Genomic DNA, 109,466 nt, shown 5'->3' with positions numbered 1-109,466 from the left:
GAGGTGCAGATGTTCATAAACCTACGGTGGCTGACAAGGGCCAAACGCACTGCAACGGCCTAATGCGTCTCAGTTAAGGAAAACGGCTTCAAGTACAGAAACGATTCAAATTCACAAACTCTAAACGAGGTACAAAAAGAGGAACGTGGTGCAAATGAAAAGACAAATGCAGCATCATCAAACGCTGCAAATAGAGAAACGATGCAAAGCACAAAACGATATAAAACAAGAAACCATCTTCAAAAGAAAAACGCTTCATAACCGGTCACTACAACCGGAAGTGCTCCAAACCTGCAGGGGGCGCCGCTGACTGAACCACAGTGTTTACGTCCATGGTTTAAACATACAGCGGGAACGGTAATGTGATTTTTATCTGACCATATTTATATACAATGCACCATGTTCCTCTTTTTGTACCTCGTTTTGAGTTTGTGAACTTGAATCGTTTCTGTACTTGAAGCCGTTTTCCTTAACTGTTAAAATTAGGCCGTTGCAGTGCGTTTGGCCCTTGTCGGGCCATAAACCTGGTGGCTGAGGAGAGAATTAAAAAGGGATCTAGACGAGCGATAAGGAAGTTGGAACGACCAGATCCACCAGACGCTCTGTCACTTCTCAGCCGCTCGCTCCAGCTGATTTCTCAGCAGCGCCGACACGAACAAAATAAAAAACAAAGCGTTGCTGCTTGAAGTTTCTTTCACTCTCATTTTTTAACTTGATATGGAACACAAGCCACAGATCCAGCAGCACATCTATCATCTCCTCCAGGTTCTACATCTTTAGTGTTGTTGTCTTCTTCGTTTAGATCACACAATCAAATACGTCACAGCAGCTTCACTCCAACCTCCTACTTCTCACCTGGGTGTTGAAAAACAAACGAGGACGAGGCGGGTGGAGGCGGGACACGCTGAGTAGATACTAGTGGAAAAGCTCCATAAGCTCGCTCATAGATATATATATAAAGGCTTTTATACAGGCCCGGTTCTACGAGGGTGCATAAGCATTGCACCCTCAGTTTATGTGTTCGCATGCTCAGTTGAAAAGACGAAAAGAAAACTGACAAATGCGCACGTCAAGCCTGATTTATGGTTCCGCGTTAAATCGACGGCGTAGGATACGCGGCGACGCGTACGTTTGCGTCCCCGCGTATCCTACCCCGTAAACTCTGCGTTGGTGCAACGCTGAACCATAAATCAGCCAGTGTCCGTCACTGATCTGCGTCCAGCAGTTTCCTGCACCAGCAAGACGCTGCTCTCTGCTGCTCCGTTAACACAAAGTAACCATGGATATTCGGAAGTGGTTCAAGCACAACCACGCAAGCAAGTTTATATTTATGGTTATATTTATTTTTGTTATTTATTTTTCTCTGTTTTATTTTCTGTAGTTAGATTGTCTGATGGGTGAGGTAGTCCAGACTAAATGTAGCATTTTCTTTGTTTTGCAGCGATATTGCTGCAAAAATGCACTTGAAAAACACTTTAAATATTATTGTTTGACTGGTATCATTCCACTTAAATTGCCTGTCATGTTTAGTGATGCTTTTGAGCTGTATAGATAAAATTTGTTTGAATTTCTATGTTTTATTTTCAGGGTAAGAAACATCTGTTGCTAGATTGTCTGATGGGTGAGGTAGCCCAGACTAAATGTAGCATTTTCTTTGTTCTGCAGCAATATTGCTGCAATAAAGCATTTGAAATACACTTTAAATATTCTTGTTTTGCTATTATCATTCCGCTTGAAATGATGGGAAAATGCATCATTTAGTGTTGAATAACGTGCCAGGCATGTGCACCCCCTCTGATCTGAGATGCAGCCCTCGTCATCATTTTATACAACCGGCCCTGCCTTTATATATATCTATGAGCTCACTTCTGAAACAGCGCACATGTCATTTTGGAGAGATTTGATTGTATTGAATATGAAGTGATATTGCTAAGCATCACAGGTTAGCATAAGCTAAGCGAGCCAAGCGAAAACATGTGTCTTGCAGTAACTGAACGGAGATTGATGAGTCTCTTCATGGTGGGTTTCTAGAGTTCTCCTTCCAGTCGATAGATGACACGTGAACTTAGTTGTGAATCATGTAATGCCCCCATGTGGTCAGAGCTAGTATTGCTACACAGTGTGGCTTAAAGCGACACTACGTAACTTTTCCACCTTAATATCATATTTCCAGAGTCATTGTGATGGAACATCAACTTACAACAGGTTTAATGAACCTCTGTCATGGTCTGAGGGGTCTGTATCACCTTCACTGGCACTATGTAACTTTGAGGAGCATGGTAGGAACCCTTCCACACTAAAAAACTACACATTTTTACGGCTTTGACTGCTTTACGGCATACGTCACTTCCCCCTCCTTCCCGATTCGTAGTGGAGACCAAAGCTGGGCGGGGCGTGGAGCACAGAGCTCAGCAGAAGCTGGTGTCATGGCCGAAGCAGCGAAAAAAAACAAGAAAATAAAAGTTTTTTCGGAGGAGAAGAAAAAAGAAAGCGGGAGAGTAACAAGCTAAAAGAATAAACATTGGCCCGGCGTTCACTCGCTGGCGTGGTTTTGGTCATTCTAAAATTACTGACAATATCAACAACAGACACATAGAATAATAATAGTTATCATAAGATTGTGTAATTCGCAATGAGGAAGCTTTATAAATTAATAATACAATTGAATAGAATTACAGCACTAGAGGAAATAATGCAATGGAAAGAAAATGTATAGAACATTTCTACTATTTTTCCTGAGAACTGTAAAATTGTGCAGGGCTGATCTGCAAAATATAAGGATTGGGCATTCAGTTATTCACAGGTTATAAAGTATTTTTTTATTTTGTCAGTAAGTATGTTGGACTAGCGTATGAGTTTGTAATTTGGGGCGCATTATCTGGCTGAAACAGGACAGGGGGCGGGGGGACTTCACTAATAAAACCAAGTTGAACTAGTTATTTTCAACATCCTCATATTATATTGTTTAGCCAAAAATAGATACATTACCTCTTCGCTATCCATCCTGCAAATGATCGCTGAAAACAGAAAAGTAGTTTTGAAAGAGTAATGTAAAAATAAGAAGGACATAAATAAATATTGTTAATATTTTATGGAGAAGGGGCGGGATTAAATAAGTTATACTTCTTCCCACCCCTTTTCGGACATGCAAGTGAAATTACTGTGCTGTTTTTTTGTTTTATTTTGTTTTGTTTTGTAAAATTGTCTTGATCGGCCATTTTGTATTATTATTTCTGTTTTACTTGTTCATATTTACATTATATATCATTTGCATGTTCGGAATAAATCACTAACTAACTAACTAACTAAAGTCTGTCCCGTCTTCTCTCATTCAGTATCAAAACAAATGCAGCGACGGGGACGGGAGTTTTCCGGCAGTAGCGCTGGTGCTCATGGGAAATGTAGTTCTTTCTGGTAAAGCACTACCGCTTTTGTCCAAAGGAGCCGCCAAACTCAACAAAAACTGAAAGTTACGTTGTGCTGCTTTAATCCATTTTTTTTTTAGGTTTTTTAATTTGATTTGAATTTTTAAACATGGTACGTTAAGTTTTACAGAAATATGAAGCAGTTAAACTTAAGCTCCATAAATTGTCCTGCTATAAAGGGTATAAAGAGTAAGTTTATTCAGGTTGAGAATTTTGTTTGCCAAATTCAATTGACCCCTCTGAGCCAGTAATTACCTTTGCACTCAATTTGTTCATGTAGTTGGAATAGATTCATGCATGTAGCGTCACACTACTCATTCTGATGGGGTTTCATGTTCTTTAACGAGACTTTATGACATCTCAAACCTCATTTCATGGTTCTCATCCTCAGCGTAGCCTCGTTGTCGTTGAAGCCTCACACTTTGGTCGTGTGGCTGCTTTTATTCTCATCCTCAAATCAATATTTATTCCTTATTTATCGTTTCAACTCTTGATAGCTTCTTGTAAAGAGCTATTGCCAGTAAAATTAACAGACAAACCAGAAAAAAGGGAAAAAAGTCAAATAATTTTTTACACATCAAAATAAAGACATCAAATGTAACTGAAGCTTAAGATAAATCTGGCACAAATAAACAGAGCTGGGTAGAGTAGCCAAAAACTGTACTCAAGTAAAAGTACTGTTACTTCAGAATAATATGACTCAAGTAGAAGTAAAAAGTAGTCATCCAAATAATTACTTGAGTAAAAGTAAAAAAGTACTTGGTGAAAAAACTACTCAAGTACTGAGTAACTGTTGAGTAACGTCTGATTTTTTTTTTTTAATACAACCATTCAAACAGACAAAAGTACAAAATAATCATCTTCAGGCAAATTAAATCAATAAAATAATAAAATAAATTAAAATTAATACAAAATAGCTTAAATTAAAATAATCTTAAAGTAAATTCAAGTACTTTAATAAATAATAAAATAAATAAAATAATAACAGAATAAAAAAAGAAATTAAGCACATGTAGTAGAAAATTTCAAGCCTTTGTACTTTTCTTTTTTAACCAGAACTAGAACAAACATGAACTCATAGAAACTCTGTGTGTGTTTGAGTCTGTGTAAATGTGACAAAACATGCAAAAACAAACATTTTTCCCAAAGAATCACCCAGTGATGTCATGAGATTGACGCGTACGCGGATAAAAGGGATAAAAGAAAAGTAACAGCTCAACATAGCCTAATGTAGCGGAGTAAGAGGAACAGTTTCTTCTTCACAAATCTACTTAAGTAAAAGTACAAAGTATAGTGATTCAAAACTACTCCTAAAAGTACAAAATTTCCCAAAACTTACTCAAGTAAATGTAACGGAGAAAATGTAACTCGTTACTACCCAACTCTGCAAATAAATGGCACCAAAATGTTTTGGGGATGAGTTTATGTGATTGAATCTTCTTTTCCCTCCAGGTTTGTCCTAAAACCACTAGAGGGCGCCACATAGTGGCGAAGGAGAAGTCCTCATGTTTAAATGTTTATCTTTTAATGTGGGTTTGGATCATCTGGGGTGAAAATCCTTGTTTCTCTTTTCTCTTCATCCTCTCCCACTTCTATATCTGAATCCCCCCTTTTCTCTCTTCATCCTCCTCAATAAGCTGGCAATGATTTAAACCTGAGAAAAGGTTAATAAAGAGTGTAGTGGTGTAGACTCAGTAATCCAGGTCAAGGTGACCTTGAAACAAGGCAAATTGACTTATTCAAAGATGTTTGACCTTCCATCCGTTTGTCATGAGCATGCGGCTCTTTAGCGCCGCCCTAGTGGCTCCTGGAGATTTTTCAAAAATGTTTGACCTTTTTTTTCCTTCTTTTTCCTCTTTTTTTTCTTTTTTTCCTTTTTTCTTCTTCTTTTTTTTCTTTTCCTTCTTTTTTTCCCCTTACTTCTTCCTTTTTCCTTTTTTAATCTCGACATTTCGACTTTTTTTCTTGACATTTCGACTTTTTTCTCGACATTTCGACTTTTGTTCCTCAAAATTTTGACTTTTTTCCTCAAAATTTTGACTTTTTTCACGACATTTCGACATTTTTCCTCAAAATTTTGACTTTTTTCCTCAAAATTTTGACTTTTTTCTCAACATTTCGTCTTTTTTCTCGAGATTGTACTTCAACATTAATCTTGACATTTCGACTTTTTTCTCGACATTTCGACTTTTGTTCCTCAAAATTTTGACTTTTTTCCTCAAAATTTTGACTTTTTTCTCGACATTTCGACATTTTTCCTCAAAATTTTGACTTTTTTCCTCAAAATTTTGACTTTTTTCCTCAAAATTTTGACTTTTTTCTCAACATTTCGTCTTTTTTCTCGAGATTGTACTTCAACATTAATCTTGACATTTTGACTTTTTGCTCTACATTTTGACTTTTTTCTCAAAATTTTGACTTTTTTCCTCAAAATTTTGACTTTTTTCTCGACATTTCGACATTTTTCCTCAAAATTTTGACTTTTTTCCTCAACATTTTGACTTTTTTCTCAACATTTCGTCTTTTTTCTTGAAATTGTACTTCAACATTAATCTTGACATTTTGACTTTTTGCTCTACATTTTGACTTTTTTCTCAAAATTTCGACTTTTTTCTCGAAATTTGGACTTTTTCCTCAACATTTTCACTTTTTTCTCTAAATTTTGACTATTTCCTCAACATTTTCACTTTTTTCTCGAAATTTTGATTTTTTTCCTCAAAATTTTGACATTTTTCCTCAAAATTTTGACTTTTTTATCAACATTTCATCTTTTTTCTCGACATTTCGACTTTTGTTCCTCAAAATTTTGACTTTTGTTCCTCAAAATTTTGACTTTTTTCTCGACATTTCGACATTTTTCCTCAAAATTTTGACTTTTTTCCTCAAAATTTTGACTTTTTTCTCAACATTTCGTCTTTTTTCTCGAGATTGTACTTCAACATTAATCTTGACATTTCGACTTTTTTCTCGACATTTCGACTTTTGTTCCTCAAAATTTTGACTTTTTTCCTCAAAATTTTGACTTTTTTCTCGACATTTCGACATTTTTCCTCAAAATTTTGACTTTTTTCCTCAAAATTTTGACTTTTTTCCTCAAAATTTTGACTTTTTTCTCAACATTTCGTCTTTTTTCTCGAGATTGTACTTCAACATTAATCTTGACATTTTGACTTTTTGCTCTACATTTTGACTTTTTTCTCAAAATTTTGACTTTTTTCCTCAAAATTTTGACTTTTTTCTCGACATTTCGACATTTTTCCTCAAAATTTTGACTTTTTTCCTCAACATTTTGACTTTTTTCTCAACATTTCGTCTTTTTTCTTGAAATTGTACTTCAACATTAATCTTGACATTTTGACTTTTTGCTCTACATTTTGACTTTTTTCTCAAAATTTCGACTTTTTTCTCGAAATTTGGACTTTTTCCTCAACATTTTCACTTTTTTCTCTAAATTTTGACTATTTCCTCAACATTTTCACTTTTTTCTCGAAATTTTGATTTTTTTCCTCAAAATTTTGACATTTTTCCTCAAAATTTTGACTTTTTTATCAACATTTCATCTTTTTTCTCGACATTTCGACATTTTTCCTCAAAATTTTGACTTTTGTTCCTCAAAATTTTGACTTTTTTCTCGACATTTCGACATTTTTCCTCAAAATTTTGACTTTTTTCCTCAAAATTTTGACTTTTTTCTCAACATTTCGTCTTTTTTCTCGAGATTGTACTTCAACATTAATCTTGACATTTCGACTTTTTTCTCGACATTTCGACTTTTGTTCCTCAAAATTTTGACTTTTTTCCTCAAAATTTTGACTTTTTTCTCGACATTTCGACATTTTTCCTCAAAATTTTGACTTTTTTCCTCAAAATTTTGACTTTTTTCCTCAAAATTTTGACTTTTTTCTCAACATTTCGTCTTTTTTCTCGAGATTGTACTTCAACATTAATCTTGACATTTTGACTTTTTGCTCTACATTTTGACTTTTTTCTCAAAATTTTGACTTTTTTCCTCAAAATTTTGACTTTTTTCTCGACATTTCGACATTTTTCCTCAAAATTTTGACTTTTTTCCTCAAAATTTTGACTTTTTTCTCAACATTTCGTCTTTTTTTCTAGAGATTGTACTTCAACATTAATCTTGACATTTTGACTTTTTGCTCTACATTTTGACTTTTTTCCTCAAAATTTTGACTTTTTTCTCGACATTTCGACATTTTTCCTCAAAATTTTGACTTTTTTCCTCAACATTTTGACTTTTTTCTCAACATTTCGTCTTTTTTCTTGAAATTGTACTTCAACATTAATCTTGACATTTTGACTTTTTGCTCTACATTTTGACTTTTTTCTCAAAATTTCGACTTTTTTCTCGAAATTTGGACTTTTTCCTCAACATTTTCACTTTTTTCTCTAAATTTTGACTATTTCCTCAACATTTTCACTTTTTTCTCGAAATTTTGATTTTTTTCCTCAAAATTTTGACATTTTTCCTCAAAATTTTGACTTTTTTATCAACATTTCATCTTTTTTCTCGACATTTCGACATTTTTCCTCAAAATTTTGACTTTTGTTCCTCAAAATTTTGACTTTTTTCTCGACATTTCGACATTTTTCCTCAAAATTTTGACTTTTTTCCTCAAAATTTTGACTTTTTTCTCAACATTTCGTCTTTTTTCTCGAGATTGTACTTCAACATTAATCTTGACATTTCGACTTTTTTCTCGACATTTCGACTTTTGTTCCTCAAAATTTTGACTTTTTTCCTCAAAATTTTGACTTTTTTCTCGACATTTCGACATTTTTCCTCAAAATTTTGACTTTTTTCCTCAAAATTTTGACTTTTTTCCTCAAAATTTTGACTTTTTTCTCAACATTTCGTCTTTTTTCTCGAGATTGTACTTCAACATTAATCTTGACATTTTGACTTTTTGCTCTACATTTTGACTTTTTTCTCAAAATTTTGACTTTTTTCCTCAAAATTTTGACTTTTTTCTCGACATTTCGACATTTTTCCTCAAAATTTTGACTTTTTTCCTCAAAATTTTGACTTTTTTCTCAACATTTCGTCTTTTTTTCTAGAGATTGTACTTCAACATTAATCTTGACATTTTGACTTTTTGCTCTACATTTTGACTTTTTTCTCAAAATTTCGACTTTTTTCTCGAAATTTGGACTATTTCCTCAACATTTTCACTTTTTTCTCTAAATTTTGACTATTTCCTCAACATTTTCACTTTTTTCTCTAAATTTAGATTTTTTTCTCGACATTTCTACTTTTTTCTCGACATTCCGCCTTTTGTTCCTCAAAATTTTGATTTTTTTCTCGACATTTCGACTTTTTTCTCGAAATTTCGACTTTTGTTCCTCAAAATTTTGACTTTTTTCCTCAAAATTTTGACTTTTTTCTCGAAATTTTGATTTTTTTCCTCAAAATTTTGACTTTTTTCCTCAAAATTTTGACTTTTTTGTCAACATTTCGTCTTTTTTCTCGAGATTGTACTTCAACATTAATCTTGACATTTTGACTTTTTGCTCTACATTTTGACTTTTTTCTCAAAATTTCGACTTTTTTCCCGAAATTTTGACTATTTCCTCAACATTTTCACTTTTTTCTCGAAATTTTGATTTTTTTCTCGACATTTCTACTTTTTTCTCGACATTCCGCCTTTTGCCTTCATTCTAAGGTTTATACAAGACTTTTCTTTTTATTTTTTGCGGCTCCAGACATATTTGTTTTTTGTGTTTTTGGTCCAATATGGCTCTTTCAACATTTTGGGTTGCCGACCCCTGATCTAGACATTCACACATGGCTTCTTACGTGCATTTCTCCATCAAATTCTCTCAGTTACATTGGGAGCAATGTAGGTTTCCTTGAACTCAATTTGAGGACAACTATAAAACCAAAGTCATTTTGCAGGTGCTGAATATGCTGCTCGTGTGATTCCAGGGAGATTTGAGTTTAAAGACACAAATCAAGGATTAATTCCCCCAAATGTTCTTTTTCAGATCTGCAGCAGAAGGAACTCGTGGTCCTGAGGGCTGAGTAGATTTAGAGCAGTTTAAACGCCCACTCCTGACATCTCCCTTTAAATCTGCTCCGTGACCTTTGCAATATGCCTTTCTGGTTTTTTTCAAGTCCACCATTTCTTTTTTAGTAAAAGAAGAAGATAAGTTTCATGAATGCCATCATTTTAAACAGACTTCAAGGTGAGGTCGCCTCCATAGACAGTTTGTGCCGTGAGACAATCAAGATGAAATCATTTCATGGAAAATAAGGAAAAGTTAACAACGCAAGCATGAGGGAATTTGACCTTGTTAATATCAAATATATCAGATTCGTGACCTTTGCAATGTTCCTTTGTTTTTTTCACATGTAATATTTATTTTTTCAGTAAAAGAATAAAATAAGTTTCATAAATGCAATCATTTTGAGCCATGAGACAACCAAGATTAAATCATTTCATGGAAAAAAAGGAAAAATTCACAATGCAAGGATGAGGGAATTTGACATTGTTAATATCAAATATGTTTTACGCTGGTTTTCTTTTAAGGAAACTGTCCTTCTTTGTTAATAAAAATGAGTGTTAAGGTTTGTCCTGACTACTGTGACAAGGAATGAAACCTGGACCAGACGGTGCGTCATTTATGAAACCTTCTTCAATCGGTGACGCAATCTGCACATAAATCACCGGAATAAAAACCTCCCAGAGTCCCAAACGCTGCATAAAACTCACATCTGATCAGACCAAAGTGTGGAACTGTTCAGAGAGGCTGTTTCTCCCAAAGCGCAGGAACACAAAGACAACGTGCTCCCAGATAGATAGATAGATTTTGTCAATTTGTGCTGATTACAAATAATATGATATATTAAAAATAATAGCAGTGACCAAAACACCTGCAGAAATACTGCAGGAATGACATAGCAGCAGTTAAATGCAGCCTTCTGTAAGCTTTAAATATCCACTGGGCTTACATCAAATACATCAAAACACAACAATAAAAAACACTTTTCTGAACTTATCAATATGACTCTGTCCTTCACAGGATAAGTAAAATGGATCACTGCAAAAACTCAAAATCTTAACAAGAATATTTGTCCTATTTCTAGTTAAAATGTCTCATTTTAGTAAAAAAATCTCATTACATTTAAAACAAGACTCATCACTGGAAAAAACAACAATTTTTCACCTGTTTCAAGTAGATTTTCACTTGAAATAAGTAAAAAAATCTGCCAGTGGAACAAGATTTTTTTGCTTGTAATGAGAAGATAAATCTTGTCCCACTGGCAGATTTTTCTACTTATTTCAAGTGAAAATTTACTTAAAACAGGTGAAAATAGTCAAATAAGATATTTTTCTGGTGATGACTCTAAATGTCCTTCACAGGATAAGTAAAATGGATCACTGCAAAAACTCAAAATCCTAACAAGAATATTTGTCTTATTTCTAGTTAAAATGTCTCATTTTAGTAAAAAAAATCTCATTACACTTAAAACCAGACTCATCACTGGAAAAAACAACAATTTTCACCTGTTTCAAGTACATTTTCACTTGAAATAAGTAGAAAAATCTGCCAGTGGAACAAGATTTTTTTGCTTGTAATAAGAAGATAAATCTTGTCCCACTGGCAGATTTTTCTACTTATTTCAAGTGAAAATGTACTTGAAACAGGTGAAAATTGTCAAATAAGTTATTTTTCTGGTGATGACTCTAAATGTTGAAATAGCAGTAAAACCACATTCATTGATGAAATGACATAATGGATGGAAAGGGGGGATGGCAGTTTTACATGGTTCATGTTAAAAGAGAGAAAAGGAAACATTTCCAGACCCTGTGAAAGAGGTCGTTTTGACTTAAGAATACAGCTGTGACAGAAACTGGCCTGTAAAGAGATGACTAACGCTCACATTTCATGTGTATCTTCTGCCCAACGAAGCATCAAAGAGGTGAAGCTAAAATGCTGTTGATATGATGTTGGAATCAAAAATAAAACAACAGTGGAGAGACACTTTACCAGGAATCCCACTGATAGGGACAGACATGCCTCCCCCAACAGCAACTTTGGCTGCACAAAGAATGTTACTCTTTGTCTGGCGAAGCCTCTGCAGGGGTGATGTGTGCAGTTTCCTCCTGCGTGCTGCTGAGATGGTTGTGTTTGTGGCGACTTCTCCCATCTGTCCAGAGGAACTCCCAGAGAGTGTTGTGGCTCCAAACCGCAGGGCTCCATCCATCCATCCCTGGTGACCTTTATCCTGTATTTTTTATAACGACACACCTCTGGAGCTGGGCTGGCAGTGTGGCTGCAGCTTCAGGATCAACTTTAAAGGGGACCTATTATGAAAAACAGGTTTTTTCTTGCTTTAACATATATAAAGTGGTCTCCCCTCAGCCTGACAACTCAGAGAAGGAGGAAAGAAACCAAATTCTGCAGTGTCTGTACAGCCGCCCGGATGATCCATCCAGTGTGATGTGGATCTACGAGCCGTTCAGATTCTGCTCCCGTTGTTACGTAACGACGATGCGTGAAACCACTAACTCTGGCTGGTACAATTTCAAGAAAAAAGTCAAAATGTCGATAAAAAAGTCAAAATGTTGATTAAAAAAGTCGAAATTTCGAGAAAAAAGTTGACATTTCGAGAAAAAAAGTTGAAATTTCGAGAAAAAAAAGTTGAAATTTCGAGAAAAAAGTTGAAATGTCGAGCAAAAAAGTCGAAATGTCAAGGAAAAAGTCGAAATGTCGAGCAAAAAATTCAAAATTTTGAGCAAAAAATTAAAAATTTCGAGAAGAAAGTCAAAATGTCGAGAAAAAAGTTGAAATGTCGAGAAAAAAAGTTGAAATTTCAAGAAAAAAAGTTGAAATTTCGAGAAAAAAAGTTGAAATGTCGAGCAAAAAAGTCGAAATGTCGAGCAAAAAATTCGAAATTTCGAGAAGAAAGTCAAAATGTCGAGAAAAAAGTCGAAATGTCGAGCAAAAAAGTTGAAATTTCAAGAAAAAATTCAAAATTTCGAGAAAAAAGTCGAAATGTCGAGAAAAAAGTTGAAATGTCGAGCTAAAAAGTTGAAATTTCAAGAAAAAAGTTGAAATGTCGAGAAAAAAAGTTGAAATTTCAAGAAAAAAGTTGACGTGTCGAGAAAAAAAGTTGAAATGTCGAGAAAAAAAGTTGAAATTTCAAGAAAAAAAGTTGAAATTTCGAGAAAAAAAGTTGAAATGTCGAGCAAAAAAGTCGAAATGTCGAGGAAAAAGTCGAAATGTCGAGCAAAAAATTCGAAATTTCGAGAAGAAAGTCAAAATGTCGAGAAAAAAGTCGAAATGTCGAGCAAAAAAGTTGAAATTTCGAGCAAAAAAGTTGAAATGTCGAGAAAAAATTTGAAATGTCGAGCAAAAAATTCAAAATTTCTAGAAAAAAGTCGAAATGTCGAGAAAAAAGTCGAAATGTCGAGAAAAAAGTCGAAATGTCGAGAAAAAAAGTCAAAATGTCGAGAAAAAAAGTCAAAATGTCGAGAAAAAAGTTGAAATGTCGAGAAAAAAGTTGAAATGTCGAGAAAAAGTTGAAATGTCGAGATTAAAGGGGACCTATTATGAAAACCAGTTTTTTTCTTGCTTTAACATATATAAAGTGGTCTCCCCTCAGCCTGCCAACTCAGAGAAGGAGGAAAGAACCAGATTCTGCAGTGTCTGTACAGCCGCCCGGATGATCCGTCCAGTGTGATGTGGATCTACGAGCCGTTCAGATTCTGCTCCCGTCGTTACGTAACGACGATGCATGAAACCACTAACTCTGGCTGGTACAATTTCAAGAAAAAAGTCAAAACGTCGATAAAAAAGTCAAAATGTCGATAAAAAAGTCAAAATGTCGATAAAAAAAGTTGAAATTTCGAGAAAAAAAGTTGAAATTTCGAGAAAAAAAGTTGAAATGTCGAGCAAAAAAGTTGAAATTTCGATTTTTTTCCTCGAAATTTCGATTTTCAGTTGAAATTTCAAGAAAAAAGTTGAAATGTCGAGAAAAAAAGTTGAAATGTCGAGCAAAAAAGTTGAAATGTCGAGAAAAAATTCGAAATGTCGAGCCAAAAATTTTAAATTTCGAGAAAAGAGTCGAAATGTCGAGAAAAAAGTCAAAATGTCGATAAAGAAGTCAAAATGTCGATAAAAAAGTTGAAATTTCGAGAAAAAAAGTTGAAATGTCGAGCCAAAAATTTTAAATTTCGAGAAAAGAGTCGAAATGTCGAGAAAAAAGTCAAAATGTCGATAAAGAAGTCAAAATGTCGATAAAAAAGTTGAAATTTCGAGAAAAAAAGTTGAAATTTCGAGAAAAAAAGTTGAAATTTCGAGCAAAAAATTCGAAATGTCGAGCAAAAAATTTGAAATTTCGAGAAAAAAGTCGAAATGTCGAGCAAAAAAGTTGAAATTTCAAGAAAAAAGTTGAAATGTCGAGAAAAAAGTTGAAATGTCGAGCAAAAAATTCAAAATTTCGAGAAAAAAGTCGAAATGTCGAGAAAAAAAGTTGAAATGTTGAGAAAAAATTCGAAATGTCGAGCCAAAAATTTTAAATTTCGAGAAAAGAGTCGAAATGTCGAGAAAAAAGTCAAAATGTCGATAAAGAAGTCAAAATGTCGATAAAAAAGTTGAAATTTCGAGAAAAAAAGTTGAAATGTCGAGCCAAAAATTTTAAATTTCGAGAAAAGAGTCGAAATGTCGAGAAAAAAGTCAAAATGTCGATAAAGAAGTCAAAATGTCGATAAAAAAGTTGAAATTTCGAGAAAAAAAGTTGAAATTTCGAGAAAAAAAGTTGAAATTTCGAGCAAAAAATTCGAAATGTCGAGCAAAAAATTTGAAATTTCGAGAAAAAAGTCGAAATGTCGAGCAAAAAAGTTGAAATTTCAAGAAAAAAGTTGAAATGTCGAGAAAAAAGTTGAAATGTCGAGCAAAAAATTCAAAATTTCGAGAAAAAAGTCGAAATGTCGAGCTAAAAAGTTGAAATGTCGAGCTAAAAAGTTGAAATTTCAAGAAAAAAGTTGAAATGTCGAGAAAAAAAGTTGAAATGTCGAGCAAAAAAGTTGAAATGTCGAGCAAAAAAGTTGAAATGTCGAGAAAAAATTCGAAATGTCGAGCAAAAAATTCGAAATTTCGAGAAAGAAGTCGAAATGTCGAGAAAAAAGTCGAAATGTCGAGCTAAAAAGTTGAAATTTCAAGAAAAAAGTCGAAATGACGAGAAAAAAAGTTGAAATGTCGAGAAAAAAGTCGAAATGACGAGTTTAAAGGGGACCTATTATGAAAAACAAGTTTTCTCTTGCTTTAACATATATAAAGTGGTCTCCCCTCAGCCTGCCAACTCAGAAAAGGAGGAAAGCAACCAAATTCTGCAGTGTCTGTACAGCCGCCCGGATGAGCCGTCCAGTGTGATGTGGATCTACGAGCCAATAAGATTCTGCTCCCGTTGTTACGTAATGAGGATGCGTGAAACCACTAACTCTGGCTGGTACAATTTCAATAAAAAAGTCAAAATGTCGATAAAAAAGTTGAAATTTCGAGAAAAAAAAGTTGAAATTTCGAGAAAAAAAGTTCAAATGTCGAGCAAAAAAGTCGAAATGTCGAGGAAAAAGTCGAAATGTCAAGCAAAAAAGTTGAAATTTCAAGAAAAAAGTTGAAATGTCGAGCAAAAAATTCGAAATTTCGAGAAAAAAGTCGAAAGGTCGAGAATAAAGTCAAAATGTCGATAAAAAAGTCAAAATGTCGATAAAAAAGTTGAAATTTCGAGAAAAAAAGTTGAAATTTCGAGAAAAAAAGTCGAAATGTCGAGGAAAAAGTCGAAATGTCGAGCAAAAAATTCTAAATGTTGAGCAAAAAATTCGAAATTTCGAGAAGAAAGTCAAAATGTTGAGAAAAAAGTCGAAATGTCGAGCAAAAAAGTTGAAATTTCAAGAAAAAAGTTGAAATGTCGAGAAAAAAAGTTGAAATGTCGAGCAAAAAAGTTGAAATGTCGAGAAAAAAAGTTGAAATGTCGAGCAAAAAAGTTGAAATGTCGAGAAAAAATTCGAAATGTCGAGCAAAAAATTTGAAATGTCGAGAAAAAAAGTCGAAATGTCGAGAAAAAAGTCGAAATGACGAGATTAAAGGGGACCTATTATGAAAAACAGGTTTTCTCTTGCTTTAACATATATAAAGTGGTCTCCCCTCAGCCTGCCAACTCAGAGAAGGAGGAAAGCAATCAAATTCTGCAGTGTCTGTACAGCCGCCCGGATGAGCCGTCCAGTGTGATGTGGATCTACGAGCCAATAAGATTCTGCTCCCGTCGTTACGTAACCAGAATGCAAACCACGTCCACAACTATAAAACCGTGTAACTGCATGCGAGTGTCCGACTATCGTAGCACTGCGTAACATCGTCTCTCTGTCCATCTCCCTCCAGCAGCTGCCACTTTATTGAGGTTTTTGTAGTGAAATGAGGAGGAATCACAGAGATAACTTCTCATTTCAACTAACTGGATCAGCCGTTCCTCATCATGACTGTTTCCTACAGCGCTTTCAACCGGCTTTCAACGTGAGCGACAGGAAGAAAATAGAAGCAGGGCGTCCGACAAATGTTCAGCTCAAAACGTTGCTGCGGCCAGTTAGGACAGTCCAATAGAAAATAAAGCAATGGAATTGATTTTGTTGCTGACACTCACTCGCATTGCATGCAGTTATGACACGGTGTAATAACTCTGCCGGCCGGAACTTCCGCCATTTTTTCTTAGCGGTGTATCGCGTCATTCAGGCAGCCAATCAGCACAGAGCCTCATTATCATAGCCCCGCCCACTCAGAATCCTGCATAGATAATGAGGTTAGAGAATGGGAAGATAAAGACATGGTTTAGAGGCTGAATTTCTAATTTATTTAGCAAAAACAATCAAAAGCTTGTTTTTAAGACATTCAAGGCCAGTTTTAAATAGGCATTAAATGCCATAATAGGTCCCCTTTAAGTAATTTGAGAGCAAATACAATAGAATTGTATGATTTTAAGATAAGGCAAGTCGAGTGATTTCTTCGGTTCTCCATGAAAATCCGTGAATATTTCAAAATTGTGCTCTGTGTAGTTATAGCTGTACAGAATATAGCTGTGGGATATATTTAGAAATAAGCTATAATGTGCTGTAAAAACCGAAGCCAAAAAGCAGCAGCGAGGTGAAAAAGTGGACGCGGCAGCTCTGACTTCCTCTGGATTTTCACTCGTGTTTATACAGTCTGAGCGGGAGAAAGACAAATATCTGACAAGAGCAAGTGAGACTTGAATTATTAACCAGCTGTCTAACCTCTGGGGTTGTCATAGCAACGAAGTTCTCCCTCTTTTTTAATAAAGCATGGCTGGAGTCGACGGTGAGACTTATCGGTGTGAGGCCTGACCACTGACAATGAATCCGTTGAGCTGAATCTTGCATCAACATTTGCACTCTGTTACAACATAACACACCTCACACAAAGGAGGGGCTCTTTTATTTTCATTTTTTTTTTATCTTTGTTGTGCTTTTGTGGCCTGATGGAGCTTTTTAAGCACTAGAAGTCTCAGAGGTTACAGAGATTACCACTCAGACGTTCTGGTTCCCCCCTGACGTGTGTTCAAATGTCATAATGAGAGTGTACGGTATCAAGAGAGCTACAGCCGGATTTAAAGAACTGTATGTGCAACGGCCTTGGCGGTTTAGAAGGTTCTGGCGTGCTTTGAATCCAAAAATAACCATGTTACACAAGTGTTAACATCTGTATCTCAGTGTGTTACTTGGATAACAGTATCTCATCACACTTACACAGCAAGATAATACTAGGTGAACATGGGGACAAAATGTCACAGATTTAAAATACCTGATTGGTTATATTTCATACGATAAAACATTCAGTAAATGTTTAAAGGTATAGTCTGTAATCGTATTCAAAAACATTTATTGTTATACTGGGTGAAATGGTCCTTCCATCCTGAGAGTAGCCAGTGAATAATCTGTTCAGAAAAAGGAAAGAAAAAAATCTGACCTCTCTGACAGCTTTAATCCTGTAAAAACTGTTTTTTGCGCACCGAGCGGCGGATTGGCAGGGGGGAAAGAACCAATCAGATGCCTTCATTTTAAGTCCCGCCCACGCCCCCCTCTGTCCCATGCGCGCACTCGTCACGTCGAAAATCTTGAAAACTTCACACACTCGAGTCACGTTTGTTGAAGAATGGCGCAGAAAACGAGAAAACGCAGCCAAAAATATAAAATACCAGCTCCCCAGTATGGGGGTCCGTGGGGATGGAGGCGTCTCCATCCCGGCGAGGGCGGAGAGCGCCGGTGCGGGTGGCGGTGCGCTGCGGTCAGAGGTGGACAGAGTACTCGACCCCAGTACTTGAGTAAGAGTACAAATACTACTGGTCAAAATTTACTCCGTTACAAGTAAAAGTAGCTCAGTCAAAATATTACTCGAAAGGTACTTAAGTATCCAAAAGTAAATGCTTTTAAATTTACTTTAAGTAAAAGTAAGAGTAAGAGTAAGAGTAAATTTCTTATTTGCGACTATGTCTTGACTTGTTGCTGCTCTGTCTTGACAAACGCAGGCTACTTTGGCGGTATCGTTTTGAGGAGGCTTGACGTATTTCCGCTTTACGTACATCCCAGTGGAGAGCGTGCACTATGATAGGTCTCCTCCTTTGACAAAAACAGCTTGTGTCCAATAGGATTTTAGGGAAGAAGAAAAAAGAGCAGACCTGAAAGTAACGAGTACTTTTCAGCCTTCCTAGAAATGTACTCGAGTAAAAGTAAAAATATTTGTCTTGGAAATGTATTCAAGTAAGAGTAATAAGTACCAAAGAAATCTAATACTCAAGTAAAGTACAAATCCTCTGGATATGTACTTAAGTACAGTACTCAAGTAAATTTACTCCGTTACTGTCCACCACTGGCTGCGGTGCTGTGCAGGCTCTGTTGCCACGGCTACGCCGTAGGGTACGGCATAGCCTACGGCGTAGGGTACGCGGCGACGCGCATCATTCTGCGTAGGTGTAACACAGAACCATAAATCAGCCTTCAGTGTGTGCTCTGTGTGCTGTTCTGAACTTCTCTGTTTCTCATTTTGCTGGGACGTCGGGTCCCTCCTCCGAGACACAACTTTTGCGGTATGCGTTCATTGTTGTGTCTAAAAATGATGCGCAGTGCCCACCCAATCAGAAACGGTACAGATATTTTGTGATATTTTTTTATATTTATAAAAAAATTTAATTATAAAAAAATAAAGGATCCCCATAACTTTGATTGGGTGGGCACAGCTCACCCCTGCCCCCCCTAAAACCGGCCTCGCTTACAGGTGAATGAGACATGGGGTAGTTTTGTTGAAAATGTGCTGTCCAAAATAGGGTTGCCACCCGTCCCGTCAAATACGGAATTGTCCTTTATTTGAGAAAAAAATGTTGCGTCCCGTATTGAACTAATACGATTTGTACCGTACTTTCATTAACTTTTACACCATATTCTAGTTGAATTATTGAAATAAATGAACCTTTACACCATATTCTAGTTGAATTATTGAAATAAATTAACTTTTACACCATATTCTAGTTGAATTATTGAAATAAATTAACTTTTACACCATATTCTAGTTGAATTATTGAAATAAATTAACTTTTACACCATATTCTAGTTGAATTATTGAAATAAATTAACTTTTACACCATATTCTTCACCTGTAACTATATTATACATCTGGGCTGATGTGGACATACGTAGCATAGGAGGATATTTCAGTTGCTAGTATGGTTGTCTGTCTGTACAGTCATGCAAGTTCAATGCTATTAAAGCACTTTAAACTTTAAATCAAAGCATTTCGTTTTTTCATATAAAATAAACACATTTTTATTCAGTTTAGAAGTTTCTGGGCTTTTTTCTTTTGGCTCCTGCGCTGCTGAAATCAGGGCGTCCCTTATTTCTATTTCTGAAAGGTGGCAACCCTAGTCCAAAATGTCCTGGAAAACTTGACTCCTGCAAATGCGCGTTCCCCAAAGTTTGTGGGGGCGTGGCTTTGGACGGAGCGCTGACGGGAGGGGGAGGAGGGGGCGGGGCTTAGAGGAGATGCCATTTTCAAATCTTGCTAGCTCTCCAACATCACAGACTATACCTTTAAATTAATCATTCAAATATCAACATAAAAAGCATATGAGAACACCAGAATGCTTCATTAGGTGACAGCACATATAAACGTACAATTTCCTCACGTTAGAGACACATTTCCTCGACACTCAAAACAGCTAAAATGAACCCATTTACATTTGCTAGCTGTTTTTAGAGTTTAAATCTGCTGCAGAAACAAATTATTTCAATGTAAAGGCTCACAGACAGGAAACAACAATAACAGTAGCATTAGACAAATAAAAAGAATAAAAATGGGGCTTTATCCTGAAAAAAAGAAAATGAGTGAGCAGACAGACTTTTGATAGCAGAGATTGAATATGTTGCTGCTTTGTTGATGCCGTTCTACAAAATATTTTTCATCATCATATCATACCATTTTGCCAAAAACTATATGAAACAGATTTTTTTCAGTTTTCTGTGTCTAATAAACCGCTCTGCTCAGCAGACGAGACGGATGCTCCACTATCTCTGAAAAACACGTCAACAGGATATAATAACTGGGAAACGGAGTGTGGAGGTTCGGTCTGTAGACCGACACTCAGTATTCGAGATGAGGGGGGATGAGGGGGATGGCATCCCCCCCTGAAATAAAAACGGTCCAAATCATCCCCCCGTGTAAAACTGCCATCCCTCCTTTCCATCCCTTATGTCATTTCATCAATGAATGTGGTTTTACTGCTATTTCAACATTTAGAGTCATCACCAGAAAAATAACACCAGAAAAATAACTTATTTGACAATTTTCACCTGTTTCAAGTAAATTTTCACTTGGAATAAGTAGAAAAATCTGCCAGTGGGACAAGATTTATCTTCTTATTACAAGCAAAAAAATCTTGTTCCACTGGCAGATTTTTCTACTTATTTTAAATGAAAATCTACTTGAAACAAGTGAAAATTGTTGTTTTTTCCAGTGATGAGTCTTGATGAGTTTTTACTAAAAATGAGACATTTTAACTAGAAATAAGACAAATATTCTTGGTAAGATTTTGAGTTTTTGCAGTGTGACGGCAAATATATATATTTTATTACAACACATAATGGATATAGGTGGTTGTCACCGCACTATTGTTCATGCACTTCAGTTTGTCCAGCTGTTCAGTGTTTACATTTACAAGCCTAGCAGACAGTGAGGAAATATACAAATGCACTTTCACTTATGTCATTTCATCAATGAATGTGGTTTTACTGCTATTTCAACATTTAGAGTCATCACCAGAAAAATAACACCAGAAAAATAACTTATTTGACAATTTTCACCTATTTCAAGTACATTTTCACTTGAAATAAGTAGGAAAATCTGCCGGTGGGACAAGATTTATCTTATTACAAGCAAAACAATATTGTTCCACTGGCTTATTTCTTATTTCAAGTGAAAATCTACTTGAAACAGGTGAAAAATTGTTGTTTTTTCCAGTGATGAGTCTTGTTTTAAGTGAAATGAGATTTTTTTACTAAAATGAGACATTTTAACTAGAAATAAGACAAATATTCTTGTTAGGATTTTGAGTTTTTGCAGTGATCCATGTTACTTATCCTGTGAAGGAGAGAATCATATTGATAAGTTCAGAAAACTGATTTTAAGTGTTTTGATGTATTTGATGTAAGCCCAGTGGATATTTAAAGCTTACAGAAGGCTGCATTTAACTGCTGCTATGTCATTCCTGCAGTATTTCTGCAGTGCTATTATTTGTAATATATTATATTATTTGTAATCAGCACAAATTATCTGTCCCAATATGATAAAATCCACCATCCCCCCTGATTCTTTTTTACAACTCGAGTACTGCTGACACTTGATCCATTTTCACTCTGCTGTTTTACAGAAAATTATTTGGATCAGTCCAAACAAACTTTGTTTTAAGTGGCTGGTGAGAACGTTTTGATTTAGCTACAAAAATGACCAGATGTGATTAACACGGGGTTCTCTTATCAGGACTGCTCAGCGTGTCTCCGTGGTGTATTTCTGTACCGTATATGTACAGTCGTGAACTCTCTCCAAAAGGATTAACTACAGATAATAGAGCCAAAATCAGAGAAGCATTTTTTTCATGACCTTTTAAAAATGAAAGTGGTGTGGATTATCTTTTTGGCTAAACATATAACATAACTTTTAAGTGGGATTAAAAGTCAAGTGGCTGTCGGTTGGGGTTTACGTGAGTCGTGGCGTGTCCTGTTCTCCTTGCCTCTCCTGAGCGTGTTGTAGTCACCAGCAGGATCACGTCACAGTGAAGGAGCTGCACGGCTTTAATTATCAACCAATGCAGTTCAAACATACAGACGGAAAGCATCCAAAGTTGCAATCAGTATGTTAACTGCCTTTTTATTCAATTGTGTCATCTTTTTATCTTTTTTTATTCAATAAATCATTGTTATTATCATAATCCTTTATTTGTATTATGATTATTGTGATTTTTATTATTATTATTATTGGTTTGCATGCATGATTTGGATTATTATTGCAAACATTCCCATTTATGTTCAGAAATGGGCAGCTAATTATATGTGTATATATATATATATATATATATATATATATATATATATATATATATATATATATATATATATATATATATATATATATATATATATATATATATATATATATATATATATATATATATATATATATATATATATATATATATATATATAATAGAGACAGTATAGTGTAAATAAGTATATTTATATAAATATGCATATGGGCATGTGTGTACAAATATATAGAAATATTCAACTATGTGTATGTATATGTGTGTGTGAGTATAATTACAGTACATAATAATAATAATAATAATAATAATAATAATAATAATAATAATAATAATAATAATAATAATAATAATAATAATAATAATAATGTTATTTAGCAGTGTGAGTACAGTGTGTGAGTATTTATAAATACAGGTTAAATGATTAGTGAATGGGGGTAGGATAAAATAAGTTTACACTTCTTCCTACTCCTTTTTGCACATGTAAATTAAGATATCAAGTGTCAAAATATGAAATTCTTTGTTTTGTTGTTTTCTTTTCTTATTTTCTCTTGAATTGTTGTTTTTTACATGTACAAAATAAAATAAGATAAAAAAGATTGACCTTAAATGCATCAATCGTAAGAACTATACTTACATAGTGGTCCTAAAAGTAGGGAATTAGGGATATTTTTTATTAATAATATTCTAGTTGCCACTTTCAAAGCCATGATAAAGATATAACTGAAAACTGGCACCACAGAGCTGCATTTTGAGTGTTGTTGCAGAGCAACCAGCACAACCGCTTCACCCCCTGCATGGACTCTGTGCAGGGACTATTTCACTTGACGGATGTTTAATTGGAGTCCCATAGGTTTGAATCATGTAAACTCTACTTGTGTTGGAGTCCCATCTGGTTTGAGAGTCTGGATATGCCAAAATATTGAGTGTGTTTTTGTACAAAATGTAGTTTTCGTTTTGTTCTATTTAGTTTTCTTTTTTTGTCATTTACTTTTTATTGGTTTTGATTTTACATGTAAACAAACAAGCAGTCAAACATGAAACATGAAGACCTATAAATCTGTACAAAAGTATCAAAGGGAAAGTAAAAGTGTACATAAGGGGACTGGTAAACACCTCCAGAAAAAAAAGAAAGAAAAAAGTAAGTGCATAAAAAATATTCTGATAATCCAGTCTGAAATTACCTGTCTGGTCTTGTGGTAGAGACATATGTAATCCCCTTTTGCCAATTATCAATAAATGCCTCTTTTTGTGTTCTTAAATTACCGTAAAAGTAATTCTTTCCATTAAATAGATGCTGTACACAATATCAATCCATTCATCCACACTAGGCGGCTCCCTCTTCAGCCATTTCTTCGTTATTGATTTCTTATAAGCCACCAGTAATATTCTCAGTAAATATTTATCTTTATTCCTTCATTCCAGTTCTTCTAGACCAGGGGTCGGCAACCCGCGGCTCTAGAGCCGCATGCGGCTCTTTAACGCCGCCCTAGTGGCTCCTGGAGCTTTTACAATAATTTTTCACCTTTTTTTCCTTTTTTTCCTTTTTTTGCTTCTTTTTTTTCTTCCTTTTTTTCTCTTTCTTTGTCTTTATTTTCTCATTTTTTCTCTTTTTTCTCTTTTTTTCCTTTTTTTTCTTTATTTTCTTGTTTTTTTTTTCTTTTTTCTTCTTTCTTTCCTTTTTTCCACTTTTTTTTCTTCCTTTTTTTCTCTTTCTTTTCTCTTTTTTTTCTCTTTTTTTCCTTTTTTTCTTTCTTTTCTTGTTTTTTTTGCTTTTTTCTTCTTTTTTTCCTTTTTTTCCCTTTTTTCTTCCTTTTTTTCTCTTTCTTTGTCTTTATTTTCTCTTTTTTTCTCTTTTTTCTCTTTTTTTCCTTTTTTTTCTTTCTTTTCTTGTTTTTTTTCTTTTTTCTTCTTTCTTTCCTTTTTTCCACTTTTTTTTCTTCCTTTTTCCTTTCCTTTTTAATCTCGACATTTCGACTTTTTTCTCAACATTTCCACTTTTTTCTCAACATTTGAACTTTTTTCTCGAGATTGTACTTCAACATTAATCTCAACATTTTGACTTTTTTCTCTAAATTTTGACTTTTTTCTCTAAATTTTGACTTTTTTCTCCACATTTTGACTTTTTTTCGACATTTTTCCTTTCACCATTTGTCTTCATTCTAAGGCTGATACAAGACCTTTCATTTTTTGTGGCTCCAGACATATTCGTTTTTTGTGTTTTTGGTCCAATATGGCTCTTTCAACATTTTGGGTTGCCGAGCCCTGCTCTAGATCCATCAAATATAGCAAATTAAAGCAAAAAGTTATTTTTGCTGAAAATACAGTCTCAAGAATTTGATGTACTTGCAACCAAAATGGGGTCACTCTTTGCCTCGGCAACATCTCCAACATTCTGTCTGATTAGAACATGATATCTTTTGATATGGAGTGCAAAAATAGCGGATAACATTTTTCCATGTATATTCTCTCCAGAGTGGAGAATTTGTTATTTTCCATTGTTGTTTAAAAATTTCCTTCCAGTTCTCCTGAGAAATTATGATATTGCCTTCAGTTTCCCATCTTGATCTAACATTAGCTGTATTTTCTTTGTTAGATGATTGAAGACTTGTGTATAATGTTCTATTTAGTTTTCATGCTTTTTATTTCTACAGCGTGATGTTTTAATGTCTCTTACTTTACGAGCAGAGGTGTCAAGTAACGAAGTACAAATACTCCGTTACCTTACTTGAGTAGAAATTTTGGTTATGTATACTTCACTGGAGTAATTATTTTTCAGACGACTTTTTACTTTTACTCCTTACATTTTCACACAATTATCTGTACTTTTTACTCCTTACATTTTAAAAACAGCCTCGTTACTCTGTTTCATTTCAGCCTTTAAAAAAAAACTATCCAGTTAAATTGCTCCATCCGGATAGAGTGAATTTGGTTGTGGTTGTTTCAGATGTTCTTACAGTTTTGTTCTTACATCCGTTCCCTCAGATTCCTGCAACTAAACTTGGATGTACATTCCAATAAAGGTTAGGATAAATGATAACATGCCTCTGAAGTTTGACTTTTTGCACCATTACAATACTTATAGGCAACTAGTCATCATATCTCCTGCTCTCTGAGACACATGTTAACGCTCAATAGTACACATATATGGTTCTTTAATATGTTTGCATTATACTAAGATACATTCATTTTCAATGGCTTTTGTCCTTAATGGCTTTTTTCCCCCTTACATTACTTTTACTTTTATACTTTAAGTAGTTTTGAAACCAGTACTTTTATACTTTAAGTAGTTTTGAAACCAGTACTTTTATACTTTTACTTGAGTAAAAAACTTGAGTTGATACTTCAACTTCTACAGGAGTATTTTTAAACTCTAGTATCTATACTTTTACCTGAGTAATGAATGTGAATACTTTTGACACCTCTGTTTACGAGATATTTTATTAAAACTCTTAACTTAGAGGAAACCAACCGTCACGTGACCTTCAGCACGGGAAGGTGGGCGGGGCTAGTTTCAGGTGGGCGGGGCTAGTTTCAGGTGGGCGGGGCTCGGCGGAGATAAAAGGACGTGACTCCAGCCCGTTGCGCGCGCAGACGTCACGTCATCCCGACAGCAGGTGAGGCTTCACTTCCACCTGCGGAAAAACATGCGTTTTAAATGTGAAATGATGAATTAAATCTCCAACGTTTCTTCCAGACAGCGAGGACAGCATCCCATCAGACAACATGGTGAAAATTGGAATCAATGGGTGAGATACATTGGAATGAAAATTAGTTCCTACTATTTTTGTAACTTTTGTGTGGCATATTCTGACTTTCACATCGGACACAGAACACAAACAACTCTTTTGTGTTATTCAAAAGTTTCTCCACTTTGCATGTTTGGTGACGCTGGAAACTTTCAATTGTGCAGCTTTCAAATGATAAACTCAAGTCTAAAGTTTCGTTTATGCTATTGGAGACTAGAGTAAAAATTAAGTTGACTTTCAAACACTAAAATAACATGTTAAAAACAATCTATTGTCGATTCCTTTCCCTGGAAATGTCTATAAATGAATGTTTTTGTTTTAAAATGTCCTTTTGTGAGTTTAAAATGTATTGGGTTACTAAAAAAATACCCCCATAAATGATCATTTAATTCAGTATGTCTAAAAATGGGATGGCTTGCAAAATGTTGTCTTGGAAAGTTTAATTTCGTCACTCACAAATGTCCTTTTAATGAAATACTAGTGAACCTTTGGTGATTACACATTGAATTGGATGGTTTTTTCTTACAACCACTCACTGACCCCAAAAAGAGGAAAAAATGTCCTTTTATTTATTTTAATTAATTATTTTTGGAGCTGTTGGGGGCCAAAATGTAACATTTTTATGGTAAGCTTGCAGTTTTGGGTTCCCTAACATAGTTTGTGTCAAGATCTAAGATTATCTAAGAAAATAAGAAAATAAAATCTAAGAAATAACTGCCAAATGAATGTAGTTTGACAGAGTAGGGAAATTTAAATTGCATGGAAAAACTAAGCCTTAAACCAAATCCCCAAATATTAAAGTATAACTGGTATGACCCGTCTCCTTTTTTTTAGTTTCCCCCTCTTCCCCCAGTGAAGATCCGGGGCCGGACCTGTCTATTCTCCGGTTATTTATAGTCCGGTGGTGTTTTGGTGTCACGGTTGGCATCCCTGCTTCTTTCACACCCTTCATCCCCCTCCAGTCCCCTCTGTCTCTATCACTGTTCTCAGCTGTCACATTCCTTTTCTTCCTCCCCTTTGTCTAAATTTAACTCGCTAGCCTTTCTACTGAAGTTCAGATATAATCCAGCTACCACTTTGGTGGAAGCTGCTCTGACTTGGAGAAAACTGAAAGGCTTTGGCTTGTCCATTTTTGGACCAGCAGCAACAGAAAGTGTTGGAAACGTTTTAGCCTTCTCCCCAAAATAAACTACTCTAAAATCTACTGGCACTTTTTATCTCACGGCATTTTTTAAAATCCTATCATTTCAGCCTGTTGTATCAAATAGTTGAGCAACTAAGACCAGTGCATGGAGTAAATATTTCCTCATCCTTGAGGAGGGAAAGGCCCAGAAAGAGGCAGAACATCAGTAGAACTTCATTAGGCCGATGCATGCAGTCTGTTTCACACATTAGATGTGTTTGCTTCATATATTAATGAACTCCGAGGGGTCTTTTTCACTGTGTGGCTACTTGTGTTTATCAAGAGAGTCAGATGGTTCTAGACTGCAAAAACGTAAGATCTTAACAAGAATATTTGTCTTATTTCTAGTTAAAAGGTCATTTTTAGTCAAGAAAATCTAATTACACTTAAAACTAGACTCATCACTGGAAAAAAATAACAATTTTCACCTGTTTCAAGTAGATTTTCACTGAGTTTGCGTGCAGGATCCATCATGACGTCGAATCCGGGCGACTTTATTGCAAACATTAATCTGCAATCAGCGACCTTGACGAGTGTATCAAGTTAAATGTTCTTTGGAGATTTAATTTGCTGTAAAGTTTAATTTTGTCCATGTCTCCAGGTTTCTTGATTAATTAAGTCATTATTGGTGGGTTTAAACTTGATGCGCTTTTATTCAAAATTGTTTGTACTGCAAAAACTCAAAATCTTACTAGGAATATTTGTCTTATTTCTAGTTAAAATGTCTAATTTTTGATCAAATAATCTCATTATACTTAAAACAAGAGTCATTACCAGAAAAATAACTTATTTGACAATTTTCACCTGTTTCAAGTAAATTTTCACTTGAAATAAGTAGAAAAATCTGCCAGTGGGACAAGATTGTTTTGCTTGTAATGAGAAGATAAATCTTCTCCCACTGGCAGATTTTTCTACTTATTTCAAGTGAAAATTTACTTGAAACGGGTGAAAATTGTCAAATAAGTTATTTTTCTGGTAATGACTGACTTGTTTTAACTGTAATGAGTTTGTTTTTTGTTTTTTTTTACTAAAAATGAGACATTTTAACTAGAAATAAGACAAATATTCCTGGTAAGGTTTAATTTTTTGCAGCGTACTCCCCATCTCCATTAAAGGGGAAAAAGTTAAATCTTTTAATTTGTCAATCACATTGCAAACTGTTTTTCATTTGCCCATATGCAGCTTTTTTGTCCCAACAGTCTCTCTCACTGGGCATGTTGGAGGAACATAAAGGGTTCACTGCCTTGCTGAAGGGCACTCCAACACATGACAGCTGCTAGGGATCAACACCAGTGGCCACGCGTTCAACTGAGCTATTTTCATTCATCATTTAAAAGCACATTGTTGCACGAACTATATACGTCTTGTATGTCCACCCTTAGGTGAACCTTGTTTTGTGGGTTGCTGGTGCAGTTTTTCATCTTTCAAGCTCTTTCACAATGATATTTAGGCTGTAAAGCGACTCTGCGCTGTTTCGTTTGTTTTGCATAAGGAATGAGTTGGGGCTTCAATGCTACAACACAGATGGGACCACAGGGTTGGAAAAGTTTTTAGTATTTAATTCCTCAAGCCAGTTGTGTTTTGATGCATTTGCGATCATTAAAAGTGTTTTTCTTTTGACTAAAGCATTCAACCATTCACTTAAAGCTTTTAAGTCAGGATACTGGTTTTTACAAGCAAATATTTTTGTAAAAAGTGTTGCTTTCTTTGTCAGTCGGGGGTTTTAAACTTGGGGATAATATGTATATAAACCCTCCCAGTGTTTTCCAGGGGACCACATTGAATGCAATGTTGTAAAATGTGACACAGTTGACCTTAGAATACATTTACAGGTAATTTTTCTACAGAGTCAACTGAACCTGTTCTGTTTTAAAAAGTGTTGTTGGTGCATTTTCTTCCATTGTCAAAATGCTCAGATTCAAACCTCTCAATCTCAAAGTTTTAGCTCGAGGTGACTTGATCTTTGGTGGTTCAGATGCTTGACCTTTTATTGGCTAATCTGCATCCCTCTCATCCACCTGTCATACTCCTCCTGTTAACATCTCAACCCTTTATTTATTTGTGTGTATGCATGTATTAGGGCTGGGCGATATGGACCAAAAGTCATATCTCGATATTTTCTAGCTAAATGGCGATACTCGATATATATCGATATTTTTTCTGTGACATAATTTGGGTTTCCCCCAAAGCATTATAGCATAGCCTCTGTTAGCTTCATTTTTTTCTGAGGCAAACCCTTAAAAAAACAGTCAGTTTTAATACAAAGCCTCGTGCCAAATGTCACACAGGTACCTTTTATTAACAGAGGTCTGCACAATATCAAAATGTATAAAAAAAATGAAATAAAAATAAACTGCCTGCATATATAGAATAAAAATGCTTCTTGAATAAAATAAAACAAATATCCCTTTCCTGCATAACAATTAAATTAAAATACACTGTGCAATTAATACAATGTAGACAGTAACAGGCAGACTTTTCCACTGAGGTTGACAGTTGTGCAAATAACAAAACATTTGTGCAAATCTCAAATAAAACATTCAAGTCAACTTGTCACAAAATAAGCTATATCAAAATCATTTAAAAAAAAAATATATATATATTTTTTTTTAAATCGATATAAACAATATTGTCTCGTACCATATCGCGTTTGAAAATATATTGATATATATTAAAATCTCGATATATCGCAAGTATTTAACTGAACTGTTTGCTTGCCACAACAGTTACTGGTTCCAGACCACAAACTGTATAAAGGACCTTTCGACCACAATGTCCATGATGGGGTTACAAAGGCTTATTATTGTTTTTGATAGTTCATGTTCCCAGTGGAGTTAAACTGGCCATGTAGGGCGCCTCTGATCCATCCTAGTTTAGGATTTGGTGCCACCTGCTGACAAGAATTGTGTAGCTTTCTTTCTCTCGCATTCACACTGCTCTTAAGATGCTGAATGGCTCAATTTCAACCATTTAGGACTTGAATAAGAATTTTTTTTTTTTTGTAGCAGAGACTTTAATCTTGTTACAATGAATCACTTTACCTGTTTTGGGTTTTGGCTAATTCTAAGATCACAGTAAAATTGCCTATCATTTGAAACTAGTATTGGGGCCAAACTAAGACAAAAAAAATGGAAATTGCGAGAATAAAGTCATAATAATATGAGAATAAAGTCGTAATATTAAATATACTGTAAATATAACTTCATAAGATGCTCAATATTCCTCATTTTAACACAGGGAGAAGATGCTCTTCCTGTTAGAGTTCTCATAAATTATATTCTCATATTACGACTTTATTCTCGTAATTTCCTTTTTTTTTTTTTTTTTTTTGTCTTAGTTAGGCCCTAATACTCTGTCGTAAAAAAACATCTAAGCTGAAATTATGAACCACATTTATTTTGACTCTTTTTGGAGAAACTTAAGTTATTTTGACAGTGAACCAAACATCTCTTGGTTTTCCTGCAAACAGACTCTCGCCTCCTTTTGCTCCAGATTCGGGCGTATCGGCCGCCTGGTGACCCGCGCTGCAGCCGCAGGTGGTAAAGTGGAGGTCGTGGCCATCAACGACCCCTTCATCGACCTGGACTACATGGTGAGAAACCAGCAGCTTTTTCAGGCAGAACTCTGCTCTTTTCTAAAGGATCTTCTCACCTATTGGCCCTGAAGCCTTTCTCTGTGCCCGTGTTTACTTGTCAGTCTTTACAAATCTATCCTGAACCTTCACTCCTGTAAGGGGCAGGATTTGGACCAAAGTGACTCTTTTTTTAAAACCCCTGCCCTTTTCAGGTCTACATGTTTAAATACGACTCCACTCATGGAACCTGGAAACACGGAGAGGTGAAAGCTGACGGGGGCAAGCTGGTCATCGGCAACATGCACATCACCGTCTTCCATGAGTACGTACCTGTCAGAGCAAAATGTATCAAATTTAGGCCTGTGTTGAAAAAATCGATTTCCCAATTCTAAATCGATTCTCATATTAATTCCTAAAAATCGATTCATATGTCTAAAGATTGTTTTTTTTTTTTTTTTTTTTTTTTTTTTTTGGTGGGGGGGGTTTCTTTTCTTTTTTCTTATGTATTTTTTTTTTTCATCATTACATTACAACTTTTGGTTATTTTTTTCTTTATCCCCAAAAAAGGAATGTTTTGTTGGACACGAGAATAACTGGTGCCATGCTTTTGCCTTTAAATATGTTTAAAGGTATGAAAACATTAAAGGTTATAATTGCATAAATTGTCTATATTTCATTACTTTATATACTGTCTTGGGGTTACATTTGCAAAAAATGCAAAAAACCAAATGCTCAAAAATTAAAAACCAAAATAGACCGAAAATGGAACAAATAAAAACGGAATGTGGGAAAAAATAAAACCCATTTCATCCGTCTCTGTTTCCTGCCTGGATCTGTTTGGTAATTTTTACCCACAATGTTTCCTAAAGCAGTTCTATCAGCATTCTGGGAGGTGATTGGTCCTTACAGCATCATTAGCTGCCAATACTTGCTGTTTAATCTCAATATAATACTAGTAGTAATATTTTGCAGAACTACAGTCATATAATTCATGCAACAGCTCAAAAAACAGTTTTAATAACACCAACCCAAATCAATATCGGAATCAGATCGAATCAAATCTTGATAATCGATTCTGAATCGGAATCAAATCGATTCTTGACATTTGAATCGATCCCCAGCCCTAATAAAATTCAAAACCTCATGTCCAGGGGTTGTTTTTTTTTTTTTTTGTACAGTAAAGATTTAGTCTAAACTGTCTGCTCGCAGGAGGGATCCCGCCAACATCAAATGGAGCGACGCTGGCGTGGACTACGTGGTGGAGTCGACTGGTGTGTTCACCACCATTGAGAAGGCCTCTGTAAGTTTAACTAAAGCTGCTGATCCAAAGGAAGATGATTAAATGTGGTCATTTCATGCCACAAATCATTGACTGCACAAAAGAGCCATAAGAATAATCAGTAGAAAACGATATACAGATCCAACAAATCCATTATTCCTTCAGTTACAATTGGTGAAATTTCATGAATTAGTAGATTATAGTATTCTGCAAATTATGTTTAAAGCTCATAAAAAAACTTTACCAATCAACATTCAGAAAAGATTTGAAAAAAGAGAAAGCAAATATAACTTAAAAGGAACAGATTTTTAAAAAACCAAGATGCAGGACAAAATTGATGGAACGTTGTGTTTCTGTGAAAGGAATCAGTTTATGGAACAATCTGAATAAAGAAAACAAAGAATCCAAATCAAGTATGTTAAGTAAATATAATGAAATGTTAGTTAAGTTTGATTGACATACCCATAGACGACGGTTATTTTAGTTTTTTATTTACTTGTTTTTTTTATTTATTTGAATTTATTTCTTTGAAAAAGGGGCAGATTAGATAAGATTTTTCTTTTTTGCTCCCTTTTCATTCACAATTTATGAGTATTTGTATTGAATTATTTATTTTTTGAATGAAATAAAGAAAAATAATTAAAAAAAAAAAAAAAACTACGTTTACATGCAGTCAAAATTCAGGTTACTGCTAATATTCCAGTTACTGAAACATTCGGAATATTCCGTTTACATGTGTGAGCAAACAGGGTTATCCCTGTTTACATGGTAATTAATCATTTGGGATATCTGGATCAAACCAGCGACGCACGGAGAACATCATGACGCAATTAGCGTAATTTCCGCTTCTTCTTGTTGTATCCAAATTCAAAACAAATGCTGCTTCGCGCAACTTTTCTCTCACCTTCTTGTAAATCTTCTATCCCGGTACTTTCTACCGTCTACAAATGCAGAAATGTTCATATCCTTCATTACATTTATGAAGTGATTAGTCTCCTCCTGGTCTTGTGTTTCTCCGTGTTTATAAGAACTTCCTGGACTCAAAAGACCAGGATTCCTTGTGAACAGAGCATGTGCAGAAAACAAATTCATGTTCCTTTTGATGGGGATATTCCGTTTGGCGTTTACATGACCCAATATTCGGGTTTTAAAAGGAGTAACCCAGGGGTCATATTCTGGTTTTTAAAAACCCGAATATGAGCAAATTCGGGTTATTCAAAGGGGTTATTGGTGTTGACATGGCCGTGCAAATTGGGGTTATTGCTAATATTCGGGTTTTATTGATGCATGGAAACGCAGTCAATGAGAAATTCTTGTTCCAACTTTGGAACGGAAATGGATCTTCAATTCTAAACTCCAATTAATGGAAGTAAATGTGACTGAAAGTGCATTTGGGTTTACAAAAATAGAGTTGCATCCCTAGTTTTACAGATTTGACATTAAATTAACTGCTTTACATCATCCTTACGACGAAAATATTACCGTATTGGCCTGAATATAAGTGTTTTTTGCATTGAAAAGACTGAAAAAGTGAGGGTCGTCTTACATTCGGGGTCTAGACGTTATACCCATTTACACCGCTAGATGGCGCCAGATATCTTTAAAGCAAATGCTGAATTTAACTACCCAGGCCAAAGCAAACCCCTGTCACGAAGAAGAAAAATAAAAAATAGTATAAGGAAGAAAATAAGAGAATAGATAACAGAAATTGGAGAAACGTAGCGACAATCTGGAGAAAAGTGGGTGGAAGTTCGGCAGGTAAACCGGCAGCTGAGGAGAAGTTATGATGCAAACTTCAAGATAATGATTTCAAATAGTCAAAATAACGTGCTTTTTCTCTCGAATCTATTGTTATCATTTGTTTCAGATGTACTGTAATTATTTTCTGTATAAAAATTTAATTTGGTGTTCAAAAAGTCTTTCTTCAAACTTGAGTCTTGAAAAAGAGGGAGTTGTCTTATAATCAGGGTCGTCTTATATTCAGGACAATATGGTAATACAGCTGATGGATTATCTAAGAGTATGACTGACACGACAGATGAAAGAAAATAAGTGTCTTGCTCTAAATGACGTCTGTATCTTAGGCTCATTTGACGGGCGGCGCTAAGAGGGTGGTGATCTCGGCCCCCAGCGCCGACGCGCCCATGTTCGTTATGGGAGTCAACCACGACAAATACGACAACTCCATGAAGGTGGTCAGGTGAGTCTGCCGCTCCTGGATGTTCTGGACCGTCACGTCAGCTGCACTTTGTGACGCAGCCATCCGCAAAGCCAGTTTTGACAACTTTAATCTACCTTTTTTCCCCCGTAGCAACGCGTCCTGCACAACCAACTGCTTGGCTCCTCTCGCCAAGGTCATCAATGACAACTTTGGCATCATTGAGGGTCTTATGGTAAGAACTAAAATGTTTTTGTGCAGGTCAGTCTGAGCCAGTGCTTTAAGTGGGCCGGTACGCACCGGTACGGAGTACCCCCACTTCTCAATATTAGCCTCTGGCGTACCGGGACCTTTTACGGCGTACCGGGACTTCTCATGAGCTCCCAGTACTCTGTTCTCTCCTTGCGATTTGGCTACAGTGGCGTCGCAACGCGACTGCCCCTCGTGAGATGTTCACTCGTAAATCCCGATTTATGGTTCCGCGCTAAATCGACGCAAGGCCTACGCCGTATGAAACGCGGCGACGTGCAACATACGTGCGCATCGCTGCGTACCCTACGGCGTAGGCTCTGCGTTGGTGTAACGCGGAACCATAAATCAGTTTAGGTCCCGCGAGTCGAGAGGAGAAGTATTCAAGGATTTGGGGAATACAAGGAGCTGTGGGGATCCCGGACACGAGAAAGTCTGAAGCCTCTGCTAAAAGCTGTCCATACCATTGCTGTGTATACCAGCAGTACTGGAGTTGAGGGGGGATGAGGGGGGATGGCATCCCCTCCTGAAATAAAAACGGTCCAAATCATCCCCCCTGTAAAACTACCATCCCCCCTTTCCATCCCTTATGTCATTTCATCAATGAATGTGGTTTTACTGCTATTTCAACATTTAGAGTCATCACCAGAAAAATAACACCGGAAAGATATGTTCTTTGACAATTTTCATCTGTTTCAAGTAAATTTTCACTTGAAATAAGTAGAAAAATCTGCCATTGGGACAAGATTTATTTTCTTATTACAAGCAAAAAAAATCTTGTTCCACTGTCAGATTTTCTACTTATTTTAAGTGAAAATCTACTTGAAACAAGTTAAAATTGTTGTTTTTTCCAGTGAAGAGTCTTGTTTTAAGTGTAATGAGATTTTTTTACTAAAATGAGACATTTTAACTAGAAATAAGAAAAATATTCTTGTTAAGAGTGTGAGTTTTTGCAGTGATCCATGTTACTTATCCTGTGAAGGACAGAGTCATATTGATAAGTTCAGAAAAGTGTTTTTTATTGTTGTGTTTTGATGTACTTGATGTAAGCCCAGTGGATATTTAAAGCTTACAGAAGGCTGCATTTAACTGCTGCTATGTCATTCCTGCAGTATTTCTGCAGGTGTTTTGGTCACTGCTATTATTTGTAATATATTATATTATTTGTAATCAGCACAAATTATCTGTCCCCATATGATAAAATCCACCATCCCCCCTGATTTTTTTTTTTACAACTCAGGTACTGTCTACCAGTGAATGTGAGCGTTTTCTTGTGTACACATAATTTGTTGGAAAATTCAATAAAACAATTTTCTTTTTGAAAATCAGGATCATATCCTAGTATTTAAATATATCACTTAATCATCTGCTGTTACTCACCGCCTAATTTACCTGACATCAGTTGAATAAGGGGAGTACCGGAACTTATTTTGGTCCACTTAAAGCACTGGTCTGAGCTGACCGGTCTCTGGGAGCTGGGTCTTTCATCACTCTATACTACAACCTACTGAAGCACAAAGGTGTTATAAAGAGCTCAAATCTGACTGGTATTGACTGTGAGAGAGTAAAGCAGATGTGGAGCTGAAGTTGACAATGTCTTTTTTTAAATTCAATAACTGGTGAGTTTCACACTGCAAAATCTTAACAAGAATATTTTTCTTATTTCTAGTTAAAATGTCTAATTTTTAGTCAAAAAAAAAAATCTCATTACACTTAAAACAAGAGTCATTACCAGAAAAATAACTTTTTTCACCCGTTTCAAGTAGATTTTCACTTAAAATAAGTAGAAAAATCTGCCAGTGGAACAAGATTTTTTTTTTTTTTTTTTTTTTTTTTTTTTGCTTGTAATGAGAAGATAAATCTTGTTACACTGACAGATTTTTCTACTTATTTCAAGTGAAAATGTACTTGAAACGTGTGAAAATTGTCAAATAAAGTAATTTTTCTGGTAAGGACTTGTTTTAAGTGTAATGAGATCTTTTTAACCAGAAATAAGACAAATATTCCTGGTAAGATTGAGTTTTTGCAGTGCACCTTTTGAAATTAGTGACTTTATATTAGTTCTTAAATACAGAACTATCAAAATCACTTGAATTTTGCACTGTTGCCTTTTGTCAAGGTGGCTGGGCTCGGCCTTGAACATCAATCTAGTCTATTTTAGTATCGTACAGCAGTTCAGTGTTTCTAATGTGCTTTATAAACTGACATTTTTCAGTTGCTTGCACCATTAATCTGTATTGTTAAATGCTACACTAACGCGTCTCTGGCTCTGTCTCTCAGAGCACAGTCCACGCAGTCACCGCCACGCAGAAGACGGTGGACGGGCCGTCGGGGAAGCTGTGGAGAGACGGACGCGGTGCTTCCCAGAACGTCATCCCCGCCTCCACCGGCGCCGCCAAGGCCGTCGGCAAGGTGATCCCCGAGCTCAACGGGTAAGGCTGGTATTTACAGTTATTAGGGCCCGAGCACTGACGGTGCCAAGGCCCGTTTGTATCTGTAGGAGAGGTTTTTATTGTTTTCCTCGTTCTCATTTTTATTTTTCCGCTGAAATGAGGGCCTTTTTTTCCCCCTAAACGTGCCCCGAAAGTCACTAAATTTTGCACCAAACCAGGCCTGGTGAAAAATGTGATATTTAATGGTTTGCATTAATGGGCGTGGTCTAATGGCTCAACAGCGCCCCCTAGAAAACTTCGTGCTTCAAGCCCCACAATACGGTTTGACGTACATGCACGAAAATCGGTACACACCTGTATCATGTCTCAACTTAAAGAAAAGACTCTTGGCGCCATGGCCGAAACCCAACAGGAAGTCGGCCATTTTGAATTAATCGTGTAATTTTGGCGCAATTTCTGCCATTTCTTCGCCCGAACCGTAACGTGAACCCAGGTGTTATACATCAAAATGTGCGTCTCCATCCTGCAACGATGGGCATTACTTTTCTCAGTCAAAAGCGTTATCGTGGCGACGACAGACGGCAAAAAGCATGCCCCCCCCCCCCTTCATCTGATTGGTCAATATCGGATAGTTCCTACTTTCTGCCATAACTTTTGAATGGTTTGATATAGAGAGTCGTGGCTGGTGTCATCCGCTAAATGTCCAGGCCTGAAGAATCTACATCAAGTCATACAAGCTTCCACTGCAGCCTGAACGTGCACAAGGGTGTGAGGGCCCGTTTATCGCTGCTTGCAGCTTTAATTTCTCTTGTCTCCTCCCCGTCACTGAAATGTAGTATTTGGACAAATGTAATGAAAATGCAGCTCAAAAAATAAAGGATTATTTTTTTTCCTTTCTTCCAAACCCCCATTCACGGCAGCCTCTAGGCCTTTGGACGGGAAAAGCAGAGCGCTTGTCTTTTGGTGGATGAAATGACCTGTAAAATGTCCTGAGCTTTGATTCTTGTCTTGTAACAGAAAGCTGACCGGTATGGCGTTCCGTGTCCCCACCCCCAACGTGTCCGTCGTTGACCTGACTGTCCGTTTAGAGAAGCCCGTAAGTATCTTGTTGTTTTTACAATGCATCCTAAAGCTTCAGTTTGTCACAGAGGGTTACTGACAAAATTATATCCAACAAAAAAACTTGTTTTTATTTATTTATTATGGAAAATATAACTCCTGTATCATTTTGAAGTCCTAACCATCTGTTTTCTGCCCTTCAGGGGAACTATGAGGACATCAAGAAGGTTGTCAAGGCGGCTGCAGAAGGACCCCTGAAGGGCATTCTGGGATACACTGAAGATCAGGTACCAAACCAGTCGTATTTACTGTTTGTATGAGTCAAGTCCTGCCTGGTAGTGGTTTGGGGGGTTTTATTGGAGCCACTAGGTGGCAGCAAGTCTCTGGACATTAGCAGAGGTGTCAAAGGTATTCACATTCATTACTCAGGTAGAAGTATAGATACTAGAGTTTAAAAATACTCCTGTAGAAGTTGAAGTATCAACTCAAGTAAAAGTATAAAAGTACTGGTTTCAAAACTAAAAGTATAAAAGTAATGCAAGGGGGGTAAAAGCTGCATCTTAGTATAATGCAAATATATTAAAGAACCATATATGTGTACTATTGAGCATTAACATGTGTTTCAGAGAGCAGGAGATATGATGACTAGTTGCCTATAAGTATTGTAATGGTGCAAAAAGTCAAACTTCAGAGGCATGTTATCATTTATCCTAACCTTTATTGGAATGAACATCCAAGTTTAGTTGCAGGAATCTGAGGGAACGGATGTAAGAACAAAACTGGACAAGAACATCTGAAACAACCACAACCACATTCACTCTATCCGGATGGAGCAATTTAACTGGATAGTTTTTATTAAAGGTAGAAATGAAATAGAGAAACGAGGCTGTTTTTAAAATGTAAGGAGTAAAAAGTACAGATTATTGTGTGAAAATGTAAAAGTAAAAAGTCGTCTGAAAAATAATTACTCCAGTGAAGTATAGATAACCAAAATTTCTACTTAAGTAAGGTAACAAAGTATTTGTACTTCGTTACTTGACACCTCTGGAGATTAGGAGGAGGTGGGAAACAGTTCCCACATTCCTACATGCTCTGACTGTTCCCTGTTCCAGCACACAGGACCTTAATAACTTCATCAAGCAGAAAAACACATCCTGCAGGGCACTGGGTCTTACATTAATAGTGCTATATTGATTTTGTCCATCCTAATCTTCTCATGCATCTCACATATGGCTCTTTCTGCTCAGGTTGTGTCCTCAGACTTCAACGGTGACAGTCACTCCTCCATCTTTGACGCTAGTGCTGGCATCGCTCTCAACGACCACTTTGTCAAGTTGGTTTCATGGTGAGTTCAAGTGCAGGATCCATCATGTCGTCGAATCCGGGCGACTTTATTGCAAACATTAATCTGCAATCAGCGACCTTGACGAGTGTCTATCAAGTTAAATGTTTTTTGGAGATTTAATTTGCTGTAAAGTTTAATTTTGTCCGTGTCTCCAGGTTTCTTGATTAATGGACATTAAGTCATTATTGGTGGGTTTAAACTTGATGCGCTTTTATTCAAAATCGTTTGTACTGCAAAAACTCAAAATCTTACCAGGAATATTTGTCTTATTTCTAGTTAAAATGTCATTTTTAATCAAAAAATCTCATTACACTTAAAACAAGAGTCATTACCAGAAAATTAACTTATTTGACAATTTTCACCTGTTTCAAGTAGATTTTCACTTAAAATAAGTAGAAAAATCTGCCAGTGGAACAGGATTGTTTTTGCTTGTAATGAGAAGATAAATCTTGTCCCACTGGCAGATTTTTCTACTTATTTCAAGTGAAAATTTACTTGAAACAGGTAAATTGTTTTTTTTTTTCCTGTGATGAGTCTTAGTGTAATGAGTTTTTTTTTTTACTAAAAATTAGACATTTTAACCAAGAAATAAGACAAATATTCTTAAGATTTTGAGTTTTTGCAGTGTGGGGACATTTAACGTAGTTAAAACCTTCTAAACAGGTGTGTTGATCATGTTTCTGACTATTAAAACTTAATTTTAATAGATTAAGTTGCATTTAAATGGTTAATGATTTCACAAAGAAGTCAAACTATGAAAGGAATACTTGAATTTTCTCAGTCTTGACATGTTTTTTGTTTAAACTCATAATCTACCATTTTAACTCCTCATTTTATAAATGTGTTTGCAGGTATGATAATGAGTTTGGCTACAGCAACCGTGTGTGCGACCTGATCCAGCATATGTTCACCAAAGAGTAAAGATGTGACCCGGCTGCTTCTGCTTCCTCGTCTCCACCTGCATCATCCGCCCTGGATCTGGGCCAAACTCACTTCTGGGCTCGTCAGCATCCGTGGCCGTCCCGGTTTCCTCATCACCGAACTGCAACTCACTGAATGTTCCACTAAACCTGCAGTGTCTTCTTTGCACTTAATAAAGAACCTCGTGTGACAGTGTTTGGATTTGTGTTTCTCTGAATGTTCAACACAAGTGTGCAACCGCAAGACTAAAACAACCACCTTGCCTCTTGGTTTGGGATATTTCATAGACTTAAAATAATTAAACATATTATGGACAAATTACCTGAAAAGCAAGACTGAAAAGTCACTAATGAGATTCAAGTCACAGTTTTAATAGACTGTCAAATAACCAAGATAAGATGGCTGTTGGGCATAGATTTGGTTGTGACAGCAAGGAAGACCATTGTGGATTTAATAGGCAAGGAGAGTTTATTTGTATAGCACAATTCAACAGAAGGTAATTCAAAGTGCTTTACATCAACATTGAAAGCCGCAAGACAAACGGTAAATGACAAATAAAATAAAAAGCACAAGTTAGTATAGTACAGCAGGTAAGTATTTAGGAGTAAGCTTCAGTAAACAGTAATGTTTTTATCCTGATTTAAAGGATCTACAGTTGCAGCAGACCTCAGGTCTACAGGAAGTTTGTTCCACGGGTGAGGAGCAGAATAACTGAACGCTGCCTCACCTTGCTTGGTTCTGGTTCTGGAACCACAACAAACCAGATCCAGATGAAGCTCAGGGGTCTGGGAGCTTCATAGGAACTAACAGATCCAGCATGTGTTTTGATCCAAGACCATTCAGGTCTTTGTAAACCAGCAGTAAGATTTTAAACTCTATCCTTTGACTCACTGGAAGCCAGTGTAGCGATTGCCATTATGCATTCATCCCTTCAAGTGCAATATTCTTTCACTCATGTGCATTATTCTCTCATCCATTTATTTTCATAGTGTACAGGACTGTCTCAGAAAATTATAATTGTGATAAAGTTCTTTATTTTCTGTAATGAAATTAAAAAAACAAAAATGTCATACATTCTGGATTCTTTACAAATCAACTGAAATATTGCAAGCCTTTTATTATTTTAATATTGCTGATCATGGCTTACAGTTTAAGATTAAGATTCCCAGAATATACTAATTTTTTGAGATAGGATATTTGACTTTTCTTAAGCTGTAAGCCATGATCAGCAATATTAAAATAAAAGGCTTGCAATATTTCAGCTGATTTGTAATGAATCCAGAATGTATGACATTTTTGCATTACAGAAAATAAAGGACTTTATCACAATATTCTAATTTTCTGAGACAGTCCTGTATATATATTCGTTTCCTGTTTCTTATTTTGTTGTTTACATAGTCTTTGCATGTGTGCACTTTTATGGAGCTGCGTCCTAATCTCATTGTATTATAATAAAGGATTTCTATTCATGACCGGTGTAATATGGTCCAGTTTCCTGGTGTTGCCGCCTGATTGATTTCTTGTTAAGAGGTAATAGTTTGATTAAATGGAAACTTAAAAGTATGGGCAGATACTTTTGAGGATGATGGACTTTATCTTTTTTTTTTGTGTTTAAATAACAGAGGTGTCAAGTAACGAAGTACAAATACTTCATTACCTTACTTAAGTAGGAATTTTGGTTATCTATACTTCACTGGAGTAATTATTTTTCAGACGACTTTTTACTTTTACTCCTTACATTTTCACGCAATTATCTGTACTTTTTACTCCTTACATTTTAAAAACAGCCTCGTTACTCTATTTCATTTCGGCCTTTAAAAAAAACTATCCAGTTAAATTGCTCCATCCGGATAGAGTGAATTTGGTTGTGGTTGTTTCAGATGTTCTTGTCCAGTTTTGTTCTTACATCCGTTCCCTCAGATTCCTGCAACTAAACTTGGATGTACATTCCAATAAAGGTTAGGATAAATGATAACATGCCTCTGAAGTTTGACTTTTTGCACCATTACAATACTTATAGGTAACTAGTCATCATATCTCCTGCTCTCTGAAACACATGTTAATGCTCAATAGTACACATATATGCTTCTTTAATATACTTGCATTATACTAAGATGCATTCATTTTCAATGGCTTTTGTCCTTAATGGCTTTTTTCCCCCTTACATTACTTTTACTTTTATACTTTAAGTAGTTTTGAAACCAGTACTTTTATACTTTTACTTGAGTAAAAAACTTGAGTTGATACTTCAACTTCTACAGGAGTATTTTTAAACTCTAGTATCTATACTTCTACCTGAGTAATGAATGTGAATACTTTTCACACCTCTGTTAAATAACTAACCCCATTGCAAATCACAGTGCTTGTATTTGATGTGTATTGCGGTAGCGTTGGATCTTGTCGGTGCGCATGCGCCACGGAGTGTACGGTAAAGTGCAGCCGCAGTCATTCATTCACTCATTCACTTGTGTTTATTCCTGAGCTCTGCCGCATCTCCGCACTTCCACTCATTCACCTAAACCGGGATTAACGTTTCCTCCGACAGCCAGGTACTTTTCTAATATAGATTTTAAGTGACTATGGTATGTTTTGTGGGGGGTTGCTTAATGGGGGGAAAAACCCTGCATGTTATGGAATAACAGACGCGTCACGGATGTGATTAATATCCTTAACGAGCGCTGCGTAAAAGTAAATTTTGGCCTCCAATCTCATTTTTGCTGCAATGTCCAGCTTTTTTTCTGCTAATATAGAGGCTCATTCTTGGTTTGCATGTATACTATCTTGAGATTGTGTTATGCCGCGTTCCATTTGTCCTTGGAAGTGGGGATTTCCCAGTTCCCAGTCGGAATTTTCAACTGGAACGCCCCTCGAAGTGGGATTTCCCACTGGGAAAGTGGGAGAGTCTTCACCACCCCCGAGTTCACATTCCAAGATGGCTGCCCCGGTTGTAAACAGTAGAAGAGAGCTCTGTAAAAATTCGTAGCTAGTTTTGGTCACACCAAATCAGTCGTATACAAGTATTGTTCGGCATATATATGCTGCTATAGTGTAATTTACATTTTTCATGTGGTATATGCGAACTACAAACTTGTTTACCTACTTTGTAACTGGAACGCTGATAACTCGGCTGTGACGTCATTCCCAGTTCCGAGTTCCGACTTCCGAGGTAAATGGAACGCAGCATTACATCCTTAAATTTTGGCCTCCAATCTCATTTTTGCTGCAAGGTCCAGCTTTTTTTCGGCTAATATAAAGGCTCGTTCTTGGTTTGCATATATACTATCTTGAGATTGTGTTATTTGCTGCAATTTGAGGCCGTTTAAAACATCTTGCGTCTGACTTCCAGACCGCAGCTCATCATCTGCAGAAATCAGGAAACGCTGGCCCTGGCCCGATCATAACCAGTTCGGATCAATAAGTGTTTATTAACACACGATTACCTGCCGAAGCTGAATCTACAGAAGTCGGGGTTCATGCCGGATTTCGAGCATTTCCGCTTCTCCTACTCGAGCATGAACCCGGTCCTGGGGGAGAGCGGCTTGCTGCCTCCTCTGCAGCATCAGCACCACATGATGCCGGGCCAGCAGGGCGACTCCATCCTCCCGGAGCCGGGGTACTTCCTGGGGGACCACGGTGGTCTGGGCCCGGATTGGGACCTGGGGGCCCAGTCCTACCCGCACCTGCATGGGGCCCCGCTGCACCGCGTCCCCCCGGCGGCCGCGGCGCTGCGCAACGACCTGGGCTCCAACATCAGCGTCCTGAAGACGCTCAACCTGCGCTTCCGCTGCTTCCTGGCCAAGGTGCACGAGCTGGAGAGGAGGAACAAGCTGCTGGAGAAGCAGCTGCAGCAAGCCCTAGAGGGGGGGAACAGCGACAGACCCCCCACCAAGGACCAAGGGGTCCAGACCGGCTTTATCCCAGCAGGACCGAGCCTGAACCCGCATCATCTCAACCTCAGCAGCTCATACCAACCCGGAGGACTGCTGTCCCCGACCATACAGGTAACCCATCAATACACTGGAAAAAACACATCTAAGCCAGGGGTCGGCAACCCAAAATGTTGAAAGAGCCATATTGGACCAAAAACACAAAAAACAAATGTGTCTGGAGCTGCAAAAAATGAAAAGTCGCTGCATGTATCTAGTTATAACTGAGGGAAGATTTTTTTTTCATTATGCACTTCGAGAAAAAAGTCGAAATGTCAAGATTAATGTTGAAGTACAATATTGAGAAAAAGGTCCAAATGTCGAGAAAAAACTCGAAATGTTGAGAAAAAAGTTGAAATGTCGAGGAAATAGTCAAAATCTCGAGAAAAAAGTCGAAATGTTGAGAAAAAAGTCCAAATGTCGAAAAAAATGTCAAAATTTAGAGCAAAAAGTCAAAATGTCGAGATTAAAAAGGAAAGGAAAAAGGAAGAAAACAAGGAAAAAAAGAAGAAAAAAAAGAAGAGAAAAAAAGGAAAAAAGAGAAGAAAAAGGAAAAAAAGAAAAAAAAGGAAAAAAAAGGTCAAACATTTTTTAAAAAGCTCCAGGAGCCACTAGGGCGTCGCTAAAGAGCCGCACGCGGCTCTAGAGCTCTAGTTGCCGACCCCTGATCTAAGCGCATGTAAATATAACATATTTAAATCTGTGATATTAACAATTAAAAATGAGGTTTGTTGCTTTACATGAATACATCTAGTTTTGAACTTAATCTGCATTTGTTCAAAAAACAAGACATTGTGCATTTTTTCCTTAACAAGCAGTATTTCTGTAATCCCAGGCAATCTTTTCATTTACACACAAACAACAAGCAATGATCTTGTTGTATTTACTTTTCCTTTAACAATTTTAATCTATTGGGCAGATTGACCAACGTTTAGATGAAACATGCTTTATTTAAGGGGGACCTATTATGGCAACTAATACCTATTTTAAACAGGCCTTGAATGTCTTAAAAACAAGCTTTTGATTGGTTTTGCTAAATAAATTAGAAATTCAGCCTCTAAACCATGTCTTTATCTTCCCATTCTCTAACCTCATTATCTATGAGGGATTCTGAGTGGGCGGGGCTATGGTAATGAGGCTCTGTGCTGATTGGCTGCCTGAATGACACAATACACCGCTACGAAAAAATGGAGGAAGCTCCGGCCGCCGGAGTTACACCGTGTCCTAAATGCATGCGATGCGAGCGACAAAATCATTTCCATTGCTTTATTTTCTATTGGAATGTCCTAACTGGACGTTTTGAGCTGAACATTTGTCGGACGCCCTGCTTCTATTTTCTTCCTGTCACTCGCGTTGAAAGCCGGTTGAAAGCGCTGTAGGAAACAGTCATGATGAGGAACGGCTGATCCAGTTAGTTGAAATGAGAAGTTATCTCTATGATTCCTCCTCATTTCACTACAAAAACCTCAATAAAGTGGCAGCTGCTGGAGGGAGATGGACAGAGAGCGTCCGATGTCACGCAGTGCTACGATAGTTGGACGCTCTCATGCAGTTACACGGTTTTATAGTTGTGGGCGTGGTTTGCATTTTGGTTACGTAACGAAAATGCGCGAATCTGAACGGCTCGTAGATCCACATCACACTGGATGGATCATCCGGGCGGCTGTACAGACACTGCAGAATCTGGTTGCTTTCCTCCTTCTCTGAGTTGGCAGGCTGAGGGGAGACCACTTTATATATGTTAAAGCAAGAAAAAAAAACGTGTTTTTCATAATAGATCCCCTTTAAGTAGAACACCATAGTAAAAAATATCTTGCTTGATCTATACTTTAAAAAAATTAAGGCAACTTTTTCGCATGAGATTTTTATGTAAATCAAGAAAGATTAGTCTTTGTATAAACTACTTAATTTTTAGTATGCACAAAATTCATTTGCAAGTAAAGTCAACTTAATTTTGATAAATAAAGTAAAATTAACACAATTAAGTTGACTGTACTTGCAAAATGTATTATTTACATACATAAAATTAAGTAGTTTATACAAAGACTAGTCTTTCTTGATCTACATAATAATCTCAATGAAAAAGATGACTTATTTTTTTTAAGTAGATCAAGCACAATATTTATGTCAGTGTACTGTGGCGATATGTGGTCCACGATAACGATAATATCACGATACACGATATCTACGATATTTGATATATTGTAAGAAATTTCATCGTGATCGTGAAATTTCATCAAAGCTATATCACGATATATGTGACTGAAAAAGAAAAAAATACCCGTAAAACGTCTGTAGTTATGTATTTATTCAATGCCAAAACTTCATACAATGTACAAAGAATGTGCATTTGTATATTTCCTCACTGCCTGCTAGTCTTGTAAATGTAAACACTGTACAGCTGGACATATTAAAGGGCATGAACATTAATAACATGTTTTATATAAACCAGGACAGTGCACTGCTTTGTTTCTAATACTGAAAAGTCAGTAAGCAACTTAATTTAGCATAGTAGGCTACCTCACTGCCTACTAGGCTGGTAAATGTGCACAGCTGGACAAATTGAAGTGCATGAACAATAGTGTGGTGACAACTGCGTAAATCCATTATGTGTTGTAATAAAATATCGATATTTGCCGTCACACATCAAAAACTCAAAATCTTACCAAGAATATTTGTCTTATTTCTAGTTAAAATGTCTCATTTTTAGTAAAAAAAAATCTCATTACACCAGGGGTCTCAAACTCAATTTACCTGGGGGCCACTGGAGCTAGGGTCTGGGTGAGGCTGGGCCGCATCAGGTTTTCAACAAAAAAAACGCATTTATTAAAAACAGAAAAAAAAAGAAAAAAAAAACTGTCTTCAATGCTTTTGCTTCTGCTATACCCTACACTTTTTCAGTGCTTTGGTTCCGGTTTTCCACAAGAAAAGCTCTGATAAAACATTCCACTGTTCTCAAATATCTTAATTTTTAATTTTCTACACAAAATAAGATGAAAAAATAAATAAACAAATAAAGAATAAAGAAAATAAATCAATCAATCAGTAATAAATAAATAAAATAATAATAAAACAGCAAATAAGAAAAACTTAAGAAACCACATATAGTTGGTGGGTAGAGAAATTATTTTTTTTCAGATTCAAATTAACAGTATTAACAGTTATTTAACCTTTAACATGAACATTAATGAAACTTTCAACATGAACTGTTCTGAACATGGCTTCTCTTGCCTACTTTTGGCTAGATGTCTGGCAGCGCTTCCTCTCGCATAGCCGAGCCACATTTGGCTTGAGGGAGGAAGCAATTGAGACCCTCAGTAGACTTTGAAGATGCTCATCAGTAAGTCTGGTCCTGTACTTGGACTTATTGAAGTTCAAGGTGGAGAAGAGCTTTTCACACAAGTACGTGCTCCCAAAAAGGCACATGGTCCGCTTGAACATTCTGGAAAGCTCAGGGAAGCTGGGAGTCAATTCTCTCAAAAATTGCCCAAGCTTGTCTGCTCTTCCACTCACCTCCCTGAACTTGGCTTTGAGTTCAGAGTTGCACTGCAGGTCAATGAGCTCCATTTGAAGCACAGGAGGGGCATCTTGCACATCAAAGGAGAAGGGGTCCGCAAAAATTTGAAATGTGGCTCTGTGCGTCTTGAAGTCTGCAAATCTGTGGTCAAATTCCTCCTGTAGCTTCAAAATGGCATCAGCATACTTCTCACCACTGAATGGTGTGCCTGCATCCACAAGTGCCTTGCATGCTGGGAAATGGCAAAGGTTTGTCTGAGATAGCTGAACTTTCCATAGCATAAGTTTTGTGGAGAATGCTCTCACATTGTCATAGGCAGCACTGACAAGTTGCCCCTGGCCTTGTAACCTCTTGTTCAGTACATTAAGCTCATGCGTGACATCAACAAGAAAAGCTAAGTCCATGAGCCATATAGGATCACTTAACACAGGAACAGCCACCCCATTCTTCTCCATGAAGACTTTCACTTCTGCTCTCAACTCAAAAAATCTCTTCAACATGTTTCCCCTGCTGAGCCAACGTACCTCGGTGAAGTAAAGCACGTCCCCATATTCTGACTCCATTTCTTCTAAAAAAGCACGGAACCTTCTGTGTTTTAAGCCCCTGGATCTGATGTGGTTGATGCATTGCACAACAACAGACATCACGTTGTCAAATTTCAGGCATTTGCTGCAAAGGGCCTGCTGATGGATAATGCAGTGCAGAGCTATGGCTTCCTCCACACCCTCCTCTTCCAGTTTTTTTTGAACAAGTGCCACCAGTCCATTTTTCCTCCCTGTCATTGATGGCGCTCCATCAGTTGTTATCCCAACAAATCTCTTCCATGAAAAACCGGCATTCTCAATGGCATCACACAGCTGGTGAAATATCTCCTGAGCGGTGGTCTGGCCATGCATTGGCATTACTGTGAGCAACTCCTCTGTCACTTCAAAATTGTCATCAACACCACGGACATATATTGCGAGCTGGGCAGTGTCAGTGATGTCTGTGGTCTCATCAAGAGCGACTGAGTATACACTGAAACATTTTGCTTTCTCACACAGTTGATCATAAATGTCACTTGACATGTCACAAATGCGCTCTGCCACGGTGTTGGCAGAAAGGCTGATGTTGCTGAACTGACCTTTCTTTTCTGGACAGACAATACTTGCAGCCTGTAACAGGCACTTTTTGACAAATTCACCTTCTGTAAATGGCTTTCCTGCTTTAGCAATCATCTCACTAACCACATAGCTAGCTTCGACTGCTGCGTTATTCTCTTTGGTTACTTTCTTAAAAAAATCTTGTTGCTTCAGTAGACATGTTTTAAGATTGGCAACTCGGTTGGCTCTCTCATCTCCCTGGTATTTTGCATAGTCCTCAGCATGTCTAGTTGTGTAATGACGTTTCAAATTGTATTCCTTATGCACCGCAACTTTCTCTGTGCAAATAAGACACGTCGGAGTGCCCCTGTGCTCCACAAAGAAATACTGAATTTCCCACTTTTCCTGAAATTGTCTGTGCTCATCACCAACCTTTCTCTTCACTGCAGGCTTTGAGAAAGACATGTTTGGGGCTGTGTAATATATAATTCCACTAGGTATCGCTGTTGTGTTGAAGTTTAAGTTTTAGTGTTTAGCTGACGTACAAAGAACGTAATTTCCGCTGGTACCAGATTGGCTCAGGGTCCTGCGCCTGCATATGACGTCGAGCACGGCACAGTTAGTGATTGGTTGAACGTCAGAAACCATGGAAACACAAAGTGTTTGTGGTGGCCGTTTAATATTTATATTATAAGTTCTCCCTATAAACGTGCATTTTTTTCACACTGACAGGCTCAGATAGTTACAATAAGTGTCCGACAACATACTAGAAAGGAGAAATGAACGTATGTCTACCTTTAGCTTGAGATCGCTGTTTGTTGCGAGAGCCAATCAGTGTGGAGAGTCTCATAACGTTACTGCACACAGGTCCTGTGCGGTGTCCTGCAGGCTGCTGTGCCCGCTGCAGTTTATGGAAGACAGAGTTTACCGACAACCGTTTAACGACCAGGAGAGTTTATGTTTCGCAGCCGGCTCTGGAGGGAGAGAGCCGGTGAATCCCCTGTTTACTGACCGGGAGGAGAGAGCCGGTGAATCCCCTGTGAACTTCCCCTGACCGGGGGAATGGGACTGGACCGGAGTTCGCTGGCGGTTTACCTGACCGGGAGTTTCGGAGGGAGAGAACCGGGGGAAAACCGACGAGATTACATACAAAGTCAATGCAGACCGGAGGTTGTTTATTTTTTTCGCGGGACTGGACCGGAGGACTGAACCACTGCTAGCTGGCAGGCAGCCGGCTCAGAGCAGCAGCACTGAAGGAGAGAACTGGGGGAAAAACCCACAGTTTACCGGCGGCCGTTTACTGACCATGGGAGTATTTTTGAGTATTTTGCGATTATTTTTGTCGCTTTTGCTGTGAACACCCCTTTAGTCCACACAGCAGCAGAACAACAACAAACAGCGATCTCAAGCTAAAGGTAGACATACGTTCATTTCTCCTTTCTAGTATGTTGTCGGACACTTATTGTAACTATCTGAGCCTGTCAGTGTGAAAAAAATGCACGTTTATAGGGAGAACTAGGGAGAATGTGACGCCTCCAGAGGGTATCATGTACCCAGAAATGACAGCGGAGCTTCGGACTTTCAGAGCAGTACAGCGCAGTGATGGTGGTGATCTCAGTCATGGATGATGAGAGAAAAAGCAAAACAGGCGGGCTCGCTCGCGTATGGGCGGGACAAAATCGTGTCAATTGTGTCCGGTGTGCACACAGCTTTAAGCTGTCATTTCTGGGTACATGATACCATACAGCATCCATGTCAAACTCGCGCGGGCCGCACTAACATTAAACTTTCATATCAAGGCGGGGGCCTCAAACTAGCGTCCGGCGGGCCGCATTTGGCCCGCGGGCCGCGAGTTTGAGACCCCTGCATTACACTTAAAACAAGACTCATCACTGGAAAAAACAACAATTTTTACCTGTTTCAAGTAGATTTTCACTTGAAATAAGTAGAAAAATCTGCCAGTGGAACAAGATTTTTTTGCTTGTAATGAGAAGATAAATCTTGTCCCACTGGCAGATTTTTCTACTTATTTCAAGTGAAAAATTACTTGAAACAGGTGAAAATTGTCAAATAACAAGTTGTTTTTCTTGTTTTAAGTGTAATGACATTTTTTGACTAAAAATGAGACATTTTAACTAGAAATAAGACAAATATTCCTGGTAAGATTTTGAGTTTTTGCAGTGCAGTTTATCGATTATTTATTGCGACAGAGAGCGCAACAATATATTGCAATATCGATTTTTCTTTCCCCCACCATGAACCCTTCCCCGCAGTTTGACAACAAGCCCTTCAGTGGGAGCAGCATCAGCACGGACTCCAACTCCAACCTCACCACGAACGACGGCTCGTTCAGCCCGGCCCGGAGTCCCTGCGACCCGGCCCGGAGCTTCAGCAACATCAACGAGAGGTTCTGCTCCCACGCCGGGACCAACACGGCCGGCACCAACACGGCAAGCGGCCTGGCTCCCCCGCCGCGCTTCCTCCCCGGCAGCATCTGGTCCTTCAACCACGCCCGCCGCTCGGGCCTGGGCCTGGGCCGGGACGCCTGCGTGGCCGGGCCCGGCGTCTCCTGGAGACACCCAGACGGAGTCGGGGTCCAGATCGACACCATCACGCCCGAGATCAGGGCTCTGTACAACGTGCTGGCCAAGGTCAAGAGGGAGAGGGACGAGTACAAGAGGAGGTAAGGAACTCCTGACCTCGTAGTAGACAGAAGCTGCAGTTATTCTGACAGAACTGATCACTTCTCCTGATGCAGATGGTGACAATTTCTTTTTTGTGATCAAATGTTTTGATTTTTTTTTATAATTTTCTTATTTGCTCATATTTGTGTTTTTAAAAACCTGAATATGAGCCCTGGGTTACTCATTTTAAAACCTGAATATTGGGTCATGTAAACGCCAAACAGAATATCTCCATCAAACTGAACATAAATGTGTTTTCTGCACATGCTCTGTTCACAAGGAATCCTGGTCTTTTGAGTCCAGGAAGTTCTTATAAACACGGAGAAACACAAGACCAGGAGGAGACTAATCACTTCATAAATGTAATGAAGGATATGAATATTCTTGGCATTTGTAGACGGTAGAAAGTACCGGGATAGCCAGATTTAAAAGAAGGTGAGAGAAAAGTTGCGCGAAGCAGCATTTGTTTTGAATTTGGATACAGGAAGAAGAAGCAGAAATGATGGTAATTGCGTCATCACGTTCTCCACGCGTCGCTGGTTTGATCCAGATATCCAGAATGATTAATTACCATGTAAACGGAATATTCCGAATGTTTCAGTAACCGGAATATTAGCAATAACCCGAATATTGACTGCATGTAAACGTAGTCAATGATGTTAAACAAACATTAACACATATTCATTAACACAAAGGATAAAAAAAAAACAAAGGCAAAACATAATAATATCAAAAGCTGAACTAGGATAGCTGCAACAAAGTAGTCTATATCAATTTTAAATACATCTTTCAAGTTTGGCCTTAATTTGATCTGCTGCCATATACCAAAATAAAATATTTAGTTGTTTTGCATTATGGATTGGGGCTGTAGATATTTCCAGATAGATAATATCAAGAAAAGTCAGATACCAATGGGAGATTGTTGGTGGTTTCCATCTTACTGCTATTTTCTTTTTTGCTGCTGTTAGGCCAGCAAGCAAATTTCGTTTTTGACATAGTAAAGCATTGATTGTTGATAAATTATTTAAAAGCTTAAAATGTTGTGGTTGATTGGTACAATATAGAATTATTTAAGAGGTTTGTTTTTGATAAAATGGGAATGAGCCATTTAGAGATGTGTGTAGAATCACTGCTTGATCATACTGTTACTCACTGAAAGAAAATGAGACTATTAAACTTAGAAATGGTCCAGTACAAAGCAGCTGTTGACCTGCACGTGCAGAAGCTGCATGTCTGAAACCTCACATCCTCAAATATCCAGACTAAAGGCCATACTTGGGTTAAATTAGCCTTCAGAGAGCTCGTGCCAGAGATGTAAGTGTTACAGGTGAAAAGGCAAAGGTCAAAATCATGAAGCCCATCATTTCATTTCTGTGTCAACTTTATTCTGTTTAGCCTGCCTAAGAAATTACAGAAGAGTATTAGGGCCATGCAAGAGAAAAAAAAAAAAAAGAGAGTGGAGGATTTTTTTTTATTGTGGACTTTGAGAAAAAAGTTGTAATGTCGAGAAAAAGGTTGAAATGTCGAGATTAATGTTGAAATATAATGTCAAGAAAAAAGTCGAAATTTCGTGAATTAAGTCGAAATTCCGCCTTTTTTCAACATTTCAACTTTATTCACGAAATTTAGACTTTTTTCTCGACATTTCGACTTTTTTCTCGAAATTGTACTTCAAGATTAATCTCGACTTTTCGACTTTTTTCTAGACATTTCGACTTTTTTCTCAACATTTCAACTTTATTCACGAAATTTAGACTTTTTTCTCGACTTTTCGACTTTTTTCTACACATTTCGACTTTTTTCTCGACATTTCGACTTTTTTCTCAACATTTCGACTTTTTTCTCGAAATTGTACTTCAAGATTAATCTCGTCTTTTCGACTTTTTTCTCAACATTTCGACTTTTTTCTCGACATTTCGACTTTTTTCTCAACATTTCGACTTTTTTCTCGAAATTGTACTTCAAGATTAATCTCGTCTTTTCGACTTTTTTCTCAACATTTCGACTTTTTTCTCGACATTTCGACTTTTTTCTCGAAATTGTACTTCAAGATTAATCTCAACTTTTCGACTTTTTTCTCAACATTTCAACTTTTTTCTCAACATTTCAACTTTATTCACGAAATTTAGACTTTTTTCTCGACTTTTCGACTTTTTTCTCGAAATTGTACTTCAAGATTAATCTCGACTTTTCAACTTTTTTCTCAACATTTCGATTTTTTTCTCAACATTTCGATTTTTTTCTCAACATTTCAACTTTTTTCTCGAAGTGCATAATGAAAAAAAAATCTTCCTTCTCTAAAATATTATTTTTATTTTTCTCCTGCCTGGCCCTAATACTCTTCCGTAAGAAATAGACTCCATTTAAAAGAAAAACATTTTTTAAAGAAAAGTCATAGTGGCAGCATCTCTTTTCCTAACATGTATGATGCAGAGGAGGCCATCTGATAATGGATGATAGTTTCCTTCTCTGAAAACATTTCATTCTTCCTAATACATGCATCAGTAAATGCATTATTGATCGGTTTCTCAGAACGGCTGAAACCTGATGCGTCCCGGGTTCAGCTGAGGTGGTGGAGCCTCTGCCCTCGTATGAAGGTAATTTCCCGTGCAGCTTCTGTCCGGGAAGCTCTCAGTCTCCCATCAGTCTCTCAGGCTGCAGGAGGTCAGTGAGGACACGCAGAGCTGCTACAAAACCTCTGTCCAACGGGGTAAAGAGCTGTGTCTCATCAAGGATGGGAACTGGAAGTGAGTCCTCTTTTGCTTAAAGGGGACCTTTTATGGCATCTAATGTCTATTTTAAACGGGCCTTGAATGTCTTAAAAACAAGCTTTTGATTGTTTTTGCTAAATAAATTAGAAATTCAGCCTCTAAACCATGTCTTTATCTTCCCATTCTCTAACCTCATTATCTATGCAGGATTCTGAGTGGGCGGGGCTATTATAATGAGGCTCTGTGCTGATTGGCTGCCCGAATGACGCGATACACCGCTATGAAAAAATGGCGGAAGCTCCGGCCGGCAGAGTTACACCGCGTCCTCACTGCATGCGATGCGAGTGAGCGTCAGCGACAAAATCAATTCCATTGCTTTATTTTCTATTGGACTGTCCTAACTGGCCGCAGCGCTGCACAGCGCTGCACAGCGCTGTGCAGCGCTGTGCAGCGCTGTGCAGCGCTGTGCAGCGCAACGCGTCGTTTTGAGCTGGCCGTTTCCTGCCGCTCTCGTTGAAAGCCGGTTGAAAGCGCTGTAGGAAACAGTCATGATGAGGAACGGCTGATCCAGTTAGTTGAAATGAGAAGTTATCTCTATGATTCCTCCTCATTTCACTACAAAAACCTCAATAAAGTGGCAACTGCTGGAGGGAGATGGACAGAGAGACGATGTCACGCAGTGCTACGATAGTCGGACGCTCATGCAGTTACACGCTTTTATAGTTGTGGACGTGGTTTGTATTTTGGTTACGTAACGAAAATGCGCAGAATCTTATTGGCTCGTAGATCCACATAACACTGGACGGATCATCCGGGCGGCTGTACAGACACTGCAGAATTTGGTTCTTTCCTCCTTCTCTGAGTTGGCAGGCTGAGGGGAGACCACTTTATAAATGTTAAAGCAAGAGAAAACCTGTTTTCATAATAGGTCCCCTTTAAATGTTTCTCAGTTGTGCATCAACACACATTAACGTTCTGCTACTGAAGGCTGAGAGGAATAAAGCACTGAGCTCACGGCTCCAGCCTGCTGAGGCCTCCGGTGGTCAGCTCTTCAGCCTCATTCATTTCAGGAGCAGTGTGGCGCTTAACTGACATTTTTTCCTGACTTTTGTATTGCTGCTTTTTTTTTATTCTGTGGATTAAAAAAAAAACAAACATCAAAATTCAACCCTGAGCAGTTTATGCAACAGAAAGTCGTGGCATGTACATCCCTGATCTACATAAGTGCTTGGTGCAGAGGAGCTATCTGATGATGGATGATAGTTTTCTTATCTGAAAACATGTCATTCTTTCTAAAAAACCTCCTCCATCAATGTTGCATTTGAATAAAAAGCATCCAATTAAAGCTGCAAGCAGCGATGAACGGGCCCTCTGCAGGCTGCAGTGGAAACTTGTATGACTTGATGTAGATTCTTCAGGCCTGGACATTTAGTGGATGAAACCACCCACGACTCTCTATATCAAATCATTCAAAACTTGTGGCAGAAAGTAGGAACTATCAGATATCGACGAATCAGATGAAGGGGCGGGGCTAATTTGCACCAATTATGTTCAAGGACTCAAAACTAAGTCCGAGGACACAACCCACGACTCTTTATATCCAACCATTCAAAAAGTTATTGCAGAAAGTAGGGACTATCAAATATGGACCAATCAGATGAAGGGGGGCGCGCTTTTTGGCGTCTATCGTCGCCACGGTAACGCTTTTGACTGAGAAAATTAATGCACGTTGCCGCGGGAAGGAGACGCACATTTTGATGTATAACACACCTGGGTGCACGTAGAAGAAATGGCATAAATTGCGTCAAAATTACACGATTAATTCAAAATGGCCGACTTCCTGTTCAGTTTCGGCCATGGCGCCAAGAGACTTTTCTTTAAGTTTTTTTCTTTAAGCGACATGATACAGGTGTGTACCGATTTTCGTGCATGTACGTCAAACCGTATTGTGGGGCCTGAGGCACAAAGTTTTCTAGGGGGCGCTGTTGAGCCATTAGGCCACGCCCATTAATGCAAACCATTAAATATCACATTTTTTCGCCAGGCCTGGCTTGGTGCAAAATTTGGTGACTTTTGGGGCACGTTTAGGGGGAAAAAAAGCCCTCATTTCGTCGGAAAAATAAAAACAAGGATACAAAAAAAAAAGGATCCTAAAATGATGCTGCATGTCCCTGAGCAACACTTCCAGCACTTGGAAGTGCAGCAGAATCAGAGGTGTGTTTTAGATCCCCAGAGGGCCACGAGTGTCGCATTAGTTGGCAGCGACGGAGCTGATGATGCCACATGCTGCATCAGCACGTAACTCTCTCCGTAGACAGAATATTCAGAGCCAGCAGGTCAATATTCAGGTGCATCGATGCTCCTTCACAGTAGCACGTCCAGGATTTAACCATCTGTTGTCAGCAAGCGCTGCAGTCCTTCCTCTTTTTAGGTTTGTGATGCCGAGTATGTTCCTGCAGAGAACTTTGTGAAAACCTTAGTATTTTCATTTCAAACCAGTCTAGTTTTTCTTCATCAGGATTCCCAGCGCTTCCATTCTATATGTCAGTAAACTTAAACTTCTATATGTCAGTAAACTTAAACTTCTATGTGTCAGTAAACTTAAACTTCTATGTGTCAGTAAACTTAACCCTTGTACTGTCTTTGGGTCAAAATGACCTAATTCTCCTGTTCCTTCCTTCCTTCCTTCCTCTTTTCTCCCTTCCTTCCTTCCTCTTTTCTCCCTTCCTTCCTTCTTTCCTCCCTTCCTTCCTTCTTTCCTTCCTTCTTTCCTTCCTTCCTTCCTCTTTTCTCCCTTCCTTCCTTCTTTCCTCCCTTCCTTCCTTCTTTCCTTCCTTCTTTCCTTCCTTCCTTCCTTCCTTCCTCTTTTCTCCCTTCCTTCCTTCCTCTTTTCTCCCTTCCTTCCTTCTTTCCTCCCTTCCTTCCTTCTTTCCTCCCTTCTTTCCTTCCTTCCTTCCTTCCTTCCTTCTTTTCTCCCTCCCTTCTTTCCTCCTTTCCTTCCTTATTTTTTCCCTTCCTTCCTTCTTTCCTCCCTTCTTTCCTTCCTTCCGTCCTTCCTTCCTTCCTTCCTTCCTTCTTCCTTCCTTCCTTCCTTCCTTCCTTCCTTCCTTCCTTCCTTCCTTCCTTCCTTCCTTCCTTCCTTCCTTCTTTTTTCCCTTCCTTCCTTCTTTCCTCCAATCTTTCCTCCCTTTCCTTCCTTCCTTCCTTCTTTCCTTCCTTCTTTCCTCCCTTCTTTCCTTCCTTCCTTCCGTCCTTCCTTCCTTCCTTCCTTCCTTCCTTCCTTCCTTCCTTCCTTCCTTCCTTCCTTCCTTCCTTCCTTCCTTCCTTCTTTTTTCCCTTCCTTCCTTCTTTCCTCCCTTCCTTCCTCCTTTCCTCCCTTCCTTCCTCCTTTTCTCCCTTCCTTCCTTCTTTTCTTCCTTCCTTCTTTTTTCCTTCCTTCCTTCTTTCCTTCCTTCTTTCCTTCCTTCCTTCCTTCCTTCCTTCTTTTTTCCCTTCCTTCCTTCTTTCCTCCCTTCCTTCCTCCTTTCCTCCCTTCCTTCCTCCTTTTCTCCCTTCCTTCCTTCTTTTCTTCCTTCCTTCTTTCCTCCCTTCCTTCCTTCTTTCCTTCCTTCTTTCCTTCCTTCCTTCCTTCCTTCCTCTTTTCTCCCTTCCTTCCTTCCTCTTTTCTCCCTTCCTTCCTTCTTTCCTCCCTTCCTTCCTTCTTTCCTCCCTTCTTTCCTTCCTTCCTTCCTTCCTTCCTTCTTTTCTCCCTCCCTTCTTTCCTCCTTTCCTTCCTTATTTTTTCCCTTCCTTCCTTCTTTCCTCCCTTCTTTCCTTCCTTCCGTCCTTCCTTCCTTCCTTCCTTCCTTCTTCCTTCCTTCCTTCCTTCCTTCCTTCCTTCCTTCCTTCCTTCCTTCCTTCCTTCCTTCCTTCCTTCCTTCTTTTTTCCCTTCCTTCCTTCTTTCCTCCAATCTTTCCTCCCTTTCCTTCCTTCCTTCCTTCTTTCCTTCCTTCTTTCCTCCCTTCTTTCCTTCCTTCCTTCCGTCCTTCCTTCCTTCCTTCCTTCCTTCCTTCCTTCCTTCCTTCCTTCCTTCCTTCCTTCCTTCCTTCCTTCCTTCCTTCCTTCTTTTTTCCCTTCCTTCCTTCTTTCCTCCCTTCCTTCCTCCTTTCCTCCCTTCCTTCCTCTTTTCTCCCTTCCTTCCTTCTTTTCTTCCTTCCTTCTTTTTTCCTTCCTTCCTTCTTTTCACCCTTCCTTCCTCCTTTCCTCCCTTCCTTCCTTCCTTCTTTTCTCCCTTCTTTCCTCCTTTCCTCCCTTCCTTCCTTCCTTCTTTTCTCCCTTCTTTCCTTCTTTTCTTCCTTCCTTCTTTTTTTCCTTCCTTCCTTCTTTTCACCCTTCCTTCCTCCTTTCCTCCCTTCCTTCCTTCCTCCTTTCCTCCCTTCCTTCCTTCCTTCTTTCCTTATTTTCTTTCTTCCTTCCTTCATCCCTTCTTTCCTACCTTCCTTCTTTCCTCCCTTCTTTCCTTCTTTTCTCCCTTCCTTCCTTCTTTCCTCCCTTCCTTCTTTTCTACCTTCTTTCCTCCCTTCCTTCCTTCCTTCCTTCCTTCCTTCCTTCCTTCCTTCCTTCCTTCCTTCCTTCCTTCCTTCCTTCCTTCCTTCCTTCCTTCCTTCCTTCCTTCCTTCCTTCCTTCCTTCTTTTCTCCCTTCCGTCCTTCTTTCCTCCCTTCTTTCCTCCCTTCCTTCATCCCTTCTTTCCTTCCTTCTTCCTTGACCTGAAGACAGCACAAGGGTTAAATTGAAAAGATGGTTTAAACGGCCTCCTCTTTGCTCTCCCTTTTATTCAACATCTCCTTTTCATCCTCTCTGAATTTGGGCTTTTTATTTTTGGCAGGACTTGAGCTTCGTAAACGCTCAGATGTTCCCGTGTGCAAACAACTTTCCTGATGTCATGGTTTCTCATCATAACAGACGTTGGAAAGAGGAGTCTTTTTATTATTCCCTAATTGAAAGCCCACTCAAATAAGCTTAATCTGAAGCAGCGATGTCAGAACCTTTATTATAGTTAGACATAATAAGCAAAAGTTTGTCAGCTTCCATCAGATTCAATTTAAAATATACCTTTCAAATTCAGTAAGCCACCTAATTTGCCAAACTATCAACCTAATGTATTTACAGAGGTAGGAGAGCTTGAAAATGAAAATAAAGCTGTTTTATCCCATTGAAAATAAAGAAGAGGTGCTTTGTTTTAAGTGCACTGCAAAAACTAAAAATCTTAACAAGAATTTTTGTCTTATTTCTAGTTAAAATGTCTCATTTTTAGTCGAAAAATCTAATTGCACTTAAAACAAGACTCATCACTGGAAAAAACAACAATTTTCACCTGTTTCAAGTATTTTCACTTAAAATAAGTAGAAAAATCTGCCAGTGGAACAAGATCTTTTAGCTTGTAATGAGCTAATGAGCAGATTTTTCTACTTATTTTAAGTGAAAATTTACTTGAAACAGGTGAAAATTGTCAAATAACAAGTTATTTTTCTGGTAATGACTCTTTTTTTAAGTGTAATGAGATTTTTTGACTAAAAATGAGACATTTTAACTAGAAATAAGACAAATATTCCTGGTAAGATTTTGAATTTTTGCAGTGTGATTGTGGTCGGCCGTGTCATAACAGGACCGAGTGGGAAGAAGTTAAATGAAAGATGTTTTCTGCTGTCATCAGTCCTTCTCTCCTTTCTGTCTTGCTCCTCTTGCTTTTCTCTTTTTTCTACTCCTCTCTTCCTGCATCTTTTCCTAAAATCCTCCCCTGTGCTCCTCTTGGCTGAGTTTTGTCTCGCTACCCTGCAATGCAGCACTTGGTCTGTGACGACCAGCGGTGATGTCACACGTCTGCCGTCTCCCCACGTGTTCCCTCCCCATCTTACCCCTCACCCACGGGTGCATTTCTCCGTCACAGTTTTGTCAGACATTTTCCGAGCTCTCTGTTCTTCTGTTAAATTGCTTTCTGTAATTTATCGTAGTGTGTCAGCACCCCATCTGTCCCGAGAGAGCCTCCTCAGCATCGCATGGATGCTGATGCCGTCATGATACCAGCTGGAGAAAAACATTTGTGTCTCGTATCCTGTTTGTTCAGGATGTGCAGATACAACACTGCAAGAACTCAAAATCTTACCAGGAATATTTGTCTTATTTCTAGTTAAAATGTCTCATTTTTAGTCAAAAAAACTCATTACATTTAAAACAAGAGTCATTACCAGAAAAATTACTTGTTATTTGACAATTTTCACCTGTTTCAAGTAAATTTTCACTTGAAATAAGTAGAAAAATCTGCCAGTGGGACAAGATTTATCTCTATCTCTATCCACCTCTGCTACACCTTGTTGAGCTGCATTTTGTAATAACGGTGCATTTTGTAATAAACGTCCAAAACGTAATAACTTTTTTATTGCATTTTGTATTAAAGCCGCATTTTGCACACTGCAAAAACTCAAAATCTTACCAGGAATATTTGTCTTATTTCTAGTTAAAATGTCTCATTTTTAGTCAAAAAATCTCATTACACTTAAAACGAATAACTTATTTGACAATTTTCACCTGTTTCAAGTAAATTTTCACTTGAAATAAGTAGAAAAATCTGCCAGTGGGACAAGATTTATCTTCTCATTACAAGCAAAAAAATCTTGTTCCACTGGCAGATTTTTCTACTTATTTTAAGTGAAAATCTACTTGAAACAGGTGAAAATTGTTGTTTTTTTGACGAAAAAATTAAACATTTTAATTAGAAATAAGACAAATATTCTTGCTAAGATTTTGAGTTTTTGCAGTGCATTATGCAGATACTTTGATCAGCCATGAGCCGTGTTCCTCCACACTGACGTGGGATACTGATACATAACTCATCTTAAATGGGATCAAAATGATCAAAATGTGCAAAACAAGCACACAATTGTAGATCTGGCTGGACCTTTTCTATTGGTTCCAAAGGTGTTAAAATGTTCTTTTTATGAAAACAGAAAGCTGCAAGTGACAAATATAATAACAAAGCAGCATTGCTTTGCTAGCATTGCTTCTCGTGAGGATGCAATAAGTCTGAAAGTACTGATAAAGATGAAATATTGATTTCAGTTCAATTATTTTACTACTTTATGGAAGTAGTCTAACTGTCACTGATAGTTTTTTCTTCTCTTTTGCTTAAAGTCACCTCCCCACGAAGTTTGGCATCTTTGCAGCTCTGTTTGTGGTCAGTTTAAACAATAAAAACCACAGCCAAAAACCAGTTTTTGGGTGTGATGAAAGAGGATAGGTGTAATCTGGATATAAACAGTGTAAATGTCTCCAGCCGTTTGAATCGATTTTGGCAACAGTTGAACTTGAAGATTCAGGCCTTTTCTCTGAAAATCGAACAGAAGACTACACTCAAATCTATCTTTTACAAGATAGACGTATTTGCTGTTGTGCCGACACGCTCTCCCGTGACTTGTTTCCGTTGCTCTGAATCCATAACCTTTGTTGCTCTGGCTGGTCGTAGCGCTAACCACCTGCATGCAAAGGCAGTTTGATAAGCAACTGTTGGATCAGAAAGGTGGGAAGATACGTATCGACCCTCGATGATGTTGTGATCTGTCTAGCTAGTGTTCCCTTGTTTAACTGAGAAAAAAATATGAAGTTTAATCCTGAAATGTCAGACCTTGCCTGACACTCAAGGAAATCCTAATTCATATTATGAATATTGACTAAGTTTTTCTTTCCATGTGATTACGAGCCTGGCCAGCCTTTCCCACTCACTTTGGAGAAGTTCTTTCATGCAACCTGGGTCTGGTATCAATCCCATTCAAAGCCTTTTCCACTGGTTCTAAAGCAATCACACCTTGGCAGGAAAAGAATTAGGAAGGCTGGTGAGGCTATACGATTATGGTTCTTTAGATAATAATCAATGAAACCTCTGCTAAAATCAGGCAACTCAATTAAAACTGTGCAAAGGAGTTTTTGCATTTTTAGAGCCGGAGCACTGACAGTGCGAAGGCCCTATTGTATCTGTAGGAATTTTTATTTTTTCCTCGTTTTTATTTTTCAGACGAAATGAGGGCCTTTTTTCCCCCTAAACGTGCCCCAAAAGTCACCAAATTTTGCATGCAAGCCAGGCCTGGCGAAAAATGTGATATTTACTGGTTTGCATTAATGGGCGTGGCCTAACGGCTCAGCAGCGCCCCCTAGAAAACTTTGTGCCTCAAGCCCCACAATACAGTTTGACGTACATGCACGTAAATCGGTACACAACTGTATCATGTCGCAACTTAAAGAAAAGTCTCTTGGCACCATGGCCGAAACTGAACAGGAAGTCGGCCATTTTGAATTAATCGTGTAATTTTGGAGCAATTTATGCCATTTCTTCGGCAGTTAATACGGCCCGAACCGTAACGTGCCCCCAGGTGTGTTTTACATCAAAATGTGCGTCTCCATCCTGCGACGACGGTCATTACTTTTCTCAGTCAAAAGCGTTACCGTGGCGACGATAGACGCCAAAAAGCGTGCCCACCCTTCATCTGATTGGTCCATATTTGATAGACCCTTTTTTCTGGCATAACTTTTGAATTGTATGACATAAAGACTCGTGGGTGGTTTCATCCACTAAATGTCCAGTCCTGAAGAATCTACATCAAGTCATACAAGCTTCCACTGCAGCCTGAACGTGCACAAGGGTGCGAGGGCCCGTTCATCGCTGCTTGCAGCTTTAATTTTAATTTGTTTCAGCTTAGCAGGTCACCTTATAGGCGTAGAGGTTGAAGTTACATTTAGTCTCATTCAGCAGTTATTGCAGCCGTCACGTAACCAGCTATTGCGTATCTGATCAATACAGTGTCACAACCATCAGTCACCTCACTGCAGAGCCGCGTGTTGAGACTTTAAAATATCTGAGAGCGACAAGGACGTCATCTCTCTCTCTGACTCTGCTCACTGCAGCTACAGTAGCTTTGTCGCCTCATCACCAGGATCAAACACATCACCCCCAGTCTAAGTGCTTTAATGCTTAAACTGGAACCTGGTGACCTGAAATGGATGTGAGTCAGTGTGTCTTTATGTTTGAGTGTTACAGCAGCCCGGCTGATCACCAAAGGACTGAGTAACACTTTGAAGAGGAGGAGGCTCGTCCTCTCACAGAAACGGGTCGTCCCTCTGAACAGTCGTTTCTGGTTACCACATCGGCTTTCTGAGAGCTTTGGATGTTGCAGACACTGAAAATCCCTCCTTTTATACTCGTCCCTCATAATTAACTGTTGAAACAAATTCACAAATTGACGTTTTTGTTTTGCTTCCATCCATCCATCCATGCGTTTCTGTTCCTCACCACATTTTCAGAAGATCTTGCAACAAAAACTGATCTCAGCAAAGTAAAATCTAAACATTTTAACTCATTTTGTCAATATTCTCTCAACAACACTGAAGGAGGACATATTTGGGGAGAAAAACGTGTTTTTTGCGGTTAAGAGCATATTTGGGTGATGTGAATGACAACTCAAGCATGACAGGAGCCTTCACTTAACGATTGGTGACCTGACTGTGACATCACTGTAGGTTTTCAGGCCTTGAATGTCTTAAAAACAAGCTTTTGATTGTTTTTGCTAAATAAATTAGAAATTCAGCCTTTAAACCATGTCTTTATCTTCCCATTCTCTAAGCTCATTATCTATGCGGGATTCTGAGTGGGCGGGGCTATGATAATGAGGCTCTGTGCTGATTGGCTGCCTGAATGACGCGATACACCGCTACGAAAAAATGGTGGAAGCTCCGGCCGGCGGAGTTACACCGTGTCCTAACTGCATGCGAGCGAGCGTCAGCGACAAAATCAGTTCCATTGCTTTATTTTCTATTGGACTGTCCTAACTGGACGCAGCGCTGCGCAGCACGACGCGGCGCGCCGTTTTGAGCTGGCTGTTTCCTGTCACTCGCATTGAAAGCCGGTTGAAAGCGCTGTAGGAAACAGTCATGGATGAGGAACGGCTGATCCAGTTAGTTGAAATGAGAAGTTATCTCTATGATTCCTCCTCATTTCACTACAAAAACCTCAATAAAGTGGCAGCTGCTGGAGGGAGATGGACAGAGAGCGTCCAATGTCACGATAGTCGGACACTCGCACGCAGTTGTTACATGGTGTTTAGTTGTGGGCGTGGTTTGCATTTTGGTTACGTAACGAAAATGCGCAGAATCTTATTGGCTCATAGATCCACATCACACTGGACGGATCATCCGGGCGGCTGTACAGACACTGCAGAATTTGGTTGTTTCCTCCTTCTCTGAGTTGGCAGGCTGAGGGGAGAACACTTTATATATGTTAAAGCAAGAAAAAACCTGTCCCCTTTAACGATTGGTCACCTGACTGTGACATCACTGTTAATCTCTATGTTGGCAAAGTGAACAATCCTGACTGTTGGATGTAACGCGCCCATCCTAACTTAGTTTTCACAGGCGACCTGTTTTCATTTAGCATAGCGTTTGCTATGATCTTAACTAATGTTGCCTTAGATTCTGATCCAATCCGTCCATCCATCCTTGTTTCAGATGTCGCTAGTGAAATATTATCTTTAAAATAGAATAGTCATGCTGTTTTAGGTCTTCGCTCACAGCTCGGAACTCAATTCAGTGAGAATGTTAAGTGGCTAGAATGGAAACAACTACCTGTTTGACGTGATAGACTCGCAATGTAGCCGTCACTCATAGAAATTACTCTTCTGTACTTTCACAGCGGCTTCAGCTGTGAACGTCAGATGTTTCCCCTGGCAGTGCAAAGTCATAGCAGTGATTTTGAACAACACACTCCGTTGTTGAGAGGTGGAGTGGAGTCCAGTGGTTGACTATAAGCTCTGTTCACATCTAGCGTTGCCACCTTTCGGAAATAGAAATAAGGGACGCCCCGATTTCAGCAAAATGCTTTGATTTAAAGTTTAAAGTGCTTTAATACCAGTGAACTTGCATGAGCCTTACAGACAGCCAACTATACTAGCAACTGAAATGCTATGTATGTCCACATCAGCCCAGATGTACATGCAAGTAAATATAAATATAGCTACAGGTGAAGGTCGGAAAATTTGAATATGGTTTAAAAGTACATTTATTTCAATAATTCCGACATGGTATCAATCATTAATATGTGTGCAGACAAGGTAAAAAAAAAAAAAAAAAAAAAAAAAAAAAAATATTTCAATAATTCAACTTAAAAGGTGAAACTAGTATATTACATAGTCTCATTACATGCAAAGCAAGATATATTAAGCCTTTATTTGTTATAATTTTGATGATTGAATTGTTTATTGATTTCATGAAATATTCAAATTTTTTTAGATTTTTTATTTGGGTTTTCATAAACTCTGAGTCACCTTTAGTTGAATTTACTACGAATTAAGTTTTGCAATATATTCAAATTTCCCAACTTTCACCTTTATATTATGACATCAATAAATAACAGAGAGAGCGAACCAACATATGTTGCATATTTAACATATTTAATATATCCTGTCCTTTATTTTGTTCATTATTGTTAGTTTGTTGTTCATGTGTGGAACAATGCATGGGACAATTGTGAAATACGGAATAAACTGCGTTCCGTATTGGTTCAATACAGAACTTTTAATTCCCAATTACCTAACAATTCCGTATTTCAAGGGACGGGTGGCGAGCCTGTTCACATCTGCAATGAACAGAGATGTAAACATACACTGTATGTAAACATTTGCTGTATTGCTTTAGTATATTGATCAAAGCATGTCACAGAAGTTTTATTCAAATCTCAGGAATATTGTCAACTTTTGAAAAAGTCAGCAGCACAGATTTTTGCTGTAAAGGATCCTTAGTATCAGAGCAAAGTACTAAGACCAAACCACTTGGAAGAGGTTAATACAGCTGTTTAATGGATGAACAAATAGCAGATACCACACAGAACTGTGTCCTCAACAACTCAAGATTAGAGCTTTGTAAAACGTACTTCAAAAATGGAATGCAATTCATGCAATTAAGGATTTTCTCTTTTATATCAAGTTGAGAAAAAATATTAAATCATCTTCAATTTGCATTTCCAGCACAGTTACCTACAAAAGTCAAAATATTGAAATGAGCCTGCGGTTAAAAGCGAGTGCTTGCCGACTCAATGAGCTGCTCCACGAGACTGAGTGACAAGAAAAGGAGAGCAGGTTGTTCCAATAATGGGACGGATTATAAAACTCCCTCTATGTGGGGATTCCCAACGGCGTTTGGCAGTCAGTGCAAATGGAACTGGAATGATATAAAAGGAAAAGCTGAGACCAAAAATGATGTCAAAGTGTTAGAAGAGAAAATGCAAAATAGTATGCCTTAAAATAAAAAATCAACAAGCACATGTTCAGAAACAGAAGTAAGTGTTTCACTGCAAAAACTCAAAATCTTAACAAGAATATTTGTCTTATTTCTAGTTAAAATGTCTCATTTTTAGTCAAAAAATCTCATTACACTTAAAACAAGACTCATCACTGGAAAAAACAACAATTTCCACCGGTTTCAAGTAGATTTTCACTTAAAATAAGTAGAAAAATCTGCCAGTGGAACAAGATTTTTTTGCTTGTAATAAGAAGATAAATCTTGTCCCACTGGCAGATTTTTCTACTTATTTCAACTGAAAATTTACTTGAAACAGGTGAAAACTGTCAAATAACAAGTTGTTTTTCTGGTAATGACTCTTTTTTTAAGTGTAACGAGATTTTTTGACTAAAAATGAGACATTTTAACTAGAAATAAGACAAAATAATCCTGGTAAGATTTTGAGTTTTCGCAGTATTGTGAATGAGCTATGAGAGCAGGTAGGATTTACTTGTCTGAAAAGCCAAATGTAGTTATTAATAAACCGCGGGGGAGCAGTTTTGGATAGTGATTGATAAGATTGAGTCATACACAAAGCTGCATTGTTTTTTTCTTTTGCTTTTAGACCACCAGCTGCGAGGAAAGTCTCAGTCCTAAGAAAACTGGTGCTACTCTGGCCCCTAAACCTTCCTGGGCCAGACACAAGAACTGCTACATCATGTCATCGTTGTAACCAATGACTGTAAAGAAAAGAAAGTGTGTGGAAAGAGTGGACGAAGCATAAACTCATGTGACCCATTGATTTACAAAGAGCGGTTTTGAAGCCCATTTTTCTTCAAGCCGCAGCCATTTTGCTGCAGAATCCGACGGGAAGACGCCCGCTGTACGTCAGTCACGGTTAGCTTAGGCCACCAGCTCCTTCAGCGGATCCCTGGCAAAAGTTTTGCAGAGCTGCCGAACATAGCGATTAATATGTTGACTCGACAGCAAAATAAGAAAAGACTGTTGCGTTAAGCCGACGCTGGGATTATACAAACTGCTGATTGGCTCAGTATGAGGTTGCATGATGATTACAGATGAGGAAGTGATAATGGCTAACCGTTGGCTCAGCCAGCTGTTAATCAATCCTATTAAAAATAAATACAATGCTTTATATAAACAAAGAAATCCAAAAAGACAAAACTCAATCATCATAAAGCACTAGCGGAACAAATTTGTACATAAACTGTGAGCAGAGTGAAATTTGCACACTAATGCATTCCTGAAAACTTTTTCACAATAAAAAAAAGATCTACTCCTGCCTCCCAAGGAGGCGTGGATCATGTGAAAATGAGGAGTGCACATCAATTTAGCTTGTCTTTTCAAGACCGAATAATGTTACTTTCGCAATGTCTGGATTAGGGATGGGCGGTATGGACTAAAAAATGTATCACGATAATTTCTGGCATTTATCCCAATAACGATAAAAATGACGATAAAAAAAATACCAATTCAACTCCACCTTTGTAACTATAAATCTATCTCGCTCTCAGATCCACCATGTTTGTTACACAAAAACCTCATCAACGGGAATTTATCTTTCTTTCTTTCTTTCTTTCTTTTTTTATTTCTTTCTTTCTTTTTTTATTTCTTTCTTTCTTTCTTTCTTTCTTTCTTTCTTTCTTTCTTTCTTTCTTTCTTTCTTTCTTTCTTTCTTTCTTTCTTTCTTTCTTTCTTTCTTTCTTTCTTTCTTTCTTTCTTTCTTTCTTTCTTTCTTTCTTTCTTTCTTTCTTTCTTTCTTTCTTTCTTTCTTTCTTTCTTTCTTTCTTTCTTTCTTCCTTCCTTCCTTCCTTCCTTCCTTCCTTCCTTCCTTCCTTCCTTCCTTCCTTCCTTCCTTCCTTCCTTCCTTCCTTCCTTCCTTCCTTCCTTCCTTCTTTTTTCCCTTCCTTCCTCCTTTCCTCCTGCTCTTTCCTTCCTTCTTCCCTTCCTCTTTTCTCCCTTCCTTCCTCCTTTCCTTGTTTTCTCCCTTCTTTCTCCCCTTTCCTTCCTTCCTTCCTTCCTTCCTTCCTTCCTTCCTTCCTTCCTTCCTTCTTTTTTCCCCTTCCTTCCTTCTTTCCTCCTGCTCTTTCCTTCCTTCTTCCCTTCCTCTTTTCTCCCTTCCTTCCTTCTTTCCTTGTTTTCTCCCTTCCTTCCTTCCTTCCTTCCTTCCTTCCTTCCTTCCTTCCTTCCTTCCTTCCTTCCTTCCTTCCTTCCATAAATCAGTTTTACACAAAAACATCATCAACGGGAATTTATAGTTTTTACCGTGAGATAACAAATTCTTATCGTGAGGAATTTTTTTGACGGTATATCGTGAACGGTAAAATATCACCCATTCCTAGTCTGGATACCTTTAATACATGTTTCAAACATGGGAATAAATTAGAAATATAAAGCACCTCAATCATCTTGTAGATTCAGATCGTAAGTAGGTTCATTAAATCAATCGTTACTCGTTATGCTGATGTGCAAAATAACATTGACTCGCTCTGTCCTGCACAACATTGTTCCACTTCAGTGAAATGAGCTTTCTGGCTGCGTTTAACCCTTGCAGGCGCTGAGGTTTATGAAGCCGTCTGAGGAACTAAGCTCTGGCTTGAGTCGTTTTGATCCGAGTCTTAGTCCCTTCCAAGGGTTAAAAGAAATCGATCTTTTTCTCTGTCTTTTTTTTCTTACACCATGGATTTGTGGGTTTGAGATGCATCTTCACACGTCGGTACGTGTGGATTTATGAGCTCTGGCAGCGCTGCAGCCGGTACCTGATCTGTCGGCATTTACCAGCATTTATCTTCTATTCTACCTAGATTACAGGACTGTCTCAGAAAATTGAATATTGTGATTTTCTGTAATGCAATTACAAAAAAAAAAGTCATACATTCTGGATTCATTACAAATCAACTGAAATATTGTAAGCCTTTTATTATTTTAATATTGCTGATTATGGTTTACAGCTTAAGAAAACTCAAATATCCTATCTCAAAAAATTAGAATATTCTGGGAATCTTAATCTTAAACTGTAAACCATAATCAGCAATATTAAAATAATAAAAGGCTTGCAATATTTCAGTTGATTTGTAATGAATCCAGAATGTATTTGTTTTTTTAATTGCATTACAGAAAATAAAGAACTTTATCACAATATTCTAATTTTCTGAGAGAGTCCTGTAAGTTTTGATAAAGGAGCTGAATTATGTCGAAATCTAGTAAAAAATTTAAAGAAATTAAAGAATAAGACCCAAAATGATAAACCTGAATGTCAGTCGGATTAAGAATTTGTGGTGGAAATTGAACTTGCATAAAAAAAGGTTAATTGCACGGCTACATCCTCCCAAGTTGATCTGTCAGCAACTGTACAGGAAAGAATATTGTCTTTTTATTTGTGAAGTCTTCAGACAGTACAAGCTTACTATATTAAATTAAATGTGTCTCATTGGGTTGATCAGATTTCTTTTCCCTCCAAAATAAAAAAATACATGTATATGGTATGAGGGTTGTTGTCACGGATATTATTTTTTATTTTTATGGTCCTGTGTTCTTTTATAGATGGGAGGAAGAGTACACGGCCAGAATGGACCTGCAGGAAAACGTGGCTGAACTTGAGGAGGTATGTAACCAGTTCAAGTCTAGTTTGAGTTTATTTGATTTGATTTTGTTTTACATTTTGGCTTAAAGGTTGTCAGCTTGTAAAAGTGTGGTCAGATTTCCTTATGTGAACATGATTTGCATTCTCTTTTGGATTTAAAGAGTGTAAAGAGGACATGCAGTACAAAAACCTCCGCCCTCAACAACCAGCTGCTGTGACGGAGCAGTAAACATGCAGATATTCCCTTAAATCCTCCGGAAATGTGTGAAAAAGAGCATTTTTTTTAATGTAAATTGTGACTATAGTGAATGCTGGAGCCCATTTCCACGCTTAGTCAGATACACAGGAACAGACAGGAGCTGGAAAATCCCAAGACTTGGTTTTATGTTAATAAATTATCTTTAAATATTAAGAAAACAAAATTCATGGTTTTTGGGAATCAAAATGAAAGTGATGCTAATATTAAATTAAAAATCTGTAATGTTGATATTGAAAGGGTTTTTGAGACTAAATTCCTTGGGGTTGTCATTGACCAAAAGTTAACATGGAAACAACACATTGAATACATTAAAGGGAAAATTTCAAAATCACTCGCAATCCTGTATAAATCCAGAAATGTACTGAATTCCAAGGCCTTGCATTTGATCTACTACTCATTGATTGTTCCCCATTTATCATACTGTGTGGAATTGTGGGGATCCACCTTTAAAACCACTTTAAATTCAATAATAAAACTTCAAAAACGAGCCATACGTATCATCAATAAGGCTGATTACTACGCTCACACAGAGCCACTTTTTCTAAATTCTCATGTTATTAAATTTTATGATTTGTTTTATTACAAAATCATGCAAATTATGTTCAGAGCAAAATCAAAAATGCTCCCTGACTCAATACAGAGGTTTTTTTCAATTCAGGAGACTCCGTATAATCTTAGAGGTGTCTGCAATTTTACTGTATAAAAAGCTAAAAAAGGTATGAAAAGGAGACGTGTCTCCATTACTGGAGTTAAATTCTGGAATGATTCCAACATGAATTTAAAAACATGTCATTCTCTTTTGGTTTTTAAGAAAATGGTTTGTAAAGCTATTTTTGAAACTTATAAGTGCGATTGACTATCTGTTACTGTTTCTTTGCTTTTCTGTTGTTTCTTTGCTTTTCTATTCTCTTTATGGTTTTCTGGAGGTCGGTAGCCAAAAAAAGAAAGTTGGTAATATAGGATAGGCTTTTATAAGCATTCTGCTTCAGCCTTTTCAGTCATTGTTCAACACATGATTATTGGTTTTGTGTTAAATGTTAATGCTGTGCACAATGTTTTTAGGGCCTGAGCACTTACAGTGCGAAGGCCCTATTGTATCTGTAGGAATTTGTCTTTATTCTCGTTCTCGTTCTTTCTTCTGACGAAATGAGGGCCTTTTTGCCCCCCTAATCGTGCCCCCAAAAGTCCCCAAATGGCTCAACAGCGCCCACTAGAAAACTTTGTGCCTCAAGCCCCATAATACGGTTTGACGTACATGCACGTAAATCGGTACACACCTGTATCATGTCACAACTTAAAGAAAAGTCTCTTGGCTCCATGGCCGAAACCGAACAGGAAGTCGGCCATTTTTAACATTTTGAATTAATCGCGTAATTTTGGCGCAATTTATGCCATTCCTTTGACAGTTAATACGAACCGTAACGTGCACCCAGGTGTGTTATACATCAAAATGTGCGTCTCCATCCTGCGACTACGCGCATTACTTTTCTCTTTCAAAAGTGTTGCCGTGGCGACGCTAAACGCCAAAAAGCACGCCCCCCCTTCATCTGATTGGTCCATATTTGATAGTTCCCCAAAAGTCACCAAATTTTGCATGCAAGTCAGGCCTGGCAATAAATTTGATATTTCATGTTCTTCATTAATGGGCGTGGCCTAACGGCTCAACAGCGCCCCCTAGAAAACTTTTCTCTGCCATAACTTTTGAATGGTTTGACATAGGAAGTCGTGGGTGGTGTCATTTCTGATATGCTTATGGGGGCGGTGGCCGTGAGTGCGAGGGCCCGTTCATCGCTGCTTGCAGCTTTAATTTGGTGTCGTGTTGTCATGATTGAATAAACTTCATTCATTCATTCCTATCCTCCCCCTGTGTTTGTTTCCTGCAGGAGCTGCAGGAGAGCGAGGCGTGTCAGGAGGAGCTGGCTCTGAAGGTGAAGCAGCTCAAGGCCGAGCTCGTCCTCTTCAAGGGACTCTTCAGCAATGTGAGTCTGCTCCGCGCCGGTTCATTTCACCTTAGGAGACAATATTTCTAACTGGCAGGTTAGAAATGAATTGAGGTGGAGCTACACATTTATTCATCTAAAGCAGGGGTCAGCAACCCGCGGCTCTAGAGCCGCATGTGGCTCTTTACCGCCGTCCTAGTGGCTCCTGGAGCTTTAAAAAAAATGTTTGACCTTTTTTTTCCTTTTTTTCTTCATTTTTTCCTCTTTTTTTCCTTTTTTCTTTCTTTTTTTTCTTCTTTTTTAATTTTTTTGCTTTTTTTCTTCTTTTTTTCCTTTTTTCTCTTTTTTTTCTTCCTTTTTCCTTTCCTTTTTAATCTCGACATTTCGACTTTTTTTCTCGACATTTCGACTTTTTTCTCGAAATTTTGACTTTTTTCTCGACATTTCGACTTTTTTCTCAACATTTCAACTTTTTTCTCGAAATTTTGACTTTTTTCTCAACATTTCAACTTTTTTCTCGAGATTGTAGTTCAACATTAATCTCGACATTTCAACTTTTTTCTCAACATTTCGACTTTTTTCTCGACATTTCGACTTTTTTCTCGAAATTTTGACTTTTTTCTCAACATTTCAACTTTTTTCTCGAGATTGTAGTTCAACATTAATCTCGACATTTCAACTTTTTTCTCAACATTTCGACTTTTTTCTCGAAATTTTGACTTTTTTCTCGACATTTCGACTTTTTTCTCAACATTTCAACTTTTTCTTGACATTTCGCCATTTGCCTTCATTCTAAGGCTTATACAAGACTTTTCATTTTTTGCGGCTCCAGACATATTTGTTTTTTTGTGTTTTTGGTCCAATGTGGCTCTTTCAACATATTGGGTTGCCGAACCCTGATCTAGACCTGACGTGAAATATTTTCCTTTCATTTAAATCTAATTTAATTAAAAGGATTTATGGCAGAGAGAGATGCCGCTCCCTCTGATCATGTTTAGATATATTGTGGCTCGGCAGCATTTACTTCCTCCTGCTCTTTGGTCATGACTTTATGTAAAGAAATGAGAACGAATGCACTTTTGCTCCCAGGACCTGTCAGACCTGGACAGTAAGATCCAGGAAAAGGCCATGAAGGTGGACATGGACATCTGCCGGCGTATCGACATCACCGCCCGCCTCTGCGACGTGGCCCAGCAGAGGAACTGTGACGACACCATTCCCATCTTCCAGGTACAACCGGGCCACGAGCTTCCCTGATCGCAGCGTATACACTAAAGCTGCTTTCCTCAACAAGAATTATGACTAAATCGTATCCTGAGGAAAACGAGACGAGATGCAACGAAAATGTGACGATCACGATGATTAAATATATAATGCAACATCGTAGAGGAATACAAATGAGACTAAAATGTAGATTACAAAATAAAAACTCTGCTAAAATGTGTCTTCATTTTCGTTGACCAAAACGAGACGAAATGTTATAACAAAAATCCTTAACATACATTTTTAAAGTAGTTTCCTCTGGTTTAATTCTGCTGCTGGTGACGTCAAAAACAAAGTTACATAGAGAAACACAGGGATCTTCTCTGGGGGCGAGAAGAAGAAGAACCATCTTTGGATACACTTTCCTACGTAGACCTGGAAAAGAAAACCCAATGTGTCGTCGAAAAAGAAAAATACGGGGAGAAATGCGGAAAAATAAATATGTTGTAAACTCAAATTAGAGTCTTCTGTATCTGGAATGAATGTATTCTTGAGTCTAAACTAGACTAGACTAAACTAGACTAAAATGTCATCAGTTTTCGTCGACTAAAACTAGACTAAAATGGTCCTGGACCATTCTGACTAAAATAAAACTAAAATGCTCAGACTTTTAGTCGACTGAAACTTGACTCGACTAAAAGGAGAATGATCGTGACTAAAACTAATAAAAACTCAAATTAAAGCTGCAAGCAGCGATGAACGGTCCTCCACCCTTGTGCACGTTCAGGCTGCAGTGTAAGCTTGTATGACTTGATGTAGATTCTTCAGGTCTGGACATTTAGCAGATGAAACACCCACGACTCTCTATACCAAACCATTCAAAAGTTATTGCAGAAAGTAGGAACTATCAAATATGGACCAATCAGACGAAGGGGGGGCACGCTTTTTGGTGTCTATCGTCGCCACGGTAACGCTTTTGAAAGAGAAAAGTAATGCGCGTTGTCGCAGGATGGAGACGCACATTTTGATGTATAACACACCTGGGTGCACGTTACGGTTCGGGCGAAGAAACGGACGAAGAAATGGCATAAATTGCGCCAAAATGACACGATTCATTCAAAATGGCCGACTTCCTGTCCGGTTTCAGCCATGGCGCCAAGAGACTTTTCTTTAAGTTGCGACATGATACAGGTGTGTACCGATTTGTATTGTGGGGCTTGAGGCACAAAGTTTTCTAGGGGGCGCTGTTGAGCCATTAGGCCACGCCCATTAATGCAAACCATTAAATATCACATTTTTCGCCAGACCTGGCTTGTGTGCAGAATTTGGGACTTTTGGGGCACGTTTAGGGGGCAAAAAGGCCCTCGTTTCGTCTGAATTTCGCCCTAATAAACCCGTCCCCCCCCTCCAGGTGCCCACGCCACCGTCCAGCTCCAGCCACCGCAGCAGGAAGCCCAGCGGCCCGTCGGCCAGGGACGGGGACGGGGACGAGGACTCCAGGACCGAGGACTCCAGCAGCGCGTCGGCCAGTCAGGTCAACGAGCAGATGCAGAGGATGCTGAACCAGCTGTGGGTGTGGCCGGTGTAAAACGCGCTGGGGTGACCTCTGAACAACGCTAGGTAACCGTGGTAACCTGCCGGGTGTGTCTGTGCAGGAGAGAGTGCGAGTTCGAGGACGACTGCGACAGTCTGGCCTGGGAGGAGACGGAGGAAACGCTCCTGCTGTGGGAGGATTTCCCAGGATGCTCGCTGGCTGCTGAGACGCAGGGGGAGGTAGATGTTCACACACACCAACCGGAGCCAAAACACAACTCTCTTCAGTTCTGTTTGTCACCAATCAGAACATTTACCTTAGATTAGTATCTTATACACAGTACTGGAGTTGAGGGGGGATGAGGGGGGATGGCATCCCCCCCTGAAATAAAAACAGTCCAAATCATCCCCCCTGTAAAACTGCCATCCCCCCTTTCCATCCCTTATGTCATTTCATCAATGAATGTGGTTTTACTGCTATTTCAACAATTTAGTCAGTTTTAGTCATCACCAGAAAAATGTGACAATTTTCACCTGTTTCAGGTAAATTTTCACTTGAAATAAGTAGGAAAATCTGCCAGTGGGACAAGATTTATCTTCTTATTACAAGCAAAAAAATGTCTCCACTGGCAGATTTTTCTACTTATTTCAAGTGAAAATCTACTTGAAACAGGTGAAAATTGTTGTTTTTTCCAGTGACGAGTCTTGTTTTAAGTGTAATGAGATTTTTTTACTAAAATGAGACATTTTAACTAGAAATTAGACAAATATTCTTGTTAAGATTTTGAGTTTTTGCAGTGATCCATTTTACTTATCCTGTGAAGGACAGAGTCATATTGATAAGTTCAGAAAACTGTTTTTTATTTTTGTCAATCTATGTCATTCCTGCAGTATTTCTGCAGGTGTTTTGGTCACTGCTATTATTTGTAATATATTATATTATTTGTAATCAGCACAAATTATCTGTCCCCATATGATAAAATCCACCATCCCCCCTGATTTATTTTACAACTCGAGTACTACAGTATGTATAGCACAATTCAACACAAGGTAATTCAAAGTGCTTTACATCAACATTAAAAGCAGACACAATTAAACAGTAAATAACAAATAAAATGATAAGAAAAGCACAAATAGGCACAAATATAAACAGAACTGGATGAATCAGGCTGAGCCGGGTTGAGCGGTTTTCAGTTTAGATCTGACAGCTCTGACAGTTTTGGTGGCATCATCTGAATAGATGGATGTGAATGTAAGATAACTGGAATGGATGGGTTTGATCAGTTTGATCCCCAGACTCTTCCAGGTTAAACTCAGAGCTGGTTGTGATGCTCCTTTGGTACCGACGGCACAAGGAGTAGTCTCATCTTTAAAACAAGAGAAACTATTCTCTGTAAGCTCTCGAATCCAGTTCACAGAAAGTAGTCAGTAGATAAAGCGATGACGACCAGTTGGTTGACACTCAATAAAAAGAAATTGCGGCCTGCACTGATGACGCATGGGAAATATAGTTATGAACGTTTTTCTAACTTTATTTGATGGGTAAAATTGAACATTTTAATTTGGGGGGTTGATAGATTGAGTTACTTTTTGCGCCAGCCCCTTGTGGTCATTTGGTGAACTGTATTTTCCAAGACTTCTCATCATTTGCGTTTCCATTTAACTTTTTGAAAAAGAAGAAAAAGAAAAGACTGAACTTGTGATAAAGGAAGCGGGGGGGCGGTTGTTTTGACATTGTTTTTCTCTGCGCTGTAACTGTTCCAGTTCTCTCTCCGTAACTCTTCTCTTAAAAAATTACAAAAAAGAGAATCTCAACTCTAAAGCAGATGGACAAAGACAAGAGGATGAAGCAGCGAATGATCATTTAAATGGTTATTCAGAGGCAAAGCTCTGTCTAGTGATGTCTAATGATTACGTGATGTTACAGCACAACTGCATCGTATTGATGAGGCCAAAAACAGCTGGAAACTAGATCATGATGATTTTTGATTGACCAGCGGTGCCGGAGACGTGGAAATGCGCAAACAGCGTTTCCATTACACTTTTGCGATAAACTATATTATCAAAATGCCTGAAAGAAACACCTGGTGAAAGCGTAAAAAGGTTTTTGTAATATTTGGCAGCTCTTTTTTCCAAAATCGTAGTTTTGTTACTACGTCTGTCTGCACTGCTCTTGTCTTGATTTGAACACCGATGTTTTACTGTAAAAGGTTTCTGTAATACGACAGATAGAAACTTTTAAAGGGCAGGAGCGGAAGAAACTGTAGTAGTCGGTTTAACGTAGATTTTTAGATTTGTAGTCTCCATCCCTCTTGAAACTCGTGTGGAGGGAAATGGGAGGGAAATGGTTTCAGTGGCAGTTTGACCTCGTCCTACTTGGACAGCGAGCTGTTTTTAGTCCGTTAAACGCAGCGGGCCGCTGCCTCTTACGTGTCGACCTGTAAGCTGTTTACTTGACAAGCCGGCGGGGAAGGACACCGACCTGCTTAGTGAACCAGCAGAAGACGCCGCAGGGAAACCGCCAGAGATTAAAAGATTTGCGTGTCCCAGCCGAGAATTCGCTTGTTTTCCTCGTCCTGAGCCGACTGTTTTTACCGGTGTCCCCGTTTTCACCCTCCACCGGCCTGTGTTTGATAAGCCTGGCACGGTTTTGTTCAAATTCCACCACTCTTCCATTTTGTCGTTCAATTTTTTTATCGCTTTAGCTTTGTTTCTAAGAATAATAACAATTCCAAAGAGGCTTACCCTGAACATCCTTAATTAACTGTGACCTAAACGGTTTTATTCTCTTTCTGCAGGACGAGTCCATTGAAAAAGTGATTGAAGACACAGAGTGTCTGTTCAACTCCAGAGAGAAGGAATACCAAGAAACCATTGGCCAGATAGAGGTGAGAAATGTACATTCACATGCGTTCAGATAAGAGGCAGATCTGGGGCCAGATTCACCAATATGTTCTTAAGAACGATCTTAAGAAATGTCTTAAGATCTAAAATTAAGAAGTTCATAAGAAAGTTCTTAAGTGCAATTCCTCAATATTTTCTTAAGAACCGTCTTGAGAACTGTCATTTCTTACGAATTTCTTATTTTTCCTACTTAAGAACTTCTTAAAATATGGCTGTATCCGAAATGGCATACTAAGTACTACATGCAAGTATCCCAGAATTATATTATATTTATTATTATTATTATTATTATTATTATTATTATTATTATTATTATTATTATTATTATTATTATTATTATTATTATTATTATCATTATTATTTTTTTATTATTATTATTATTAGGGCCCGAGCACTTGCAGTGCGAAGGCCCTATTGTATTTGCAGGAATTTTTATTATTATTATTATTATTATTTTTTTTTTTCTTCTGACAAAGTGATGGCCTTTTTGCCCCCCTTAACGTGCCCAAAAAGTCACCAAATTTTGCACCCAAGTCAGGCCTGGCGAAAAATTTGATATTTAATGGTTTGCATTAATGGGCGTGGCAAAATGGCTCAACAGCGCCCCCTTGAAAACTTTGTGCCTCAAGCCCCACGATACGGTTTGACGTACATGCACGAAAATCGGTACACACCTGTATCATGGGACAACTTAAAGAAAAGTCTCTTGGCGTCATGCCCGAAACCAAACAGGAAGTCGGCCATTTTGAATTAATCGTGTCACTTTGGCGCAATTTATGCCATTCCTTCGGCAGTTAATTCAGCCCGAACCGTAACGTGCACCCAGGTGTGTTATACATCAAAATGTGCGTCTCCCTCCTGCGACCACACGCATTACTTTTCTCTTTCGAAAGCGTTACCGTAGCGACGCTAGACGCCAACAAGCGCACCCCCCCTTCATCTGATTGGTCCATATTTGATAGTTCTCCAAAAGTCACCAAATTTTGCATGCAAGCCAGACTTGGTGAAAAATTTGATATTTAATGGTTTGCATTAATGGGCGTGGCAAAATGGCTCAACAGCGCCCCCTTGAAAACTTTGTGCCTCAAGCCCCACGATACGGTTTGACATACATGCACGAAAATCGGTACACACCTGTATCATGGGACAACTTAAAGAAAAGTCTCTTGGCGTCATGCCCGAAACCGAACAGGAAGTTGGCCATTTTGAATTAATCGTGTCACTTTGGCGCAATTTATGCCATTCCTTCGGCAGTTAATTCAGCCCGAACCGTAACGTGCACCCAGGTGTGTTATACATCAAAATGTGCGTCTCCCTCCTGCGACCACACGCATTACTTTTCTCTTTCGAAAGCGTTACCGTGGCGACGCTAGACGCCAACAAGCGCACCCCCCCTTCATCTGATTGGTCCATATTTGATAGTTCTCCAAAAGTCACCAAATTTTGCATGCAAGCCAGACTTGGCGATAAATTTGATATTTTATGGTTTGCATTAATGGGCGTGGCCTAACGGCTCAACAGCGCCCCCCGGAAAACTTTTATCTGCCATAACTTTTGAATGGTTTGACATAGGAAGTTGTGGGTGGTGTCATGGGACTCTGTAATGAGTTCTTAAGCTTCGTTGGCCTTAATTAGCCCCGCCCCTTCTTCTGATTGGTTGTCCCTTTTTTCTATTATAACTTTTGAATGGTTTGACATAGAGAGTCGTGGGTGGTGTCATTTCTGATATGCTTATGGGGGGCGGTGGACGTGAGTGCGAGGGCCCGTTCATCGCTGCTTGCAGCTTTAATTATTATTATTATTATTATTATTATGATTATTATTATTATTATCATTATCATTATCATTATCATTATCATTATTATTATTATTATTATTATTAATTTCAATTATCTTCAGTCGATGCACCTGAAGCGAGACTTCACTAAACCGATCTGCGGGTCTTTGTTTGTGCAAATGTGTTGAAAAAGATGATATTAGAGGCTTATTATTATTATTATTATTATTATTATTATTAGGGCCCGAGCACTTGCAGTGCGAAGGCCCTATTGTATTTGCAGGAATTTTTATTAGGGCCCGAGCACCTTCAGTGCGAAGGCCCTATTGTATCTGTAGGAATTTTTATTATTATTATTATTATTTTCCTGACAAAGTGAAGGCCTTTTTGCCCCCCTTAACATGCCCAAAAAGTCACCAAATTTTGCACCCTAGTCAGGCCTGGCGAAAAATTTGATATTTAATGGTTTGCATTAATGGGCGTGGCAAAATGGCTCAACAGCGCCCCCTAGAAAACTTTGTGCCTCAAGCCCCACGATACGGTTTGACGTACATGCACGAAAATCGGTACACACCTGTATCATGGCGCAACTTAAAGAAAAGTCTCTTGGGGTCATGTCGAGAAAGCGAACAGGAAGTCGGCCATTTTGAATTAATCGTGTCATTTTGGCGAAATGTATGCCTTCCTTCGGCAGTTAATTCAGCCCGAACCGTAACGTTCCCCCAAGTGTGTTATACATCGAAATGTGCGTCTCCATCCTCCGACCCCACGCATTACTTTTCTCTTTCGAAAGCGTTACCGTGGCGACGCTAGACGCCAAAAAGCGCGCCCACCCTTCATCTGATTGGTTCAGACAGAAAAAACTTTGTGCCTCAAGCCCCATAATACGGTTTGACGTACATGAACGAAAATCGGTACACACCTGTATCATGTCACAACTAAAAGAAAAGTCTCTTGGCGCCATGGCCGAAACCGAACAGGAAGTCGGCCATTTTGAACATTCTGAATTAATTGCGTAATTTTGGAGCAATATATGCCATTCCTTCGAGAGTTAATTCAGCCCGAACCGTATCGTGAACCCAGATGTGTTATACATCGAAATGTGCGTCTCCATCCTGCGACTACACGCATTACTTTTCTCTTTCCAAAGTGTTACCTTGGCGACGCTAGACGCCAACAAGCGCACCCCCCCTTCATCTGATTGGTCCATATTTGATAGTTCCCCAAAAGGCACCAAATTTTGCACGCAAGCCAGGCCTGGCGAAAAATTTGATATTTCATGGTTTGCATTAATGGGCGTGGCAAAATGGCTCAACAGCGCCCCCCGGAAAACTTTGTGCCTCAAGCCCCACAATACGGTTTGACGTACATGCACGAAAATCGCTACACACCTGTATCATGGCACAACTTAAAGAAAAGTCTCTTGGCGTCATGCCCGAAACCGAACAGGATGTCAACCATTTTGAATTAGTCGTGTCATTTTGGCGAAATTTATGCCATTCCTTCGGCAGTTAATTCAGCCCGAACCGTAACGTGCACCCAGGTGTGTTATACATCAAAATGTGCGTCTCCATCCTGCGACAACACGCATTACTTTTCTCAGTCAAAAGCGTTACCGTGGCGACGCTAGACGCCAAAAAGCGCGCCCCCCCTTCATCTGATTGGTCCATATTTGATAGTTCTCCAACAGGCACCAAATTTGGCATGCAAGCCAGGCCTGGCGATAAATTTGATATTTCATGGTTTGCATTAATGGGCGTGGCCTAACGGCTCAACAGCGCCCCCTAGAAAACTTTTCTCTGCCATAACTTTTGAATGGTTTGACATAGGAAGTCGTGGGTGGTGTCATGGGACTCTGTAATGAGTCCTTAAGCTTCGTTGGCCTTAATTAGCCCCGCCCCTTCTTCTGATTGGTTGTCCCGATTTTCTGCTATAACTTTGGAATGGTTTGACATAGAGAGTCCTGGGTGGGGTCATCAGATTCTTTATGGAGTCCTTGACCTTCATTGGCCTGAATTAGCCCCGCCCCTTCTTCTGATTGGTTGTCCCTTTTTTCTGCTATAACTTGTGAATGGTTTGACATAGGAAGTCGTGGGTGGTGTCTTTTCTGATATGCTTATGGGGGTGGTGGCCGTGAGTGCGAGGGCCCGTTCATCGCTGCTTGCAGCTTTAATTATTATTATTATTTTTCTTCTGACAAAGTGATGGCCTTTTTGCCCCCCTTAACATGCCCAAAAAGTCACCAAATTTTGCACCCAAGTCAGGCCTGGCGAAAAATTTTATATTTAATGGTTTGCATTAATGGGCGTGGCAAAATGGCTCAACAGCGCCCCCTTGAAAACTTTGTGCCTCAAGCCCCACGATACGGTTTGACGTACATGCACGAAAATCGGTACACACCTGTATCATGGGACAACTTAAAGAAAAGTCTCTTGGCGTCATGCCCGAAACCGAACAGGAAGTCGGCCATTTTGAATTAATCGTGTCACTTTGGCGCAATTTATGCCATTCCTTCGAGAGTTAATTCAGCCCGAACCGTATCGTGAACCCAGATGTGTTATACATCAAAATGTGCGTCTCCATCCTGCGACTACACGCATTACTTTTCTCTTTCAAAAGTGTTACCGTGGCGACGCTAGACGCCAACAAGCGCACCCCCCCTTCATCTGATTGGTCCATATTTGATAGTTCCCCAAAAGGCACCAAACTTGGCATGCAAGCCAGGCCTGGCGATAAATTTGATATTTCATGGTTTGCATTAATGGGCGTGGCAAAATGGCTCAACAGCGCCCCCCGGAAAACTTTGTGCCTCAAGCCCCACAATACGGTTTGACGTACATGCACGAAAATCGCTACACACCTGTATTATGGAAAAACTTAAAGAAAAGTCTCTTGGAGCCATGGCCGAAACCGAACAGGATGTCGGCCATTTTGAATAAATTGTGTCATTTTGGCGAAATTTATGCCATTCCTTCGGCAGTTAATTCAGCCCGAACCGTAACGTGCACCCAGGTGTGTTATACATCAAAATGTGCGTCTCCATCCTGCAACACCACGCATTACTTTTCTCTTTCAAAAGCGTTACCGTGGCGACGCTAGACGCCAACAAGTGCACCCCCCCTTCATCTGATTGGTCCATATTTGATAGTTCTCCAAAAGTCACCAAATTTTGCATGCAAGCCAGACTTGGCGATAAATTTGATATTTCATGGTTTGCATTAATGGGCGTGGCCTAACGGCTCAACAGCGCCCCCTAGAATACTTTTCTCTGCCATAACTTTTGAATGGTTTGACATAGGAAGTTGTGGGTGGTGTCATGGGACTCTGTAATGAGTCCTTAAGCTTCGTTGGCCTGAATTAGCCCCGCTCCTTCTTCTGATTGGTTGTCCCTTTTTTCTGCTATAACTTTTTAATTGTTTGACATAGGAAGTTGTGGGTGGTGTCATGGGACTCTGTAATGAGTCCTTAAGCTTCGTTGGCCTTAATTAGCCCCGCCCCTTTTTCTGATTGGTTGTCCCGATTTTCTGCTATAACTTTGGAATGGTTTGACATAGAGAGTCGTGGGTGGTGTCATCAGATTCTGTATGGAGTCCTTGACCTTCATTGGCCAGAATTAGCCACGCCCCTCCTTCTGATTGGTTGTCCCTATTTTCTGCTATAACTTTTGAATGGTTTGACATAGAGAGTCGTGGGTGGTGTCATTTCTGATACGCTTATGGGGGGCGGTGGCCGTGAGTGCGAGGGCCCGTTCATCGCTGCTTGCAGCTTTAATTATTATTATTATTATTATTATTATTATTATTATTATTATTATTATTATTATTATTATTATTATTATTATTATTATTACCTTTTCACAGAAGACATTTTAAGACAGGTCAAGGTTGTCTTTTAAGAAGTTAAGAAAAAAGTCAAGAACAAATTTGAGAACTTTTATTTCAAGAATACCATTTATTCTTAAGTTTTTTCTTAAAAAGAAACTTAAGAAGGAAGTTGAGAAAATACTTAAGGACGTTTTGGGAGAATATGACTTGTTTTGAGAATCCGGCCCCTGGTTCCTGCCGTGTGTTTGAGTTGAAGCAGCTGCTGTTGCTGAGGTCGTAATGTCAACACTTTCTTCAGCTGGAACTGGCCACGGCCAAGAGCGACATGAACCGCCACCTGCACGAGTACATGGAGATGTGCTCCATGAAGAGAGGCCTGGACGTGCAGATGGAAACCTGCAGGAGGCTCATCACGCAGAGCGGAGACAGGTAACAGGAAGTGAGAGGAGACAGGTAACAGGAAGTGAGAGGAGACAGGTAACAGGAAGTGAGAGGAGACAGGTAAGAGGAAGTGAGGGAGACAGGTAACAGGAAGTGAGCGGAGACAGGTAAGAGGAAGTGAGGGAGACAGGTAACAGGAAGTGAGCGGAGACAGGTAACAGGAAGTGCTGGGCTCAGCAGGACTTCATGAAGCTCATATTATATATACATATATACGTACGTGCATGCATCCATGCATGCATGCATACATGCATGCATATACCTGTACACACATGTATGCATGCATACATGTGTGTATGTATATATGTGCATGCATACATATACATTTATATACATACATACATACATACATACATACATACATACATACATACATACATATACATGCATATACCGTATTTTCCGCACTATAAGACGCACCTTCAATAAATGGCCTATTTTAAAACACCCTTCATATATAAGGCGCACCGCAGTATAAGGCGCACTAAATATATGGTAAAATACCGTACTATAGTGGCTGGGGTTGAGTTAGCATCTACCTGATGGAGCTGCGCTACAGGAAATGCTACAAAATCCTACAGTAAATGCAAAAAAAAACAAGAAGAAAAGTACCGTATGTCAAACTTTATTAACAAAATAAAAACCAGCTTTGCTCCGTCTCGTCAAAGTCTCCATTATGCGAGTCAGCGTCGCTGCTGTTGTCTTGAACGTCTGTGACGATTCCTGACGTTTTTAACGCCATTACTTTGGCGACACCAACTACATTACCCACAATCCCCCTGACTACAGTAACAGACATTACTGTAATGATCATATATAAGGCGCACTGCCGGTTTTTGAGAAAATTAAAGGCTTTTAGGTGCGCCTTATAGTTTGGAAAATACGGTATATATATATACATGAGTGCATACATACACATGTGTATATATATATATATATATATATATATATATATATATATATATATATATATATTCATACATATATACATACATGTATGCATATGCATATATATACATACATATATACATACATACATCATTAATCATCGTCCCTCTTCGTCTGCTCCATGACAGGGAGTCGCTGTCGGGCGACGACCAGGAGAAGGAGAAGAAGAAACCAGCTCTACCTGCCAACGCTGAGAGCAGCGAGTCCTGCTGGGACGTCAACGCTGCCATCCCTGCTGTGTCCTGGAGGAAACCTTAATACACACACACACACACACACACACACACACACACACACACACACACACACACACACACACACACATACACACACGCTGCTGGTCATGCTGCTCGTTAATGGGGAAACAATTACAGAACTTACACAAATAATGAAATTATGTCTGATTTAAGTCATTTTTCTTGGTAATCTAAAGAAGGACGAATTTTAATCCTAATGATGTCACCGATGATGTCACGCTTCAGACAAAACGATTAGCTTAATTTCAGTTTGAATTCAAGTTTTGCAGCTTCTATCAGACTCCTTTTATTATCATTTCTATTATTTTATATTTATTTATTTATTTTTGCAGATGTTTTAACTTATTACCAAGAGAAAATCATATCCTTTCCAGAAGCGCCTACTATCATCCCTTGATCTGCCAACTGCTGCCCCCTGGTGGTTTTTAGCTTGAACTACACCCACAGGACAAAACGGGAGAAAGCACTTTACATTCATTTTGCTCCCCTATTCCTGTGTGATAAGATAAACAGAATTGAATTATATTTTGCACCCAGACCTTGCAGCGGCCAATCATTTGCACAATCTGTGTAAACCTGCCTTTCAACAGCAGCAGTGAACGAGTCTGCAGAGAGGCAGAGACGCACAAAGACAGCGCTTTGCACATTGTCTAGAAAAGCCATCTTTAATGCTTTTCTTCTCCGCTTTCATATTATCATTTACAATTATGTGCAGTTTTAACATCTTCAAAACATTTGAAATGTTAAAACTGAAATTAACCAGCTCTTGTTTTGGAGGAATTTGGTGTAATTATAATTGTAAAGTTGAAAAGTTGAACTATCAAAGGCCAACTTGCCTTAAAACTATATCCAGCAACTGAGAAATATGAAGGTCTTTTTGTTCATATGAAAATTAAATCAAGGTTTGTGCCAAGTTGTGCTTTGAAAACAACAATACTTGCAGTGAATTAGCAATGTTTGACATAAATGCATCTATTGGAGGGAGTTTCTGGGATGTCACATTTATCAGACTTCTTCCAAAATTGTCAACTTCTCTCTCAGAGGCTTGAAGTTGTAAACTGTTTTTACAGGATTATACGATCTAACTAAACAGATGTTTATGTTAAGCGGTTAGAAAATGAATGTTAATTAAATAAAGGTGAACAGATGGATTCAGACATCTTTGTGAATCGTATAATTGTAAAAGAAAAAAGAAAATTAATATTGAACACATGATGGAAATATACCTGAAATAAGAGATTTTTTTTTTATGTCAAAGATTTCTGGACATGATTTGACTTTCTTTTATTTTGTTGTTCTGTCCACAATTTTACATGTGAGCTAATGGGAAGCCAGCGCCTTATAGTTTTAGCTTCTTTTTTTTTTTTTTTTTTTTTTTTTTGCTTAATCAAGTGAGAAAATGTTGGAATAATATCTGAAAATTATTCTCAAGCGTGATGTTTTTTGGGCTGCAATGAACTAAAGTCTTAGCGAGACTCCAAGTTTAGATTTGCTGCCACTGCAAAAAAAATAAAGAAGTAAATAAGCTGTTACATTCGAAATCAGTCAAAAAACTGCAATAAGTGACTGATTTCTTGGCAGGATTTCTCTGTCTTGTACATTTCGGAAATTGTAAAGACAAAATATTGTATTTGATGTACATGATAATGCTGTGGATGCTGCTGAACTACTAATGCTGCAAGCTTCATGTCCTATGATGTAAATTTAGAGGAAGGTATATTTCATGTTTTTTTTATTGCTTTATGCCATTAACCGAGTTGGAACTTGTACTGTAAAAACAGAGAGATTTAAGAAAGCAAATACACCTTCACACAGAAGAGGAAGTGACCTGGGTGGAGATAAAGAAGTCTTCATCACAGTTTTCCACATTTGTGCTCCGACTTAACTGAACAATTTACATTTCACCCTGTCTCACATCTTCACACTGCAGAAACTCCAAATCTTAACAAGAATATTTGTCTCATTTCTAGTTAAAATGTCTCATTTTTAGTAAAAAAAAAAAAAAAAAAAAAAAAAATATATAAAATCTCTTACATTTAAAACAAGAGTCATTACCAGAAAAATAACTTATTTGACAATTTTCACCTGTTTCAAGTAAATTTTCACTTGAAATAAGTAGAAAAATCTGCCAGTGGGACAAGTTTTATTTTCTCATTACAAGCATTTTTTCTACTTATTTTAAGAGAAAATCTACTTTTCTTTGTTTTCCAGTGATGAGTCTTGTTTTAAGTGTAATGAGATTTTCTTGACTAAAAATCTTACCAAGAATATTCGTCTTATTTCTAGTTAAAATGTCTCATTTTTAGTCAAAAAAAATCTCATTACACTTAAAACAAGACTCATCACTGGAAAAAACAACAATTTTCACCTGTTTCAAGTAGATTTTCAATTAAAATAAGTAGAAAAATCTGCCAGTGGAAGATTTTTCTGCTTGTAATGAGAAGATAAATCTTGTCCCACTGGCAGATTTTTCTACTTTTTTTCAAGTGAAAATTTACTTTAAACAGGTGAAAATTGTCAAATAAATTATTTTTCTGGTAATGACTTGTTTTAAGTTTAATGAGATTTTTTGACTAAAAATGAGACATTTTAACTAGAAATAAGACAAATATTCCTGGTAAGATTTTGAGTTTTTGCAGTGCAGTCACGTGAACGGTTGCCTGCTCAACTTTCCACCTTCATCACCGACAACATGCACTAAATCTACTCATTAGATTCAGTTAGTCTGCATTTTTATGACACATTTTTCTCATCTCAGCGAAGAAATGGACTGAACATCAAAATCTCACACTTCTGCAAAAGAAAACCACAGCAACTGCAAGCGTTCAGAGGACTCAACGGCGTTGGCCTGTCACCGTGAGAACCTGGCGAGGAGCCGCTTACACTTTACTCTTCATCTATTTAACCTGGCTGCAATCTGCAGGAAGGGTGGAAAAAAGCAAGAAAAAGATACATCTTTTTTAAATTAATCTGTGAAAGGAGAGTGTGACTCGGGATAAAAGCAAATTAAAAAGCAGATGAAGATTTAAAATGATGGAAATGGATTGTGGATGCTGTCAGGTTGATTCTCAGCCCTGAAAACTGTTTTGGTTTGAAATTGTTAGGTTGGTTATCTTGCTTGTGGTGTGAAACCAGAATGAAAAAGAAGCACAGAATAAATGACAATGGAAAAATTCTGTTCTGTTGTTGTTTTTTTTACTGAAACTGTCTCTGCAAGTGCAGAATCAGCACATCTGGAGATGCACTGATTCAGGGTTTCTACCATCACGTGGGTTATTTAAATCCTTTAGATTAAGAAAAATGCATCAAATTCTGTCTTCAAGGTGTTACCTACATATTTAAAAGTAAGTAAAAGTACTATTTTTCTTATGTATTCTTAATTTGAATACTTTACTTATAGCTTTATAGTAAAACGACCATTTACTCAAGTCAGAATTCCCCTCTGTCATGTTCTGGGTGTCTGGAAAAGCCTAGTGACATCATTTAAGGTATAATTTAAGGGGTTCTCTAAATTTTAAGACTTGCAGAACACAAACAATGAAAAGATTTTTCTATATCAGTCAGTGGAGTTAAACTATGGAACAGAATATATTCAGAATTAAAACAATGTCCAAACATTAACCAGTTTAAAAACAAATATAAAAACATGATTCTCACGAGGTACAAAGAGGAAGGAGATTAGCGGCTTTTAGGAGCCTGATATAAAACTACTGGGTGAACGGGTAGATTTGTTTATACAGGACTGTCTCAGAAAATTAGAATATTGTGATAAAGTTCTTTATTTTCTGTAATGAAAAAATGTCATACATTCTGGATTCATTACAAATCAACTGAAATATTGCAAGCCTTTTATTATTTTAATATTGCTGATCATGGCTTACAGCTTAAGAAAACTCAAATATCCTATCTCAGAAAATTAGAATATTCTGGGAATCTTAATCTTAAACTGTAAACCATAATCAGCAATATTAAAATAATAAAAGGCTTGCAATATCTCAGTTGATTTGTAATGAATTGCATTTAATTGCATTACAGAAAATAAAGAACTTTATCACAATATTCTAATTTTCTGAGACAGTCCTGTATTTATGTACAGAAATGGGCAGCTAATTATATGTGTATGCATGTGTATGTATGTATATATATATATATATATATATATATATATATATATATATATATATATATATATATATATATATATATATATATATATATATATATATATATATATATATATATATATTTAGGTATAATAATAATAATAATAATAATAATAATACTGTTATTTAGCAGTGTGAGTACAGTGTGTGAGTATTTATAAATACGGGTTAAATGATTAGTGAATGAGGGTAGGATTAAATCAGTTTACACTTCTTCCCACTCCTTTTTTGCACATGTAAATTAAGATATCAAGTGTTAAAGGATGACATTATTTGTTTTGTTGTTTTGTTTTCTTAAACTTCTCTTGAAGTGTTCTTTTTTACATGTACAAAAATAAAATAAATCAAATAAAAAAATCTAACTTCTGTTGTCATAGATGCTGTACAGTATAAATAAAATTGAATTGAATTGAAAATTGAATCACACTCCCACGAACACGTCATGAAGCTCAGATTTGTAGAAACCCCTGATCTTATTGTCTTCTCCGATTATCCTTTACCTTTTCTGTGTAAATCTAATAATTCAAGGTTGTATTCACGCAAACACAATCCATCCCTTGTTCCTATAAATAAACGCGTCATACTTGAGGGGGCGGGGCTTCTGTGTGACTGACAGATCTATTTCCTCTGCGCAGCTGCTTCACTGGAACTTTTATTCTTCCTTTTTTTGGGGGGGAAGGTGGTTTGAGGGGAAAAAAGTCAACCAAGACGTTAGAGAAGAGAGCTGGAGTCACACTCCTTCATCTTTATTCAGCTGGAATCTCTCCCCGTCTGCTGCTCATCCTCCCTCTCCCTCATCCATCACTTCATCTCCATCATCTCCATCATCCCGGTGACATGTGAGTATCCGACACGGGCGCTTTATTTCTTTATATATACATCTAAAAGTACCATGGAGTATTAGGGACAAAATAAGACAAAAACAAATTGGAAATTACGAGAATAAAGTCATAATATAATGAGAATAAAGTCGTAAAATTACGAGAATGGAGTCATAATGTTGCGAGAATAAAGTCGTAATAGAATAAAGTCGTAATATGACGAGAATAAAGTCGTAATATGACGAGAATAAAGTCATAATATTACGAGAATAAAGTCATAATATTACGAGAATAAAGTCTTAATATTATGAGAATAAAGTCGTAATATTATGAGAATATAATTTGTGAGAACTCTAACAGGAAGAGCATCTTCTCCCTGTGTTAAAATGAGGAATATTGAGCATCTTGTGAAGTTATATTTATATATTTATAATATATTTAATATAACGACTTTATTCTCAAAATATTACGACTTTATTCTCATATTATTATGACTTTATTTTTTATTTTATTTTTTTGTCTTAGTTCGTCCCTAATACTCCGTCGTATAAACGCTATGAGTGTCCAAGATAACATTTAATTAGGATATGAGTTGAAAACTTTGTTTGCCACATGTTGGTTTGGGTGGTTCCAGTTATGTTGATTAAAAGGTTTGAATGCAGAAATACGAGCCTGATTCTCCTACATCACCGGTGACGTTTCCACGCAGCATCACTTCTTATTTCTAACAAATTGATGCAGTTCTGGGGACAGTCAACTGCGATGCTTCAGCAAAACAAAGCCATGGACCCACTTCATTCAAATAAGTTTAAAAAAAAGTCCAATAAAAATTGAGGATTTCTGATTTGAAGAACAGATCTATTACATTTCTATAGTTCCCCAGGTTATTTCCCAGTGGGGGAAGGGAGGGCAGCGCATTATTACGTGCATGTTGATCCCCATCAGTCGTGCTGCTGCACTAATCTCTCTCCATTTTGCTTCTGCAAAACAGGCCTGTTTGTCAGAGCATGAGAGTCAACTACACTGATGCAAATATTGGGCTTGATCTACTTAAAAAAACAAGTCAACTTTTTGCATGAGATTATTATGTAGATCAAGAAAGGCTAGTTTTTGTATAAACTACTTAATTTTTTGTATGTAAATATTTTGCAAGTACAGTCAACTTAATTGTGTTAAGTTTACTTTATTTACCAAAATTAAGTTTAGAATTTATTAAAGGATAGCCCCTTGAGATGTAACATCTCATTTTCAAGGGGGTCCCATAAAACATACAACATTACAATATATCACATTACAGTACAGACATACATGACATAAAACAAACACACCCTCCCACACACATCCCCTACCCAGATAAGTCTAGTTATTAAATAAACACATTGAATAACCGGAACAATGAGATAAATATAACATAACAGAGAGAAAAAAATAGATAAATAAATAGAAAAAAGGACAAAAAAAATACATAAATAAATTAAAAACATAGGCAATTTGTTTTAAGATGAGAGTATAATGACAACTTAAAACAATGAAAAGAGGTAATAGAACGCAAAAAGAGAGGAAGATTATTCCAATCTGATGGAGCTTTAAAATAAAATGATCTTTTACCAACCTCTTTTGAAATTCTAGGAACAAAGAAAAAAGGAAAATTCATATGTCTGAGTGAGTATGGAGAGTTATATGGAATCATGAGTTCTTTTAAATATGGAGGACAGTGAAAATAAACACATTTAAAAAGGAAGTGAAGCCAGTGAAATTGCTGTCGAGATATGGGTTAAAACCAGTTCAATAAATCAAACATAAAACAATGATGTTAAGTTGATTAAGTTGGTTAAGTTGGCTTTACTTGCAAAAATTAAGTTCACTTTATTTACTAAAATTAAATTCACTTTATTTACCAAAATTAAGTTGACTTTACTTGCAAATGAATTGTGTATATACTAAAAATTAAGTAGTTTATACAAAGACTAGTTTTTCTTGATATACATAAAAATCTCATGCAAAAAAGTCGCCTTAATTTTTTGAAAGTAGATCAAGCAAGATATTTTTTACTGTGGTTTCTACTTAAACAAATAAAGCATGTTTCATCTAAACGTTGGTCGATCTGTCCAATAAATTAAAATTGCTAAAGGAAAAGTAAAATACAACAAGATCATTGCTTGTTGTTTGTGTGTAAATGAAAAGATTGCCTGGGATTCACATAAATACTGCTTGTTAAGGAAAAAATGCACAATGTCTTGTTTTTTGAACAAATGCAGATTAAGTTCAAAACTAGATGTATTCATGTAAAGCACAAACTTCATTTTTAACTGTTAATATCACAGATTTAAATATGTTATATGCATGAGAGTCAACTAATGATGCCAACTTTGTGTCCGCAGCTTTATATTCATGTATCAGAAGTGTCTGGAGGCCAAAGTTAGTTGAGTCATGACGCTATTGTTTTAAAATCTACAGTCTTGTAGCTTCATAAAGTTATTGAAATAAATACTCAAATGTTAACTTAAAAGGAGTCAAATAAGTCTCACTTTGGAAAGCTCACTGATAAAAGGATGAAAGTGCAGATGTGTTTGCATCAGTTATACAGATTTCTCCATTTGAAATCTGAAACATGAAGCATTTGTTAATCCTGTCTGTTTAAACATTTCACCTGGTGAATAAACAACTTTATATGCTGCAGAGTTGTTCTATGAAACAACACAGGCTTTATTAGCTGTTCTTCCCTCCGGACCAGCAGCAGGTCAGAAGTAAAAATAAAAGAGTACATTACTTTGCAAAGCTTGGACTTTATCAGAAGTGGAAAATTATTTGAAAAAATATTAGAATAATTAGTGATTTTTATTCTATGACATGATTTGATGCTTGAATGAATCACAACTTCCTGTTGTTTATGATTAAATGATCCAGTCACTTTCTCGGGAGTGATTACTTCAAATGCAAAGGTGGAAGTTTTCTATGGAGAAAAAACCTCTTGAACATTCGACGGTGCACAAATAAGACAGAGAAGAATCACTTCCCGCATGAAGGATTAATGAGTGAAGTCTTTACCGGAAGGAGATGAGCAACTTCCTGCATCTGGTTCTTTAAAGTAAATATACATAAAATATACATAATAAATTACAATAAGTTACACATCAGAGTACAGACCTAAGCTATAGTTAAGAGGCTTTTTTTCACCCACTACCTTTTCCTTCGGCAATTTAAAAGAACAATAGTGGAGGAACAAAGGAGAGTTTGTATCTGTTTGTCTTTGCTAAAGGGAATGTAAGCAGTAACTGATGGTTACAAACTCAAACTGTTTATTAAGGGATGTGAGAATCAGACAACATGGAGTTCTTGATCAGCTGTTTGTTATAAAGTTCTTGTAAGTTTGTTGAGCCGAACCGATGATTTTAGACTGACAACCTTGTTGAGCAAATTTCTGTCTTTGACCTTCAAGGATTGAAACCAACAAATGAAAGAAAAAGTGATAACAGATTCGATAAAAGAACGATAAAACATAGTCATCACGGAAGAATCCCACCTGGAATTTAAGAAATGTTTTCAAGACAAAAAAAGGCGCTGCGGGTTTTTCTTATAGATCGAGTCTGTATTTTTTCCAATGACAGTTTGTTGTCAATAATAGTGCCTAAATATTTATAGGACTCCTCAATTTCTACTTCTTCACCCTGCTATCTCGTTACTTACAGGAGAAGCTGTTCGCGTCTGTAAGTCCATACACATGATCCTGTGTCTGGTAAGACATTCTATAGATAATAAAAGATTCCTCACACCATTTCAAAAGGAGTATTCAAACACAGGGACCATGTGAAGTCTTCAGTTATTCAGGCACGCTCACTAGTACTGGGGCATGCCAGCAAGACTTCAGGATATGGACTGGTTTCAGGGCGTATAAGAGAAGAGAAGAAGACAGCTTCTTCCTGCCTTCAGCCTCCTCCTCCTCCTCCTCCTCCTCCTCCTCCTCCTCCTCCTGCTTTTCCCGGTCATTTCCTTCCTTCCTTCCTTCCTTCTGCCTTCTTCCTTCCTTCCTTCCTTCTTTCCTTCTTTCTCCGCTTCCTTCCTTCCTTCCTTCCTTCCTTCCTTCTTCCTTCCTTCCTTTCTTCCTTCTTCTTTCTCCCTTCTTCTTCCTCCTCCTTCCTTCCTTCCTTCCTTCCTTCCTTCCTTCCTTTTTTCTTCCCTTCCTTCCTTCTTTCCTTCCTTGGGCCGGCCTTCCTTCCTTCCCTTCCTTCCTTCCCTTCTTTCCTTCCTTCATTCCTTCCTTCCTTCCTTCCTTCTTTCCTTCCTTCTTTTCTCCCTTCCTTCCTTCTTTCCTTCCTTTCTTCCTTCCTTCCTTCTTTCCTTCCTTCTTTTCTCCCTTCTTTCCTTCCTTCCTTCCTTCTTCCTTCCTTCCTTTTTTTCTCCCTTCCTTCCTTCTTTCCTTCCTTCTTTCCTTCCTTCCTTCCTTCCTTCCTTCCTTCCTTCCTCCTTCCTTCCTTCCTTCTTTTCTCCCTTCCTTCCTTCCTTCCTTCCTTCCTTCCTTCCTTCCTTCCTTCCTTCTTTTCTCCCTTCCTTCCTTCCTTCCTTCCTTCCTTCCTTCCTTCCTTCCTTCCTTCCTTCCTTCCTTCCTTCCTTCCTTCTTTCCTTCCTTCTTTTCTCCCTTCCTTCCTTCTTTCCTTCCTTTCTTCCTTCCTTCCTTCTTTCCTTCCTTCTTTTCTCCCTTCTTTCCTTCCTTCCTTCCTTCCTTCCTTTCCTTCCTTCCTTCCTTCCTTCCTTCCTTCCCTTCCTTCCTTCCTTCCTTCCTTCCTTCCTTCCTTCCTTCCTTCCTTCCTTCTTTTCTCCCTTCCTTCCTTCTTTCCTTCCTTCCTTCCTTCCTTCTTTCCTTCCTTTCTTTCTCCCTTCCTTCCTTCCTTCCTTCCTTCCTTCCCTTCTTTTCTCCCTTCCTTCCTTCTTTCCTTCCTTCTTTCCTTCCTTCCTTCCTTCCTTCCTTCCTTCCTTCCTTCTTTCCTTCCTTCTTTCCTTCCTTCTTTTCTCCCTTCCTTCCTTCTTTCCTTCCTTTCTTCCTTCCTTCCTTCCTTCCTTCCTTCTTTTCTCCCTTCCTTCCTTCCTTCCTTCCCTCTTTCTTTCTTCTTTCTTTCTTTCTTTCTTTCTTTCTTCTTTCTTCTTCCTTTTTTCCCTTCCTTCCTTCCTTCCTTCCTTCCTTCCTTCCTTCCTTCCTTCCTTCCTTCCTTCCTTCCTTCCTTTCCTTCCTTCCTTCCTTCCTTCCTTCCTTCCTTCCTCCCTTCCTTCCTTCCTTCTTTTTTCCCTTCTCTTCCTTCCTCCTTCCTTCCTTCTTCCTTCCTTCCTTCCTTCCTTCCTTCCTCCCCTTCCTTCCTTCCTTCCACCATTCCTTCCTTCTTTTTTCCCTTCTTTCCTTCCTTCCTTCCTTCCTTCCTTCCTCCTTCCTTCCTTCCTTCCTTCCTCCCTTCCTTCCTTCCTTCCTTCCTTCCTTCCTTCCTCCTTCCTTCTTTTTTCATTCCTTCCTTCCTTCCTTCTTTCCTTACAGTATGTACAACAGAGGGAAGGGAAGACATTTTCAGCAGTAAAGGGTTTTGTTTATTTCTTCTCTTTTCTTTTCCTATCAGGACCAAGTTCAGACGTTCAATTCTTGGGTTTCTTATCCCAAGGCATCGAGAAAAAAACAAGTTTAGAGATAGGATTAAATAGAACTGATGTATCGTTTCTTAGTTGATCATTGTTTTTAATGTGGACAGCTTTGATTGTTTGTTATGAGTTTAACATTCAGGATAATCTACGAGCAGAACTATTCAGATTGGTGTGATTTTAGGTCAGTTGATGCTCAACGCTTAATGTGCACGTGAAAGGAGAGGTCAAGTTTGAGGAGGAGGCAGAGATTTTCAATTGGCTGCAATTTTCTTTTTTTTTTTTTCTTTTTGGAGCGGGATGCTGTTTCAATGGTGTTTCACAGTTATCTTAGGGATGAAATATCACCCCCCCCCCCCCCCCAAAAAAAAAGTACAGTAAATAACAATGGATTCTAAAGAAAAAGGTAACTAATTCTAACACAGTACTTTGTAGAAAAGGACGTACACTGCAAAAACTCAAAATCTTACCAGGAATATTTGTCTTATTTCTAGTTAAAATCAAAAAATCTCATTACACTTGAATCAAGAGTCAATACCAGAAAAATAACTTATTTGACAATTTTCACCTGTTTCAAGTAAATTTTCACTTGAAATAAGTAGAAAAATCTGCCAGTGGGAGATTTATCTTCTCATTACAAGCAAAAAAATCTTGTTCCACTGGCAGATTTTTCTACTTATTTTAAGTGAAAATCTACTTGAAACAGTTGAAAACTGTTGTTTTTTCCAGTGATGAGTCTTGTTTTAAGTGTAATGAGATTTTTTGACTAAAAATGAGACATTTTAACTAGAAATAAGACAAATATTCTTGTTAAGATTTTGAGTTTTTGTAGTGTACAAATGGTGAAAGAAAAAGAATGCAACCAAAAAAGAATAAAAGAGTGCAGTCCATCCATATAAAGTATGATTTAGGTTTTCCAATAAGTAGCAGACACAAGGGTTTCATGGAATTGTGATTCCTCCTCCACGTATCTTAGCCAAGGTTGTCCCATCTCCAGATGAAACTCAGAACGATTGAAATTGATTGATTGAAATCTTTTTTTTGAGCATATTAAATAAAAAAGAAAAACAATTACACAATCAGAAAAGAATACAAATAAACAGTCATTAAACAAATCAAAGGGAAATGAACCTTCATGCCCGAAAAGGAATAGGAGGAAGTAAATAAACGTATGAGGTCCTACCCCTTGTTTCTTTTTCAATTTTGTTTGAATACAAAATAAAAATAAATATAAATAAATATAACAGCAAGCTTTACTTTCTCAAAAAATATACCTGTTATTACAAAATATGACAGCACTTCATTGCAATATTATACCTGAGCATTCTAAATATTGGTGTGTTTTAGTTTTTCCAATTCCATAAAGCGTAAACTCTGGACGCCTGGAGCCTTCAGAGAGCATTTTAACCCTTGTGCTGTCTTCAGGTCAAGGAAGGAAGGAAGGAAGGGAAGAAGGGAGGAAGGAAGGAAGGAAGGAAGGAAGGAAGGAAGGAAGGAAGGAAGGAAGGAAGGAAGGAAGGAAGGAAGGAAGGAAGGAAGGAAGGAAGGAAGGAAGGAAGGAAGGAAGGAAGGAAGGAAGGGAGGGAGGAAAGAAGGAAGGAAGGAAGGAAGGAAGGGAGGGAGGAAAGAAGGAAGGAAAGAAAAGAGGAAAGAAGGAAGGAAGGGAGAAAAGAAGGACGGAATTGAGAAAAGAAGGAAGGAAGGAAGGAAGGAAGGAAAGAAGGAAGGAAGGGAGGAAAGAAGGAAGGAAGGGAGGAAAGAAGGAATGAAAGAAAAGAGGAAAGAAGGAAGGAAGGGAGAAAAGAAGGAAGGAAGGAAAGAAGGAAGGAAGGGAGAAAAGAAGGAAGGAAAAAAGGAAGGAAGGGAGAAAAGAAGGAAGGAAGGAGGTAAGGAAGGAAGGAAGGAAGGAAGGAAGGAAGGAAGGAAGGAAGGAAGGCAGGAAGGAAGGAAGGAAGGGAGGAAAGAATGAAGGAAGGGAGAAAAGAAGGAAGGAAGGAAGGAAAGAAGGAAGGAAAGAAAAGAGGAAAGAAGGAAGGAATTGAGAAAAGAAGGAAGGAAGGAGGTAAGGAAGGAAGGAAGGAAGGAAGGAAGGAAGGAAGGAAGGAAGGAAGGAAGGAAGGAAGGAAGGAAGGAAGGGAGGAAAGAAGGAAGGAAGGGAGAAAAGAAGGAAGGAAGGAAGGAAAGAAGGAAGGAAAGAAAAGAGGAAAGAAGGAAGGAAGGGAGAAAAGAAGGAAGGAAGGAAGGAAGGAAGGAAGGGAGAAAAGAAAGAAGGAAAGAAGGAAGGAAGGAAGGAAGGGAGAAAAGAAGGAAGGAAGGAAGGAAGGAAGGAAGGAAGGGAGAAAAGAAGGAAGGAAGGAAGGAAGGAAGGAAGGAAGGGAGAAAAGAAGGAAGGAAGGAAGGAAGGAAGGAAGGAAGGGAGAAAAGAAGGAAGGAAGGAAGGAAGGAAGGGAGAAAAGAAGGAAGGAAGGAAGGAAGGAAGGAAGGGAGAAAAGAAGGAAGGAAGGAAGGAAGGAAGGGAGAAAAGAAGGAAGGAAGGAAGGAAGGAAGGAAGGAAGGAAGGAAGGAAGGAAGGAAGGAAGGAAGGAAGGAAGGAAGGAAGGAAGGAAGGGAGAAAAGAAAGAAGGAAAGAAGGAAAGAAGGAAGGGAGAAAAGAAGGAAGGAAGGAAGGAAGGAAGGAAGGAAGGAAGGGAGGAAAGAAGGAAGGAAGGGAGAAAAGAAGGAAGGAAGGAAGGAAGGAAGGAAGGAAGGAAGGAAGGAAGGGAGAAAAGAAGGAAGGAAGGAAAGAAGGAAGGAAGGAAGGGAGAAAAGAAAGAAGGAAAGAAAGAAGGAAGGAAGGAAGGAAGGAAGGAAGGAAGGAAGGAAGGAAGGAAGGAAGGAAGGGAGAAAAGAAAGAAGGAAAGAAGGAAGGAAGGAAGGAAGGGAGAAAAGAAGGATGGAAGGAAGGGAAAAAAGAAGGAAGGAAGGAAGGAAGGAAGGAAGGAAGGAAGGAAGGAAGGAAGGAAGGAAGGAAGGAAGGAAGGAAGGAAGGAAGGAAGGGAGGAAAGAAGGAAGGAAGGGAGAAAGAAGGAAGGAAGGAAGGAAGGAAGGAAGGAAGGAAGGAAGGGAGAAAAGAAGGAAGGAAGGAAAGAAGGAAGGAAGGAAGGAAGGAAAGAAAGAAGGAAAGAAAGAAGGAAGGAAGGAAGGAAGGAAGGAAGGAAGGAAGGAAGGAAGGAAGGAAGGGAGAAAAGAAAGAAGGAAAGAAGGAAGGAAGGAAGGAAGGGAGAAAAGAAGGATGGAAGGAAGGGAAAAAAGAAGGAAGGAAGGAAGGAAGGAAGGAAGGAAGGAAGGAAGGAAGGAAGGAAGGAAGGAAGGAAGGAAGGGAAAAAAGAAGGAAGGAAGGAAGGAAGGAAGGAAGGAAGGAAGGAAGGAAGGAAGGAAGGAAGGAAGGAAGGAAGGAAGGAAGGAAGGAAGGAAGGAAGGAAGGGGAGAAGGAGGAAAGAAGGAACAGGAGAATTATTTTTAATTCTCTCTGAATACATTGGGTCATTTTATTTATTTAGATTTTCTTTCTTCCTCAAAACTATTTTTTTATTATTATTTTTGTTTGCATTGTGGCTCAGAGGTCTCAGAGATGAATGTTTCAAATACGTTACATCAGGGATTAAGGGGTTAAACTCAATCTTCCTGATAAACTTCTGACCTAAACATCTCATCTGGAGATTGTTTGAATTATTTTTGAGAGAATAAATGAATTCTCCTGCAAAAAGTTGAATTCAGTAGCAACCAGTGCGTTATTGGTCGGTTGGTTGCATCCAGTAGTTGTCCTGCACTGCAAAAACTCAAAATCTTACCAGGAATATTTGTCTTATTTCTAGTTAAAATGTCTCATTTTTAGTCAAAAAATCTCATTACACTTAAAACAAGAGTCATTACCAGAAAAATAACTTATTTGACAATTTTCACCTTTTTCAAGTAAATTTTCACTTGAAATAAGTAGGAAAATCTGCCAGTGGAACAAGATTTATCTTCTCATTACAAGCAAAAAAAATGATGTTCCTCTGGCAGATTTTTATTGAAAATCTACTTGAAACAGGTGAAAATTGTTGTTTTTTCCAGTGATGAGTCTTGTTTTAAGTGTAATGAGATTTTTCTTTACTAAAAATGAGACATTTTAACTAGAAATAAGACAAATATTCTTGTTAAGATTTGGAGTTTTTGCAGGATGCTGCAGCCCGACGAAGCTCGATATGACCAAATGCTCCTGGAGGCTAAAGCTGGAGAACTTGGAAAAGTATTTACAAAACATCTCACAGGGCAACATGTTCACCTTGCTTTCCTGCCTTTGGCTTTACAATGAGATTTCTCAGTTCTTGAATTAGTGTCATGGACTCAACCGGTACGTTTCAAAATCATAATCTCAAAAGAAGGGAGAATCGTGGATTTATTGGCAGTGTCTTCAAAACGATCTGGAAACTGTAACGTGGCACAAGAGAACCTCTTGAGCTGATTTTGAAGACAGAAATGTCACATTAGGGATCTGGAGCAGTGCACTCAGACCGGTCTCTGAGAATGATGGATGGCAAGAAGATGAGACAAAATGCATTTTTAGGGCCTGAGCGCTGACGGTGCGAAGGCCCTATTGTATCTGTAGGAATTTTTATTTTTTTTCTCGTTTTTTCTTCCGACGAAATTAGGGCCTTTTTTCCCCCTAAACGTGCCCCAAAAGTCACCAAATTTTGCACCAAGCCAGGCCTGACGAAAAATGTGATATTTAATGGTTTGCATTAATGGGCGTGGCCTAATAGCTCAACAGCGCCCCCTAGAAAACTTTGTGCCTCAAGCCCCACAATACGGTTTGACGTACATGCACGAAAAATCGGTACACACCTGTATCATGTTGCAACTTAAAGAAAAGTCTCTCATGGCCCAAACCGAACAGGAAGTCGGCCATTTTGAATTAATCGTGTAATTTTGGCGCAATTTATGCCATTTCTTCAGCCGCTTCTTCGCCCGAACCGTAATGTGCACCCAGGTGTGTTTTACATCAAAATGTGCGTCTCCATCCTGCGACAACGCGTATTACTTTTCTCAGTCAAAAGCGTTACCGTGGCGACGCTAGACACCAAAAAGCACGCCCCCCCTTCATCTGATTGGTCCATATTTGATAATTTCTATTTTCGCCATAACTTTTGAATGGTTTGACATAAAGACTCGTGGCTGGAGTCATCGGACTCGGTTTTGAGTCCTTGACCTTTATTAGTGAAAATTGCACAGGCGAGGGCCCGTTCATCGCTGCTTGCAGCTTTAATTTCTAATTATGACATGATATCTAACTGTCTGCTCGTCATTGATCACTGCTCTCTATCTTTTGTTTCTGCAGGTCCTCAAACGCAGCAGGAACTCCTGGAGCTCCCGGGGGCCCGGAGGGTGAGGGGGGCCCCGGGGGGCCGGCCCCCAACCTGACCAGCAACAGGAGACTTCAGCAGACGCAGGCCCAGGTCGACGAGGTAAGAATGACAAGTTAGAGACACGTTTGAGTGGGAATGCTGCTCAAAACCCAGTGCCAGTGTGTGAGCGGTGATTCTGTGCTCTCACAGGTGGTGGACATCATGCGTGTGAACGTGGACAAAGTCCTGGAGCGGGACCAGAAGCTGTCGGAGCTGGACGACCGGGCCGACGCCCTGCAGGCCGGAGCCACGCAGTTTGAGAGCAGCGCAGCCAAACTCAAGAACAAGTACTGGTGGAAAAACTGTAAGGTGAGCCAGAGTCAAGGATGTCACAATAAAAACAGTCGTCTCGCTCTTTACGAGCTTTAAAACATTTAAAGCAACACTACGTAACTTTTCCACCTTAATATCATATTTCCAGAGTCATTGTGATGGAACATCAACTTCCAACAGGTTTAATGAACCTGTGTCATGGTCTGAGGGGTCTGTATCGCCTTCACTGGCACTATGCACTTCTCCAGCTAAACGCAGTTGCTGGCCAGCTCTCCGCGGTGCAATTAACCCCAATCTTCAGATAAAACTAGTTTGTTGAGGAAAAAATATTAACTCTTATTTGTAGCTGCAGAGGGAAAAAATTATCCCACGAGGAAAACAAAAATATTGCTCACGCCTCGGAGCCTCTTCAGCATAATATAGCAGTCAAAATAATAGAAAAGAGAAGTAAGAGTAATACAAAACATGTACTGTATGTTGTACTATTATACAAATGTATTGAAACACATGGCGAGTCAAACATTTACCAAAGCAGCTGCCAAACACTCCTAAACAAGGTAGCCGGAGACGGTGATTCTGCAGAACTGCGGCAGTAAATCCTTCTAAAGAGTGCAGCTCCGACGAGGAGCTCCATTCTTCAGTAGGGATTTCATATGGATCCAAACCGTTAATAATCATTATTTTCTCCATATACCGCTCCCTGGCTTCCTTGTTTAAGGTATCCCGGTAAATTCCAGTTCGTTTCCAGCAGTTTAACATCTTTTTTTTTGGGTTCCGTCTGTTCACTTGGTGAAACAGAAAAGCGTCCCGTCTTCTCTCAAAACAGATGCAGCGACGGGACAGGAGTTTTCCGGCAGTACGCGCTGGTGCTCATGGGAAACGTGGTGTTCTTTCTGGTAAAGCACTACCGCTTTTGTCCAAAAGATGCCGCCAAACTCAGAAAAGCTGAAAGTTACGTTGTGCTGCTTTAAAAACAGTGTATAAATGTGTGCACTGACGTGCTGCATCTGCTGTTGCCAAACGTGCTGTTGTCAGTGGTTGGTTGGACTTGTGTCCGCTTGGGTTTTGCAAACTTAAAGGGGACCTATTATGAAAAACAGGTTTTTTCTTGCTTTAACATATATAAAGTGGTCTCCCCTCAGCCTGACAACTCAGAGAAGGAGGAAAGTAACCAAATTCTGCAGTGTCTGTACAGCCGCCCGGATGATCGTCCAGTGTGATGTGGATCTACGAGCCAATAAGACGTGCACCTCCCAATTTTTGGGAGGTGCACGTCAGAGACGGCGTCAGTGACGGCGTGTGGTCTGCATCGACGCAAACCACACACCGTAGGCACGGCGTCGTTTTGACACAGAACCATAACTCAGCCTTATCGCGTAGCACTGCGTGACATTGGACGCTCTCTGTCCATCTCCCTCCAGCAGCTGCCACTTTATTGAGGTTTTTGTAGTGAAATGAGGAGGAATCATAGAGATAACTTCTCATTTCAACTAACTGGATCAGCCGTTCCTCATCATGACTGTTTCCTACAGCGCTTTCAACCGGCTTTCAACGAGAGTGGAAGGAAACGGCCAGCTCAAAACGGCACTGCGTCGCTGCGTCCAGTTAGGACAGTCCAATAGAAAATAAAGCAATGGAATTGATTTTGTCGCTGACGCTCGCTCTCATCTCATGCAGTTATGACACGGTGTAAATAACTCTGCCAGCCGGAGCTTCCACCATTTTTTTGTAGCGGTGTATCGCGTCATTCAGGCAGCCAATCAGCACAGAGCCTCATTATCATAGCCCCGCCCACTCAGAATCCTGCATAGATAATGAGGTTAGAAAATGGGAAGATAAAGACATGGTTTAGAGGCTGAATTTCTAATTTATATAGAAAAAACAATCAAAAGCTTGTTTTTAAGACATTCAAGGCCTGTTTAAAATAGGTATTAGATGCCATAATAGGTCCCCTTTGATGCATGTTGCTTTTAGCGGGAAGACCAGCAGTTTCAGTATATCGATCAATCAACCAATCAATCAATCAAACTTCATTTATAAAGCATTTTTCATACATATATGTAGCTCAAAGTTCTTTACATGTTTAAAAATTGTACAGTTTAAAAAGTAAAAACAGGGCCCAAACCCCACTCCCCCACATACACATCATAATAATTAAAATGTACAGTTAAAATAATAAATAAATAAAATAAGAATACGCACAGAGGGAGCCGAGAGGAAACACCACCGTCTGCATCAGGAAGCTTGTCGTACTTGTCCAGTCTTGTTTCATGTTCTTTCATGAAACATTCAACATTCTAACTGAGGCCGACAAGTAGATGTAGCTTTTGGGCTTTTTTAAAGTCTTTTTCTCTGAGGATGGAGGAGTGTTTGTGTTCCAATATCTGGGGAAGTTGGAGTGAATCCCAGCAGCGTTCAGGAGTCGGGCCGGAGCTTCAGAGGAAACTATGACATGAACACACACGTATTTGTAATCGGTTTTACAAGTTGCACTACTGTTTTCAACTTCAAAATGTTGGTTATCCTTATTTGTAGATACATGTTCTCTGGTTCTGAAAAAACGGTACATCTAATGATACTTCTGATTTCCAATCTAACTTTTAATGTAAACTTTTACTCATCAAAGTGTTCTTTGATGACTTTTTCTGTGTGAATTACACTGAAAAAACTCCAAATCTTAACAAGAATATGTGTCTTATTTCTAGTTAAAATGTCTCATTTTTAGTCAAAAAATCTCATTACACTTAAAACAAGACTCATCACTAGAAAAAAGAACAATTTTCACCGGTTTCAAGTAGATTTTCACTTAAAATAAGTAGAAAAATCTGCCAGTGGAACAAGATTTTTTTTTGCTTGTAATGAGAAGATAAATCTTGTTCCACTGGCAGATTTTTCTACTTATTTCAAGTGAAAATTTACTTGAAACAGGTGAAAATTGTCAAATAAATTATTTTTCTGGTAATGACTCTTTTTTTAAGTGTAATGAGATTTTTTGACCGAAAATTAGACATTTTAACTAGAAATAAGACAAATATTCCTGATAAGATTTTGAGTTTTTGCAGTGCAGGTGCCATGTTCATGCACCACCTTTCACATTCACCCATCCATCCACCCATCCACACATCCATCCATCCATCCATCCATCCAAAGATGGAGGACAGTTATGTTATGGGAGAGCAGGAAAGGCTCTGCGACTGACAGAGAGAACGGGAGGAAAAATCTCAATCTGGATTACAGAGACAGTCGGGGATTAAAGTGCCAGCTGTGATCCGTGATGTAACTCCTCCCATCCCACGTACTCGTTCGTGGGGACCTTCACTGACATCTCTGTCAGACCAACGCTGACGTGTTATTATCATAAAAACCTGATGCATCTCACTCAGCAGCCATAAACGCTTTAACTCCCTGCATAAACCGCCGTGCTGCTGCAGCAGGTGTGGATCAATCCGCCGTTGGAAATAGTCCCTCGACATGGTTAACAGAAAAAAGAAAACACATTTTTCCCAATTTTCTTTCTTTTTTTAATAAAAATACACATTTGACTGTTTTTTAAGTGAGTTTTGTGAAATACATTGCACAAACACACACTAAAAATAACAATCTATCTCTCTCTCTCTCACCCCCGTTAATCCCTCATCCCTCAGTACACAGGATGTGCAGGGAGGTTTATTGTAAAATCTGCAAAGCTTCCTTTGGATATTCATCCCCGTTTTGTCAATTCTAATAAATAAAATGCAGCATGTGTCACGGATTTTGATTTATTCCCATTTCCGGTTGGAATTAAAGGTGTTCCACCTGACCACGCTTTGATTCTCTCTGCAGATGATGATCATGATGGCGATTATCGGCGTTATATTCGTTGGTGTCATCTTTTGTGAGTTAAAACACTTCCATTCTGCTTTATACAGGACTGTCTCAGAAAACTAGAATATTGTGATAAAGTCCTTTATTTTCTGTAATGCAAAAATGTCATACATTCTGGATTCATTACAAATCAACTGAAATATTGCAAGCCTTTTATTATTTTAATATTGCTGATCATGGCTTACAGCTTAAGAAAACTCAAATATCCTATCTAAAAAAATTAGAATATTCTGGGAATCTTAATCTTAAACTATAAACCATAATCAGCAATATTAAAATAATAAAAGGCTTGCAATATTTCAGTTGATTTGTAATTAATCCAGAATGTATGACATTTTTGTTTTTTTAATTGCATTACAGAAAATAAAGAACTTTATCACAATATTCTAATTTTCTGAGACAGTCCTGTATATTTAAAAAAAAAAAAAGCATTTTATGTCATTATGAGCTGTTGTTCTTCTGTTTGTAACATCTGTGCTTGCTTTTCTCAGTGTATTTCTTTTACTGAGCTGCTGTCGGAGGATACGAGTCTGCACCCACAACCACCACCGAGCCGGATCCTGCTCTTCCTCATCTCTGCTCCTGCTCTCCATCCTCCTCTTCCTCAGAAACCTTCCTCCGTTCCTCTTAACTAACCACCGCGAAGGGATGGATGCGAACTTTGTGGGCTAAAGTACCCGAGCAGAGACGGTCACGTGGATATGGTTTACTGCATCAGGAGAGTTTAAAGGGGACCTATTCTGAAAAACAGGTTTTTTCTTGCTTTAACATATATAAAGTGGTCTCCCCTCAGCCTGCCAACTCAGAGAAGGAGGAAACAACCAGATTCTGCAGTGTCTGTACAGCCGCCCGGATGATCCGTCCAGTGTGATGTGGATCTACGAGCCAATAAGATTCTGCGCATTTTCGTTACGTAACCAAAATGCAAACCACGCCCACAACTATAAAACTGTGTAACTGCATGAGCGTCCGACTATCGTAGCACTGCGTGACATCGTTCTCTCTGTCCATCTCCCTCCAGCAGCTGCCACTTTATTGAGGTTTTTGTAGTGAAATGAGGAGGAATCATAGAGATAACTTCTCATTTCAACTAACTGGATCAGCCGTTCCTCATCATGACTGTTTCCTACAGCGCTTTCAACCGGCTTTCAACGCGAGCGACAGGAAGAAAATAGAAGCAGGGCGTCCGACAAATGTTCAGCTCAAAACGGTGCGCCGCTGCGGCCAGTTAGGACAGTCCAATAGAAAATAAAGCAATGGAATTGATTTTGTCGCTGACGCTCGATCGCATCGCATGCAGTTATGACACGGTGTAAATAACTCCGCCAGCCGGGGCTTCCGGCATTTTTCCGTAGCGGTGTATCACGTCATTCACACTGCAAAAACTCAAAATCTTAACAAGAATATTTGTCTTATTTCTAGTTAAAATGTCTCATTTTTAGTCAAAAAAAATCTCATTACACTTAAAACAAGAGTCATCACTGGAAAAAAACAACAATTTCCACCAGTTTCAAGTAGATTTTGACTTAAAATAAGTAGAAAAATCTGCCAGTGGAACAAGATTTTTTTGCTTGTAATGAGAAGATAAATCTTGTCCCACTGGCAGATTTTTCTACTTATTTCAAGTGAAAATTTACTTGAAACAGGTGAAAATTGTCAAATAAGTTATTTTTCTGGTAATGACTCTTGTTTTAAGTGTAATGAGATTTTTTGACTAAAAATTAGACATTTTAACTAGAAATAAGACAAATATTCTTGTTAAGATTTTGAGTTTTTGCAGTGCAGGCAGCCAATCAGCACAGAGCCTCATTATCATAGCCCCGCCCACTCAGAATCCCGCATAGATAATGAGGTTAGAAACGGTAAAGATAAAGTCATGGCCCAGAGGCTGAATTTCTAATTTATATAGAAAAAACAATCAAAAGCTTGTTTTTAAGACATTCAAGGCCTGTTTAAAATAGACATTAAATGCCATAATAGATCCCCTTTAAGGAAAAGCCAACGGGAGGGACAACAATTCAAATTTCATCGTGTTGACTTGAGCAGCGTGAACAGATTAATGTGCAGAGATTATCTGCAGTTCTCCCCGGGGGCGTCATCAGCCTAAACGCTGCAGGGAATAATCTGCTGCCATCGTTTCTCCTCCCGTGTCAGTTTACATGTGACCTCAGCCACATTTATCCAACACCAGATCTCGTTACACCTCGTCTCATTTGCTCTGTCTTGTTAAACTGGTGATGGGGTGTACCAGGGCCGGTTCTAGAAAATGATGAGTAGGGCTGCATCTCTGATCAGAGGGGGTGCACATGCCTGGCACGTTATTCAACACTAAATTATGCATTTTTCCATAATTTAAAGCGGAATGATACTAGCAAAACAAGAATATTTAAAGTGTATTTCAAATGCTTTTTTGCAGCAATATTGCTGCAGAACAAAGAAAATGTTACATTTAGTCTGGGCTACCTCACACATCAGATAATCTACACTGCAAAAATTCAAAATCTTAACAAGAATATTTGTCTTATTTCTAGTTAAAATGGCTAATTTTTAGTCTAAAAAAATCTTATTAAACTTAAAACAAGATTCATCACTGGAAAAAACAACAATTTTCACCTGTTTCAAGTAGATTTTCACTTAAAATAAATAGAAAAATCTGCCAGTGGAACAAGATTTTTTTGCTTGTAATAAGAAGATAAATCTTGTTCCACTGGCAGATTCTTCTACTTATTTCAAGTGAAAATTGACTTGAAACAGGTGAAAATTGTCAAATAACAAGTTATTTTTCTGGTAATTACTCTTGTTTTAAGTGTAATAAGATTTATTGACTAAAAATGAGACATTTTAACTAGAAATAAGACAAATATTCCTAGTAAGATTTTAAGTTTTTGTCAGTTTTTTTTTCCCGTCTTTTCAACTGAGCATGCAAACACATAAACTAAGGGTGCAATGCATGCTTATGCACCCTCGTAGAACCGGGCCTGGGGTGGAATTTGCTAAAACGGACCCCGAAATATCTCAAACCAAGAAGCTCAGTTGATAGAAGAAGAAAGCATTTTTTTCTGTTTAAACATGTAGGAAAAGTGAAAATGATGAATGCACATTAATGAAATCTTTCTGATTACTGTAAAACAGATAAAGTGGATGATGAAACGGTCAGTGACAGACACCAGTCTCCATTTTTCTAGTTTTAAACATCATGTTTTCCCGTTTTGTTCACCTGTCTGCCTAGCAGAGACTCGTGTTCCGTATATCTCCATCTCGACTGCTTCTGACACTAAAAACAACTGGAACGTTTGATTGTTTTTGGGCCAAAATCGTTTGTCTACTTCCCATAATGCAGCAGCTGTCCTGAGTTTATTTCCTTCTCCTGTGAACTGACCCCACGTGTGTTTTGTGTGGTCTGAATGTGCAGCTTGTTACTTTGTTACTTTGCTTTGCCTGAACCGGATTCCCCCGTCTGCAGGATTTATTCTCTTATTTAGTTTCTTTCATTTCATTCATTGAAATCACTGAATGTGGATTATGTTTAGTGAAACCCAACATTTAAGTGTTTATTATTTAACCTGATGAAATAAATGACTGGAATTAAAATAAAAAAAATAAAATTCATATTTGCATTAGATATACAATGTTTGGGCTCTGATTTGATTAATATAAGCAGGCTCTTGTTTTTTAAACTGTATCTTACAATTTCAGTTGCATAAGAGAAAAATCATTCATTTCAAACCTAATTATTTAACTAAATGTCAAGAGATTTTGATATACATTGAAAAAGAAGCACATTACAACTTATTTTTAGATCTTTAAATTAATTATTCAGACAAAGGGAGGGACATTTAAGGATTTAAGGTTGAGCTCTGATCTCTGTTGTCATTTTTTTCTTTCCTGACGGCGTTTAGTGCCATCTAGGGGCAAAGCTTCAGACTGCAACCGGGAAAACAGCCCTCACCTCTTCTGAGTTTGTGGAGGAACTGTGGTGACCGTGAAAAATACAGCTTCAAACTGCCAATTCTTTACTCTGCAGACACAGTCTTAGTTAGAAAAAACTCAAAATCTTAAGAATATTTGTCTTATTTCTAGTTAAAATGTTAAAATGTCTCATTACACTTAAAACAAGACTCGTCACTGGAAAAAACAATTTTCACCTGTTTCAAGTAGATTTTCACTTAAAATAAGTAGAAAAATCTGCCAGTGGAACAAGATTTTTTAGCTTGTAATGAGAAGATAAATCTTGTCCCACTGGCAGATTTTTCTACTTATTTCAAGTGAAAATTTACTTAAAACAGGTGAAAATTGCCAAATAAGTTATTTTTCTGGTAATGACTCTTGTTTTAATGAGATTTTTTTTGACTAAAAATGAGACATTTTAACTAGAAATAAGACAAATATTCCTGGTAAGATTTGGAGTTTTTACAGTGCAGACGTCTGTCTCACTGGAGCAGTTT

At 38.2% G+C, this 109,466-nt stretch overlaps 3 protein-coding genes across 4 annotated transcripts; all 3 read left to right on the top strand.

The window, feature by feature from the left end:
• Positions 1–25,588: 25,588 nt before the first annotated feature.
• On the top strand, positions 25,589–40,146 carry LOC133460728 (glyceraldehyde-3-phosphate dehydrogenase-like). Of its 2 annotated transcripts, none has more exons than XM_061741466.1 (12): positions 25,589–25,658; positions 25,739–25,790; positions 30,466–30,565; positions 30,760–30,869; positions 31,757–31,847; positions 33,911–34,026; positions 34,138–34,219; positions 36,514–36,665; positions 37,644–37,722; positions 37,889–37,972; positions 38,933–39,030; positions 39,882–40,146. In XM_061741466.1, exons 2-12 carry the CDS (start codon positions 25,768–25,770, stop codon positions 39,949–39,951), a joined length of 1,005 nt encoding a protein of 334 aa, XP_061597450.1. In that variant the 5' UTR covers positions 25,589–25,658; positions 25,739–25,767; the 3' UTR covers positions 39,952–40,146. The 2 variants fall into 2 exon arrangements, with proteins under 2 accessions (XP_061597450.1, XP_061597449.1); XM_061741465.1 differs by having other exon boundaries at positions 25,618–25,658; positions 25,743–25,790.
• A 3,169-nt stretch (positions 40,147–43,315) lies between these two features.
• Positions 43,316–86,213, top strand: iffo1a (intermediate filament family orphan 1a). Its single transcript, XM_061741455.1, has 10 exons — positions 43,316–43,952; positions 50,750–51,159; positions 69,730–69,790; positions 71,912–72,007; positions 73,058–73,198; positions 74,583–74,740; positions 74,827–74,944; positions 77,503–77,592; positions 83,508–83,638; positions 84,727–86,213. Exons 1-10 carry the CDS (start codon positions 43,425–43,427, stop codon positions 84,854–84,856), a joined length of 1,863 nt encoding a protein of 620 aa, XP_061597439.1. The 5' UTR covers positions 43,316–43,424; the 3' UTR covers positions 84,857–86,213.
• Positions 86,214–89,697: 3,484 nt separating this feature from the next.
• On the top strand, positions 89,698–105,630 carry LOC133460733 (vesicle-associated membrane protein 2-like). Its single transcript, XM_061741472.1, has 5 exons — positions 89,698–89,857; positions 100,818–100,944; positions 101,035–101,193; positions 104,980–105,031; positions 105,513–105,630. Coding segments are annotated over exons 1-5 (357 nt in total). The 5' UTR covers positions 89,698–89,855; the 3' UTR covers positions 105,530–105,630.
• The last annotated feature ends 3,836 nt before the right edge of the window (positions 105,631–109,466 follow it).

This window comes from Cololabis saira, chromosome 15 (genome assembly GCF_033807715.1).
Source record: "Cololabis saira isolate AMF1-May2022 chromosome 15, fColSai1.1, whole genome shotgun sequence".
NCBI lineage: Eukaryota > Metazoa > Chordata > Actinopteri > Beloniformes > Belonidae > Cololabis > Cololabis saira.
The sequence above is the reverse complement of the archived record's forward strand: the minus strand, read 5'-3'. Positions and strand labels throughout refer to the sequence as shown.

What these genes read in the sequence shown, in the direction of transcription:
- iffo1a (XM_061741455.1), top strand. Translation starts at nt 43,425, where the DNA reads ATGCCGGATTTCGAGCATTTCCGCTTCTCCTACTCGAGCATGAACCCG. An exon ending in TGCTGTCCCCGACCATACAG is followed by an intron (nt 43,953 to 50,749) that starts GTAACCCATCAA and finishes CCTTCCCCGCAG; the next exon opens with TTTGACAACAAGCCCTTCAG. An exon ending in CAGAGGATGCTGAACCAGCT is followed by an intron (nt 74,741 to 74,826) that starts GTGGGTGTGGCC and finishes GTGTCTGTGCAG; the next exon opens with GAGAGAGTGCGAGTTCGAGG.
- LOC133460733 (XM_061741472.1), top strand. An exon ending in CGCAGGCCCAGGTCGACGAG is followed by an intron (nt 100,945 to 101,034) that starts GTAAGAATGACA and finishes GTGCTCTCACAG; the next exon opens with GTGGTGGACATCATGCGTGT. An exon ending in ACTGGTGGAAAAACTGTAAG is followed by an intron (nt 101,194 to 104,979) that starts GTGAGCCAGAGT and finishes TTCTCTCTGCAG; the next exon opens with ATGATGATCATGATGGCGAT.
- LOC133460728 (XM_061741466.1), top strand. Translation starts at nt 25,768, where the DNA reads ATGGTGAAAATTGGAATCAATGG. An exon ending in CACATCACCGTCTTCCATGA is followed by an intron (nt 30,870 to 31,756) that starts GTACGTACCTGT and finishes GTCTGCTCGCAG; the next exon opens with GAGGGATCCCGCCAACATCA. An exon ending in AACTCCATGAAGGTGGTCAG is followed by an intron (nt 34,027 to 34,137) that starts GTGAGTCTGCCG and finishes TTTCCCCCGTAG; the next exon opens with CAACGCGTCCTGCACAACCA.